Source organism: Chrysemys picta, chromosome 1, assembly GCF_011386835.1.
Source record: "Chrysemys picta bellii isolate R12L10 chromosome 1, ASM1138683v2, whole genome shotgun sequence".
Taxonomy (NCBI): Eukaryota; Metazoa; Chordata; order Testudines; family Emydidae; genus Chrysemys; species Chrysemys picta.
In genome coordinates, this window is record NC_088791.1 from 166,181,730 (window position 1) to 166,325,908 (window position 144,179).

Here is a 144,179-nt window from a genome sequence, read left to right on the forward strand (position 1 = left end):
CTCTTGCACGACTATCCCATTCGCAGAGAAAACAGCAGTACTTTGTGTATGCAGGCTGCAGACCAAGCAAGAGAGCAACAACCTTCAAATCGCCACAAAGCTGCCACTGATGTCGGTCATAGTTTATGCACCTCAAAAGTTGTTTCATGTTGTCATAGGTTTCCTTCATATGGACTTCATGACCAACTGGAATTGATGGCAAAACATTGCCATTATGCAGTAAAACAGCTTTAAGACTCGTCTTCGATGAATCAATGAACAGTCTCCACTCATCTGGATTGTGAATGATGTTGAGGGCTGCCATCACACCATCGATGTTGTTGCAGGCTACAAGATCACCTTCCATGAAGAAGAATGGGACAAGATCCTTTTGACGGTCACAGAACATGGAAACCCTAACATCACCTTCCAGGAGATTTCACTGCTGTAGTCTGGAGCCCAACAGCTCTGCCTTACTCTTGGGTAGTTCCAAATTCCTGACAAGGTCATTCAGTTCACCTTGTGTTATGAGGTGTGGTTCAGAGGAGGAGGATGGGAGAAAATGTGGGTCCTGTAACATTGATGGTTCAGGACCAGAAGTTTCATCCTCTTCCTCTTCCTCGTCTGACTCAAGTGAGAATGATTCTGGTGCATCAGGAACCTGCAGTCCTTCTCCGTGGGGTACTGGGCGTATAGCTGATGGAATGTTTGAATAATGCACAGTCCACTTTTTCTTCTTTGACCCACCTTTCCCAACTGGAGGCACCATGCAGAAGTAACAATTGCTGGTATGATCTGTTGGCTCTCTCCAAATCATTGGCACTGCAAAAGGCATAGATTTCCTTTTCCTGTTCAACCACTGGCGAAGATTTGTTGCACAAGTGTTGCAACATATGTGTGGGGCCCACCTCTTCTCCTGATCTCCAATTTTGCAGCCAAAATAAAGGTGATAGGCTTTCTTAACCATAGTGGTTATACTACACTTTTGTGATGCAAAAGTCACTTCACCACAAACATAGCAGAAGTTATCTGCACTGTTCACACAAGTACGAGGCATCTCTGCTCACTTTGGCTAAACAGAAATGTGTCCCTTTGCAAAATCAAAGACTGACAAATAAGAGAGCACGACACTGTATGATTTCTAGAGCTGATCTAGGGCAATTTGTTCAGCAGAGTGATGTAAGCTTTGTTATGATTGCATCATCCATGACTTCTAGGAAGAACATGATACAATTCATATCATGTATGACGCAATACCAGCTTCAGATTGCATCATTCATTGTTTTGCCTAAAAAGCAAGTACTGTCCAAACCAGTCATAGATTTATTCATAGAGCCAGTCAAAGATATATTTTAGTCATTTCTGGTTTAAATTGAGATCCCTTCCCTTTAGAACTCACTTATCCTCCGCCATTCCCAAGTCAAGGGTCGTATATACTGACCCAATAGCATATCTTGAAAACTAGAGCCAATCAACAATTTTAAGCATCATTTTCATTCTCAGTGACCCAGAATTAGTAAAGTTTGACTACATTTATTTCAGAAGCATTTTGGCTGTAGAGCAGTGTTATTTTACCATTTACTTACTATTATTAATTTTAATAAAAAAGTATTTAAGGCTATATCTGTCTCAGTATGAGCTTCCTGTCATACCCCCAAGGGTCCTTTATAAATTCTGTGGAGCCTGACTGGGGACAAGAACTTTTATCTTCTGATCAAACAGATTGGCGAGCCTAAAACCCATACTATTGATATTAATTATTAATAATTATTGATATTATTACTTACTAAAATAAAATAAATACATTATATTCCCATATTATCTAAATTAATATTATCAGTACACCCTAAATCAGGCTACAATGACTCCTGTATTGGTAAAATGCTATGGGTTTAAAATAATAGTAGGATAAATCAAATTGGGCAGATCAGAAGAGGGACGATTACAATAATGAAGGCAAGTGGAGATGACATTTCAACAGGGGAGCACTATAGAGAGAAAGTGAGTCTGGAGTAAGCAATATTTTGGAATCATCCAGGTACATTGAATGTTTAGTGACCCAACTTAGGGATCCATCAAGTGCAAGGTAATCTGCAGTTTTTCAAGCCATATTCTTGTTTGCTCATCATAACCAGAGAAAACAATAACCATTTAAGATTAATTTGTACAACATTAAACAATTGAGACTGTATTACAGTTTGGCTGGGGAAATAAAGCAAATGCTTCAAGATATATACATTTGGTTTAGATACTCAAACATCCAGTGGGATGTCCAGAGGTGATCTTTAGTGACATGTTGCAACCAAGGCTTTTGTATGCCTTGAGGAGGTTTTCCACCAACAACCTGTAGTTGTCTGCCTTGTTTCCAAGAAACAAGGCAGACAGGATTGGCTGTCAGGATTTAATTTTTGAAAATAAATGGGAACAGACTGTGTCTAGCCCCTTTTGATGGGGTGTCTGCCCCACACTAGTGGAGAAAGGGTTAAAAGCAGTCCCGGGGAGGCTGCACAGCTGACAGCCAATCAGAGAGAGGCTGCAATGAGCAGCCAATAAGGGCAGAGCAGGCCCATATATAAAGAGAGCTGCAGAACAGAAGGAACATTTCCCTCTTGGGAGCCTAGGGAGAAAGGACTGGGTCCCTGAAGGGCTGAGGGCACTGCCAGCACCCTGGACAGAGCAGTGCTGGGCTGGATCAGGGGAGTGAGAGAGAGTTCCAGCCTGACTAACTGAAAGACTGGATGCTAGGGCTATAGGGAAGTGGCCCAGGAAAACAGACGGTGGGGGTTGAAGGAGACGCATCATGTGGCTGCCGCCTGGAGGATCCCTGGGTCGGAACCTGAACTAGTGGGCAGGCCTGGGTCTCCCCCCCACCCCCACTGCCTTGCCTCCACTTGCCACTGAGGGGAGTGGCCAGGGAAAGGCTGCATTGAAGCAAGTAGCTAGAACCATGGGCTGCAGTTGGACATGGAGGCAAGTGGCTGGACAAAGGACTGCTGTTCCCCTGGAAGTGGGGGAGAATGGAATGGAGTACGGCCAGAGGGCTGCCTCCTGAAGAGGACGCCACGATCCTTGAGGCGCTGTGGGTCCAGAGGAGAAGTAACCATGGCGAGACACCACTGCAGGAGGGCACCCTGCAAAAAGATAGAGCTAATTCCCAGAATGACCAGCAGGAGGCGCCACAATGGTGAGTCCCACCCCTTACACCTCTTTAGTGATGTCCTTATCCCTTCCTGCAAAAAGTACCCATTTACTGCTGAATTTCAAGCTCATCTTTCACTTCCTGATAACCTACTCTCTAGCTAAACACACTAGGAAAAGACCTATTCAGACATCCATTTGCTATAGTTTCAGTCAGTCACCCTTTTCTCTCTCCCATGTTGTTTTCACCTAGAGCCAGATTCTACAAACACCAACTACCAAGCACAGTGCTTTCTACTGAAAATAGTCTTCTTGAGGACAAAGGGACTGCTCACATAGTATCAAACCGAATAGCAAGTGACTGCCAGACTTGGGGCATTTATTTCACAGCCATCAATCAGCTACATAACTAGTGTATAATTTTTATTCTGAAGTCATTTTGATCCTCTGAAACATTTATCTAGTCCAGTGACTAGATAAAAAGGATGATAACCGCCCCAGATCTCTCTCTCTCCTCCTAAGTAGGAGGAAATTAGTGATAATCCCACACATCATGTTGTAATTAGTGTTAGTACATGCTGAATTAATAGGGACCACTGTAGATTAAATGTTAAAATTGATTAGCACAGGGCTCAATCTTTGTCATAAGCCCTACAATAGGGGGCAGCATGTTGTTGCACTGCCTCAGATTCACAATTTCTCGCTCTGTTCCCCCACTGCGTGAGAGTAAGCTGCACTGGATCTACATTTGGCAACGTGTACGTTGGCTGTGCTGTGTGAAAAGCCAAAGCTGCATCCTGTCCTCATTCTGTTCCATCCCCTCCCACCCACCTGCATGAAGGGGGAACTGCTCCCAGGTGCCTGCTTCCCCTCCCAGGCTGCCACACTCATGATGCAGGTAGCCAACACAGGGTGTTACGGGGCACCTTGTACAACACTGGCACAGTAGTCTGGACACAATTTGTCCCACTGTTTAAAATATAGTGTGGATATCTTGATAAAAGCACAGGATCAGTTGATCCAGGGAAGCAATGAGTAAATAGAAATAGCCTGCATTGTGGGAACATTAAAACAATAGATAAGGTGTCCTGCATGCTTCTACTACTGAACTGTCAAGTTCAAGGTCAGTTAAAAAACAGTTAACTTGTACCACTGTTTCCCAGGAATCCCAGCTGCTGCAGTAACTACTTATGTTGAATATTTAACCACCTAACTTACAGATCCGGATTTAGTGATGTTCTGACAAGTTCCTTTATCTCTCATCCTTTCATCACTCAAGGTGTAAGACAGGCAAGACGAAGTGTGGGAAAAGAGGCAGCCAGAATACATTAAGAGCCTACAGAAATACAAACTGCAAGAATAGTAAGGATATGTAAATAAGCATGTCTGACTCCTTGATTCTAAGTGGAGTCCAGCATGAGAAAATCCTCTGAAGTGAATGGTGGAATAGTATTGGTTGGGTAACTGAAAATGAAGGACTGAAAGGAGTCTCTATCTGATCTGCCTTTGTGCAAGCACCTACATTTTTTTTTGTTACACAGCATTTTTGTAACACACTAGCACCTGAATGTGCAACTAATATTATCGCGTGTGCCTGACAATATATTGTTCATTTTAAATTCTCCGGATGCTACATGGACTTTCTGCATATAAATTCTGCCAAGGGACAATAATAAAAATGTGCATGCAGGTACCTGCAGACACAAAAATGCACCTAACAAATGGGCCAGGTTTAACCTACATCAAACTGCAGGTAGTATAATTTGAAAGGAAGTGTGGTCCAGGGGATAAGCTGATGTTCTGAGAGTCCAGAAGCCCATGTTCTACCCCTAGCTTTGCTGTTGACCTTGGCAAGACACTCTATGATTCGGTTTCCCCATTTGGAAAATTGGGATAATATTTGCCTCTTCTGAGACAAACCACTGAAAAGTACTCATTAGGAAACATGGTTTCATGGCTTTTTACATTTTCAAGCCAGAATTTGGGCTGCTATGGTTGTACAAAGGAGCCAGAAATCAGCCAGATCTCCCTAGCTGGGGATACCTTTGTATGGGGAAGCCCCCCAAGCTGGTCTAAAGTCAACAATTTGCTAGCTGCTATGCCACAGCCCCCTGCTGTGGCACGCTGGCACTCTCCAGTTGGCAGATGGCCCCTGGGAGACAGTTCCAAACCAGCATACTTCAGAACATCAGTGAGGCGGCACTCAAGTACACCCAGGCAGGAAGATCACTGGCTCCATAATCAGGTGAGTACAACTGGTTCCTTTGCAGCTCCTACCTGGCACTCCAGCTAGCTACTGAGCACAACACCTCAATGATTTTTCAGCAGCTTTCATGAAGTTGTAACATGAGGGCCATATTTATTTGTGTGACTCCTTCACAGCCCCTGAAGGGTGTATTCATTGTAACATGTGTGTGAAGTAAACTAAGAGTTCCTGCGCTCCTCTGTCCATCTGCCTTGGAAGCATCTAATATGACCCGTAGCAATTTACTTTAAATTGAACCTGATGGTTGTGACATTTTATTTTAAGTAATACAGTGAATGACAGAACTGCTAATCATTACTTACTTTAAAGTACATTAACTGAGGTATTTATAGCAGAGAATTGCTCATTTTAATTTTAATAATGTTATTAGTTTTCAAATTGAATAGTAACATTTTACTAAAAAAGAATCACACACTTAGAAATGTTTGTTAATTATTCCAATTCCATAATCAACCAGTCTCTAAAAGTTGATCCTACTATTCCCATCCTATTTTTAGCTTTGAGATACTGTACAAATAATTTGATTGCATTCGTTTTTTATAGAAACTTTGTCCCTACTTTGAATAAAAACCAAATTCATCATTTGTTCCTGTGGACGTTGGTTTTTTACAAAACCAGGTCACACAGTCTTATCCCAAGCACTGTATGGTTCTAGCTGTAACCACCCAGGAAAATGGTGTGAGGGTCACTCTGGACAGCTCAGTGAAAAACATCTGCTCAATGTGCAGCAGCTGTCAAAAAAGCCAAGCAAAACATTGGGCTATATAAAGAATTGGATGGAAAATAATGCTGAAAATATGTTAACATCACTACACAGATCAATGGTGCACCTGCACCTGCAATACCGTGTTCAGTTCTAATCACGCTGTCTCTGAAAGAGCTACAGCTGTAATATTAAAGGGTTAGTATAGGGGTTTCAAACACATTCTGTAGTAAAGGCCAAATTAACCTTGGGTAAAAATGTCATTGACAAGGGGCAAACTTTACAGCCTTCTCCAACTGCACAGCTGCAGAATGTACCCCTTTTAGTTTGTAAAATTAAATACTGCATTTAAAGATAACAGATTTTACTTCTTAATTAGGAAATCCATTTTATGCATTCTGTACTCTGTCAATTAACTTGCGCCTCTGTGCATTTCCGTTATGACCATCTCCTAAGACATTTATCTCAGTCACAAGTCTGAAGAATCACAGGGCCAATACTTTCCTACACCAATCAATCTATAAGGAAGTATATTTATAACTCTGTCAGTAAAGATTACAAACACACACTTTGGAACTACCCCTATCTGTAAATTTTGATTATTATCTATAGAAATATCTTTTAATCAGTTTTGGTGTGTACAGTGCAATCTGTTTATTGACATTTACCAATAAAAATCTAATCCTTCCTAGCCTACACATAAACCAGAAGGCTGAATGGTAACCTGCAGCATCCTTTCCATTTCCAGGAGCTTGCAATAGTTCTGTGCTAATACGTCATTGTTGGGATACTGTAGTTCTGGAGGGGGAGTAGTTATTCTAGGCACCATTCTGCCTTCAACTACCAGAGGATATGTAAGAGGAAATGTACTGGAGCTGGCCAAAAAAAAAATCCAAAGCTCATTTTGCAAACACATTCAAACTTTTAAACATGTTTTCCTTTAGAAGTGATGGAAGAAAAATCATTTCTTTAAAAATGTTCTCAATATTTTTATTTTTTCCCCACAATTTGAATTGACAAATTATAAAAAATGTTATTGAAATGGCTGGTTTTTGTTTGCCAAAACCCGTTTTGGCAAATGATTATTTACTGTACCCACAAAGTTATTTTGATGAAGTTCTGAATAATTTTGGATAACTTTTTGAAAAAAAAAATATTGAAAAGGTTATCATGATTTTCATTAAAAACAGAAAAATGTTGAAAACCTCAATGTCAAGATTTTAAAAAAATCTGAAAAAAGGTGTTTATGTGCAAAAACTTCTTTCAGACATCTCAAATCTGTCATTAATGGCATAGCATGAATTCCTTTCCCCTGCTTCTGTCACATTGGAGGGAAAGGTGGGTCATAGCCAAAGGGTGAAGAGAACCATGGGGGAAACTGTCAAATGGAATTGTGATTCTAGGGGAGGGGAGATAACGAAGCAATGGTGCTCTCCACATAAATGCTCCAAAATGGATCCAGATACTTGTGCTCCACGAGATCTATACACTATAGTTCCAGACCCTTTTGCAAGCCAGTGAACACTCATCCCACTCCCTGAAGTCAGCATGAGATGGGAACACTGTGACATGACAATCATGTGGGTGCTCAAGAGCCCTCTTGCTTCCTGTCATAGGTTTTTCCTTCTCCTGAAAGGCTGTTCGTATTAAAGGCACTGAATTTTCACCTCTTCTTTTTAGGAAAAATTCTACTACTACTGAGTTACCACCAGATTTTTTTTTTTGAAGCACACATACTCCCTGTGGAAGTGAGGATTGATAGTTTCCTGGCCCTGCCTCTTTTTTTCTGGAATAGACTGGAACAAAGTTCTGTGGGGGGCCACAGTCCTCTCAGTTTTAAAATGTGCAGTTTTCAAGAAAAGCAAAAAAAGAGAGAACATGGAACCAGATCCCCAGAGAGGGTAAATCAACATAACTCTATTGATTTTACCAGACCAAAGCCAACTTTACAGCAGCTCAGGATCTAGCTACTATTGTTTCCATGTCCTGAGAGTGGAACGAGTTTACAAAATGTTCTGAAAAGAAGGGAGTATGTATAACTATACCATATTGTGTGCAAATTCCTCAGGCGTCATCCTGAAAAATGGTACCTGAGCTACACCAAGCACACCCGGCACCACAAAGAGAATCTTTGTCTGGAATGACATTCTGCAGCTCAAAGCCTGTAGAAGGGAATAACATTTTGCTGTGCACTTGTAAGAAGAGAAAACATTGGCTAAAAGTCACTGAGTTTGCTGTGCCTCCCTACATGTACATCAGAGAAGTGGCATTTCTAAGGATAGGTTAAAGTAAAAGCTCTTCAGTTATTAACTATGAAACTACCGAGGCGAGGGAGTGTGAGCCCAGAACGCTAACAACTTTCATGTACAGTCAACTGCCTGACATAGTTCATCCTATCATTAATTTATTTTATAAAATTGATATTCTCTTTTTCTCATTCTTTAATTGATGAATTAATGGGATGGAAGGAAAGGGATATGAAATAAAAATATTCAATCCTAGGTGTAGAAAAGATCTGAAATGGGGGTCAGATTAACACTAAAACTATTTTATGGACACAGTACCAAAGGATCTCAATACAGTCTGCAAACCTTATACCCTGTAGAAGAGTCACTTTATCTATCACTGGAATGCAGCCACCTCTAATGGGAAGGAGAAGGTAACTGTCTTCAAATGGCAAAAAAGAATACAGCAAAACAGAAAGCATGAAATAATGTGAGCAACTTCATTAGCATTTTGGAAAAGAAGAATGAAATACCTAATTAACCCATAGACAGGACATTGGCACTAACATCTCTAGTAGGGTGTAATATTGCCACTGAATTTTAAACGATTAATAGGGATCAAGGCTTTGCTTCTACATCTCATCTGTAGGACAGCATTATCCCCTAACTCTGTTCTGCGGTGTTACTTCACTACTGTTTCAAACGGAAGCGTGTCACTAGGGCAAGGCAACGAGTGGCTAAAACTATGTGCTAACATTTTTTTATGAATAATGCACTCATGTATTCACACCCTACACCCTATTGTAATAATCATTGTACAAACTATGTCTTGTGAGGTGTGATGCTGTGTATAAGAAATTTGACCAATTTTATATGCCATGAACTGAACTACCAACACCACTTCATACAGAAGTCAGGGTTTTCCTTGGTGGTCCCTCTATCCAGATTCATAACAGGCCAGATCCTTTCCTTAGATTATGAGAGGAATAAGGCTGCCAAGAAATATTATAAAAATGCTGCTTTTTCAAATACTTGATTTACTGAACATATAAAACTTCAGCAGTTTAGTTACTAACATTTTATTAAAGATAAACAGAACTGTTGACAGCACACAACATAAGTGAGAAATGAAAGGGAGACAGATATTAAAAAAATAAGGGAGCAGCATAGCTTATGAATTACAGTCAATATACACTGTATTGGTATTATAAATGTTATATCAATGATTTTCTTTAGATCAGTTCATCCCATTTGGCCTATCTTTTCCTCAAATAGTTCAACAGTAATTCATTTTTATATAATGTCCTTCATGCAGTTTCACAAAATGCTCCCCAGAGAGCATTCATCATAAACTACAGAGAAAAAGAAACTTTTAAGATGTGATGTAAAGAGGGGAAATGACTCAATATTATTTGGAAGGAGAGTGTTACTGATAGACTGGGATGCACAAGTATAAGAGCAAATCTCCATCTGTGGAGAGTTTCCAGAGAGGAGGAATGAAGCAAATAGGAGACTACTGAAAGGTTTCTTAGATTTTTTTTTGTCTTTAACAAATTAAAATTTAAGAAATTTTTTGAGCTGATGAAGATGCCACATTGACATTCTCTGATACTGAACTCTTCATTCTATCAACAGAACAGGTGCAGAGTAAAAATTCCTCCTATACCACAATGGCAGTATGCCCTACAATTGATCTGGGACAAAAAAACAACCTCTACGGATAAATTAGTAATTCAGATTCCATTGTAGAGTAGAAAGGGACTGGATGCCAGCTAATTTTCAAAGGAAAATTACCAGAAGAAAACAGGATTTTCTGTACATGAAGGAATACCCCCAAATCAACAACTGAACTTGATTTTGAAATAAAGAAAACACTAAGCAATTAAATCAACAAAGATTATGCAAATGAGTTACAGCAAATAAAAAGAAAGGCAAACAAAACAAGTGATACAATGTAGCAACCATTAAAGCAACATCTTAACTAAACATGAAAGTATAAAATATAAAGTAAATTAAAACAAGATTGGTTAACCATATTTAATAGACCTGTTTTATAAAACTGAGTATAAACTCAAAAAACTCTATGCATCAACCACCATGGTATTCATTTAAATATTTAGGATACTAATAGCATAACCAGGTTGTTTACCCTAATTAAGGTGGACTAGTAGCTAAGCAATAGTATCATATAACCACTTAAACACTTAAAAGCAATAGTATCATATAACCAACCAAAAATTTAATGAAGTAACTAGATTTCAACAGCTATAATTCAAAATGATATAAAAAAAACTTAAACTGAAGAAAGAATTAGGATGAAACTAGATAGATTGGATACGACAATATAATTGAAAGTAGTGTCACTTAAACAAAAGCTAGAAAAACCCTCTCTACATGTTTTACTTCTGTTTTAATCTTAATGCAAATTCACAGTCATATGATCACTGCAGCCCAAGTTAAGCAGAGTTTAGAGACAAGTGTCTAGCTGAAGTGTGTTACTATGGCAACCTGGAAGAAAAAGACAATAACACCCTGACAGTTACAATAACATTGCAGAGCGAATAAACTAACTTTGGGTTTTGTAGAAGTTCAGAAAGAAGTTTGATTAACCAAATGTGTTAAAATGAATGTAGACCCAAGCAGGTTGAAGGACTTGTGTACTGTAGGGAGATACTGGTGTTCGAGTTTATTCACATAAGAGGGAGTTCTCTGGAAGATATTATTAAAGATAACATACAGACACCAAAGGGTAAATACTGTATCACTCAAACACAGAAACAGACATATCACAAAGTATACCACTTTTGGTTTTTAAATAGACAAAGGTAAAATAATCGTTATTTACATTACCACACCAAGATTGGAATGAGGCTAGCATGGGGTCTAAGGCGTTAACACCCTAGATAATCCTAGTTCAAAACACACACTACAATTAAAGTTAGCTTAAAAGTTTTCTAAAATTTCTAACACACACTAATAAGGATTGAAGTGATTCTGAAGTTCAAAGATAGCGTTTTTTGCTCGTATACAAAGGAGAGAGATATAAGGATGCTTTTTTCCCTGGCAGGTAATGCTCACTCACAAATGTAAAGACAACACTGTTCCAAAAGGAGTCAGTGTAAGTTGTTAGTTCTCAGTAGCACTTAATGTTAGGAATCGAGGCAGAACAAGACAACAAAACAAAATTAACCATAAAAAATGAATTTCCACAAAGATATGATAACACAACAAGTATAGCTGAGATTTAGGTATGTATTCATCAAACCAAAGATTTAAAGGTTAGTTCTTTTAATCAGTAAGTCAAATAATTCAATAAGCCAAGTGAAATGAGCTCAGCACTATACACAAGGTGTGAACAATAGCTGTGGCAGTTACAGATGAAAGCATGCAGTTTAAATCAGAACCAAATCAATCTTAGTTACAGCATTGTCAGATTTATATCCTACAGTTTAGTGCAGTTATGTTTCTTAGGAGCATTTTCCACAATTTTAAGCTACTTTGAGTTTCTATTTCTTTCCTACTTCTACTATAATCTTTCTTGTATTTATTTGGAATCAGGATATCTTAACAGTATCTATTAAAGTTGTTAAGTTTAAAATTTGGTCTTTTTCAATTAAAAGTTCCTACCAGCCCAAAAGTCTGGTTTTATGAATAGGGCTGAATTCTAGTGAGTTCAGTGTTCTATGAAAACAATAATTAGGCACTCCAAGGCCAAATTCTGACTTCCTTTGAAGCACAGAAATTCCCTATGAAATTTTTAGTAAAAAACATTGATTTCCTAAATCTTTCTGCATTTTTAAGCAGGTGAATTTCTCAGTTGGTAAATATGCAGTCTTCTTCTTTGTGGTGGCACTTAGGATTCTGTCATTAGGGGAAAATCTTTTCCCCCACGCTGGGTATACTTGGGGTTCTGGAGTTTAGCAACCCAGGATCCAAGATGCTTGTCAATAAAAAAACGCTTCATGAAAGGAACTCACTCTGTCTTAGGGAGAGTTAAATGAACACTTCTTGCTTGGAATGGACCAGCTTTCTCTGGATCAAGCATTGATCTGCTGAACATGATCTGCCAGATGTAGGTTTTGCTGAACGTAGGTTTGGCTGATCACAGGTTTTGGGCTTAACAATCCTTTTTATGCACTATCATCCCATTTGGTTACATGGGGGGAGGGGGGAGGACTGGCCCAGTTCCATAACAATTTATTGCTTAATCAGCTTCCATTGGCAGTCCAGGATTTTGGAATGTATAAAGACTCCTGTTGCAGGCTGTAATTTTATCAATTTGACAGGTCAAGTTTCCTGCCCAACCAGCAGATGGCATTCAAACTTCAGAAAAAGCCATCTTTTCAAGGTCTTCCATCCTGTTCTTGAAACTCCTTAATTTCTTTTTTAGCGCTGTTAATTAAAATATACACTAAACAGAGTTAAAAAATATTTTGGCTCCATTTTCCCTTGCTAATTCTTCTTGAACCATTAAACAACAGGATAAAAGTTTCTCATCTTTTGCTGTAACCTGGTAATTATCTTCTGGAAGCTTTATTTTTTTTTCTTCTTCTTTCTCTTAATTTTAATTTGAAGAGAATTTATCTCATCATTCTCATAAGAGTAGGAGAGTTTTAATCCATTCCACTTCCAAATGCAGCAAGAAATTATTCTCAATTTGATTCTAATTTGAAAACAACTACCAAGTTATTTAAAAATTCCATATCTTAATGCAATGGGTTAGAATAGTCTAACTTATTTTAAGCATTGCCCTAGATATTTCACAACCCAAGCAACACATATTGCTAGTTGAGTGTCTGGCAATATGTTAGTTCTGCCTTTGGAGAGCCAAGCCACCCTGGGGAGAGCAAAGAGGTGCCCCGCCCAAGTGGAGGTGTCTAAGGTCTACACTTACTTCCTGGTTCGGCAGCAGGCAATCGATCTTCTGGGATCGATTTATCACATCTTGTCTAGACACGATAAATCGATCCCGGATCGATCCCGGAAGTGCTCGCCGTCGACGCCGGTACTCCAGCTCGGCGAGAGGAGTACGCGGCATCGACGGGGGAGCCTGCCTGCCGCGTCTCTGCCTGCGGTAAGTTCGGACTAAGGTACTTCGAATTCAGCTATGTTATTAACGTAGCTGAATTTGCGTACCTTAGTCCGAAGTGGGGGGTTAGTGTGGACCAGGCTCCTGTCTCCTCAACACTTGGAGGGGAGAGAGTAAGAATTTCTCCCCCAGCATGGTCACTTTGGTGCAGAACCATGGCTCCTTCCTAAGTTGGCTGGGACCACTAGTGCCATCATTAATGCTAACTGCCCTACTTGAGTCTGGAGTGGTGAGAGCATGTCTTCTGCATGGAATTAAGATAAACAGCTCCCTGCATCTGCTCTCCCTTCTAAAGTACCCACAGAACTGGAAGCTCAACTGAGTCCTTATTTTCCATAAGAGCTATAAATGCTACATGAGCCACGTCTTGTTTTGTGACTTGCAGCATAGGGCATTTTTCATTCCTTCCTCCTGATACTGCTTGGAATATCACCTTTTAAGAAAGAAAGAAAGAAAGAAAGAAAGAAAGAGAAAGTGTGCCTACTTTTAAACTAAAGCTGATTGACACTAAAATATTTCAGACAGCTGACAATCTGGACAGCTTTGAAGATGGGCATCTTGCCAGTTCAGAGCATTGTATTGATGATGATTGATTATTATTTGTATAATCATAGCACCTAGGAACCTCACTCTTGGACCAGGATCCTATTGTGATACACACTGCATGAACACAGAACAAAAAGACAGCTCCTATCCCAAAGCTCTTACAACCTACGTAGAAGACAAGAGACAACAGATGGATAAGGACATACTGGCGGGGGAGTACATGGAAAGAGTGAGACAAGGCAACACTTCTGTTCCTCTTCACTTTTGATTGGTTTTTCAAATTGAAACCACTGACTGGGCTCTGGTTTTCTATGTGAGCTGTATGTAAAGTATTAAACAAAAACTGTACGATCTCAGAAGATGGAGAAACAGGGAGTCTGAAGTGCTGTTTTTGTAGCTTCTACTGTAACACAAAAATGACTTCTGAAAAGAATGCCTGTGAAGAGCTGATTTTCATCAAATATTAAATAAGAGTAACATCCACAACAGGAAAAGAACAATATTAGAGAATGTAAGAAACAATAAATAAAACAGTGACAATAAACGTAGTTGTATAAAAACATTTTTTTTTCTATTTTTTTTTCATGGGGCAGTGGGGAGGGAAATGCATTTGATACTGATAGAATGACTAAATATTACTCTTTTCCCCCAAACCATTGCATTTTCTCTGAGGCGCCAAAGAAAAGACTGAAACTTGCACTATCCATGGCTCCATTTCAAGCACCTTGTGTCCTCTGTGGAAGAGAAGTTTTCTGGTTCATGCAGTGTGCTAAGTGATAGTTTACAGGCCTAATTCTCATTCTAACTAAAACACCTTTACACTGCTCAGGCAGCCTAAAGGGTCTGATTATAAATGAGAATCAGTTTATATATATATATATGGAAGTTTTGCTATTCATTTTAATGAGGCCAGGATTTCACCCACAATTCATATTTACAAATAAAACTAATTAATAAAATAATTCTCAGAAATTATGAAATGTAAAATCTGTATTAGTTAGCTACTGTGACCAAGACAGACCTGACATCTATAAGAGAGTGGTGGAAAGCAGGTCTATCAGCCCTAGAATGGTGTAAGCTCTTTTCTCTATGAGGTCTCGTCAACTAGAGACACCCAAGTCCAATTAAGGGCTGCTGGTGATCTTAACCTCACCACACCCTCTTTTCTGATGCGTGAGAGAGGGTAGAAACAAGTTGAAGCAGGCAGAAAAGACTACACCTGGGTGGAAGGCTGCTGTCCTCTGTAGAAGGGAAACACCTAAGATAACTAAGAGTACTAATTGGGCCTACCCTGAGGCCCACTTCACAAATATTGAGAAATAAACCAGAATGAGGAATAAAAAAAACCTTCAGGGTAGGACTGACTTACTCCAGTCCCCTGCTGTCACAGGGAGAAATGCTGAGCCCAACGAGGTGAAGGAGGTGGCTCACCAGGCTATGTATAGACCCGGGGAGGCTGGAACAATTTGTATAGTGGGGGTGCTGAGAGCCATTGAACCAAAACTCTAAACCCTGTATGTGATGGAAACTACTGCAAGCCAGGGGGTGCACTCCTAGTTCCTGCAATACTGTATAGACCTGTTTAACCTGGGCTCACTTTCACTAATTTTGTGAGACTTCTGTGCTGCTATTACATGGCAAGAAAACGTACAGGAGCACGACTCCCCACAGAACTCTCATGACTTCAGAATTCTTATTCTATTCCTGTTATTGAGCTCCATAACAGAAATGTGTGACAGGTAGGGTTATGGTTGTCAGCAAGAATGTTCATACATAAAACACAAAATCATTTAAGTTAAGGCATATTATATAACATAGTTCAGATTAGTTTCATATTTCAGCGTTGGAGAATGCTCTCTCCTCATTTGTAAGATGTTGTCCTTTCTATATTGCCTAAGAAATGGAGTGACTCAGTTCCACATGGTGAGTAGGCAAGTAACTAACTAGTTTGGCATGTGCACAAAACTTATATTATTCAAGCTTTGGTGGAAGCTATCATGAGACATCCAACCTTGTCGCTTCTGAAATCTCTCTCAAACTCCTTCTTTTAGGCTCTGAGCTACATCGTTACTAAACAAGCCAAATATTCAAAATCTCTCTACTACTTGGGGCGGGGGAAGCTAACATTGCAAGCTAAATGACTGCTATTGCCAAAACAGGTCACTAAAGGTATCCGCCCTGAGTTTAATGAATATATGCACTTTTTCTTTTTTTTCTTTTTTTCTTTTTTGCTACTGCTATGGGGCTATAGCTGTTGAGAACTGTATATTATTATTTTTACTCTATTAGAGTCTTGGTTATTCTGATATATTACTGGTTGGCTCTCATCTTCCTTAATGATATATTAATATGATATATTAATGATACATGGTATGGAGGCTGAGTGCAACTGTTAATTAATGTGATTTTAATATCTGCAAACTTTATTATGTATATTTTACACGCAGATCACCTAGTGGTAGTTTCTCACTATATTTAAGTTTTTGAACATTTGGTGATATACACTTAGTTCTATGCTTTGAAATTCTTCACTTTTGGGTGAAATTTACTCCCATGCAGAAGGCTAACACAAGGCCTCTGAAATCCCACTTAGGTCCTATTTAGAGCACTTTAAGACAAGTTCATTTTAACAGATACTCCCCACTCAGATTCGAAGTGGGCTAAGGTTGCAAAGAAGAGAGATTTTTCTCTTACTTCAGCCCCATTGAATTGTCCGAAGCGTTTAACACCCAGTCTTCATTTTCCACAGTTTCTTTTTAAATCACTCTGGGAAATATTTTCACTGCAATAGAAAGCTTACTGGCAGAAGCTCTATTGAATATTTTGGAGACTAAAGTAGACTAGTTATTTGTAACAAGTCTCACTTGGAGAGAAGACAAAATTCAGCTCAATATAAGAATGAAATTCAAGAAAAACAAAGTGGTGCAAACTAAGGAAGAGAACACCAAGACCTACGTAAAAGTGTTAGTTACAGATAACCTGCCTATCCGTATGGAACTTGAAGTATTAGAAAAAATGTCTAGGATCAAAATTATGAACGTTTTGGGTTTTCCTTGAGGATTGGTGCAATTCTATGATCAATTATTAAGAGTGGTGACTTCAACCTTCCTCTGCAATTTCGTATTCCCAATAATAGTCCTACATAAAAGTTCTCTGATCCATGATTGTTGTATTCTACCAACCATGAAAGGTTAATACATTTGGTATGGAAAAAGAGGTAGGCTTTTTGGTTTAGTTTTTGTAATAAACAGGTTCACTTATTTCCTGATGTATCAATGACCAAACAGGCTCACAGAAAGAAAATATTGCTATTATACATAGAAATTTTGACTTTAGGTTTCAAGATATCCATTTCATGTTCATCTAAAAATTGCCTTAGTAAAGGTGGTGGTCGGAAACAATTTTTTACCTGGATGAAGCTATGGCATGCAGTAGATTAGTAAAGATAATAATGACTTGGATACCAACAATTAGTGATTCAGCTCAATGTGTACCTCGGGGTGATTGCTTTTGACTATATTAATAATAATTTGCATATAACAATGCACAATTCTGGTTACATATCAGCAATATACATTTGCTTAAGTTTAACTTTATTCCTTTAATTGATATTGATAATGGTTTTTTTTGATATGCTGTTTGCATTTTCTGTTTGGCATTTCCATGTATGCTAAATATCAAGCTGTAGAAATATTTCTTCCTTGCTTTTTATATACTTCTTTTCTATACTCTCTAATTCCACCCCAAAAGGTTTTTTCAGGCTTTTTCTCGTTGCTCATACTCTTTTTAATTTTGTTCTTATTGTTACAGAATTTCTTTTGATATATGGGCTTTGTTTCATCTATTACTTGAAAAGTGTATTTCTGAAATAACTAAAATGACAAAAATCAACAAAGGTTGTGAAAACTTGCTGGTCTCTCTCAAGCAGAAAACATTAAGGCATTACCTTTATTCCTCTTTCATATTTTAGTTTTTGTTTTGTTTTGTTTTAGTTTCTTAGTGCACTGAGGACAGATATAGTAAAACAAAAGTATAAGGGCTGATTCCATAAGTAAAAGAAAAAGAATCATTGATTGCAACTTAACCAAGTCCATAGCTGGCTTTAGGACTGTGGAACATGTGATCACATTTGGCATAGCCATGCTCTCCCCAGTCTTGTCTTATGTCCCCAACTCCATAAAGCATTTCAGCATATATTTAACTTTAAGCACGTGCTTTAGTCAATCTCTTTTCACCAAAGTGCTTAGCCTATGGACTAATCTTTTACATCTACTAATGTTTTGCATGCATTTTTGTAGGATGCTGAGATGCCATGCAGCAGGGACCTTATGAAGGTCTAGATTGTGTCTATGGCTTGCAGTTTCACAAGGAGAGAGAACTTCCCTCTCCACTTCCTCTTTGCAGGCTATATAAAAGCTACCCAGAATCACATCCCCCATGCTCATGGAAATGCAGGGGCTGCTATCAGGTTGCTCCCTCCTCAGAAGAACTCACTTGAGGCAGGGAGAAGTAAGGAAGAATAGAGCAGAGCTGGTTGGACATGCAGCAAGGTGGGATAAGCTGTACCCTCTCAAGAGGTGACACAAGTTACTCCTCCACCCTGGTGCACTCCGAGAACTCAATGGGAGTGTCTTCCATTGCTCTACCTGTGGCTTCATGCTTCTGCACCTGCCTCCAAGCAGAGCTATGCCATAAAGGCATAATCTAGCCTTTATTGATTAAATACATAGAGAGAATAGATATATTTGCTCTCCATGTTCATTCCCTTAATACTACCTTTCTTAATGCTTCCAGCCAATATATAGAAAGTACTCAATTCTGTCATCCCTACTCAAGTTGTGTAGCCCTTTCTCGGCAAGCAGTCTCATTAATGTAAATGAGACCTTTTGCAGATGAAGGGCAGCTTTGTAGTGTGAATAAAGGTGGTAAACTTGGGACACTGGTTAGCTGATCTGCCTCACAAAAAATATTATATTTATATTTCTGAACTTCTAACAACAATGGAAAAAGGAAAAAAAAATGCAGTAATGTCAGCACAATATGCTGGTGACCACATATGGCGAAAGACTAAATTTCATGCTTCCCTGAACCACAAATAATTTACAGGGCTATCAGGTCACAGGCTTAATTTCCCTATTAAGTTGGCAGTCATCCTATCTAGGTATTCACTATTTAGCATGTATGAAAAATCCCTTTGTTACAAAATTTTATTCATTTTTCACATTTAGCGAAAATAACCAACTGAAGCAAGAAAGTATCACTTCTAAATTGAAAGTTTTATTACACACTTTGCATCTGAACACCTTTTCATGATAAAACCATACTAGCAGATACATATGTATTAGCATTCCAGTTGTCTACTGTTGAGTAGAATTATAGTTAGTTTCCCCTTTATTACAAAAAGAAACCTACAGTATTCTATGATAACAGCTAAAACACTGCTTTAACTGTACTGCAAACAGCACTATTCTGCATGTTTACCCTACAATGTTGTAATACTCATTTTTTTTTGTTTATGAATGGATGGAATTAATATTATGTAGCCCAATATTTTAAAACTTGGGTGCATAAAGTTAGGCACTCAACTAAATATTCTTATTTTCAGAGGTTCCAAGCACCCACAACCATAGGTGCTGGAACTAGGGGTGTGGGGAATGCTGCCACACCCCCTGGCTTGAAGTGATTTCTATTATATACAGGGTTTATATACGGGGTCCAATAGCTCTCAGCACCCCCACTATACAAATTGTTCCAACACCCCTCCGCACAACTCTGACTGAAGCAAGCGGGAGGGAGGGGGCCCGGAGAGGACAACTACAAGAATTCTGCACCTCTGAAAATTAGGCCACATGTTTGGGTGTCTAAATATGATTTTATGTGTTGACTTTTTGATCTCAAAAGTTTGGTGAAAGGACATTTTCTCTAAAGATCTAAAAGCTTCTTACAAATATAATTAAGCCCCATAAAATCCCTGTGAAGTGGGTATTATTTCCCTCTACCCCGAAAACCTCAGCCAGCCCCCATCCCCCAGAAAAAGAACTTGTAACAAATCAACCTAAAACAAAAACACAAAAATAATTAGAATGTAAAAGCAAGCCAGACAAAACAAACTAAAACCCTACCCCAGGCAGAGTTTTACCTTTAAATGAGAGAAGAAATGCCTGAGACTTTATTAAGTCCATGAGGAACTACACTCTCAGTATTGATTTTGCATGGAAGGGGTCTTCAGATACTAGGCAGTGCACAATCCTAAGATCAATAGATGTTGCAGAACAGGAATGGAGGTGCAGAGAGGTTAAGTGAAATACCTAAGGCCACATAGTAAGTCAAAGGCAGAGTGATGGATAGAATTGTAAGAGTTACAGAACTTAGTCTTTTGCTCAAAAACTACACCATAAGGCCATCATTCAGCAAAGCAGTTAAGCATGTGTTGAAGTTCCATTGATTTCAATAGAATTTAAGCATGTTCATAAGTGCTTTTCTGAATTGGGCTGGACAAGGTTCATTTTTTAAGCAAACACAGAATCAGCCTATCCCTGGTCTTTACATGGCTGAGGGGAGGGAAACAAGGAGCTGTCCTCCTTGCATGTATAAGGGCTGGAAAGAATTGCAGTCCCTCGCTACTCCACTAGGAGCACACAGTGTCCCAAAAAGGGGATCGGAGGGGCAGAGGATAGGCAGTATTTTGTTCTGTCCCCCACCCATGATAGTTAGAGGCCTGATCCAGCACCCACTCAATAGAAAGATTTTCATTGATTTCAATGGGGTTTGGATCAGGGCCCAGTGGAGCTGGCTAGCTATGCAAGGGAGAGTATTCTGCAGCACCATGTGTCTACGCACTGGTGAGGTTCCAGGAGGCATTGTATCTATAGCCAGATGCCTCCTGCTGTTGCCCCTGGGATGATGCAACTATGCAGTGCCCAAAGGCAGCGCTGGTTCTAAATTCACTTATGGTAAATGTATAAGGCCACTAATGAAAAACAGCACCTCAGCTTAATTCCCTTTATTAAGCAACAAATATTGGAGTAGGAACTGGTTTATTTTAGGTTACTGGAAAAACAATCAGCAAACATTAAAAAGGTGTATAATTTCAGCCTCCTTGTAGACTTTGCCTTTTCAATATAGACATGCATATTGTCAGGTGTATTTGTCCCCATAGCTTTGAGATGAATTGATATTTCAATTGAAATAGAATCTCCATTCTCAAAGCTTTTAATCTTGTTCTTTCACTGAGTGTCAAGTGAACTTCTACTTGCTTTAAGACATCTTTAGATCAAAGATGAGAACTTTATAAATTATAGATCTTTTTTTTAGATCTGCCAAGGCCAGTATGCAAATTTTCCCTCCCCCCCATTTATGTCCATATCCCTCATTGTATATCAATAGGATTTAAACAAAAAAATGTACATACAAAACCATTTTACCGGCCGTATCCATAAACAAGAGCTTGAAAGAGATTTAGTGCATCTGCCAATAGTAAAATGTCTCCGAAATGTAGATTAGATTAGTGTCCCAACTAGAAGCAGCATACATAGCTATATCTAGCTCATTCATCCTGGATGCACAGTATCTTCAGCATGTTTCTGAGGCTGAAATTTGATGTGCAGTAACTTGAAAGTCACTGAGCGCTCTGAACTCAATTAGGAACATATTTTACAACTGATTACATTTTCATAGGCTACAACATTGTAAATTGTTATTCCACCATAAAACATTTAAAAGTAATGTAAATAAAGCTCAAAGAAAGTTGCCTCCTGCATATATATTTAATTATACACAGTATAGCACATATTAAAATATCGGAAATAAAAGGAAAGACTGCCTGCCTGCAACAATTACATGTAGAATAAGAGAGGATTAATGCTGTTCAATTTTCATGTCAACTACTTATACTTATAAATTCATGGAAAACTGCCACAGTAAGTAGTTATTATTGCTACTACACTGCAGAATTAAACAGTGGTCAAGGAAAAGAGGCTTTTGACATGGAAATATTCTGCATAATACAGTCCCTCAGTGACAGGTTTCATTCAGATGCCTGTTCTATCCTATACAAAGGAAGATGATTTCATGACATATAGCAGAATTGGTCATTACTTGTAGGTGGGCACATAAGTACCAAGAACTGAAATTAATAACAGAGCAAGTCAAAAATTACATCCTGTTTTTAGCATTTCCAATGGCTTGTCATGCTGTACTGATGGCTATTTGTTTTTTCCCATCAGACTGCAGATTAATATATTTAAAGGTGATGTAAGAGTACTGAATTAACTCCCAGATCAGGGGCTAGATAGTTCCCATTAGATCTGCATGTGTGAATTTTCACCCATTTGTGATAAAAGAGGATATGTTGCTCCTATAATAATACCTAATATATCACCTTTTCATCAATCAATTGCAGAGCACTTTATAGTTTTTAATAGTCTTTCCAGAGCACTGTGCTACCTATATGTGTATCCCAGGGAGGGATCCATTCATGGGGAGGGGATGCTATGGGGATGACTTGCAACCATGGAAAATCTGGGAAAAGCTGCTGGCAAATCTGCTAACACTGTAATATAGCTTCAGTTCAGACAGTGAGAAAAGGCTAGACTCTGAAAATCCTGGCTCCTCTGTGTATACTTATTCCTAAGCATAGCCCCCACTGAGTTCAGTGCAACTAGGCAGAATAGAGATTTGCTGGATAGGGCCAAATTCTGCTCTCAACTACACTACTACAAATTTGTAATAAACCTATTGGCCACAATGCAGAATTCCCATTGGCATAACAGACCAGAATTTATCCTGTTCAATATAACAATTATATTTTCAGCGGGGGAAGGCTGGGTTTCAACCTAGAGGTGCCATGTACAGAGAATTGGGGGACTTAGGAAAGTCTGGATTGGTATATTTGGGGGTCTTCTTGGGGGGAGGTTGCCCCTCCTGTGATGCGGGGTTTCCCTAATCCCTTTTTAATGCAGTGGCACTGTAGGTTGTAGCTCTAACTAGTCGCTGGACACAGGGAGATGCCACCCCTGCTCCAGGGAGCTCAGGATATGGGTTTCAGGCTAGGACAGGGCCTTGCAATCATCTCCTCCCTGACAATAGGCTTTTGGTGTGCTGAGACCACTGCCTATCATGCTGACCAATATTGTCCCATTCTTTCCTTGTGCTCCTCCCCCACCTCCACCTGTCTGTATTCATTTATCTCTTGTCCTACACTTAGATCATAAGCTGTTTGGGGTAGGGGCCACCTGCTTCTTCCGTTTGTACCATGTCTAGCGCAATGGGACCCTGGCCCATGACCTCGGATTGCTAGGCACCGTGGTAATACACATAATACACTAAAATAGTAATGCGTGTGGTGTGCAGGCCTGTTTTAGATTTTTGTTGTTCACTGGTATTCTCATACACATTAGAAAATTAACTCATTGGGTGCTGTTCATACTGCACATTTGAAATCCAAGTCGAATTTGTTAAGAACCATTCTTTTGAATGGAATATGAGGACATAAGATATATCGCACGTGTGCCTCTGAATGGCATGTACCCGTCGGAACTTAGAGAGGGTTAAATATTTGCATCACACTGTTGTACCACAGTAGAGCTAGGAAGACTTCAGCTTTCTGTCTAACCAAAAAGTATAAGGAAAGAGGGGGAGGATGAATCCACGGAAGAGTGTTAATGTTAACTTGGAGGAAATGCTCTGAATCATCATAAGAAAAATTATCATGCCCTGTAATTTATAGCCTAAATTGCTAAAAGCATGGATTGGATCAATTTAAACAAATCTCCAATCTGAAATGAAGCCATTGAATTGAAATAAGGGAGCTGGTTACATATTGATGGTGTCTGTAGGTGAATAATGTTTGGGACTTTTCCAGTTAGATGTTTTGTCATATAATGTTTTGACTATCCCTTGAACGTACTCTCTCTTCTGGAAATGCTTGTGTATTTCATATTCTGAGCATCATTGGTAGATCATTTTTATGACTGCTGAAACCATTATTGAACTGGTGGTTGACTGACATCTTAAATGAAATCCACCTCAGACAAATTCCCCCAGACCTCCTGAATTTCCAGTGCTTCTTGTCTTATGGACTCATCTTCAAAATTGCTACTTCTGCAGCTATTTAAGCAGTGTTTAGATACCACAGTGATAAGTATTATATAAAAATGTAGGTGGGGTAAAGATATTGTGGGAATTGGGGAATTATGCCAAAATGAGTTGTTCCCCTGGTACATCACGTATTTGGGCTTTGATTGGGTATTTTTATGTATTAGTATATGAGTTCCATAATTTCAGACCACCTTATCTCCAGCTAAATGCATGTATAATAAGGACATAGTCTATAAACGTGGTAAAAGGCAGGATTTGCCTCATGGAGCGGGCACCGAATTAGGAGTCTGGGAGACCTGGACTATATTCCCAGTTCCACTACTGGCCTGCTATGTGACCTTGGCAAGTCACTTCAAGTCATTGTAACTCTGCTTCCCCTCCCACTGCTTTACCTATTTAGGCAGTAAGTGCTTTGAGGCATAGACTCTTCCTCATTATTTAAACATTACCTGGCATAATTAGTCCCCAGTCTCAATTGGGGCTTTTAGGTGCTATAATAATACAAATAAATAATAATAAAAAGGAATTACCCTTAACAATTGTTACTTAACTATCATTTTCATGGGAACACGTAAAATAACTAGTCAGGGTCAGAATGTTTTTGTAATAAGTATTTTGGCAATGGCTTACACAGGCACCAACTGTTTTTCGCATAGAGTACTTCTCTCATGTCAGAGTGTAGCTATTGTGTGCCTGTTCCTTCTCCTTCAGATTCCATACTCCAAATCAGACTGATCGTCTGAACACAGGGTAAACAGTTTTGTTCTCCTTCCACCCTCTTAATACAAAGGTGACATTTTCAAAAGCATCTAATCCTCATTAATTTAGGGGCAACATTTTCAAAAACACTAAGTGACTTAGGAATCTAAATTCAGCTTTAGTCTGGAAATAATATCTTTTCCTGGATCTAGATTACATTGCACATTATATAATTGTAGCTAGGCATCTAACATGGATTAGCAAAACTAATGCTAGAATATTTTAACACTAATATAATAATAATTCTTGCAATTGACTCTAGTACTAATAGCTGTAGGTGAGGGCATTCACTGTGTTCTAAGTACTCAGTGACATATCTCAGAGACCTGCAGGGTACTTCATCAGCAACTAATTTAATCCTCCAGTCCCTTTCATGGAGTAGAATACCTACTGGAGTCTCTCCTAGTCCCTAACCCCTTCTTCTCCTAATTCTCATGTTCAGTTCCTTGTTATGGGTGGTGCCAGGTTCACTGAAGGTGAGCAGGTATTTGTTAAGATATCTTGACACTTTAAGGTATTTCCTTTCACCTGTTTCTCTCTCTCTCTCTCTCTCTTTCTCTCTTCTGGATTTCATCTGCCCATATTTCAGACAGTGTTGGTATGATCTAGTAAGCAGCCCTAAACAGCCAGACCAAATTTTTTTCATTCAAAAATGCTTCCCTTGGTACAAATGTGGTCAAACTGTAAAAAAACAAACAAACAAAAAACCCAACCTAAATAGTTGAAACATGGAGAAAATCCATTTTGCCTGGTCTCTTAAACAGGGGCTCCTTTCATCACCCTTTTAGGCTTAAAAAAAAAGAGGAAAAAGGATCTATAAATATCAAAATTCCTATGTTATTCACAGGGGTCAGCAGTCCTCACCAAGAACTCCCATTCGAAAGAATCCTATTGAATCCAGTGGGCATTGGATGAGGCACCTGCAGCATTGCACGCTATAAAATGCTCAATGAGTTCTTCCCTGTCTTCCTGGGCTCCAAGCTTGCAACCAACTACCTCAGCTGGTTTCAACATGATAGTCCCCATATTGTCATGGATCTGTTTACTCTTGGGGGGGCTCCAAGGTTCCCCCAGCTCTTTAAGACAGACATACTAGATGGCAGTTGTTTTGCTAGGATGTTTTCCAAGGATGAAACCTTACCCAACGAGTCTCTTTAGTTACAATATATTCTCATGAATCACAGCTCTTAAATTAGGCATACTCATGGGCCTCTATACTGGTACACAGATTTATCTGAGTCTGGACTATATCAAACAGTGGGCTGTATAGTCAGCTTGGCCAACATTAGCTAGAAAAGAATTAGTCAAATATACATAGGGCATAACTATGTCTGCTCCAATGCCAGTCAGGGTCGGCTCTGGGCACCAGCCCACCAAGCATGTGCTTGAGGCGGCGCCTGGAGGGGGGTGGCACTGCGGGGCGCTCCGGCCTGAGAGTGGAACCGCAGCGGCCTCGCCGCCCTCCCCCCGGCGCTCCGGCTGGTCGGGGAGAGCGGGGCCCCAGCTGGGCTCGCTGCCCTCCCCCGGGCGCTCTGGCCACCGGGGAGAGCAGAGAGCCCCAGCTGGGCTCACTGCCCTCCCCCCGGTGCTCTGGCCGCCGGGGAGAGCAGAGAGCCCCGGCCAGGCTCTCCGCCCTGCTCCCGGCGCCCTCCCCTGCCGCGCTGGGGGGGATGGTGATGGGGGGGGGGCGGTGGGTGGCTTTTTTGCCTAGGGCAGCCCTGATGCCAGTGCAGGGTAGTAAAGTGAAGGGAGGAAGGCAGGGTTAGCAACTGCAGTGTTTCTCTGCTCCATTCTCATTGTGCACCCACATGAAACTCATGGACAACACTAAACTGTATCCACACAAACCATGGCAGGTGCAGATACACAAATGGAAAATTAAAGACTCCCCAGGGTGCAACTGTGGTCACCCAGAACAGACCATGGAACATATAACAACTCAATGCCTGATTCACAAATATGAAGGAGGCATCACAACAGTACACTCCACTACTCCAGATGCAATTATCTGGCTTAACCATGTAAATGTAAAATTATAGTTGTTGCTCTACATTTACATCAGCCATATGAAGAAGAAGATTGTACACCCAGATGGCTGAATCAAAAGGACCACTTGCTGTACCATTTTCCCAGGGGTGATAAAGGAATGTTTCTGCTCATGTTCCCCTTGTTCTAGTGGGAACATCAAGCCTTTGGAGGAATAACATAAGCCCCTGATTCAGCAAAGCATTTAAGCATGCTTAAGTGGTAGACTAAATAAGGATGGACTTAAACATGTGCTTTAGTGCTTTGCTGAATTGGGACCTAAATAAACAATAATGATGATACCTGAAGTTGCATTAATTTCTTCCCTTTCCTTTTCCTCAGTGATATGCTACAAGTAGCTTCTCTTATGACATTACAACAATATCTTGAAACACTTTAGAATTAATCCATAAATCTACACATTGTTGATGTTATCACTATCTATCTCATTCTCAAGAATACATCAATCAGTGCTGGCTTTTGTATGGCATGGTCACAAAATATAAATATAGATATTTAGTACAAAAGATTTTCTCCAACACTTCTCTGAACTTATTTCCCAAGGAAAAAAAAAACCATAATTCAGTCCCAGGAAAAGAACATATTGAGCAAGATAATAAAGTATAATAATAGAAGCCTTAGTATCTGTAACATACTGCAAACTATACTGAAACAAATTTGAGATTTACAAATGAAGGAATTAATGGAACTGGAATATGACTACATTGGTTTCCCAATGTGTTTTATTTCCCTAGGGTTGAATTTGCATTCAAACTGTGTTAGATATTTCTCTGAAAAAGATTACAATATGGAGGACAAATAACTAATTTAATAGAAATGAATCGCACTGTGAGGTTTGTCTTTAAAGATCTAGCTCTGATGAAAAAGCTTCTGCATTAAGCTCTCAACTTAATTCCTAATATACAGTAGGAAGTTAATATTGGAATCAAGTATTTGACTGAATTTTTCTGAAATCTGAATGCATATAATATATTTTCATGCAAACTCTTATGAGATAAAATGGTCACAAAAATATAGTTCAATGCTAATCGTATTTTCTGCAGAGTGCTGAAAGAGATAAATGGCATGTGTTTTATTATTTGAGGCATGAGGGGATATACCAGTACATGTATTTTGATTTTTTTCCCACCATATCTTATGTTCTAATATACCTGTAGTTGATTAAATCATAAATAAATAAAATGTTATATAAAAATATTGAGTCCTTTTTAGACTGAGAGAAAATCCAAAATGATAGCAATTCTGAGTCTCACATTTTTGTATTTCTTTGTGTGGTGTCATTTATGGATATGAACAATGATTTTCCACACTTATTCTGTTAAAAAAAATTGAAACTGCATATATTTCAATATTCTCCACAATTAAAGAAAATATAAAACCGTAACAGTTGCTCATCGCTGGAGAGAAGAGCATCATCATGTGGAGTTAACAAGGGTAGAAAGTTAAGAGGGAGAAATATGGCTGAAATTCCTCCATCCACAATATATAAATAACTGGGCATATACATACATGTAGAGCCAGATTTTCAGCCAGTGTAAATCAGTGTGACTGTATTGACTTTAATGAAGCAGCACTGATTTATAGCAATTGAAGATTTGGCCCACCTTATCCATCCATCTTGGTGGTGAAGATAGTATTTTCCTATCAAATTTTCTCCCCCTCATCTGGCCTTCATCACAAGAACCTTCTCTTCAGCAATAAAGGAAGATCAAATGTATTTCCCCCCATAGATTATCAATACTGCTAGGTTGGTGAGCCTCCACCCACAATGGTCAATGAAGAGCTAAGAGGAGAGCTCACACCTTCCCTCAGTCTCAATGGGTGATGAGTCTGATTTTCTGACATACTCAAGTCCAGTGAGTCTAGGGACTACGTGGCTCAAATTCTTGATCTCTTGGCTGGCTGTGTATTGCATTATGCTGCTGCTAAACGTGATAGTTACTTTATCAGTGCTTAGTATATACCTAGGGCCTTTTTTTCTACCACATCATTTCTCCTTAATGTCAGTGTTTGTGTAAGTTACATAGAAAACAACCCCGACAAACCTGAAACATGATTTCTGCAATTATTTTTCAGATACCCGATACTTACTAACATGTATTACTTATTGTTCTATGGCACATTAAGGAGGTACTTCCTGATAAATGTGCAAGCCCCCAAAGGGTAAGCAACAAATTGATTCATGCAGATGTTAGGTGCAGAAAATAAAATTTCCCAGCAGCATTGAATGTTTTGATTGATACTTAGTGTGTGTGGCAAGTAATTCATAGTGGGTGCAATCACCCCTGTGTAGAAGCTCCCCCCCAATAAACAAAAAACTTTAATTGCTTCTTACATCTCAAAATGGTGTTTAATGGTACAATAGAATTTCATCCATTGTTTATACTTTGAGCTAAAGAGCATGACAGAGGAAATGTTTTCTGGCATAATATGCAACTTCCAGTATATTTGAACCAGCAAAATATTTTTTCTCTCAAACTTAAGAAGGTTATTTTGAAAGAAAAGATTCTGAACAGAGAAGAACCATCTTGCTAGGAAAGCATTCATTGTTCCTGCTGTGGGAAAAAATCACAGCCAGGCAAAACTGGGATGATTGGTATGGCTTTGTGCGCTTTCTCACTGATCTCTACAATCCAACAGAAAACCTCAGACTTAAAAATAAATATCCTTTATGGTTTTTTTCTTCACCGTAAAAGTCACAATAGAACAAAGGCAATAGGCTATGGCTGAATGTGTACTAATTGGATTTGTCAACACACGCTACCATACTAGCATAGTGCAGAAATCTCTGTTTTTTGGCTTTGATAGAGGATTTTGGGGGCTGGGGAGAGTAGTTTAATCTCCCATCTTAATCCTTACCTTTTCATGATGCTGTTGTTGCAGTCTCTGGTACAATCGATGTATTACTCTAGTAATTAAGGTTATTCAGTTGTCCCGTCTCATTTAAAAAATAATCTGCCTGGCCAGTCTTCCCATTTTTTCAAAAGGTGAAAATACTTGATTGGCTGAACTAAAACCTAAAAACTCATTTCCAGTGGTCATTTATAAATGCATAACTTCTGGAGGAAAAAAAGGTTGCTAGTAATGAAACGGAGAAGCTGTAAGAGTTAGCAAAGATCAAAAAATTCCATTAAAGCATATGATGATATAGAGGATGCATTTATTTTCTCACCTATGTGTTTCATCCGCCGTGTATGGTGACTCACTGTAGCCAGGTTTATGTAGCTTTCTAAAGTGCTCTCATTCTCTGCAGTCTGTGCATCTAGGCAAACCCTATCTTAAGGATAGATTCCCCCTGCCCGCCCATGCTGTATTATCAAATTAACATTCATAAAACAAGGTCCTACCCAAATTCTTCACATCCCGAGGGGAGAAAAGGAAGGGTGGGGCACCTGCTACTCATGGGAGTTCCATTCTCAGAGACCCTTAAACTGAGGCACAAATTCAGCAAAGTCCCAACTCATGGCTTTAAATTAAACCTCCTGAGAACATGACTTTTCATTGCTCAGTTCATCAGGATTTCTTCCCTGCATTCTAGGTGTGAGGAGGTACTTGTCCTATAGTGGGGTGACCAAACTGGCTCGCTAGCCACATTTGGCTTTTACTGTTAAAATGCGGCTCATGGAGATCCCCTCCATTTTCCACCTACCAGATTGGGGGGAAGCTCAGAACCTCTGCCTTGCAGTGAGGTGGTGGGATAGGAGCTTCTGTCTGGCGGCGGGGGGATGGGGGAGGGGAGTGTCTTGGGGCTTCAGCCCTGGGGGGCACATCTGCTGGAACTCAGGGTTTCAACAGGAGTGAGTGGTTCTTGAACTTCTGAAAATTGTCATATGCGGCTCAGGGGGCCAGTAAGTTTGGCCACCCCTACCCTTTAGCCTTTAATTAAAATCAAAATGGCAGGAGGAAGAGCAGGAAAACCCCGGGAAGCAGCTGAATTTCCTGAACAGATGACCACTTGATGGAGGAGCCCTCACATGTCTGAAGAGAGATGCAATTCATAACAATTTGTAGACTAACAGAAGAATGAAACCAACCTGCTCCCTGCTTTTCTATGAAAGTGGGATTTTTTTTACTGGTTTTACTTCCCTAGTCAGAAGTGGAAATTTCATAAATTATTACAATTATTACAATTTAGTAATATTGTTATGAGCCAGGTGAAACCTTGTTATGGTCTGAGTTAAAAGCTCATTCAAAATGACATGTGAATATGCCCTTCATTGATAGCTGTTAGAGACAGTTAAGGGACCACACCTGAAACAAGGCCGTGTCGAATCTGTCCAGAAACCATATGGGCAGAGGCTTCCAATACATATTGTGCTGGGGTGTGTCTGTTTGTGTGTGTGCGTGAGAGAGAGCGAGGGAGAGAACACACTCAGAAATAATAAAAAAGGAGAGACTGAGAGGCAGAGGCACAGTGCAAGAAAGCTGAGCAGAAGCCTGTGAGCACATTGTGACCCTGGTAAAAGCTAGAGAGAGAGATTTTGGATCTGTTGGCTAAAGAGGCTTGGGTCTGTAAGCTCAGATATTGCTCCTTTTGTTCTTGGTTCCTCCTGTGTTTGGAGAAACAGAACTTTGTAAATTCCTTGTAAATAAACAAAATTGTATCAAGTAAATTCCAGACTCCATCAATTAAGTCTTCCAATTGGAACAACCTGGAGTCCTGAAATTTGACTAGCCACTTGGGTCAAAAAGTATGAAATTTTCTTAAAGTTATTTGTTGTGGTTATTTTAAACATTGTATACCAGTGATTCACCATAATTCCTGATTATGGCAGAAAATATGAGAAGGAACTTTTTTTAAAAAATTGGATATAGGATATAGCCCCAATTCTGCAGTTGGATCTGCATGGGTGAAACCCTGCCCACATGAATGTAATCATAGCATTGGGGTCTATATATATTTTCAAAACCACCAATAATATCATTAATTGATAGTCTATTATGACTTTTTAAAACTGCCATACAATGACATTTTTTCAGGTTTTTTTTTTTAGATGGGGAAAAAAAAATCCAAACAACAATGAAAAACCCTTTTCTTTACAAACATTTAAATATATTCCAGTTCAAACATTTAAGCGGCCTCAATAGTTTAAAATTTGTATGGTTAATGTAATCCCAATTTAAATGTACCTTTCCTAAAATACCAAATCTACAGTAGAGTATGTTTAGAGTATATTTTGGCGTTGTAAAAAAAAGTAGGAAGATATAAAGCACAACTAAGCCAGTTCAGCAAAGCAGTTAAGCATGTGCTTAAAATTAAATATGCACTAATATGTTTTTCTAAACTGGGGCCTAAAACTACATTCTCCACTCACCACTATTTCTTGCTTAAATGACCCCAGACATCGCAGTGCATGTTCTAAGGGTACGTCTACACTACAAGAGTAGTTCGATTTTACTTAAATCTAATTAGTGAAACCGATATTACAAAGTCGAACGTGTCTGTCTATCCACCCTAAGAATAGTAATTCGACTTTGTGAGTCCACACTAACGGGGCAAGTGTCGACATTGGAAGCGGTGCACTGTGGGCAGCTATCCCACAGTTCCCACAGTCCCCGCTGCCCATTGGAATTCTGGGTCGAGCCCCCAACGCCTACTGGGGAAAAAAATGTGTCGAGGGTGGTTTTGGGTAACTGTCGTCATTCAACCATCACTCCCGCCCTCCTTCCCTGAAAGCGCCGGCGGGCAATCAGTTCGCACACTTTTCTGGTGAGTGACAGCGCGGACGCCACAGCACTGCGAGCATGGAGCCCGCTGCGACCATCGCTGCAGTTATGGCCGTTGTCAACACCTCGCACATTATCATCCACCTTTTTCAGAGGCAGATGCTGAGAAATCGAGCAAGGAGGCTACGGCAGCGCGGTCAGGACATTAAGTCTGAGAGGGGCACAGACCTCTTGCAAAGCACGGGACCACGCGCCGTGGACATCATGGTGGCAATGGGTCATGTTGATGCTGTGGAACGGTGATTCTGGGCCCGGGAAACAAGCTCGGACTGGTGGGACTGCATAGTGCTGCAGGTCTGGGATGAATCACAGTGGCTGCGAAACTTTCGCATGCGGAAGGGAACTTTCCTGGAACTTTGTGAGTTGATGTCCCCTGCCCTGAAGCGCAAGGACACCCGGATGCGAGCAGCCCTGACTGTCCAGAAGCGAGTGACCATAGCCCTCTGGAAGCTTGCAACACCAGACAGCTACCAGTCAGTCGCGAACCACTTTGGCGTGGGCAAATCTACCGTGGGGGTTGCTGTGATGCAAGTAGCCAACGCAATCGTTGAGCTACTGCTCTCAAAGGTAGTGACCCTGGGAAACGTGCAGGTCATCATAGATGGCTTTGCCGCGATGGGATTCCCAAACTGCGGTGGGGCTATAGATGGAACTCACATCCCTATCCTGGGACCGGAGCACCAGGCCAGCCAGTACATTAACAGAAAGGGCTACTTTTCAATGGTGCTGCAAGCACTGGTGGACCATAGGGGACGTTTTACCAACATCAACGTCGGATGGCCCGGCAAGGTTCATGACGCTTGTGTTTTCAGGACCTCTGGTCTGTTTAGACTGCTGCAGAAAGGTATTTACTTCCCGGACCACAAAATAATTGTTGGGGATGTGGAGATGCCTATAGTGATCCTCGGGGACCCAGCCTACCCGCTAATGCCCTGGCTCATGAAGCCCTATACAGGTGCCCTGGACAGTGAAAAAGAGCTCTTCAACTACCGACTGAGCAAGTGCAGAATGGTGGTGGAGTGTGCTTTTGGACGTCTCAAGGGGAGATGGAGAAGCTTACTGACTTGCTCTGATCTCAGCGAAATCAATATCCCCATTGTTATTGCAGCTTGCTGTGTGCTCCACAATCTCTGTGAGAGCAAGGGGGAGACGTATATGGTGGGGTGGGAGGTTGAGGCACATCGCCTGGCTGCTGATTACGCCCAGTCAGACAGCCGGGCAATTAGAAGAGCCCACCGGGATGCGCTGTGCATCCGGGAGGCTTTGAAAGCTAGGTTCCACAGTGAGCAGGGTAACCTGTGACTATTAAGTTTGTTTAAAGAGAAGCTGAACCTGCCCCTGTTTCTTTACCCACTTAATGTTGACTATCCTCTCCAGTTACATACCCCCTTCACCTCATTACCCCCCTTCCAACACACCTTTAAAAATAAAATAAATGGAACTTTGTTCATTAAAACCGTTTTCTTTATTAAGGGTTTCATGGTAAAGGGTTGAAACTGGGACGCAGACTATGGTGGGGAGCGGGTGTAGTGATGGAAAGGATGCTTCTAAACTCGAGGAATGACAGGCTCCTGCTCCTAGATCGGTCTGCAGTGGTGGACTGGTTGTTTCAACAGAGCCTGCCACCCCTCCTTTTCGGAACTCTGTGGGGGGGGGGGGGGGGGCTGGACGGTTACAGATCCCCTGCTGCTTGGCTCTGTCATCCAGGCTAAGGACCGCTGCATAAGATCTGTAACCGCCCTCCCCCGCCACAAACTTACATAGCCCCCCCATACAGAACATGAAAACCACCTCCCAGACTGACCAGGGTGCCTAGTGACTGCAATGTGTGTGTGACCTGCTGCTGAACCTGCCCCCGTGTCTGTACCCTGGTAAAGGTGACTGTCCTCTCCAATTACCAACCTCCTTTCCCCCCTTTAAACACACTCTCCCCTAAAAGAACACGACGGAAACAGTAATGAACAGAAACGTATTTTTTATTAACAACTACACAGTTAGGGGATGACACTGGGACGGGGGCTTGGGTGAGGTGCTTTTGGAGTGAAGGAAAGGACTTATCAAAACTTTGGGAATGAGAGCCGTCTGGTACTTGAGCAGTCTGCAGGGGTGGAGTGACTGTTTTCACGGCCCCTGCCGCCCCTCCTTCTTGGGACTTTGGGTGAGGGGGGGAATGGGACTTTGTGGCCGGGGAGGGCAGTTAGAGATAGACTGCAGCGGGGCTCTGTCCTCCTGCCTCCGGTCCTGCAGAACATCTACAAGGCGCCGGAGCGTGTCCATTTGCTCCCTCATTAGTCCAAGGAGCATTTGAATCGCCTGCTGGTCTTCCTGCCGCCACCTGTCCTCCCATTCGCTGTGTGATCGCTGGTATTGCAACATGTTCTCCCTCCACTGGGTCTGCTGTGCCGCCTCGGCTCGGGAGCAGCCCATAAGTTTGGAGAATATCTCGTCCCGTGTCCGTCTCTTTCGGCGCCTAATCTGCGCCAGCCTCTGGGAGGGGGATGCCGGGGTAGGTCGGGAGACACTCGCAGCTGTGGGATGGGAAAAAGGGAGTGAATTCCTCACAAAGGTAAATTTTTGTGAACAATGAACATAGTCTTTCTCTGTGAACAAGACCATGCACAGCACCTATCACATGCACACTCAGGACAAGGTCGAATTTTTGGCCTTCGCATTCAGTGCCTGGGGTCTTGGAGTACAGATCACACAAGCAGGGCAGGACAGCGGAAATCGGCTAGCACGCGGACATGGTAAGCCGTAGACTTTTGGCTGCTGAAAGCTTAATTTATAGCAGTGCCCTCCTTTCACGTTCAAAGCAGTGCCCCTAGCATTGGCCAGTTCCTGCTGCCGGCAATCCGGCCAGCATGAACTCTGCCCCTGTCCCATCCCCCTCACGGCTGTCCCCGGGAAAGATCCCTGTATGCTGCCCCTGTCCCGCCTCCACCGCGTGGCTGTAAACCGCCGGTTACAGTTATGGAAAGGAACAGGCAATCAGTCCCAATACTAACATTCTCCTAATTTAAAGCAGGTCACCATGAGTGATATCACTCTGATGAGGATCTCGGACACAGAGAAAGATCGCATGCTGCGTGAATGCCAGCAAAAACCGGGGCCATATGCGGCCATGCTGTGCGAGGCACTGATCCTGGAGTATTTGCTGCTAGCCTGGCGCGGAAACATTTCCTACCATGGAGGATGCAATAAGGCCGCTCTCTCCAGGAACCTAATGCAAAGGCTTTCAAATTACCTCCAGGAGAGCTTCATGGAGATGTCCCAGGAGGATTTCTGCTCTATCCCCGGACATATTGACACAATTTTCCAGTAGCTGCACTGGCAAGGACTAAAAAGTAGAGCGCCTAGGGCAAAGTAATCATGCAAAACCGGACATTTTGAGATACTTTTGCAGTAGTTGCACTGGCAAGGACTAAAAAGTAAAGCGCCTAGGGCAAAGTAATCATGAAAAACCCATTGTTAATATTCCATTCCTGTTCTGATCAAAATAAATGTTTACATGTTTAAAACACTTACCGACTGATCCTTCCCCTGATTCAGGGTCAGGGTTAATGCCTTGGGAGGCTTGGTAAGGGATCTCCATGAGGGTGATGAAGAGATCCTGGCTGTCGGGGAAATCAGCGTTGTATGCGCTGTCGACTGCCTCATCCTCCTCATCTCCTTCCTCATCTTCCCGTCCGTGAACATCTCCAAGGAAGCAGCCATCGACAATACCCCATCGTCAGAATTCACGGTCACTGGCGGGGTAGTGGTGGCGGCCGCACCTAGAATGGAATGCAGTGCCTCGTAGAAACGGCATGTCTGGGGCTAGGATCCGGAGCATCCATTTGCCGTTTTGGTCTTCTGGTAGCCTTGTCTCAGGTCCTTGATTTTCACGCGGCACTGCATTACATCCCGGCTGTATCCTCTCTCCGTCATGGCTTTGGAGATCTTCTCGTAGATCTTCACATTCCGTTTTTTCTATCGCAGCTCCGAAAGCACGGACTCATCGGCCCACACAGCGATCAGATCCAAGACTTCCTGATCAGTCCATGCTGGGGCCCTCTTTCTATTCTGCGATTGCATGTTAACCTCTGCTGGAGAGCTCTGCATCGTTGCCAGTGCTGCTGAGCTCACCACGATGTCCAAACAGGAAATGAGATTCAAACTGGCCAGACAGGAAAAGGAATTCAAATTTTCCCGGGGCTTTTCCTGTGTGGCTGGTCAGAGCATCCGAGCTCGGACTGCTGTCCAGAGCGTCAACAGAGTGGTGCACTGTGGGATAGCTGCCGGAGCTATTAGTGTCGAATTCCATCCACACCTACCCTAATTCGACATGGCCATGTCGAATTTAGCGCTACTCCCCTCGTCGGGGAGGAGTACAGAAATCGATTTAAAGAGACCTCTATGTCGAACTAAATAGCTTCGTTGTGTGGATGGGTGCAGGGTTAATTCGATTTAACGCTGCTAAATTCGACATAACCTCCTAGTGTAGACCAGGCCTAAGAGTCATTGTAGCTTTAGCAATACATGAATTAATGTCACAGTTTCATTGAGCAATGAGATTTAAGAGACTACAGCTCAGCAAATGTAGTCATCCCAATATCAGTTGTTCATTTGTCATATATGTAGTCATGTATACATGTGCCATATCTTCCCAGTACATATACCTTTACCTACATTCAGGACATAATTCTGATCCCACTGTAGCCACTGGCGACACTGCCTTCAATGAGAGCATATGGGTTTCTCCCTACTGCTATCTTCATAATTCAAATATATTTAGGAATGTTTAAGCAAAGCATATACACCTGATTACCCATAAGAGAGCAAAACTGAACAATGGTTAAAAGAAGCACAAGAGAAGACTGAGTCTTGACAATGAGGATCCAGGAATGCGGGAGGGACAGAAATGGATGGAGAATTTTAAAGATTAGCGTAGCTCAGCCGCTTTTCCATTTTTTGGGGTGGAACTGGATTCAGGTAGAGAACATCCAATTGACACTTCCTGGGGAACCAGGGCCATATTTCATTAGTCATCATCTTTATTACTGATTTTATTAAAGAATTAGATTTCCACTGTAATTATTTTTTAAATAGCTGCAGATATTTAGTGGACTTTGGGATTCAGAGTTGTGGCTCTAGGAAAGGAGCAAACTTATACATAAAGACCGGCTCCTGCTAATATATACACATAGTCTCAACTCTACTCACATGAGTAAATTTAAGCACTTATGTAAGGGTTTGCAGGATCAGGGCCAAAATAATTGCAGTGCATACAGTAGTTTGGCAGAGAAGGATTTCATTATAGCACATTGATCCTTTAGTGCATTCTGAAGAGGTTGATTTCTCTGTTAGAATAAAACAGCATATTATCTGTTGCTAATTAGATGTACAGTTTATTTAATAGGGATCTCTAATATTGAATAGTTCCATATTCCATGGGGTTTTTTTTTATTCCATTAGTGCCTATTGCAAATGTAAGAGATACAGAAAAAAAATCTTCCTTTACAGTAGCAGAGACACTTGGGTTCATTTTTACATTAGGTGGCACTAATTCCCTATTAACTGATATTAACATAATATGCAGTCACCATGCAGTTTCATAAAGTTATACATTAATGCTGTTACACTTTCAAAGCACAAAATACAGTGCCAACCACAGCCTTCTCTCTAATCATAGACAAGTTGTGGTGACCTTCAGACGTTGTTTAATAGAAAGTCAGATTGTGCGTTTTAAGATCACGGACACTTCCAGAAGCTTAGCTTTTACTCAGCTACACAGGCTTGGCAGAATTCAATTATTATTTTTTTATAATTTAGATGGAAAATATTGATGTTTATTTTAAGCATTTTAAAATTTGTATTCATTTTCATTTTCACAGTTGCAGGAAATTATGGTGGGTGAGACAATGTGAGGGTCAGACAATAATTATGTAATGACAGTAGACACTGAGATTTATAAGAAGTTAAATCTTTATAACCTTTAGAACACAAATTGTCAACATCACATGTCAACATAAAGCAAATACATTAAACTCAGTACATTCTCAAGAACATTTTTCTTCGCCTGTATATAAATTTCAGTTATCATAAATGGAAATAGTTTTTTCATTGGTTCTGTATGTTCAGTGAAATTTAAGTTTATCAACACTTAGCTATAAAAATCTAATTCTTCCAAGCCTAAATATACAGTACATATTTCTATTAACTATTGACATTAGGAATTAGTGTATTATTGCACAGGATTTCCATTATTCAGGTACCTGAATAAATCCTAATAACATACAACAACAATTACTTTTTATTACATACAATAGGAGTTTCTTGCTGCAACTTCATAAATATTGCAATGTAATTGTTACTTTAGGAAGTGAAGTTACACACTAAACAAAGTATTTCAAAGCTACTAAGCTCTGGTCCAATGTTTCATAAAGTTCATTGTTTTCCAACATCCCATTAATTATTTTAATGGCTCAGATAGCCTGTCTAGTACAGGCACAGGACCTGATTCTCCACTCAGTTTCACCAGTTTTATGCCAGGATAATTTCACTGATTTAAATGGAATTGTAAAAATAATTAAATATTAATTAGAGCAGCAACTTGACCCTGGATTTCTCACATCCCACATGAATGACTTAACCACTGGACTACAGAGTCAGGGTCTTGCTCTCTGGACCCAATGAATCTTTAATTACTTATAAAAAGGGGAACTGCTCCAAGAGGAAAGCTTTCCACCCTGGAGTAGCCAATAGCCTGGAGGTTACGTTACATTACTCAGTTGGGAGATAGAAGAGCAAAGTTCAATTCACTGCACTAAATCAAACGGAGCAAGGATTTTAACCCAGGTCTCCCTCATCACAAGTTCTCTAACTACTGGCTGACTAGGTATAAAGGGACAGCTACTAACCCCTCTCTTTTTTTGTGAGAAAGGGCAGACATAGGATTGCTGCCTAAAAGGATTTGTGGTTGTGAAACCCAAGTGGAGATATGTGACTAAGTTTGAGGGGTGGGGCTTAGGACACAGATTCAGGGCTGTGGATTCCACTGGGTGGCAGGGTTTGTACATTTAGGCATTGCAATAGTGAACCTAAGCCTCCTTGTGGAACCTAGCCCCTTGGCTTTTCTCGGGCGGGTTGATTTCTCTCTCTCATTCCCTTCTCTCATCCCCAATCCCTGCATCTCCAGAACAAAGTTGTTCCATCCTGATGCAGAATGGCAAACATCTCAGATTTTCATGGGATGGGAAAACCTTTTCCCACTCTGCTCTAGAGATGATTTCTCTGGGAGAGGAAACTGCAATGAAAGCTAAAGCACAATGAGAAGGCTTATATAAAGGTGTGTTATGATCAGGGAGGAATTTTTCATGATGGGTACCGTTTCTATGTTACTTAGTCTTAGTAATTTTTGTTTGCTTTCGATTTTTAAATAATCCCCACTTCACACACTGAAAAGTTTAAATGTATTTTAAGAATAAGACCAATCATACTAAATCACTCAGGTGTTTTAGATTAACCACCTTCTCTTTTACTTTTAAAATAGGTATGCCAGTTTTTTTAAAAATTCCTGTTCAGGAGCTTGGAACACAGCAGGGAAGAGCTTTCCGAATACTTTACTTATGTATGTCACCTGCCAAAGATTCAAAGAAATCAGATGGGGTAAACCATTTTACAATTATGTTTTCCCCTTAGCTAATACTGTGCAGTACATTACCTTATGGCTTTAAATTCAATAGCAATTTTTTTTATGTTGTGCGTGTATGGTGTTTGCAATTGATACCTGTCAGGTTAATTGCTTAAGAGAGCCAGGAGTCCTTCTAGCCAGCACTAACACTGGAAAGTAATTGACATATTTGTTGGGGGTTCTTTTTTAATGGATTCAGCATCAGGAGTAAGAAATTTCAACAAGGGAATGCAACAAATGAACAGTTGATATAAATCTGATACAGTGGCTGTCCAGCAGGGTAAATTTATATCTAAGACAACATGTGAAATAAATTAGAGGTCAGGAAAAGATACTATTTTAAATCAAACAAAGAAAGAAAATGCAGAATATGCTTTTAGCAAATTCAGTGCCCCCATAGTCTTAAAAAAACCCAAGGGTGTAAACTGAAAAAATTCTTTATTTCACATTTTTTTTTTGGCTGTAACAATAACTTGTAGAGACTAAAACTTAGCATATAAAAGACCTGGGAACATTTGACTTCAATGTTTCCTCCAGGTGCTCAGCATCGCTTAGGATTTGGCCTTTAATCTTTTTATATGATCAAATTTTCTTCTATCTAAGGTCTGGATTTTCTCAACACCCACAAATTATTTATATTTAAGAAGATATTTATTTTGCAGACAGCTATGCCTTTGAACAGCAATTAGTGAAGTATATCACAAATTGTTTCTGAATGAACTACACTTAAAAGTTGAATTAAGGTGTTTTCCCCCTTTATCTTCTCTCCGAAGACTGACTGTCTCCTAAGTAGAAAGTGTATCTACCACATATTCATCATATGACCTTTTGTGAAAATTGTCTTAATAAAATTTCAGTTTTTGTAGGAACATAGGAATTGCCAGACTGGATCCAACCCATGGTCTATCTAGTCCATTATCTTGTCTCCAACAGTACCAGAACTAGATCTTTCAGTGCCAGAAATACTGTAAAAAAGCAACAGAGAGTCCTGTGGCACCTTTAAGACTAACAGATGTATTGGAGCATAAGCTTTCGTGGGTGAATGCCCACTTCGGGCATTCACCCACGAAAGCTTATGCTCCAATACATCTGTTAGTCTTAAAGGTGCCACAGGACTCTCTGTTGCTTTTTACACATCCAGACTAACACGGCTACCCCTCTGATACTTGACAGAAATACTGTAGTAGGCAGTTATTGGAATAAACTGCTCACAGGGAAAGACTAACTCCCAATAGTTAAAGACTAGCTGATGTTCAGAAGCATAAAGGTTTTTATACCTTTCCAAACTCCTGGGTTTTTTAAATTCTTTTTATTTTAACCCTGGTTGTTCTAGTTATTCATATTTTTTAAAAGTTAGCTGTAGAATAACTGTTGTTATTTGAGATGTGCTGTGCACATATACATTCCACTATAGCTGTACATGCACCCAGTGCAGTGAAGTTGGACACTTTTGCGAATCATACGAGCAGGCAGCACACGCACTCCCCCCACCAGCCTTGTGGGCTGAACTGATGATATAAAGGGGTGTGGTCACTGCGTCCCCCTCTGTTCCTTTGTACTTCTAAAACTGACACAACTGAGGAAGTGGGAGGGTGGTGGAATGTATATGTGCCCAACACATCTCGAACAATAGTTACTGTAAAGGTAAATACTTATTTTTTCTCTTTCAAGTGATTGTGCACATATACATTCCACTCTAGGTGACTCATCAGCAGTTTCCTTACAGATGGTGGGACTTCAGAGAGACTGGTTGAAGTCAGCATCATCTTGGGAATCTGTAGTTATAACGTAGTGTCTGGAGAAAGTATTAAAAATGATCCTTGGGTTGGGCCAGGACTGAAGCGGGGGGTGGAGGGAATAAAGGTGTTTTTATGTCCACAGAGGGTCTCTTCAGCCCCACCACAAATTAGAGAAGCCTCAGGACTATCCTAATTTGCACTTGATTACCCCCCGCTTTAAGGGGCCAACATGGCATCAAGATGCATCAAAAGAACAGTGGTTCTCTGGCTATGCACACTCCGCTAGGCTATGCTGCCAAGGCACTCCCCGCAGTGGAGTAATCTTTCTGCCTACACCAGATCTACACCACATGGGGGATCTCTAGCATTGGGGGAACTTCAGCTCACCAGATTTACAGCCAGAGTCTAAAACTCATCTCTGAATGATGACAGGGGGACTAGTTATGAGGGACAACTTGCTAAAGCCTCAAGGCAAACCCAACCCCTGTTTTTAACCTTACTAAAGTCAAGTAGTCAAATACAGGTCACCTCTCTTGTGTTTCAGTATATATGACTTGTGGAGTGATGCAGTCCTCTGAAATGCACTCCTCCGGTCTGTTGTGAAAGAGCCAAGAAGAAGGTACTCTGGTTTGAGAGGATATTATCGGCACATTGAAACTCATGTGAGCTGTGATTAAGGGATTCCATACCTTGCACAGATTACTTCTGCTGATGGCCAAAACAATCTGTGCAGGGAGCTCTCCCTGATTGGGTCAGAATATACCTCTATAGAATTTCTGCTTTCACAGCCTTAAAGTATATCCATTTTCCCTTCACAAAAGGCTTGCATCTAAATTTAGACCATGGTGTCTGGAGCATGCTGAGAGGATAACATTTCAAAATTCAGCCTTGTGCAATTCTGACCCAGAGAAACCATGGATTGCAAAAGATTTGATGCCCACTTCCAGCCCAAGGCCAGCAGAGACTACTTTAGACTTTCTAGCACCCTGCAATTGAAATATAGACAAAGGTGAAGGGCTTGAAGGGAGTGTCAGAAGGAAAAAGCAGCATGATGATAGTGTTGGGGATGGGATGATTGGGGACAGAGAGAACCAGAATTCTAAACCAGGGTGAAGGAGATTAGCCATCAATTAACCAATGGGTGTGGGAGGAGAAAGAGAAGGGAAATCAGTTTGGAACAAATTTGAAAAAAATTAAGATTAATTCAGGGAAAGGAAGAGTGCTAACTGGTCTGGGAAGATGCCGGAGAAGGCTTCATAGGTTTTTAATAAAATCCAGGGTTCATCTACACCTAACTTGAGTTAAAGTTAGGTCTGGGCCCAGATCTGAATTCTGAGGTTCTGTGAAATCCAACTCCCCACCATAATTTCACAATGGGCTCTATAACTCACAGTAGACCAAACCATAATCCCATAACCAAACATCTGCACAGTCTTAAAGTACTCAGAATTTGGATCTGAATTTTTGCAGCTTGAGCCTTCTCTCTGCTTTGAAGAATCTTTTGAGGTTTGCCTTTCACTAGTGCCAAGGAGATCAAAGTAAATGGTTAGAAAATTCCAGACCCCGCTTTCCTTGAACCTAGGTAAGATCTCCATGTGCACTGATATTGAAGTACAGATGCTATATTTGTGAGTAAAGAGGAAGAAAACCCTTGCTGTACTGTTTGAATAAGATTCTTCATTGCCCTCCTTCTTGTGCAGTCAGTGTACACCACTGCAGAATGAAGGTGACACAGAATGGTAGTGAGCTGCACTTATTTGTACTGATAGATGTGAAAACACAACATTGGTGAGACTGAACTAAAATACTGAATCCAGGGCTGGTGTCCACCTTTTAAAAAGAATGCAGGAGAATAAGCTATCGTGCAAAGAAGAACCAGAAAATAATTTGAAGGCCAGAGAAATTGCCTTACAGTAGAAGACTTAGAGTTCAATGTGTATCATATCAAAGAGATGATTGAGAAGCAACTGTATTGCAGTATATAAATATGTTCATGGGGAGACAATACCAGGTACTAAAATGCAGCTTAATCTAGTACAGAAAGGCACAACACGAACCAATGGCTGGAAGCTGAAGCCAGACAAATTCAAATCAAATACAGCACGTTTTTTTTAACAGGGAGGGTAGTTAGCCATTGGAACAAACTACCAAGGGAAGTGAGGGATTCTCCATCTCTTGATGTCTGCAGAGCAAGACTGGATGCCTTTTTGGTAGGTATGGTTTAGCTGAGCACAAAATATTGGGCTTAATCTAATGGCCTATGATATATAGGCAAGTGAATTAGATGATTTAATGGGGCCCTTTCTGCAAGGCCCCACAAGTCTAGAACCCACAGTCTGCAAAGTTGCCAAGTAGCTAGCACCTCCATGCTGCCATCTTGCAGTAGCTACATGCTGGTTGTGTTCCATTGCCCATGACCCTTTGAGGACACGTAGTATGTGAGTCCCACCTCAATCGGTCTGATAGGCAGCAGCCTTATGGCTTCTGATTGACTCCCCATCCTATATACACCCAAGGAATGTTCCCAGAAGCATCCAGGTAAGGAGATCTCCCGTAGCTGCCATCCCTGTGCTGACCTTGGCTTGACATCCATGATTTGGCCCCTGAAACCTGGCTCAGACTGACTGTTGGTACTGAATTTGGTCTAGAATCTGACTATGAACTCCTCTGATACTCTCAGCCTCGGGTTTGCCCTTGATCCTTACACTTTTGAGTTTAAAATCTATGATGATGTAAGGCAATGAAGAAACGGGTCCTTTGTTTTTCCAAGAGCACGTTTTGTGGTGATCAAAATGTTTTATTGAGGAGAATCAGTTGACAGTTAAAAGAAGCCATGCTGCATCCATGAAATCATATATAGTGGATGTCAAACAGTACAAAGGCTGTCAGTAATTACTGCATATGGTGCTTGACTATAGTGATATGCACTGAAAGGAAAAACCACAGGAAACAAAAACCCACATTCATGTGCTTTAGGACACATATTCAGGAAAAAATAGACTAAATATCTTTTGCAGCATTCAGTCTGCCTAGTCTTTGGTATGTCACTTATTTCAAGTGTGTGTCTTACCGTTTGGAAAAAAGCCCCCAAACCATTCATTTACATAGCAGCAGGGATGGTTACTAATTAGTTCATTTTTCTTTAAAATGATGTATAAATCATGCAAGATGCTACTTGTTCTATCTAATCTACCCAAGTATTTATGCTGCACTCATCACTGTAGTATCTGAGTTCTTATGAGTCATACCGTGACAGAAGATGCTACATGTATACAAGTCAGGCTCTGACAAGATTTGTGCTACCCTAAGGAACAGTCTCCTCAGGTGGTCTGTTGTGCCTTGCAAATGATTCTGTTAAAAGAATGATATGAATAAGGTGTATTATAAAGTGCTCAGGAGCATTGAATCACTCAAGTTTCTCAGCTTGCTGAACATTTCTAACCTTATAATTTTGAATTCATCGGTTTGAAAAGACATGGGTGCATTCTGTACAGCTTCGTATAACATTTGATATGTGATGGCAGGCAAGAAGAATGCAGACTCATTGGGGACTCATTTTAACAGTTACATTCAGAAAGGTTTAGAAGAAGCATTGCACCATTACAGCAGTGAAGAAAAAACGTATGTGGGTCAAGAAACAAAACACTTTCAAATTTCTTTGGACTCCCTTTTGGTGTAAAGCAGAAAACCAAGCTAACTTGGTTAGTAAGACACTAGTCTCTCTGCCCACACCACTGCCTGAGATACCTTGTTCTCAGTTATGGTAAAGACCCTTTACACCACTTTGATACTGTAAAGGGGTCATAATATGGATGTCAGTGTAACTGTCATATCAACATAATGCTGGGGTAGCATAAAGGGTAAGTTAGAGTACCTGAGAATTCAGTCTGAAACACCTGAATAATGGCTGTGTTTGAATGATATAGAATAATGCAAAATGTATTAAAAGCCAACCTATAGACACAGGACCTGATTTGCCACAGCTTTGCATATGTCAGTTATTTACATCTGTGCAAAGTGGGTAAAAAATGCTATCAAAAGAATGACAGAATTTTATACTACATTTACATAGGTTGTATATGACTCCATTAGGTGCAAGCAATATAGGATCAGGTCCACTCTCAATTATTTTGGAATACTGCTTGTCTTGATTTCTTTCGATCGTCAAAATTATGTGAACAAACAATAGATCCTGTGCTCTGGTTACTTAATTTTTACTTTGTAGCCCCCATCTTAGTCTTTAAGATTCATATGTGTGTGTGTGTGTGTGTGTGATTAACATACAAAATGTGTCAATCCAGTGATTAGTGCTATATGAATCACTATGGTAAAATTAAATAGATAGTATTCCCATTCAAACATAGCCTCTTTTATTTATACTATAAAGGGTAAGCAGAGAATGAGACAAGAAAGAAAGCTAAGATTGTACTAGAAACCTCAGTAAAAAGTAGAAATGATCCAAAATCAGAACCTTGCATCTGAATATACACACAAAAAATCCATATGGATCCAAATTTTCTGACTCACCCCCATCTCTGTTATGGGGAAGTTTGGATGTGAATACTCTTCCAGATCTGCACTTCATTACAACTGTCCAGTTTCTAATCGAAGGCAGATTTTTTTTTGTAATGCTAGAAAAAGATTGTTCAATTTTACAGATGCTCTAAGATTGTGTATTGAATTGATATGATCGCATTCACTGGCTGTCACAGTAAAACCCAATATCCAAACTCCCTCTGGCATTTGAGCAGTGATAACCTCAGAGCATTATCTAAAGTTTACTTAAAAATAAAACTTGAACACTTCAATGATTTTCTGTTGGAGTCCAAAGACTTTCCTACAGCATTGGAGCAAACAGTGCAGTACCTGCATACCCCCACTGTGTATATGTTAAGACCTAACTGGGCAAAACAATTCATTTGTCAACTTATCCTCTTGTGGAGCTTTCCAGCAAGAGGGTATTGATGCAGTGCTGCTGTCTGGAACGGAATGTCACTGGCACGTATGCCTTTTTCTTAATACTATTAGACTCCCTATAAATGCAGGCAATCATTCCTGTTGGTCTAGTTTAGTGGCACTGTAACAGGGACACCTTGAACAGTGCCTCTGGCTTCTCTAAAACAAGAGTTACAGGAGTTTCTCTCTCTCTCAAGAATGAAATATGAAGAGTTTATTTGTCCTCCACTGAACTGGGGAAGAACATGTACCAAAACATCTCTCTCTCTCTCTCTCTCTCTGTCTCTCTTTCTAACTAGAGTCTTAAGCCTGGTCTACACTACGAGTTTATGTCGAATTTAGCAGTTTTAAATCGAATTAACCGTGCACCCATCCACACAACGAAGCCATTTACTTCGACATAAAGGGCTCTTAAAATCGATTTCTGTACTCCACCCCGACGAGGGGTGGGGGCTGAAATCAATATCGCTGGTTCGAATTAGGGTTAGTGTGGACGCAATTTGACGGTATTGGCCTCCGGGAGCTATCCCACAGTGCACCATTGTGATCGCTCTGGACAGCACTTTCAACTCAGATGCACTGGCCAGGTGTACAGGAAAAGCCCTGTGAACTTTTGAATCTCATTTCCTGTTTGGCCAGTCGAGCTCATCAGCACAGGGAACCATGCAGTCTGAGAATCGAAAAAGAGCTCCAGCATGGACCGTACAAGAGGTACTGGATCTGATTGCTGTATGGGAAGACGATTCTGTGCTATCAGAACTACGTTCCAAAAGATGAAATGCCCATACATTTGAAAAAATCTCCAAGGGCATGATGGAGAGAGGCCACAACAGGGACTCAACACAGTGCTGCATGAAAGTTAAGGAGCTCAGACAAGCATACCAGAACACCAAAGAATCCAACGGATGCTCCGGGGCAGAGGTGCAGACATGCCGCTTCTACGCTGAGCTGCATGCAATTCTAGGGGGGGCCGCCACCACTACCCCACCCCTGACTGTGGATTCCTAGGAGGGGGTACTCTCAGCCATGCCTGAGGATTTTGTGAACGGGGAAGATGATGATGAGGAGGAGGACGAGCTTGAGGAGAGCACACAGCACACCGTTTTCCCCAGCAGCCAGGATTTTTTTCTCACCCTGACTGAAATACCCTTCCAACCCTCCCAAGGCGGTATCCCAGACAATGAAGCCATAGAAGGGACCTCTGGTGAGTGTACCTTTGCATATGTAATACATGGTTTAAAAGCAAGCGTTTTTTAATGATTAATTTGCCCTGAGGACTTGGGATGCATTCGTGGCCAGTATAGCTACTGGAAAAGTCTGTTAATGTGTCTGGGGATGGAGCAGAAATCCTCCAGGGACATCTCCATGAAGCTCTCCTGGAGGTACTCCAAAAGCCTTTCCACAAGGTTTCTGGGCAGAGCAGCCTTATTCCGTCCTCCATGGTAGGACACTTGACCACGCCATGCTAGTAGCAAGTAATCTGGTATCATTGCATGACAAAGCCTGGAAGTGTATGGTCCCGGTGTTTGCTGGAATTCAAGCAACATCCATTCTTTATCTCTCTGTGTTATCCTCAGGAGAGTGATATCGTTCATGGTAACCTGATTGAAATACGGGAATTTAATTAAGGGGACATTCAGAGGTGGCTGTTCCTACTGGGCTGTTTGCCTGTGGCTGAAAAGAAATCCTCCCCACAGTTAGCCAAGGGGGGGAGGAGGCATTTGCGCTGAGCTGTTCGCGTTTGGCTTTCAGGGATCTTCCCTAATACCAGCCAGCAAGCGGTGGGGGGAGGGGTAAAGTGATCATCCCAGAGAATTGGATGGGGGCGTTAGTTTGGTTTCTGCTGCTGCACGTTAACACGAAAACCGCAGCACTCAACGGGCTTTGCTTGGTATGGGAAGGAGGACGCTGCTTTTATGAAGGTTGCAGAAGCCACCTGCAAGCCGAATTCTGTTGCCAGGCCCTGCGTCTGTGATCCCTAACACCAAAGCCGCAGGCACTCAATATAAGATGCAAAATGCGACCTTGTACCGAAATCACATGTGCTATGTAATGTGAATAGTGTTGTTCACCGTGAAAGAGTATACCCATTGTTCTGTAAAATGAATCTTTTAAAATACTTCTCTCCCTTTTTTCCCTCCTGCAGCTGCAAATTTTTCAAGCCTCCCTCCTCAGTCCCAAAGGCTATCTCAGATAAGGCAGCAGAAAAAACACACGCGCAATGAAATGTTCTCTGAGATCATGCAGTCGACCCGCAATGAAAGAGCTCATCTGAATGTGTGGAAGGACACAGTATCACAGTACAGGAAAGTGGCCAATGAATGTGAGGACAGGAGGGATGAACATGAGGACAGGACGGATGATCGAGACAGGGCCGGCTCCAGGCACCAGGCACCCAAGCACATGCTTGGGGCGGCACCTGGTAAGGGGCAGCGGGGGAAGCGCAGCGCGGCATTCCCCTGGGGGGCGGGCTCCGGTTGCGCGGGGCTCGGCGAGGGGGCGGCGTGGGCGCGGCGCTGGAAGGGGGTTCCAGCGGCGCTTGGCAGGGGGCGGGGGTGGGCTCCGGCGGCGCGGCACGGGGCTCGGCGCTCGGGGGGGTTCCGGCGCGCGGCGCTTGGCGGGGGTGCGGCGCGGGCGCAGCGCTGGAGGGGGGTTCCGGTGGTGCTTGGCAGAGGGCGGGCTCCGGCGACGCGGCGCTCGGCGGTGGGGGGTTCCGGCGTGCAGCGCTCGGCAGGGGGGTGGCGCTCTGGGGGGGGTTTCCAGCGGCGCTTGGCTGGGGGGGGGGGCGCGGCGCTCAGCGGGGGGTTGGGGGGGCGGCGCTTTTTTTTGCTGCTTGGGGCAGCAAAAAAGCTAGAGACGGCCCTGGATCGAGATGATAGGTGGTGGCAGGAAGATCAGAGGAGGCAGGATGCAACGCTGGGGCTACCATGGGATCAAATGGACATGCTCCAGCGTCTGGTGGAGTTTCAGGAATGGCAGCAGGATCACAGAGTACCGCTGCAGCCCCTGTTTAACCGCCCTCCCCAAGTTCCATAGCCTCCTCACCCAGACATCCAAGAACGCGGGGCGGAGGGAGGCTCCGGGCACCCAACAACTCCACCCCAGTGGACAGCCAAAGCAACAGAATGCTGTCATTCAACAAGTTTTGAAGTGGCCTTTTCCTTCCCTCCTCCCCTCCTGCCACAGCCCACCCGGGCTACCTTGTCAGTTATCTCCCTATTTTTATAATCAATTAATAAAGAATACATGGTTTTTAAACTATAGTGACTATTTCCTTTGCAAGAAAGCTGTGATCGAAGGGGGGAGAGTGGGTGGCTTACAGGGAATGAATCAACCAAGGGGGTGGGTTTTCATCAAGGAGAAACAAACAGAATTGTCACACCGTAGCCTGGCCAGTCATGAAACTGGTTTTCAAAGCTTCTCTGATGTGCAGCGTTTCCTGGTGTGCTCTTCTAATCGCCCTGGTGTCTAATCGCCCTGGTGTCTCTCACACTTTGAGAGAATTCTGTCTCCATGTCCTCATCACTCTCGTCACCGCGCTGCCGTCGCCTCCTCCTCGCCTGGTTTTTCAGGTTCTGGTTCTGCATAAACTGCACGATAATGCATGAGGTGTTTACAATGTTCACGACTGCTGCGTTGAGATGAGTGGGATCCATGCTTGCCATGGTATGGCATCTGCACTGAAAAAAGGCGCGAAACAATTGTCTGCCGTTGCTCTGACGGAAGGAGGGGCGACTGACGACATGGCTTACAGGGAATTAAAATCAACAAAGGGGGTGGCTTTGCATCAAGGAGAAACACAAACAACTGTCACACAGAATGGCCCCCTCAAAGATTGAACTCAAAACCCTGGATTTAGCAGGCCATTGATTTCATGGAGGGAGGGGGGAAGCAAATGAATACAAAACAAATCTGGTCTATTTCTTGTTTTGATCCACTCCATCTATCTTTTACCTCTTAGGCTGGCAGCAGATGGTGCAGTACGACTGCTAGCCATCGTCATCTCCTGGGTGCTCCGCAGAAGATGGGAATGACCTGGCTGAGTCACTCCCATGTCTGCCCAGGTGCCCCTGACTGACCTCACCGAGGTCAGCTAAAAGAGCACCCAGGAGTATGATGACGATGGCTAGCAAGCGTAATGCACCGTCTGCTGCCAAAAGGCAATGAGCTGCTGCTGTGCAGCAATGCAGTCCCACGTCTGCCAGCACCCAGGAGACATACGGTGATGGTCAGCTGAGCGGGCTCCATGCTTGCCGTGGTATGGCGTCTGCACAGGTAACCCAGGAAAAAAGGTGCGAAATGATTGTGTGCCGTTGCTTTCACGGAGGGAAGGAGGGAGGGAGAGGGGGCCTGACGACATGTACCCAGAACTACCCGCGACAATGTTTTTGCCCCATCAGGCATTGGGATCTCAACCCAGAATTCCAATGGGCGGGGGAGACTGCGGGAAATATGGGATAGCTATGAGATAGCTACCCACAGTGCAACGCTCCAGAAGTCAACCCTAGCCTCTGTACTGTGGACACACACCACCGAATTAATGTGCTTAGGGTGGACGCATGCACTCGACTTTATACAACCTGTTGCCAAAAATCGAATTTTGTAAAATCGGAGTAATTTCGTAGTGTAGACATACCCATAGAATTGAAGGCCAGAAGGGAATACCAGATCATCTAGTCTGACCTCTTCCAACACCACCCAGCACCTAGATACTAAAGCCAACAACCAAAATTAGACCGAAGTATTACAACCCACAGGAGATTAGACTATTATGTGCCCCAGGCAGACAATAGAAGGGACCAACGTGCACCAGTGCCCAAGACAGTGCCCTGCAGGGAAATGATTAAGTGAGATATACCCAAATAATCTTTGCAAGTTGTCAAGGCTCCTTCCCCACTCTGAATTTTAGGGTACAGATGTGGGGGCCTGCATGAAAACTTCTAAGCTTAACTACCAGCTTAGATCTGGTCTGCTGCCACCACTCCCAATGGGCTAACTCCCTTCCCTGGGTAGCCTTGAGAGACTCTTCCACCAACTCCCTGGTGAATACAGATCCAAACCCCTTGGATCTAAAAACAAGGAAAAATCAATCAGGTTATTAAAAAAGTCTTTTAATTAAAGAAAAAGGTCAACATCATCTCTGTAAAATCAGGATGGAAAATAACTTTACAGGGTAATCAAACTTAAAGAGCCCAGAGGACCCCCCTCTAGCCTTAGGTTCAAAGTTACAGCAAACAGAGGTAAACACCCTAGCAAAAGGTACATTTACAAGTTGAGAAAACAAAGATAAAACTAACACACCTTGCCTGGCTGTACTTACAAGTTTGAAATATGAGAGACTTGTTCAGAAAGATTTGGAGAGCATGGATTGATGTCTGGTCCCTCTTAGTCTCAAGAGCAAACTCCCACCAAAACAAAGAGCACAAACAAAAGCCTTCCTCCCACCAAGATTTGAAAGTATCTTGTCCCCTTATTGGTCCTTTGGGTCAGGTGTCAGCCAGGTTATCTGAGCTTCTTAACCCTTTACAGTACAAGGATTTTGGAGTCTCTGGCCAGGAGGGATTTTTTAGTATTGTACACAGGAGGCTGTTACCCTTCCTTTCATAGTTATGACACAAGTGAACCACACCCACATGCTGCAGATGTGTGTAGGGGAAACAAAGTCACTGCCTCTCTGACCTGGCGGGAAATTCCTTCCCATCATCACATATGTGACCTGAGCATGTGAGCAAGAATCAGCCAGCCAACCACCTGAGAGAGAGAATGCTTGGTACCACAAATGGAGCTCTGTCTTCAAGGCCAGCACTGCAAACGGCTTTTCAAACTTTGTCAGAAAGAATTACATCTGGAGTGGAGATTAGTATGAGAGCACAGACACACTACACAACAATCTAGGACATACAGTTTTTAAAAGATTTCCAAATAACTGAAACTTCACAAGGGAAGTAATCACCTATTCTGGAGGTTCACCAGGGCATCCCTGATTAATACTCTACTCTTCCTGAAAAATGCAATGGGATCTTTAATAACTGTTAGTGGTCAGGATCTCATTATTACATCACATTCCAACAACAGAACTCACTAGCAGAATGCTGTGGTAATAGTTCAGCATTGACTCAGGGGGAATTAGAGCCCCGAATGACTAATACCAATTCCTAGAAGCATGCTGGGTTTCTCTTAGCATGTGTCTTATATAGCTACTAACAAGATGAAGCTCTGCTTAGCTTGAAAGAACTGATGAAATCATCACTCAAGGTGGTATGACCTTAGGCATCTTTTATGTTACTTTTATACCACTATGGCCATTAATGTAGCCTATGTCTATTGCTGCCGGAACAATTTGTTTTTGTTTGGGGATAATGAAACAATGTCTGTTTACAGTTTTTTCATTATCCTACTGTGCTTTGGAGATTTGTTGCTGCTTAATTACAGCTAACCCTTTAGGACACGTAAGTAGTCTTTAAATCACACATCAAATGAGCATTTTTGAGCACTTCCCAAGGCCGTTAATAAAATCAAGAATTCCCCCCTCCCCTCTACTTTCTGCTGAGTTGCAACACATAAGATGTAAAACCACAACAGGGCATTTCAGACTTCTTGGCATCATCAAAATGTACGGTCACTTCCTTCTGTGAATATTTGTCTCTTCTGTTGAAGGGAAAGGAAAAGCAGATATTTGTCCATTTCTAATAGCAAGTATAAAATGGAAACCAGTGGAGTTGGGTTTTGTTGGCTCTTTCTAGGTATACATTTTCTGTGTTTGTAAACCTGTTTTTTGGGGACCAACAAAACCAAAGTAGTAGACGAGGGCACTCTCATCAGGGCCAGACCCAGACCGAGCAACGAATGCCTTATTTTCTATATCTGAGGAGCCTTCAAAATAGGCTGCCTTGAAGGAATAGTGCACTTCCCCTGAGTGTGGTCCAAAAGTGGCTCTACATCCTGCAGGAGGGGAACCTTAACAAAAAATGAAGGGATTTCTGTGTGACATCACTATATGTGGGAGCTAAACCAGGGGCAAATCTGAGCAAGAGAGAGAAGCTAGGATATTAGAGATGCTTTTGTGTGGTTCTTGTCCAACTGTTTGGTCTGAAGCAACCCCAGTCCTGGGTCAAGTACAGTAATATTTAGTCAGATATGTCAATATAGAGGCAACTGCCTGAAGCTAAGAGATACTGGCATAAATTGTGGCTTATGTCTGCCAGAAATTCATCTCACAGAATGTCCAGTGAAACTTTCCACAGAAATGCAGGCCTGGTTTCTGGCTCATCTACTCACAGAGTGGCATGTGCACTGAAGTTAACAGAGGCAGCTCTCCTCAGTTTGAGGGACTAGCAACAAAAAATTTCATTGTTACTGTCTCAAATGTGTCCAAGACTGTTACCGTGAGCTGGCAAGTGTCAGATTAGTTGTCCGCTGTGGTAGGATAAGTAGTTTTAATGCCACAAATGAATAAACACTGACACCCAGATCCTCTCAGGTATTTAGGAACCTAACTCCCATTGAGTATCCAGAAACATGTTGGTGCCCCCACACATATCCCTGACAAGGTGACATCTCTATTTGGTGTTTTAGGGGAAAATTCTTCTCGGTACCAGATGCACCAAGAACTACTTTGTGTGCTATGCGTCAGCTTTATTCCAACTTTCCCCCTTGAATAAGTTCTATACTGGGTTTTACTTGCAGATTTCCTTTCAGTCTGAAAGTTCAACACATGAGAAGCTGAGCAGCCAGCATAAAACTACCACCATAACATTGCACATTTCATATATATTGCACATAGCCCATTGTTTTGACTTCTACACAGACAGGCCTGTCTTCAGAATTTGGCCCAGTGCAATTAATCCTTGAGAGAAGGAAAGTTAAGTTAGCAGAAGAAACAAATTTAGAAGTTCTACAGTTTCAAATGTTGTAATTAAACTCTCAACTAGACAAGTTTCACCTGTCTTGCAGTTTAAATTAACATTTTACACAGTCCAGACAGTATCATCAACATAATGAGTAATGGTAATTTTTCCTCTATATTGTGTTTTATACACATCAGCAGTCCAGTGATAAATTTTATAGCCAGAGGAAGTAGAGTGAGAAATGCCCTCTCTATTGTTTTTGACACTATTAACAATTTCAGGAAGGAGTTCAGAACAGAAGGCAACATAGCTTTTTTTCAAATAGATTTATTTGTAAGAAAAGAAAAATCTGTCAGCAATGGGAGGGTGAGAGCGTAATCAGGTAATTGAATGACCCATTACCCAACCCACTGGCCTGGCACCAGACAAATTCTGATCTGGTATGCCATATGTTTTATAACCACATTGCTATAAAACTCCAACCAGACTTGTATAATCAATGAGATTCATCCACAGTCAATTCCTGAGGTGATAGCACAATGAGGAACAAAACAGATTCCGAAGGAGAAAATATCAAAAGAAGCGAAGTAAAAAAAACCAACAACTTTGCAACAAACTGTTGCTTCGGACTACCCACATTTTTTTTATGCATTGTAACCAAAAACTATCACATTCCATGAATTGGTAAAGGGAACAGACTATGGAAATGGCATGCCAGATCAAGCAGGTATTGGCTTAGCTATATATATATATATATATATATATATATGGTTGAGAGTATATACCAGTAACCTCAGTAACCTAAGGGTAAAATACATTACTGGGCTGTTATATTAATACCAAAACTAAGCAATAAAAACCCAGGAGATTCAGAGTCAAATAAAATGTAAAAGAAAGTCAAACATATTCAGCTAATTAAATGCACATTTTGGGCACCCAAATGACCTTAATTCTACCCTGAAGAGATGTCATTCAATAAACCATAAAATTATACTTAATGCATGGTAAAGTTTGTCATTTCCGATTAAATTAAATTTATTTTAAAAGACACCATACTTCTAATTTATTCCCTCAAATCATTATCATTTGTTTGTTTTTGTGCTAGTACCTTAACCCCAGTGACAGTCCAAGACCACATACTTTAGGCATTATATAAACACAGAACAAAGAGACAATCCCTGCCCCAGGTAGCTTACATGCTCTGAACACTACTACAGGGCAGAGTTAAGGTTATTTAGGTGTCTGAACTGTGCATTTTCAAAGATTAACATAAGCTAGAATTGCTGGAATAGTTGTTATGGGTGACAATGATTCTGTGGTTTAGTATATACCCACTATGATAAGACCAGTAGTAACAGTAACAAAACTTCAGAGAAGTAACAGTAGAATATTTCTTTCTTTGTGTATGTACACATTTAAAAGCAAAGTACATTTGGCTTAAAAAATAATACATAATAATATCTTTAAGAAGCACCAGCAGAAGAAACAGGAAGCAATCATCTTCTCTTTTCAGCCTGTCTGTATACCTGATTAGTGGCCATTGAGGAGGGTGAGGGGAATTACCATAATGGTTACACTATAAACTAACTTGCTTTTCTCTCAAACATAACCGAAGGGCTGCAGGGTCAGGAGCAGAGACCACCTTTGCCTGACTGCATTCACCACCAATATGAGGGAGCATAAGGGACATGTCTCTGCTCATCAAGAACTGACAACAATTAAAACTAAAGCTCACCTAAAAACAAATAAGGTTACATGTAACAACAATGATAATTAACTTCATTGCCAGCACCAGACAGGTTTCTGCCTCCAGATGGTAGTGACAGCATTCCTGATGTAAGGTAGTTCTTTTCTGACTATCACTCTTCCTACTTCTTTCTTTAGTTTCTTTATATATATTTGTTTCAGATACCTAGAAGAAAGGGTCGACTAAGTATAAAGTGTTATTATTTCATACATCAGGACTGCTGCTGACTACAAAGCAACTGGTCTTTTTCTGAAGGCAAGCAATTACTACTGAATCAGTGTGAGCAGTTTTTATGAAGAATGGTGGTATTTGACCCTTCTCAATTCATTTATACCAAGAGCTCCATAGAGACCTCTTATCTTTCCATAGTCCCTCAGAATGTCTCCATTTATACTCAGATTCCATTTATCCAACCCACCTGTAACTCTCAGCACGTGTAGTGCATGTTTCCTGAACTCTATCAATATGTTCAAACAATTGGTAGGAAAATATATTCTAAATATATATATACAGAATTTGCTTCTACTGAACACCTGTTCAAGGTTTCCTTCATCTGTATGGTATCTTTGTTGGATTATTAACATTTATATTGGGTATTCCATTTAAAAACATGTGGCGGGGGGTGGTGGTGGTGGTATGTGTGTTGTGTGGTGGTGGTGGGGGAAGGATCATAATGGCCAATGAAATAAGCAGAAATAAGGATTTTTTTAAAGAAGTTGGATGTTCTTAGGCAAAGTGGAAAAATCTTAGTATATATACTGTCATCTCGTTATGTATGTATCTATGTAGGTGTTGATAAATTTGTGCACTACTGTGGTATTTGAGCACCGTTCATGAGAAACAACACAATTTTCTCTTCCAGCTGGAACACTCTTAGGGTATGTCTTCACTACCGGCCGGCGGGCAGCAATCGATCCAGTGGGGATCGATTTATTGTGTCTAGACTAGATATGATAAATCGATCGCTGAGCACTCTCCCATCGACTCCTGTACTCCAGCTTGGCAAGAGGCGCAGGCAGAGTCAATGGGGGAGCAGCAGCAAACGACTCACCGTAGTGAAGACACTGCAGTAAGTAGATCTAAGTATGTCGACTTTAGTTACGTTATTCACATAGCTGAAGCCGTGTAACTTAGATGGATCTCCCCCCCCCCCCCAGTGTAGACCAGGCCTTAGTGTCTGTGGATAATTATGTGTTTGAAAGAGTCATTAAAGGAAAGCTAACTTGAAGCACTGGGGCTAGTATGGAAGTTGTGAATGTGGTGAGGGTGGTGGACATTCATATTTCATCTGGCAAGGTGTTGTATAGTATTAGTCCAGCTCCTGTGAAAGTTCTGTTTCTTGAAGAACAGAGTCTCCCCCTATTTGCCCACAGTCTGCTTTCTTTGGTGGAATGAAGGTGTCATGCTAGGTCACTATTGTGGAAAGGATATATGATCTCAAGTAATTAGGGCCAATTCTATCCCGGGGGAGGGAACATCGGCACAGTGACCTGAGAATGGGCTCTGTTCAATGAGAAGCAAGGACTGGCAAAAGAGAAAGATGTATTCCCAGTAATCCATGGTAATGACAAGGTAAGTAACAACATCCTGCATTTCCTAAGTTTAACTCCCACTGCAGTAAATGGGAGTTTTATATGCTGGAAGGCTGGGCCTTGACTTCATCAGAAGTTATGATTTCTTTACCTATGAAAAAAATTGCTTCTTCATAACCTGTAATAGAATTGTTTTACTCCAAAAGCAATTTTAGTAAGGACCATATTGAACTATAATTAAAGATTTATGATCCTATTAAAAGGTAATGTTGTAGTTAATCCTTAATAATAAAACACTTCATAAAAGTTCAGTGTTGCACACAAAGCTGACTGCAATTGACAAGTTCTGCAAAATATGTGTTGTATATTCAAAGTGTCAGCAAAGATTGTACTGTTACAGTTCTCGTTCAAATAATAATCCATAGAACTGTAGATTAATTTAAGCAATTTTGAGATATATATTTTATATAATCTATATCTATACAGATATCTAAGGGAGCAATTCTTCTACTTTCATGTTGACTAAATCTATGTGTAGGTAGTCCCGTTTTCCTCACGTGGGCACAGCATGAGTTATGGTGTCAAGATCTGGCCTAATTTTCTTTACCAGGTTGTGATACCATTACGCATGTTGAATAGTACCATATCATGGGTAATACCTTTGAAGTCAATGGGACTACTTGTGGAATAAGGTTCTATTCAATGTAAAGGTGAGACAATCTGGCCCATAATAAATATCGTTAATGAATTAGAAAAAAGGCATGAGATACATGTCTCAGCATGTACATTATACCTGGTGTGCTCCTTTTCACAGTTGGATATTCTTTCGCAAGAGCTTTTCTCTGTCAAATTAACAACTAGATCTGTGAGAAATATTGTGGTTCTGGAGAAGGAATATTTCTGGTAGGTAATCTTAACAAACCTACCAGCAAACACTGATGAAGTTCAGAGTCTGTGATGAAATATAAAGTCAAGTTGCATTGTGAACAGCTTAAAAAAAAACAATATGAAAGTGTCATCTGATCAATGACAACTACAAAGCTTTGATGAAGAACTTCCCAATATTTAGCATTTTTATAGCACTTTTCATCTTCAAGGCTGCTTATAAGCATTACATAATCTATAGAACATTTCCCTTGCCCCCCTTCCAGTTTTTCCCTTGCAAAAGAAATGTGATAGGATTTTTCCCAGCTATTTAGGGTTTTTTGTTTTGGTTTCCTTTTTCTGCTCTGTCATGGATTCTACTCAAAGGAGTCATATAAATATTAAGTATCTTAAGACTACTACTGCTTTTTGAAGTCATAGAGTCTGATTCATTATGACTAGCCAGGTTGGGAGGTGTAATTACATCTCTTTGTAACAACTAATATCTCTGTGCCCCAGAAAGATTCACTCCCTAGGAAGGGTATGTGCCGTTACATCTCTGGCCATGCCTTTTCCTGGTCAATATCTCCCATCCCCCAAAGGTTCCAGAAGGTAAGGCTGGTTTCTTTCATCACAACTCCAGCCTCCTCTAGTGGACTTTCTGCAACTAGGGTCTAGCATCAGAGTCAGAAGCTGGCATGCTCACTACTGATGCTAATGTAAAATTGACATTTGCCTCTACTAGGAGTTATGTCAGAAATCCTGAAACTGGATCCATGTAGGTTCTGGTTTTATGAGCATTAGAATAGGCTCTATGCTTACATTTTGTGTGTGTGCATCTATAATCCAGCAAAATGTGCTGCTCAGTTTGTTTTTCCTCTGTGACTCATTGAGCAAGAACGTCTGCCATTTTTGCCTCAATGTATGAGAAAGGAATGATTATTTCCTAACAGCTTTGTATCTGGCACACTAGGACACAGAGTCCGGTATCAGATAAAAAGCAATGGACACTGATGCCGACATACCACAAGTGCAATATAAATAAGGTGTCTGCCTAGCAATTTAAATGGTTCTTCAACTTATAATCATTATTTGTTGTCCCTTCAGAGCACATGTGAGGCTGACATGGTATCTTAACAGCTATTCAAAAGAAGCCACTTGAGTAGTGAAGAATGTTGCTGACAATCTCAGTGTGATATTTCCTTTACTCTGTCTCTAGAATGTGATTTTGAAAGAGATGAAATGTTACTTTGAGGCAAGAGGAGATATAGTAACTTGCTGTTTGTGCCTACATGAGTAAGCTCTCTTACCTGCTATGTTAGAATGGGCGTGTTCTTTTTGTTGTTAAAAGAACACTCCCATTCTAACATAGCAGGTAAGAGAGCTTACGCATGTAGGCACAAACAGCAAGTTACTATATCTCCTCTTGCCTCATTAGTGGCAAATATTGAAGAAATATGAAATTATTGAATATGTATGACAAAGCAAAGTATCCATTGTATGGACAAATCAACACCTATTTCAGCTGCAGCAACATGTAGCTGCTATACTGAAGAATTAGTCAATATTTCTATCATCTTGATCTTCTGAGCAAGAGTATTTATTTTCTCATTCGCATTGTAGTGCCCTTTCAGCCATGTTTAGTTTTCTTCCTCCTCAGTCTTTAAGCAGTGTACTTTTGCATGATTTTTCAAGCTTTAAATTGATGAGTGATGTTCAAACAGGTCCCAATTAGCATCTCACACTAATTTATATGTGGACATGATCTTTGGACAAACACGATAGCTTAGTAGTGTTAATTATTTGTCTGATCGCCACTAGCTCCCATTTTTCTTTATATCGCTGTTTCATCAACCAGGCAAAACCTAAAAACAAAAAGCCCAGCCATTATAGATTTACCAGTCAAGCCAAGATCCTTTCTTCATTCCAGGGCATGTCTTTCCCTGATGAAGCTTTGCCAGAGTTATACAACTGTAAGCAAGATCCCAGTCTAGACCTCAATGTCTAGCGAATAAAGATCTCATTAAAAAGCTTCATAGGAACAGAGGAATTGCACTATTGGATCAGACCCACAGTTGATTTAGTGCAGTATCATGTCTCTAACCATGGCCCATAACATGCTTCAGAGGGAGGTGCAAGAAACCTTGAAGTTAATGTATATGGCCCCATTACCATAGGATCAGAGCATCTCACAATTTCTGATGCATTTAGCCTCACAACACACCTATGAGGACTTGAATAATCCCTCCATAGAAGTTGGTTTATTCCCTGAAGCGTGAAGGTTTATATTCCTTCCATTCATTTGGATTTTATTTTTATCTTTATGAATGTCACTTGTTTCTCTGATATAAGACAGAGCCTTAGCTGGTGTAAATCAGCATAGATCAGAGTTATACTGAGTGGTTGGTGGTTGTGATAACTGTCTAAGGTCATGTTTACACTACACAGTTTGGTCGACGACCATCTACCACTGTAACTAAACTGCGTTTGCATGTCCACACAGTTGATGCTCTTGCATCAACAGAGAGAGCAGTGAATTGTGGGTAGCTATCCCACTGTGCAGCTCACCACCATCTGCCACTGGGAGTTCTGGGAAGGATCACAGTGGCTTATGGGGCGGGCTCACTGTCCCATGATGCAGTTTTCTCTGTCCCATTATTTCATGGACTTCTAACTATGTTTTGTGCCACTTTTCAACAGCCACTGTAAACTGTGCGCCCACAACCTCTGCCTGAAAGCATGGATCCTGCACTGCTCTCCAGTTTTGTGATGAGTGTTATGAACACAAGTGGCTGATCCTACAGTATTTCATGAACTATGAATCTGATAATGACAACATGGTTCTGCCCTGCTATGTGCCATGGACAGAAACAATTCCAAATTGCTGTTGGCATTCATGAAGCAGCTGCACATGGTGGACAGTCGGTCCTGGGCTCAGGAAACAAGCACAAAGCCACCTTCCTAGAACTGTGTTCGGAGCTTGCCCCCATCCTCCGGTGCAAGGACACCAAACTGAGAGTTGTCCTGATGGTGGAGAAGTGAGTGGAGACTGTTTTGTGGAAGCTGGTAATGCCTGACTGCTACCAATCAGTTGTGAATCAGTTTAGAGTTGGGAAGTCCACTGTGGGGGTTGCAGTCATGCAAGTGTGCAGGGCCATTAATCACTTCCTGCTATGAAAGACTGTGACTCTGGGCAATGTGCAGGAAATAATGGATGGCTTTGCGGCAATGGGATTCCCTAACTGTAGAAGGGAGATAAATGGCATGCATATCCTTATTTTGGCCCCAGATAACCTTGCGACAGAGTACCTCAACACAAATGGCTACTTTTCTATGGTATTGCAAGTACTGGTGGATAACCATGGTTGTTTCACTGACACCAACGCAGGGTGGTCAGGGAAGGTGCCTGACACATGCATCTTCAGGTACATTGGCCTGTGTAGAAAGCTGCAATGTGTCTTTCTGTAATGCTCTGGGCTATCAAACAGGAAGTGGAATTTCAAAAATTCCTGGGCCTTTAAAGGGTGAAGGGCACATGCCTGTGTACCTGGCTGCAAGGCAGCGGAGTTTAAACTGCTGACCAGAGCGGTGATGATGGGCATTGTGGGATACCTCCCGGAGGCCTCCAAGGGCAATATAAGCAACACAATGTCTACGCAGACACTACGTTGCAAAAACAAAACAAAACAAAAAAGACCACCTCCAGGTGGTCTTATTATATCGACGTAGCAGGACAGTTAAATCGACAGGAGGAGCATTACAGTGTGTACACCTCCACTGTTTTGTTGATGAAATCTGACATGGCCTAAGTCTATTTTTTTTAATCCCATCATGCTCCCTACCACAATAATACCTTGTGGCAAAGAGTTTCACATGTTAACTGTGCACAGTGTAAAACAATATTTTCTTTGGTCAGCTTTAAATTACCTGCTTTTCAATTTAATTAAATATGCTCTTCTTGTATTATGGATACAGCATGAATAGAAATGCCACTTTTACTTTCTCTGTACCATTCATTATTCTGGGGCCTCTATCATGTCTTCTCTTCCTGATGTTTTCTATAAAATAAACAGTCTATATGTTTTCAATCTCTTCATAGGGTGGTCATTCCACGCTTGTAATCTAAATACCCCTTCATTTCTGCCTTGTTCTTTCTGAGATAATGGCATGAGAACAGAAGAATAGTATGCCTTCAGCTAATTTTTTAGGTGAAGGCATACTATTGATTTATATAACCGTATTCTAATATTTTCAGTGTTTTTTTAAACCTTATTCTTTATGAATCCTAACATGTTTATTATATTTTTAGGGTGGGGTTGCCACCATACACTGAACAATGCTTTTCTCAGGAAAAAGACATTGGCATAGCTGAGTTCATTCACTCTCTCTCGCTCGCACTCGCTCTCTCTCTCGCTCTGTCTCTCTCACTCACTAAGACCAATGAATATTTAAGTAGTTATACAAAGTAGAACAGATTCAATAGGAGAGATTGAGAGACCCACTGCAGAAGTTTATGACTTGGGCTTGTGGGGTTTGGGCTACAGGGCTGTTTTATTGCTATGTATGCTTCCGGGCTCAGGCTGGAGCCCATCTCTGGGATCCTCCTACCCCTCAGGATCCTAGATCCCAAGATCCAGCCTGAGCCTGGAAGTCTACACAGTAATGAAACAGAACCGTAGCTCAAGTCAGCTGGGACAATCTATCTCCCACAGCCCCGGGTGAGCGCTCTAACCTCTGGAATATGGGGTATAAAGGGAAGGCAGCATTGGCACCTCCTCATTCGCCTCCAGTTTTGTGAATGGCATCTAAGTCCCTTTTGTGAATTTAGTCCCGTACTCCCCCCACAAAAATGGGGGAGACAAATTGATGTTGACTTCATAAATACTTTCAGTTGACCCCCAAACTGCATTTTTGGGGGAAATTATTAGTGCTAAAAATTTTGGCCAGCTTTAGGTCTGATTAGTTCAAGTTATATTTGCCAATATGCATTACCTTGCATTTGTCAACACAATTTCATTTGCAGTTATGCTAGCCATTCATATATCTGTTCGATTCCTTCGAAATTCCTCACAGTCTTCAATTTTGCATCACCTTCATATTTTGCACTCCAAATGTTCACTACCTGTTGCAGATAATATATTTATGAGCAAACATAGCATATTATTGCCTTGTGAATATTAAGTTTTGCCATGAGGAAAATAATTATTTGTTTCCACTCATATTAATTTCTATCCCCCATAGTTTATCTTCTAGGCTTGAGATGAAAAGGTGATCTTCAGGCTCCTGCAGCAACTCCAGACTTGAAGAATTCACACTGCTGCAAGTGAAGAAACTATCAGAGCTAAAGTATTTCCACACCACCGAAAAAAAGAAGATAATGTACATTTCAGAATGAGATTTCTGTGTCATGACCTTAAATCTGAAGATGATTTTCTTTTGGTGTGTAAGTGGCAAGAGATGACAAAAGGGGGTACTGTGCCTTAAAATGATAGTAGTAGTTTCATTTCATAGGGAGCAGAGGTTTTATAAATCAACAAAATCATTTCTAAAGCTCTAGTCAAGTTTTATTGGTTCCTGAAAATCATTTAAGCTATTTTCCTTCCCTCAAGTCAGAAAAGCAGAGAGATTACCTAAGGTAAATAAGAATCTCAGTTTTACTGTTTTGGTGGTAGATAGGTAAAAAATGTTTGTTCTTCATTAATTACAGATAAAACGTAGATGATTTGGAAGTTCACCTCATAGAATCAGCCAGTCATTTGAATGCTTATGGTATCTCCGAAGCTTGATGAAACTCAGCTGAATCTCTCTCTTACAGAAACTAGATTGGCCTTTCCAGGAGAACAGGTTTCTCGTGAGCTTTCTATTTTTTCTCTTATTTTCTTCTTCTGGACAAATAAAAAATATTGCGATAATTGTGTCTCTTGTCATTTTGTAGTTTCTACAACTAATTCTAACAACATAAAGAAGTGAAAAGAATGAAAGAAAATGAGTCTGAATTTTAAGCACAGAGAGATCTAGTTTTGTTGACTACACTCCAGTGAAAATATTAATAAAATAGTTAACAAAAACAAGATACAATGTTTCTCGGGTCCATTTTTCCGATAAAATTAATTGTGTCAAATAATAAACCATAGAATCATAGAAATGTCAGACTGGAAGACACCTCAATAGTCCCTCTAGTCCACTTCCCTGCACTGAGGCAGGACTTAGTATTTTCCAAACCATCCCTGACAAGTGTTTGTCCAACGATGGAGATTCCAACATCACCCTAGGTAATTTTGTTCCAGTGTTTAACTACTCTTACAGTTAGAAAGATTTTCCTAATGTTCAACTAAACCTTCCTTGCTGCAGTTTAAGCCCATTACTTCTTGTCCTGTCATCAGTAGTTATGGAGAATCATTTCTCACCTTTCTCTTTAAAAAATCTTTTACATAGTTGAAGACTATTATCATGTCCCCCATCAGTCTTCTCTTCTCCAGACTAAACAACCCATTTTTTTCAATCTTTCCTTGTAGGTCATGCTTCATCATCATGTTCCCATTGCGCCTCTGGCGTTTAGGGCACCGATGAAGCTCCTCCACTCCTGTTTCCGGCAAGTCTTTCAATGGTTCCCCAGCAGTGCCCTACGTTTTCCACAGCTCTTCACCATGTTGTTTTCAGGCAGTCTCGTTTTTGCTTGCCTTCAGGTACAAATCTTATTGCTATTCTGGTGATGGAATCAGTTCCCATCCATAGGTCATATTTGCTAGACCTTTAATCATTTTTGTTGCTCTCCTCTGTACTCTTTCCAATTTGTCCACATCTTTCCTGAAATGAGGTACCCAGAATGGGACACAATACTCTAGTGCTGAGTAGAGTGGAAGAATTACTTCTCATGTCTTGCTTACAACACTTCTGCTAATATATCCCAGAATAATGTTTGCTCCTGCAGTACTCCATCCTAGATAGTCAATTTCCAATTTTCTATTTGTTCAATTTATTATTCCTTCCTAAGTGTAGTACTTAGTATGTGTCCTTATTGATTTTCATCATATTTAATTCAGACTATTTCTCCAGTTTATCAAGATCATTTTGAATTCTAAACCTCTCCTCCAATGTGCTTGCAACCCTTCTCACTGTGGTATCATCTGCAAACTTTATAAGTGTACTCTCTATGACATTAACCAAATCATTTATAAGCAACAGAGGGTCCTGTAAGAACCTCACTTCTTCAGATGCAAGAAGAAGTGAGATTCTTACCCACGAAAGTTTATGCTCCCAATACTTCTGTTAGTCTCAAAGGTGCCACAGGACCCTCTGTTGCTTTTTACAGATTCAAACTAACACGGCTACCCCTCTGATACAAATCATTTATGAAGCTTTTGAATAGAACCGGACCACTTGATTTTCCCTTCCAGCTTGATTTTAAACCATCAATAACTACTATCTGAGTACAATTTTCCAGCCAGTTGTGCACCCACCTTATAGTAGGTTCATCTAGGCTATATGTCTCTAGTTTGTTTATGAGAAGGTCATGTGAGGTTTCAAAGGCCTTACTAAAGTTGAGATAAATAACATCTACTGCTTTCCCACAATCCATAAGGCTTGTTTCACTGTCAAACAAGGTTTGACATGATTTGTTCTTGACAAATCCATGTTGACTGTTATTTATTACCTTATTTTCTTCTAGGTGCTTACAGACTGATTGTTTGATTATTTGCTCCATTATCTTTCCAAGTACCAAAGTTAAGCTGGCTGGTCTGTAATTCCATGGGTTGTCCTTATTCTCTTTTTTATAGATAGGTACTCTATTTACCCTTTTCCAGTCCTCTGGTATATCTCCTATCATCCACGAGTTCTCAAAGATAATTGCTAATGGCTCAGAAATCTCCTCCACCAGTCCCTTAAGTATTCTAGAATGTATTTCATCAGGCCCTGCCACCATGAAGACTTCTAACTTGTCTAAGTAATTCTTAACTTGTTCTTTTCCTATTTTAGCCTCAGATCCTACCCCATTTACACTGATGTTAACTATGTTAGTCATCCAATCACTGCTAACGTTTCTGGTGACAACTGAAACAAAAAAGGCATTTAATGCTTCGGCAGTTGCTGCATCTTCTAACAATAACAACAACTAACTAGCAATAATAATGTTAGTTTATGGTCTCAGTTGTCTATTAATACTGAACATTATTTAACATATATTCCAATAGGGCCTAGGGCCTGAATCATTGACCCATTGCTAGACACTGTACAAGCATGTAACAAAATTACAGTCTTTGCCCTGAAGACCTTATTCTGGAGGAGAAGATACAACAGGTATATACAGACAGAAAGGGGGAGCATGAGGAAATAAGACAATACTGATCAGCAAGATAAAGCAGTGGTCATAGCACACCAGCTGCCTTTTTATAAATAGGCCTTCTCAGGAGTTCTTGCTTTCCACATTTGTTGGGAAAAAATCTTGTTAAATCTTGACTGTGTTAGCATATGCCCTATTACAGCAGATATCACAACTCCTGCTTGATATGAAAAGTTACTTTTCAGTCACCAGAATGGAATTTCCATTATCTCTTCCTACAATGATATGGTAAAGCAACTAGTACTGCCACATAATTTCCGGTACTGAAAGTATGCATACAGCCTTCAAGAAATGGTTTCCATTTATTTACTGAGACTATTTGAAAGCATTATTTCCAACATTTTAATTTTTTTCTGAGGAGGAAGTGTGTGATTGGCTTAATCATTAATTCTTGTGATTAGGTATTTAATCTGAACATTAGAATGGCCATACTGGGTCAGACCAATGGTTCATCTAGCCCACTACCCTGTATTTCAACAATGGCAGGTGCCCAGATGCTTCAGAAGGAATGAACAGAACACAATAATTCATTAAGTGATCCATCCCCTGTTGGCTAGTCCCAGCTTCTGCCATTCAGAGGTTTATGGACACCCAGAGAATGGGCTTGTATCCCTGACTATTTTGGTTGATGGTCATTGATGGACCTATCCTCCAAGAACATACTAATTCCTTTTGAATCCAGTTATATTGTTGACTTTCACAACATCCCCTGGGAACAAGTTCCACAGGTTGACAGTGTGTTGTGTGAAGAAGTACTTCCCTATGTTTGTTTTAAACGTGCTGCCTATTAATTTCAGTGGGTGACCCCTGGTTTTTGTTTTATGTGAAGAGCTAAAAAACACTTCCTTATTGACGTTTTCCACACCATTCTTGATTTTGTAATCCTCTATCATATTCCCCCTTATTTGTCTCTTCTGTAAACTGAACAGTCCCAGTCTTTTAAATTTCTCCTCATCTGGAATCTGTTCCACACCCCTAGTAATGTTTGTTCACATCCTCTGCCCTTTTTCCAATTCTAATATATCTTTTTTGAGATGAAGCAACCAGAAATGCACACAGTATTCAAGATGTGGGTGTAACATGGATTTATGTAGTGTCATTATGGTATTTTCTGTCTTCTTATCTAGCCCTTTCTAACGGTTCCTAACATTCAGTAAACTTTTTTTGACTGCTTCTGCACACTGAGCAAATGTTTTCAGAGAACTATCCACAATGACTCCAAGTTCTCTTTCTTGAATGGTAACAGCTAATTTAGATCCCATCATTTTGTATGTATAGTTGGGATAATGTTTTCCAGTGTCCATTACTTTACACATATCAACATTTAATTTCATCTGCCATTTTGTCGTCCAGTCACACAGTTTTGTGAGATCCCTTTAGAACTCTTTGCAGTCAGCTTTGGACTGGACTTAACTTTCTTGAGTAATTATGTATCATCTGAAAATTTTGCCACCTCACTGTTTACACCTTTTCCCAGATCATTTATGAATATGTTGAACAGCACTGGTACCAGTACAAATCCGTGGGGCACCATGCTATTTTAGCTCTCTCCACTGTGAAAACTGACCATCTATTCCTACTCTTTGTTTCCTATCCTTTAAACAGTTACTGATCCATGAGAGGGCTTTCCCTCCTATCCCATGACTGCTTATTTGCTGAAAAGCCTTTGGTGAGGGACCTTGTCAAAGACTTTCTGAAAGTCCAAGTACAGTATATCGACTGGATCACCCTTGTCCACATGTTTGTTCATCCCCTCACAGAATTGTAATAGATTTGTGAGGAATGATTTCCCTTTACAAAAACTGTGCTGACTCTTCCCCAATGTATCATAGTCATCTATGTGTCTGATAATTCTGTTGTTCACTGTAGTTTCAACCCATTTGCCTGGTATTGAAGTTAGGCCTATTGGCCTGTAATTGTCAGGATCACCTCTGGAGACTTTTTTAAAAAATGGTGTTAAATTAGCTATCCTTCAGCAATCTGGTAGAGGCTGATTTTAGTGATAAGTTACATGCCATAGTTAGTTGTGCTAAAATTTCATATCTGAGTTCCTTCAGAACTCTTGGGTGAACACCATCTGGTCCTGGTGACTTATTACTGTTTAATTTATCAATTTATTCCAAAACTTCTTCTATTGACACCTCAGTCTGGGACTGTTCCTCAGTTCTGTCACCTTAAAAGAATGGCTCAGATCTGGGAATCTCCTTCACATCCTCTGCAGTGAAGACCAATGCAAAGAATTCATTTAGCTTCTCCACTATGGCCTGGTCTTCCTTGAGTGCTCTGTTAGTACCTGAGTCATCCAGTAGCCCCATAGATTGCTTGGCAAACTTACTGCATCTGATGTACTAAAAAATTTTTTGTTAGTTTTTGTGCACTTTTTCTACTTGCTTTTCAAATTCTTTTTTGTACTACCTTATTATAGTTCTATACATGACTTCCCAGAGTTTATGTTCCTTTCTCTTTCCTTCAATAGTTTTGACTTCCAATTTTTAGATGTTTTTTGGTCTCTAACCACCTCTTTTACTCTGTTTAGCCATGAAGGCATTTTTTTTTGGTCCCCTTAGTTTTAATCTATTTTGAGCATATATTTAGTTTCAGACTCTATTATGGTGTTTTTAAAAAGTCTCCATGCAGCTTACAGCCATTTCACTCTTGTGACTTTCCTTTTAATTTCTGTTTAACTAGCCTCCTTATTTTTGTGCATTTCCCCCTTTTCAAGTTAAGTGCCACTGTGGTGGGCTTCTTTGGTATTTTCCCCACAGCAAAGATGTTAAATTTAATTATGTTATGGTCGCTATTATTGAGTGGTTCAGCTATATTCACCTCTTGGCCAGATCCTGTGTTCCGTTTAGGACTAACTCAAGAATTGCCTCTCCCCTTGAGAGTTTGAGGATTAGCTACTTCAACAAGCAGTTATTAATGTTGTTTAGAAATTATATCTTTGCATCCCAACCGGAGGTGACATGTTCCCAATCAATATGGGGATAGATGAAATCAGCCATTATTACTGGGCTTTCTGTTTTTGTAACCTCTCTAATCTCCCTGAGCATTTCACAGTCACCTAAACTATCCTGGTCAGGTGGTTGGTAGTGTGATAGAGGTTTGAGTGAGGAACTGACTTATTAGTTAGTAGTTAGATCCTCACTGATATAGGTTAATGGGATCTAAATAGAGGATCAATTAACAAGTGCAGCCACAGCTGAAGGGCTAATTAGAGAGGGAAGCAACCCTGATAGCTGGGAGCAGATAAATGGAGAGGAAGCAAGCCCTAAAAAGAGGGGAGCAGAGAACCTGAAGAAAAGCTCTTCCCCTGCCTGTTTAGAAGCAAAAAGGGGAAGCTAGCTGGGATTTGTAAGTATGTAAATAGCACTATAGGTAAAGGCCTGCTGGAACATGCCAATAAAGCACAGTGATAGTGAAAGAGACCTGGAGTGAGTGTGGTCTGTGCTTAAGGCAAGAAAATACTCACAAAGTACCCTGTGATAGGTAGTATATTCCTAGTGCTATAACGTTATTATTCAAACATGGAATTTATATCCATAGAGATTCTATGGTACTGTTTGATTCATTTAAGCTTTTTACTATATTTGCCTATGCTTGTACATATAGTGCTGCTCTCCCATGAGTGTGACCTACTCTGTCATTCTGATATATTTTGTACCTGGTATTAGAGTTCCATTGATTATTATCATTCCACAATGTTTCTAGGGTACTTATATCAATAGTCTCATGTAATACCAGGCACTAGCTCTAAAACCAATATTATTTGCAATATTATACACTCTAAAACATAACTCATGATCTGCCAACCCAAAAGGAAGAGACAAAGTTGCGGATTGCATAATTTGAATGCCTATTTTTTATATATGTATAGTTGAAAATGATGAAGTGGCAATGTGGGAAACTGAAGCCTTCTCTTCACTTAAGAAACTTGTCAGCATGGTCTATAGCCATTAGTTTATTTTATATATCTCCTGGAACAGTCAAGCCAAATGGTAACATGCTTTCACCTAATCTAGATTGTAGATTTAAGCCCTGATATTGTAAAAAAACACACAGATAAGTAGCTTTATACCTGTGAGTAGTCTCATTGCACTCAACGGGATCATTCAAATATCTAAAGCTGAATGCATATATTTGCAGGTTCAGTACCCTAGGCTGGATTTGAACCAGTCATCTAGACTAAAAGTAATGGACTCTGTATCCTAATAAAAGGATAATAGACTTGCAGGGGCCTGGGGCTGAAGCTGTCCCACCACCTGGGGCTGAAACTGAAGCCCAAGGTCTTCAGCTGTGGGTGGCGGGGCTCAGGTTACAGGTCTCCAGGCATGGCACTTTGGCTTTGCCACCCCTTCCCCCACCCAGAGCGGTGGGGCTTGGGCTTTGCTCCCCCCCCCACACACACCCAGGATGGTGGACTCGGGTGGGCTCAGGCTTTTGTCCCCTCTCCTGGGGGCGTGTGGTAATTTTTGTTGTCAGAAGGGGGTCACAGTGCAATGAAGTTTGAGAATCTTCTGTTCTAGAGGATCCATGAGGCCTTGATTTTTTTTAAGCAGTTCAGTCTGTCTTTAAAGGCCAAGAATTACATATGTATTTTGAACAAAATAAATATTTCCTCTAAGGTCATCACTCAACACAACAGTCTTCAGATGTCAGCTTCTAAGTTTAAAAGCTCATATTTTGGGGAAATAATTCATTAGTGGAAGAATAGCATTTTTTTCTTAACAAAGTGCAGCTGTGTCTACCAAGATCTAGTATAAATATGAAGGGCACTGAAGACCTTAAGCCCCTTCATAAACTTGGACTGGGATTTGAAAGTTGTTTAAGAGATATGGATTCAGTCCTTCAAACAGTTTTGAAACATCTGGCCTTCATTACTTTTAAACAAATAGAATAACTCCACACTGATTTAGGGCCAAATTCAGCCCTTAGATGCATGCATGCATTTCCTTTTACCTTTGGCACTGGACTGGAATTTGAACCTTACTTTTGATATTTGATCCAAAATAATCAATGAAAAATTAGTGTTCGCTCTAGTAACTGCTACCAAGGTAAAATCCACATGGTTTACTTATGTCAACATTTAAAGTTTTAGGGGTTTCTGCTTGTTTTATTATTGACCTTCTATGGTTCAAATTTTGATCTTAGAATTCAAGTCACTGGGGACTACTCATCTAGGTAAGTACTACCAAAAGTGAGCAAGAGTTCCACAATCTCTTATTAAGTAAGAACTTTCAAAGTAGATTCATGTTTGTCCCACTATATTTAATATCCTGCCATGTGGTATTGGTAAGGTGTGCACACCTTCAGCATGCTCTGAATACCAGGGGTTTAAGATCTAAGCTGAAAGTAAGAAGGAATGCTAATGTGAAAAGGGTTTATTTTCCCAATAGGCTGCAGATATCACCAGTTGTTTTCTCTCTAACGTGCTAAATCCCAAACAGTGGCCCAACAGGAACAAGGAAGGAAAGCCTTGATTATCAGCTGTGGAGCTTGAAGCCTGCCACAGCTGGGCTAAATAGTGTCTTCCCTCATTTATATTTGTAGTTTCCACTAGTGCAGCAAAATCAGTTGCTGGCCACCGATTGCTTAATTGGGGCTAATTTCAAATATAGCTTGATCTACACTTTCCAAAGTGCTTAGTGATTTGGAATGTCTACTTTTTGGGTGTCCACCCACCTTACACAGTCCTTATTTGTTTAGAAAATGGTAAGAATTCACCCTCGGAATCTGGCACTTTTAAGATCTTGAGTCATCTGAAATCACCAGGCACTTCTGAAAATTTAGGCCAATGCTGCGAAAAAAACATGCAGTACAAAATATTTCCAGTATATGTAAATAGAAGTTCCTTTTCTATCACAAGTTCATGCACTTTTGGAAACTCCTTTTCTGGGCATCGGCAAGCAAGTTTATGTACCCATGTGCAAACTACCCTTGTATCTATTTTGTTTTCACCCTTGCCCCCACAAATTATCTTCTACTGGAATAGAATAATATTAGCAGAGCAACTGATATGCTCTCATTCCCAGCTAGTTATTTACGGATATAGAAAATATTACCACTTGGTTTCTTCTATTTCTCAGAAACAACTTGTCCTTCATAAAGTCAAGAACTATTTTTGTTCTATGCTTCAGTCTCCAAAATATAGAATATTTTTTCAGAAGGGGACTAATGTTTAATTCATTTTGATTATACCTTGGGAGCTTACTGTGATACACTGTGAGGTGTGGTGATAAAATATTTGACGTAGATTTAATAATGCATTAGCAGTAAGAATTACCAGAGTTACCAATGGCAAATTATATAGCTAAAAAATAAAATCTATAGGCAAATAGAATTGATAGTGGTTTGGAAATAAACTTATGCAAAGTAAGGATCTGGCTCATTATTATTCTTCACTTTAAATGAAAATTATTTACATTTAACCAAACATCATGTATACTTCAATTAGGGGACAGTTCCTGTCCTGAAAATGTTGTATTCTAAATAGACAAGACAAAGGAAATAGTAGCCCCATTTTATAGATGGAGAATGAAGGCACAAAGGGCTAGATCAACAAAGGGGACTTAAGCTCAATATTGCAATACCTAACTTTTAGTCAGGCACCTAATAGAATCCACTGTCCTGAGTTAGGTGTCCATGCTCCCTGTATACTGCATGGGGAGAGATAAGCTCTTAAAAATGGGATTTAACAAAAACCAGCAAATTGAGGGAGGAGCTGCCTAAAACAGCTTAAATCCCACCCCTCAAAAGACTCAGGCAACTAACTCTGAGCTGGAGGGAGGCCTTTCTCTCTGCTTGGGATTCTCAGCCATGGAGCCTCTCCTGGAATTAGGCACTTAAGACAGGTGAACTCTTTCTTGCAAAAAGGGGGCTGGGGCATGGGTAGGTTATGTGTATAATTCAGTGATTAGCACACTTGTAAGGATATGGGAAATCTGGATTCAAGTCCCCATTCTACCTGATGTGGTCTCCTACCTCCCAACTGAATGACCTAACCTCTGGGCTATGCTAAGGTGGGTCTCACAGTGTCTTGTTGAAGCTGTTCCACTTTGTATAAAATAACTAAATACTCCTAGAAAGAGGGACTTGAAACTGACTCCCACATCTCAAAGCAGCAGCATAACCAGAAGACTAGAGTGTCATTTTCACTCTCTCTCTGGCTCAGTCTTCTATAAATCTGCAGATCCAACACAACTAACAGGCAAGCAGTTAAAACTTGGGCCTTGATTAATTATTGCATTACTCCATTTTATATCAGCAGAATTCCACTGGGTTTTAAACTGGAACAACTGAGTGGTGAAGCAGGCTCTTACCACAAAAGTATATGCACATTGAGTATGTGGATGCAATTTTTAAATAGTCTCATTTCAGAGTGAACAGTGTTTTCAAAGTTGGGTGTCTGCCTGCACCAGAACACTGAAGGGTGGAGGAGGAATATAGTTGAGTTGGCCTTGTGTGGTGGGGCGGCTGCCCCAGGCCCGGAGAGTGTGGGCTGCGGCAGGCCCGGGTGCCTGCGCATCCCGGCAGCCAATAAGAGAAGGGCGTGTTGCGAGCCAATCAGAGGCCAGATTGGGGACAGCCAATCAGGACCAAGCTCAGCCATATAAAAGACTGCTCCGGGAGAGCGCAGTCAGTCTGTCCCAGGCCTTCAGAGGGGAAGGTCTGTCTCCAGAGCTGGGAGACCAGCACCACGGACAGCGCAGTGCAGGCCAACCTTGGAGAGTGGGAGAAGGTCCTACTCCATAGCCTGCCAGGCGGCAGGCCTTGAAGGAAAGGGCCTAGCGAGAAGAAGGGCCGTTGGGGAAGCGGTCCAGAGGAACAGACAGAAGAGGAAGGAGAAGGAGGACAGCGAGTCTGTCGCTAGAGGGCCTCTGGACCGGGACTCAGAGTAGTGGGCGGGCCTGGGTTCCCCCCTCCCCCGCTTGTTCCCCTTGGCAGTACACCCAGCCATAGGCCGCAGGGAGCGGCCAACCGAAACTACACCAGATCCTGGACTGTAGGGATCAGACTTGGAGGTGTAGGACTGTGGGTCATCCACCTGCCCCCCCCCCCCCGGAAGGGGGTGTGAATGGACAAAGGGACACTGTTGGAGGAGTGTTCCAGAAGAGGACACTGTGCGTTGGGAGCAACGCGGGTCCACACGCCAACCAAAGGCAAGACGACAGACGGGATGCCACCAGAAGGGTCGCTCTACTGGATCGAACCAATTCCCCGAGACGACCAGTAGGAGGCGCCGTGGTGGTGAGTCCCTACCTTGTCACACCTTGCATCAGAAGAAGGTTGTCAACTTGAACTATCACAAAACAGTGTTGCCTGGAGCTGAGCAAAGTTTTTCACCCTCAATTGTTGTCCCCCCACCCAAAAAAAGGGGGGGGATGCAGAGACAGAAACTTTTTGTACATTTGTCAGTTTCATTGAGTTGCTTCAGTCAAATGCCTACAAATCTCAAAAAAAAAAAGAACATCGTGTTTTGACACTTTCAAAATGAAGTACCGTATATAGTCGTTCATAAGCTGAATATTTTTGGTAAAAAAGTGACGCATTAAAGAGCGGGGGTCGGCTTATCAATGGGTCTACACCAAAATTTGATGATTTTAAACTCTATGGAATCATTGAATTGAATATCTAATACATTGTCATTTTGTTTACCTGGAGCAGCTGCAGGCATGGAGCTCCTTGGCTCCTTGTGGCCACGGTTTGCCGTTCCCAGCCAATGGGAGCTGCGGGAAGTGGCGCGGGAACGGCAAACCGCAGACACTGGGAGCTGAAGGGCTCCGTGCCTGTGAACACTCCAGGTAAACAAAACGTCCAGGCCTGCTAGAGGCTTACCCTAACGGGCCAGGAGCCAAAGTTTGCCAACCCCTGAAATATAGGGTCGGCTTATGAAAGGGTCCTACAGTTTTTGCTATTTTTACCTTACCATCTTGGGGGGTCGGCTTATAAACAAATGGGCTAATGAATGAGTATATACAGTAGTTCTATTTTTCAGTTCAGAAAAACTTCTCCTTTAAAAATGTCCTTAATTTTATTTTTAAAATCATAAACATGCTAAAATTTTCAGTTTTGTTAAAACAAAATGTTTTGTTGGTACCTAAATGAAGATTTTTCTACTTTTCAATTCACTAAAGACTTCGTTTTTGGTTTGACTCCCTCCCCCCCAAATTATATATAAAATTACAGAAGTGCCAGACTATATTAAAATATTCACCCATCTCTACCTGTGATCAAGCCTGTATGATCCATCCTAAAAAAGGTGGACGTTTGTCTCCCTTTTAGTGGCTAGATGACATATAGAGGTTTGAGTATACGATTGCCACTAAGCTAATGAATGGAGTCCCCTAGCTCAAGCTGTGGATGCTCGTGCCTTTGAGCTAGAGGTCCAAGATTCAGAACCCATAGCTTTCACATGGAGAACCAGGATCATCTAGCTTCATGTAAAATAATAATGAATAAAGAATACCCTTTATATGTCAAAAGCCTTTGATGTGAATTTTAATTAATACATATATTTTTAAAGGGTTCTAAGATTTTTTAAACTGAATTTTCTTCCCATTTTTTTTTGCACTACACTTTGTTCTGAAAACTCTCTTGTTATAGAGAGAGACAATTTCCTAATATTTAGGCCTAAGAAATTTTTAGGAATAGAAATGTTACCTTCAGTGTTTCCTAACTGTAGTTCCTTATTGCCTTCCAGGAGGCAATTCCAAGTATTATGAGCTGGATAAAACCTTGTTATAGGTTGTCTTAAAACCCCATTGAGATTGGTAGGTGTAAACTCCCCCTTCCGTTAACACAGGGGTCGGCAACGTTGGCACGCGGCTCGCCAGGGTAAGCACCCTGGCAGGCCGGGCCAGTTTCATTTACCTGCTGACGCGGCGGGTTCGGCCGATCACGGCCCCCACTGGCCGCGGTTCGCCGTCCCGGGCCAATGGGGACGTCGAGAAGCGGTGCGGGCGAGCGATATGCTGGCCACGGCTTCTCGCCGCCCCCATTGGCCCGGGACGGCGAACTGCGGCCAGTGGGGGCCGCGATCGGCTGAACCTGCCGTGTCAGCAGGTAAATAAAACTGGCCCGGCCCGCCAGGGTGCTTACCCTGGCAAGCCACGTGCCAACATTGCCAACCCCTGCATTAACATAACTGTAAACATAGGCGCTTACCTAAGACAAATGATATGTCAGGAGCTTTTGGCTGAGTATTGTTTTGGGTAGGTGAGTGTGAGAGAACACACACAGACTGAGGTCAGAGACCAGAGTCTTGGAGTTACAGAAGTTTATTTAAAGACTAATTTGGTGAGCATATAGAGAGTCATGTACACCTGTTACAAGATAGGTTGCAGGGCTGCTACTAGCAGGTTAGGCTTCTGTGCCTGATGTGGACTGTCTACAGAGCTTCCTACCCAGATAGATACATCAGATGTATTTCAGAGTAGCCTCATGTAAGTATTCTCACACTTCTTATCAAACTGTCTGTAGTGGGCTATCTTAATTATCATTTCAAAAGTTTTTTTTTTTTCTCTTACTTAATTGGCCTCTCAGAGTTGGTAAGACAACTCCCACCTTTTCATGCTCTCTGTATGTGTATATATATCTCCTCAATATACGTTCCATTGTATGCATCCGAAGAAGTGGGCTGTAGCCCACGAAAGCTTATGCTCAAATAAATTTGTTAGTCTCTAAGGTGCCACAAGTACATCAGATGTATTCACTATCAGATCCTTTAATGCACTACCAGGAATTGCTGTGGTGAGCTTAAATAAGGTATCAGAGTGGTAGCTGTGTTAGCCTGTATAAGCAAAAACAACGAGTCCTTGTAGCACCTTAGAGACTAAAACATTTATTTGGGCATAAGCTTTTGTGGGCTAGAACCCACTTCCAGAACCCACTTGTATCTGATGAAGTCGGTTCTAGCCCATGAAAGCTTATGCCCAAATAAATTTGTTAGTCTCTAAGGTGCCACAAGGACTCCTCGTTGTCGTTTTTTTTTTTTAAATAAGGTATGTCACACATGGCACCACCTAGTGGCTGCACCACATAATAGGGTTTTACAATGTATTAAACCCTTACATGAAATTAATTGAGAGAGAACAAACAAACCAAACCCCTAGGCCAGTGGTCCCCAACCTTTTTCGTCTGGCGGGCACCGGATGACAAGCCACCGAGGACTGTGGCTGGCGGATGAGCATCGGCTGAAATGACACCGACAAGCGGCAACATCAATAGGCGTCGCTGCCGAAATGCCGCTGAGAAGCAGCGGCATTTCAGCGCCGCCGCCTCTGGATGATGCTGCTTCTCGGCGGCATTTCGGTGGATGCTCGTCTGCTGGCCAGTATGCGGGCGCACATAGATGCCCCGGTGGGCGCCATGGTGAAGTCAACCAAACTATTCTTGCTCTTTGATTTTGTTTCCTGATAGTCTCAAGGTGGCAGGGTTACTAATACATTACATTAACTTCTTTCTTTTGGTCTGTTTTGGTAGAGTATTATAGGTGTTTATATTTTCTTCAGTATTCCCAGAGAGTCTAATGTCTTCCTCAATCTTTTGTCAAAAATTTTCAAGAGTGCCCACTAGTCTGAGATGCCAGACCTGAAATACCTTGTATTCTCCAGAGTAAATGCTCAGATACATAAATTGTTAACTTACTGAACTTGGCAATTGGTTAAAAAGTTGCACATATTAAAGTTTATAAAGCCTGTTTAAATCAAACCTTGGCCAGGGCCCTGAGTCAAAGCCCACTGAAGCCAATGAGTTTTCCCAATGGCTTCAATGCATTTTGTGTCTGACCCTAGAGAAATGGAATTAATCATTTTATAAAAGTGGTACCAGGAGCAATAATTTGTGTTTTTTGATAAACTCAAAGTCTTGCTCTTCTTTTGCAAAGCTCACGGGTGAATGCATGACCACCCACAGCTTGTCTCAGCAAACAAAGGCCACATGTCATGATAATAATGTACTAAAAGTGAAGTGAGTTTATAATTCACTGAAAACCCATTATTGAAAGTGTCAAAAATAAGAACATTAGATGAACATTAAAAAGCAACATCCCATATTTTTAAAGAGCCTTGGTATTTGGTGAATACATTAAAAATGCTGTCACTTTAATACCATTTTGTATTTTATCCTAAATCTTTTATCAACTTGAATTATCTCTTAGCTACATACATGATTCCATCACCATATCAGAGTGAATAAGCTGTTTAACTACTATTTTTGTACCTGTAGTTGCTAGGGTCTGTGGATACTGACTTCTGCTAGTTGACAGGATTGTTACCCTTTGTCACCCTGACCCAGATCATGTGAATTCTAGGGAAAGGTGTCCAATTTCTTAACAACACTCAGTCTCAAAGCTTTTTTTTTATACTTTCCTTCAGGAGAAGGAACACTAAAAGAAAGCAGATCCATTGTTTCCTTTTGGAAATAAAATATCTGTGTACCTTTCTCATGGGTCAGACATTCCTAACTGATGATTGCATGTCCTAAAAATAGTCTTTAAAATAATTGTGAGGGATAGTTTTAAGGTTAAAAGCTTCCTGTACAATAGAATGGAAAGATCACGTGGAACTTTCCAAAACAAAAGGGATAATCCCAGTGATCTGGTCAGCATTCCTGATGAGCTGTCAGTAAAACAGTTTCAAATGTCCCAGTTTCTATATTACCAACTGCTGACTAGGCTGGGCCAAATTTTAGTAAAAATGTTCCCATTTGGGCAAAGCAAAATTAAAGCTGGAGATGACTGTTTCCCAAATGGGGTTCTCAAACTTTTTTTACACAGTAGAGATCATTACCCTGCCAACCAGCCATCCCGTGGCAACTTTAGAAATTGCTTCCACAAAAGTGTAATATTAGGAACATCTTCAATGTATTTTTAGCTTTTTATTGCAATATAGCAGCTGAAATCTAAGAGAGACAGCAACATTGACCAGCCAGCTCTCTGCACAGTACCAGTATGCAGTTCCTGGAAAATTTAGTGGCATATGAATAAGAATTTGTGAAGGTTTGATGGTTAAATATTATACTGTGCTATCCGAGACCTAATCCACCCAGCTGTCCAGAAGGCATACACTACTTAGCGGATCATCCCCAAAAACGATGTTAGTGCTGTTTGGGAGCAAAGGGAAATATTTTTCTGTGAAACAGTTATGAATGAAATGGGAAAAACAACTAGTGTTAGGAATATTTTAGGGAGAAGTTCAATTTTTGAGCAAAACAATTTGAAGACACAAACTCAAATATATTTTCTTCTTTTTTGATAAATCTGAAATGGTAAAATTGCTCACCAAAATTTGCATGTCTTTTGAAAATCCATTTTTCATAGAAAAATTTTCAAGCAGCCCTAATTATCTGCTTGTATTGAAGTAACACCTGGAGTCCCCAAGCAGGATCACGACCCTATAGTGCTAGGTACTGTAAATACACATTGAAAGAGAGAGTCCCTGCCCTGAGGAGCATAGATGTTAAATAGGACAAATGAAGGAAGTATTAGCCCCTCTTTACTGATATTAAGTGACCTGGCCAAGGTCAAAGAGGAAGTCTTTGGCAGAGCTGGGAATTGAATCTTGGTCTTCTAAGTTTTAATACTGCCTGTACCACATGACCACATTTGCCTTCCAATGTGGGCTTTGAAATAGTTCTCAGGAGATTATATGGTACCGTATTTCAGTTTCCATAAAATGGCATGTGGTGTTTTTTGGTGATGGTGTAAATAATTCATCCATGTATACTGGGAATTTTTTGTAACTTGTTCTGGCACTGTAACCTTGATGTATTCAGTGAGATAACTTGCATATCAAAGTCAAGTCACTTCAAGTTATAGACTCTCATCCACTTATTCATCAGTATTGTTTTGGTGAATCAGCATATTTACAGAAGTTAATCCTGGGCTGTGACAACACCTGTGTATATAGCTCCTAAATAAAGATGGAGTGGTAAATATTGCAGTTTCCTTTTATTCTTGTCAAAGACTGGCTATTGAAAGACTAGTGAAAGGCCTGGCGTTACAGGGGTTGTTTCCAATGAGCATAGAGGGTACATCTACACAGCCTGTGGCAGTGAGCCTCCCAGCCTAGCTTGACAGATTTGGGTTAGCAGAGCTTGTGTTAGGGCTCGAATAGCTGAGTAGACAGTACCTTGAAGTTGTGGCTTGAGCTCTGACGCCTAGGGAAGAGGGGTGGGAATGCAGCGTGAGCTGCAACTTCAAGGTACTGTCTACATCAGGGGTCGGCAACCTTTGGCATGCAGCTCGCCAGGGTAAGCACCCTGGCGGGCCAGACTGGTTTGTTTACCTGTCGCGTCCGCAGGTTCAGCCGATCGCGGCTCCCACTGGTCACGGTTCGCCGCTCCAGGACAATGGGGGTGGCGAGAAGTGGCGCCGGCCGAGGGATGTGCTGGCCGCTGCTTCTTGCTGCCCCCACTGGCCTGGGACAGCGAACCGCGGCCAGTGGGATCCGTGATAGGCCGAACCTGCGGACGCGGCAAGTAAACAAACCAGTCTGGCCCGCCAGGGTGCTTACCCTGGCGAGCTGCATGCCAAAGGTTGCCGACCCCTGGTCTACACTGCTATTTTTAGAGAGCTAGTGAGAGCCTCATGAACCCATGTCTGTTGACCTGGGCTGGGAGGCTTGCTGCCAGGGGCTTTGTAGATGTACCCTGAGTTGCCTCTTTTGATGGTTTTCTCTGATACCTGCTCAGTGATTCACCTTCATGTCTGATCAGTCTGAAAGTCCTGTGATCCAACTGTCTGACGAGCATGGCAGACAGGTTTTATCCCAGCTCATCACACATGACACAAGTAACTTTTGGCCAATTTAGTTCCATTACTGATGGAAAACATAGCATGGATCACTGCAGTGATGGAGACAAACATTCTAGGTATTTTAGCTATTTGTTTAAAATCCTATTTCCTTTCTATAGGGCACTTCAGAATGAAGAGACCTATGGAATCTCAAAGCACTTTATGTAACTTTCATACCATGTGATATATTGTCAAAGAATTGGTCGAGGTTTTGGTCTATCAATTTTCATAGGAGTTTTGCAGTTGAAGCCCTGCTTATAGCCACATGTTTCCATAGAGGTAAGGAATCTATTTCAGTGGTCTTCTCTCAGGGGCTAATTGAACCAGAGTCTGAAAGACAGTATGATCCATCTTAGAGACTGATAGAGTAGTCTAAGTAGGTCTTTATGAATGGGATTTTTTTTAAAGTACCCAGTATTGATCTAACTCCACTCCTCTTGAAGTCCTTTGTAAAATTCCCACACACTTCAATGGGAGCAGAATTGGAACAATCTTGAGTGCTTTTTGAAAAATCCCACCTCCACAATCTCTTGTCCTCATCCCTCAATACAGAGCCCCTAAATGTTCCCTTTCTCACTTTTATCGTCACAGCTCACAATGGTTACAAATGACCTGCAACAGGTGAAGCAAGATGGAGGATATCTAGAGTGCTTGTGGAAGAGGCTGTATGCCATCTTTGATCAACCTAGAGGGCCAGATCCTGAGCTATAGTCGAGCAATGCTTGGTACAGTGTGTGTGTGGGGGGGGATAATAAGACACAGAGGTCGTATTCACGTAATATGTAGGTTGCCATAGTTTGCACTAGCATACACTTCCCAAGGGATAACCTGTGCAGAATTTTTCCTTTCAGTTTATTTTCACTGTTTTTGTACAAACACCTGGCAGTACTGAAATACACATTTCTGACAAATTGATGATATATATACAAAATCTAATCACATGAGGGGAGTGAGATCATGTGATCAGAGCCATGTGATGAATTTCTAATGCATCTTTGGCCTCTGCCCTCTAATCCAGCCTCTACAGGAATTATTTTCATATTCCAAACTTCTAAACAGCTTCAAACTAGTCACCATTTTTCTTTTAAATCAATTTGCTACAACGTGTTTCCTCCTTTTCCCTTAGATATGCAATTTCTACCTCCCTCCCCCACAAAAAATAAATAAAATACTTCACCTGAGGCCCAGGAAGTGCACAGGAAATCTGCCACTGTTCCCCAACACAGACTTCTGCATCACAACTAGGGCTGATTTTTGAAGAGAAATGTTTGCAGTGTTGATCTCTAGCAGGAGGGTTCTCTGCCGATTGAGGTCACTAAGACACAGGATTTGGGGACTTCATCAGCAGAGTCAGGGAAAGGGTGGGGACGGTTTTGTGGCCTGCAGCATGCAGGGGGTCAGACCAGATGATCATAATGGTCCCTTCTGACCTTAAAGTCTATGAGATACTTCAAAAGTTTCAGCCAGCTCTAGTCCTGAATTTAAGATCTAATATGTGAAGGCCCATGGGAATCAGAAATAGGAGCCTTTTGCCATGGGAAAGGAAAGAACTTAACTTTCCTCATACAGTCCTCATTTCTAGCCTTTGAAAGTCCAAATATATTGAACTTTAGATTACAACAGTTTTATGTATGGATAAACTGTATAAATGGCCTAAAATAGTTTTAAGCAGTTTCTTCTGAGACCTACACAATTGGACTTGTGATGACTAATTCATCTGATTTCACAAGCAAAGACGTTTAAAACAAGGTAAAAAACCATAACAAAACCCAAAGCCATTACTAAAATAGTGTTCTTTTTATAACACAAAGGTGTATACAGGACATATAATGTCATGCGGTATCAAGTTTTTAAACACCGATTTGCAATGACCTGCATAAAACTCACTCATGACTTTACTACTCCTGAGTATTTCAGTATCTGTCTCAAATACATGCTCATAGAATCTTTAGACCATGCTACACCATTACATATATACAAACTTGTCTCTCTTTCTCTCATTCTTTCTCACACACATGCGTGCAGACATGCACTTAATTCACTCATGCCTGACATTCAGCTAACTCTGGGGATGGAAGGTGGCAGCTGTTTAATAGTACACAGCAAACATTTAACTGCACATGCAGTTTACAGAGGAGATTCCAAAATTTCAATAAAAGGTTTCCAATTTGCCTCCTCAGCACCTGTTGACGAACTATAGGAACTACAGCATACCTCTTCTCCTTTCTTCTGGCTGATTGCCCAGTGAATTCTACTCACTAACAGCCCTGAAGACAGCTCTTGATTGTGTTTTGATGTTTCTGCCGACCTATTACTGTACTGACTTCATGGCAGCCAAAACAAACATTTGTGATCTCATTTTTCCCTCCTGCACTCCTTCCACTCAATCAAACATGCACACAAGCTTCTACAAAACAGAAGAATGCTTTTAAGCCATAGCAGTGCTCTTGGGAACCGTCATACGAAATTTCTGTCCTTTTTAAGGAACATACTTCACTGACTCTCTTTGCCACATCATTTCCCCCCCCCCCCCTCCACTAACACCCAAATGCACATTGGCATAAAAACAAATATTGTCAAAAAATTCCTTTGTGTCAGTTACTTCCATAATATGAAGTACTTAGCGGGCATGGTGTCTTTGGTGATGCAAAACACTAGATTTTTAATTTGGATTTGATTGTGAGGATTGATTTTATAAGGTGCAACTGTCTCGTTGAATTAGTGTCAGGGAACATTTCTTGCTGCAGACACGAAAGAGCCTAACATGCCTCTAAAGTGTTCCTCTCCCCGAAGGGCATATTCAAAATTAGACTTAAGTTTACCTTGGTTCCCTTACATAGCATTATAATCCCACATCGCCTTACATTTTTAGCACTAGAAGGTTTGAATTATGAAACTGGATTCCAGATACCTTGTTTATATCAGAGGAATTGCTTCTGCATTATATGTATAGTTTCATTCTCTCCTCCTCATTTTAGTCATTCAGTGTGCCTATGACTTAAAATACAGGGAATGTACAATGTACAACTTCAGTACATGCTCTTTTCTAGCAATACAATCTCCTTTTTACATAAAGAGTCAGTTTCCCTCAGAGAGGAAGAATGGTCCTATGGCTCAGACAGTGCACTGGAACTTTGGAAATCTGGGTCCAATTCTCAGTTCTACCACCGAATTCCTGTGTGACATAGGGAAAGTCATTTCATTTCTCTATGCCTCAGTTCCCATCTATAAAATTAAGATAGTACTTCCTTTCTCCTATCCTATATCTGTTTTATCTATTTTGATTATAAACTTTTGGGGGCAGCTACTGTATGTGCATCTACCACAATAGAGGCCTGAGCTTCATAGAGGTTACTAGCTATTACTGTAATTCAGCCTACTCCCATTAGTATTAGTAGTGTGCCCTCTATTTTTTTTTTTTTACATTGACTTAGTCAAGCAGGATTGAAAGCCCTTGTAAGCTAAAACAGTTTGGATTCTGCAGTCTCCACAGCAGTGAACATTTATCCATGGTTCATTACTATAACGTGTTGTCATATTTGCATACATAATACTTCTAATAGGCATTCACTCAGCATTTTATAATGGCTTTTTATGACAAGAGATGGAGCTGATTGTACACTTTCATATGTTAGACATAGCTGGAGGCATAGAACATTGTGGAAAAGCACCTTCAAAGTGCTACGCCGGCATTTAATACCTCAATACAAGTTACTTATCAGCACATGGGGCTATGTCATAACATCAATGTTTAAGCAGAAGTCCCCATTGAAACCAATGAGTTTGGCACAAAAAATTGATGGTACAATATAGGCCATAATTTTTTAATTCAACTACCTTAAAATATTAATGAATTGATACTCACCATTTAAGATGGCACAGAATACATTGTTTTCCCTACAGCATTTGATAGAAGTTGTTTTATTAACAATTTATTAAAAATAGAAAACAGAACGCTATTATATTTTTAATCATTAACACACATGAGCTTTTCATATATAAAACAAATCTTATTCGTAACCTGCATTTATTTTACATTTTTAAAAAGATCCATTTTTCTTTTGTCAATCTTAAACTTGTATTTATTGTTCAAACTCGAACAATTGTAATCAGATATTATAAAATCTGCTTGATCCATCTATCAAGTGGTTTCACTTTTTCCATTGAATGGATTTCCCATACTTCATTTCTCCATGTCATTCAGAGCTATCAAACATATGGCTGCTATTGGTTTTTAGACCTAGGATTATACCTAAACCTTTTGTTACGTTCATCAAGTATGCAGTGTAAAACTTGTTTGCGTTTACATAGTGATGCTTATGAACACTTTAGAGAATAGCTAGTTCCTTACAGTTTATATCAACTGTTCAAAACATGAAGCAATACTTATTTCTTCCTGTGAGTCATGATTCTGGGGCATACTACAATTATTTTACCAAGAATAATTAAATCCATGCTTATTAAATTAATTGGTTGTAGAGGAAATACCCAGGAGAGAAAAAAAGCTTTACATTGTTAATATTAAGTTCTTGAATACAAAGGTGATAGAGGCCTTATAATTCATCTATTCTACCAATGGGAAAAGGGAAATTATTAGTTTCACAACTTTTCACTGCAGATATTTAGCACTCTTGTCCCTGATTTATGCAAACCTAAGGCATGATGCTTCATGGTGTTGAGAGATCGAGTGCTCTCAACTTATATTGACTACAGTTAGCATTCAGGGTACTCAGCTCTTTGCAGCATTGGGGCCTTAAATGAGGAAGCTTAAATAAATATTACATTAAAACCCCTATGTTAAAGCGACACTATGGTTGCAAAGTCAAGTTCTCAAGAGTGAGAAGAAAACGCCAGAATTAAGGTTGTCCATATAGCTTTAATTCAGCACCCTTGTCTTTATGCATTATGATAGTCTTTAATTACTTGATCACATACTATTTTCCCCCCTCACACTCCTGAAGCCCTGGCCTGGAGCAAGTGCAGCTATTTTGTGGGGAGACATGCAAGTCCTGTGAGCACATAGGAGCTGAGGGGATGGAACATGGTCAGTAGAGATGGAGTCTTTGGAGAACTGAATTGTCAAACTAACAAATCTATATTGAGAAGGTGTAAACTAAAATTTTTCAGAGGCTTGTAACTTGGCCAAATTTTCATGGGGAGGAAGGCACATCCCTGACACAAAGGCGAGCCCCTACCAAATTTCAAGATCCTGCACCAAAGTATGTAGGTGCTAGAGCTTATCAGCAAAATGGGTTTGGTGGGGTATTTTTTTTTAAACACGGGCAAAATAATGTATTTTCCCTTAACCTCATTCTGAGAAATGGCTGAACCTTTTACCTGAATCTTTTCAAAACAATTCAGCCTTAGGCAGAGACTAGATGTGGACAAGTTCAATCTGAACGGATGAAGTTCAGCAAAGTTAAAAGCAACTGAAAAAATGTCTTGTAAGAGGAAGCAGTGCATAACCCAAACTATAGACATTGCTGCCTATACTAAGTTACTCTCCAGTGAAAATATGAATCACCATGTTGCAGCCAATTTTATTTAGGGAGAACCAGAAGTAACAGGATGACCCCATGTTTGCAGAGACAGGTACGATCATATTTGTGAATAAAGGTTTTAATTAGTGCTGGTTGAAAGTTTTCCATCAAAACTGATTTTCAACACAAGAGTGTGTCAAAAACCCAGTGAAAATCTCCACAGAAAGTGTCTCTTTTCCATAATTTTAACTTTTCTTCAGGTTTTAATTAAAAGTTGAAATTTTTAACGAGAGAAAACCCCAAACAAAAACATATTTTTGGCTGATCTCCAGTTATATCAAATTTCAGTACTAACTAAATAATTATATCTATAGTGCTACCGTGAATATGTTTAAGTACTTGAACAGTTGGAGTTGTGTGCAGCACATTAGTTTTCCCCCCATAAACTATCAAGGTTTGAAATAGAAAACAAAAAATGTAGCTATAACAAGAGATGATAATGTTCACATTTCAATTACTAAACTAAAACCATCAGAAAGTCAGCATCTGTCCAGTGGTACTTGAGATACCCTAGTGTAAGCTGACAGAGTGACTCAGCACAAAGTAATACATTTGCAGCAAGCAAAGTTTCTCTCTCAATGGTTACTATTTGTGGCCCTGATTCAGCAGAGCCCATCAGTGGGACTTAAGCACATGTTTAAGTGTTTTGCTGAATTGGGGCCTAAAACAAGAAAGTGCAAATAAATTAACATACGCAGAAAGTAAACAGAATATTCCCCATGTTGAGGTTCAACTAAGTCCTAAGACCATTCATGTGGAGTCTGACCTTCCTCAGGGATGGACTCTTCTCCCAATCTTACATGCAATTTCTTATGTTGTTTTTGCTGATCACTTTTGCAAAGAAAGAGGCAAGCTGAGCTCAGGTTAACCCTTTGCTCATTTAGGTCCACACAACATTCTCGCCCTCTGTCACATGCAACCTACAAAGTACAAGTTGAATTTTGGGCCACTAAACTTTGTTTGTGAGGTAACCACAGGATTGGAACACTATAATAAAGGACACTAGGAAAAGCTGTGGTCCATTGTAGTCTCTATCCTTGACTAGTCTAACTGAAATGCAGCAAATCCAAAAACAGGTTTAATATTTCTGGCTTGGAAAATGGAAGCACTTGATAGGAGAAAGTTAAGAGAATATTATTTCTATAATAAGAAAATGTTAGATTATAATTGGCTAGTTGGAATTACCTTTTATTTTAAATTGGATTTGTATCTCTCACAGCTGCAAAACTCTCAGAGTCATAACACAACATGTGTGTCTGTATTATTTCCCTGTAGTACTCAGATGAGAAATAAAAAGGAAGCTTAATGATTTTCAGGCAATTAGAAGAGACTATGAAATTAAAACTAATGAATGTATGTGTTTATTGCAAACAAGATTGTAGTTAAAGTTATTTGTTGTGTACCAAGATCAGGTAAAACAGAAGCATCTGGTGCTTGGAAAGAAATGCTGTTTCAGTTGAAAAATCAATGCAGAACTACTCAGACTTTCAATATTTTGGGTTCAATGTAAAAAAAAATTCACAAATTGATAGGTTTTTTTTTTAACCTAATCACTTAAATTAGGATTTTTAATTGTTTTTGGAGGGGGAACACTCAGATTCTCAACCATGTAACTCATCATCAACAGCAAAATAAATATAACTAAATGTTGGTGGTAACATACAGACCTTTTTAAGTTTGAATTCACTATTAAGATATGTGTTTTATACATAATCTTCAAGGTCAAGTGCACAGGTTTTAGAAGGCACAGAGCTAAGGAACAGCTGCTCTGTATATCATACTCCATAGCAAAGCCCCAAGCATATGCAATAATGACTGCGTGGCCTTTATTCCACTGCAGGAGGAGAATGGGGAACTACCATTGTGAGGGAGCAAGTGGCAGGCTGGCTCATGAGTCAGCCACGCTGCCAGGATGAAGAAATGGGTGCCGGAGAGTGGTATAAAACGGCATATGCTCTACGGAAATCCTATTTGGGTCAGTATTCCATACAGCCTCAAACACCTTGGGGCTACAGAGGGTTATGTACCTCTATATGCCCCACCACAAAGCAGGCATTTGGTCCATCACCCTCCATCATACAGAATTTTTATAGTCTGTCTTCTACAGGCCCTTGCACTGTTTTTTTCCGTGGAAGAAGAAGGTATCGTCTTTTGTTTGCAAGTTACAAAACTATAGGGAAGAAGGATGGGCTTGAGGTTAAGGTGTTGAACTAGTGATTTGGGTTCAGCTCCTGGCTCTGCTGCAGCGTTCTTGTGTGACCTTTGACAAGTGACTTGGGACCTAATTCAGCAAAGTACTCAATATGTGCCTAACAGTAAGCGTGAATGACTCCATTGACTTCACTGGGACCACTCACACCCTTAGAGCTAGGCATGCACTTTAAGTGCTTTGCTGAATCAGGGCCTTAATCTGTGCCTCATTTTCCCCCTCTAAAATGGGAACAATACTTACGTTCTCTCACCCTTGTACAGTCAAATGATAAATGGTATAAGTGTATGCAGAACAGAGTTTTGTCTGGTCCTATACAAAGCTAATAACTAAAAATGGTTTATAAATGGGAAAAGTTGAGATGGGAAAAGTGAGTTTTCCAACATTTTTCAATATGTTGAGAACCCTTAAAACTTTGAGAAATGAAGATGCATTCTAGCTAAAAAGGAAGAAAAGATCCTTTCCGTTTGAAAGAGTTTGCCATCTGTCTTCTTTAGACTTCTCTTGGCCAGAAACATTCAAAAGAATTCATCTAATAAAACTTTGGGGAAAACCCTTCTTGGTGTATTTTTGGCTTTGAAGTCAGTTTCTGGGTGGGATATACTAAGCCAAGTTAGCAAATGATACCTGGAGGTAAATTCTGCTCATTTTCACTGTCAGTTCTGTAAACACTGTCATAGCCTTGTTCAGTCATGTGCCTTGAGTGGTTAAAGGCCCTGCAGTGACAATTTCACTGTTGCCATATGCTATAACCATCTTGATTGATCATATGTGATGGATGTGGTTGAGCGTGGATGGACGTGGTGCAGCATGCTTTTCAGTTAGGATTTCTGAACAGAAGCCTGCCTCTTTTATTTATGTATTTATTTAAGTAATTTTCATGAATAGGATAAGGAACCAAAAAACCATCAGGCTTACAGAAACAGATACAGAGCACTTTGTGGTCATAGATTGGCAATAGCTACACTGTTAAATTCCGAAAGCCATAAAGCTAGAAATCTACCTCTCAAAGTTCACTAATGTATAGGCCGTGATGTTAATTAATTTCAGTTTCTCAAACTTAGTGTAACTAGCTTCTAAAAAATACTCACGACAAATTCAATAATTTGAACATCGATTAACAGTTCACTGGCATTTCTTGGTTCACCAAAGCTAGAATCTGAGACTTTCAGAGAATAATACAAGACCCATCTCTTCTTCAAAGAAGCTTTCTGGAATTTATTCTGTAATAGATGTTTGGGAAAAGGGACACAATAGAAGTGTATTTTGTTTTAGGGCTTTGCAAGTATTTTTAAGGAATATTCTCCATAGGTTGTAAGTATGTTTATATCCTGCAGATGACAGCTAAGGTTATGAGATAGTTTTGCTTTGAGGCTGGGAAGTCTCTTTGAGAGATTTTTAGCCATGTTTTTGCCATATTTGATTTAATGAGTTTTTTAAAGTGAGCACTTAGATCTTGCTAGGTGCAATAAATCTATTGGCCAGATTCTGATACCCTTACACAGATTGAATCACATCTTATCTCGGAGAAGTTCCATTCACTTCAGTAGGACTCCTTATGGAATAATAATTTCAGTATGAGTAAAGCCATGAAAATCTAGCCTGAATACGTATTCTGTAATATTAACAACATTAAAATCTTGACCCCCCTTGTATATTTAATCATGCCTTACTGAAATTATAAAGCTATTTTTATGGTGTGCCAAACCTAATACTTAGTGCAACACTAACTTACTGACCTCTTTCTTCTGAGAAGCTCTTTCACATGGAGACTAGCCAAGCTGATTTCTTCCAGATACTTAAACAGTCATTATAATAATAAGACCTGAAGAAGAGCTCTGTGGATCTTGAAATCTTGTCTCATTAACGGAAGCTGGTCCAGTAAAAGATATTACCTCACCCACAATGTCTCTTTCATATCCTGGGACCCAAATGGCTACAACAGTGCATACAATTATAATGACAATCCAATAATTGATAGTGCAACTAGAAGACGCATTTGTCTACAGTAGATCCAGAAGATAGAAAATTAAAAGTATTGTAATGCAGAAAGGAAAAACATGCAGATGTCAGACACAGGGGCAAAGTAAAGTATATTGATCTATATGAAAACAACAAGGAGTCTGGTGGCACCTTAAAGACTAACAGATTTATTTGGGCATAAGCTTTCGAAGAAGTGAGGTTTTTACCCACGAAAGCTTATGCCCAAATAAATCTGTTAGTCTTTAAGGTGCCACCAGACTCCTTGTTGTTTTTGTAGATACAGACTAACACGGCTACCCCCGATACTTGATCTGTATGAATAATATCAAGGAACACAATTTGGTGATTTGGGTCTTTTTTGGTTCTGTGAAGCATTTGTGTAATGTCATCAGGTAATCTATTTTGTATTTTAAAATACCTGGCAGTATAAGCAAAATATGACAGTCTATGGATTATTTTCAAAGCATGCAATGTTGGTATTTAAGCTATGGACTAGGACAATCAAGTCACTAGTGGGCTGACTATATTTTGCTGAATCATAAAGACTGGTTTCAACGTTTTTCATGTACATGAATACTAATGGACTCAAATATATTTTAATCAAACCAAAGCACTAGTGTATATATATTAAATATTCATGATTTTGCCTCCATACTCAGTATTCATCCAGCTCTAATATATACAAAGTACATTAATTTCATAAGGGCTCCCCTCCTATATTCAAAGATATAGATTCAAAGATGTTCCCATTGAAGTCTATTGGAGTTTTACTACCAACTTCAACAGGCTTTGGATCAGGACCTCAAAATATTTCATACATATCAGGCCATTTTGGACAAAAGAGATAAACCTTTGATGAAAGATGCCCTTAAACTCCAGCTTTTGAAAAGATTGCAGCAAAGACAAGCAAACAAAAAAAATCCTAAAGTTCTTTATTACTAATATTTCTAGAAAAGAATCTGTTACAGATGGCCAATTTCACTATAAAGGAAAGATGAGGCATTTTAAAATAAGCAAATCCATGCTACCTCTGATTAGTGAAGATAGAAGCTGGATATATCAAGCATGAAGGTGTGATCTAACACTATAACCAAGAACAACTAACATACACATAAGAAATACATCTCCTTGATTTGGTAAGGAGTGACTAATGAAGTGGAGACCAAGGTGCCCTTTAAAGAAGTGGGGGGAAGAGGGGACAGGGCATCCCAGAAGTAATGATGGGAGGATAGTCCCTGTATAGGAGTCATAGACTGTGGCATTTCGTCCAGGCGGTACTCCGGATCATGCACTCCTTTAGGAAATTGTTGACATAACCTTATCCTGATTTCACATGTAGGCTTGGTGAGCAACTTGGGTTGGAGTTGGGACAGACTTCTCTAGACACAGCAGAGGGTATCACAGGCTACCTGGTCCTTTAAGGCAAGCTGGGCTTACCTTGGCTCATGATCTAGCAGTTACCCCTTAGCCTTGCCCCTGATCTAGTCATATAGGGGCAATTAATGATGCCAATTTAATAATGCCAGCTGGGTGCAATAGACTACTTAAAGACAGCTGCGCTCAGCTGAGGGGGATGATCCAGGAAAGTGGCAGTAGGGAGCTTGCTCACCTTCTGGCTGGGAAGGGCCTGAGGCAGGAAGGCTGCAGGGACAGAAAATGATCCTTGTGGCAGGACCTGAAAGGGGGGAAGATTCCAGGGAAAGACTGTAGAGGAGGTAGGACTCTCCTATGGAAAGAAATTCCCAGGAAGCAGAGTAGGCTCCTGTGGGAGGGAGTGCTGAGATAGGGTTTGTATGCAGTAACAGACGACTTCATTAGCTCAAGGGGACAGAAGAATTCTATAGATATGTCTGGATTTTCACTTGGACCATTCAGTTACTCTGGAAGGGGGGTGACTTTACATGACTTGGCTGAAGGGCTGAGCCATGGAGGCGGATGGCCTTCACGAGCCAAGAATACTAGCAACATTGTGCACAGACAGAAGGGGGTGTTCCAAGGGCGAGTGTGCCCCATTGTTGGGAGATTGTGTCAGGACTTATCAGAGGGAAGTGACTTATAGAGATGTAATATTTTATTCTCCTTTCTCTGTAACTAAGGTAAGTGGAGCCTACCTCACCAGGCATTGGACAGTATTCAGATGTGATGTGGTGATATAAGCAAGACTGTATGGGTGTTTCATGCTGACTGCCACCAAAAGACAATAATTCCCCTACCTTTAAATCAAGGTGCCAAAAAGGAAGGTGTTTGTGGAGTCTAACCCCTGCACTCATTGTCTCTATCAGATGGGACATAGAGGTGTTTTCTCCCATTAAGGTGCACTGCAAAGGGCTGAGGCAGGTGAATATAGGGGAGAAGCCTAAGAACCAAGGAGGAGATTTGAACTAACAGGGGTGCTGGTGACAGACTCTAATCTAAGAATAAGTTTTCAGACTAACAGGAGCCGCTGTTAATGTTAGTGCTGGCTGTTCTGGAAGGACACTGGCTGAAAGTTTAATTTACGTGAAATTTTTTTTGTTATTCCCAAATCATCTGTTTGGAAGAGTTATTAAAATCAGGAATGGCATAATTTTCTGACATGATCCAAGCTGGTTAAATAAAATGTAGTGAATAGTTGAAATTAATTGTTGTGTACCAAATGCAGTATATAACCCATGGGAAACAAAAGGGATGAATTCTTTCCATTTCTTTGATAACTGCTTGCCTATTTAGAGAATTGAATGTGTATTGTAAGATGTCATGTTGCCTAAAAAGAAATTAACTAAAGTAAACGATCCTTCATAAATGTGTCATCCAATCCCTTCTGAATAGCTATTTTTAAATTCTAAGAGGGATGATAATGTGCAACACATAATAAAGCTTGGGCAAGTTAGATATTCTGGGCTCCAGTTTAGCAGACTGCTTTTATGGTAGGCAGATGCTTAAGTGCTTTGTTGAATAGGGATCTGATAGGGTGGTTTGTGATAATTCACAAATCTTCTGGCAAGTAACTAGCTTATTAAAAACTTCAACAAAGTTGGCAGTTCCCCCTACAACATTAACTAGAGTTCAAATAGCAACTGATCTTACCACTTTACATCCTTTACAGCTATAAAGGTCCTGATCCTGCAGATGCTTATGAATGTTCTAAATCAGGGGCGGGCAAACTTTTTGGCCTGAGGGTCGCATCGGGTTTTGGAAATTGTATGGAGGGCCAGTTAGGGGAGGGGTTTGTTGCCCGCCCCTCCCATCGGCCCCCCTGGGACTCCTGCCCCATCCACTCCCCCCGCTCCCTGACCGCCCCCGGAACCCCCGCCCCTGACTGCCCCCCCTCACCCCATCCAACCCCTCCTCTCATTCCTGATGGCCCCCTGGGACCCTTGCCCCATCCACCACCCCTTCTCCCTGTCCCCTGATTGCCTCCAGAACCCCTGCCAATGACTGCCCCCCGCCACCCCATCCAATCCCTCCTCTCCTTCCTGACTGCCCCCCCCCCAGAACCCCTCCCCCCATTCAACCTCCCTGTTCTCTGGCCACCCCAACCCCTATCCACACCCCTGGCCCCTGACCACCCCCCAAAATTCCAACCCCCCCCGCCCACTCCTTGCCCCCTTACTGCGCTGCCTGGAGCACCGGTGGCTAGCAGCACTACAGCTGTGCTGCCTGGCTGGAGCCAGCCACACTGTCACCACCACACAGCACAGAGCACCGGGTCAGGCCGGGCTCTGCAGCTGCACTGCCCCAGAAACTCACAGCCCCACCACTCAGAGCATTGCGCCGGCGGCAGAGCAAACTGAGGCTGCGGGGAAGGGGGAACAGCAGGGGAGGGTCCAGGGGCTAGCGTCTCAGGGCAGGAACTCAGGGGCTGGGCAGGAGGGTCCTGTGGCCAGATGTGGCCCACAGGCTGTAGTTTGCCCACCTCTGTTCTATGAGTAATGTGAGTAATCCTATTGAAGTCAATGTACCCCCTTGTTTGTTTGAAGTTAAGCACATGCATAAGTGTTTAGCCTTGAGCTAATCTCAAAAGGACCAACACAGTTAGGTTGAGAAGGACCAACTCATTAACAGAGTTATGTCAATAAAACCCTAAAATATGTGTATATTAGCAAATAAAATACTTAGGGTTCTCTATACTGCAAGCTAAATAGGTGCTGCTGCGATCGATGCAGTGGTGTCGATTTAGTGGGTCTGGTGAAGATGCGATGGGAGAGCGCTCTTCCATCAACTTCATTACTACACCTTCCCAAGAGGCAGAAGTTAAATTGGTGGGAGAGTGTCTCCTGTCGACATAGCACAATGTCGACACTGAGTTAGGTCGATGTAAGCTATGTCACTCGAGGGAGAGGTTTGGTTTTTTTTCCACACCCCTGAGCGACATAACTTACATCAAGTTAAGGGGCAGTGTAGACCAGGCCTTAGAGTGGCAGTTAATGTTGTGGCTGGGAACACCCCATTCACCAAAAACCTTACAGAATGGAAATAAAGAAATTAAGGGGGAATACTTGTTCATTCCTTTCCACCTTCGTATTGCTTCCAAAAAATGTACTCCACTGCTCCATAAGGCTTTTGCTTCCATCTCCAGTTTCCAAAAAAAGCAATACATTCCTCAACTTCAAACTTCCAGTCTAACACAAAACCTTCTTGACCTTGTATGCTTTTATACCAATTATACCAATAGATCAGCACATCCAACTGTCACACATTCCATTCATTTGAGATGTTGTTCTGCTTTAACACTGCCAAGGTTGGTTAGCTCCTGTTCAGGTTGTGTTAGAGTTCAGTTTTAACTATGAGACATCTACTGCTGCACCATAATTCTCAACTTCACAACTTTTCTATGCATTTGATGGCTCTCACTAAAAGCTACAGAGAGAATATTCTGAGTTATTGCTAATTAGATTTTGTCCAAAAGTAGAAGATTTTTCCCCCCAAATGTGTTTATTTTTGTTTAACAATAAACCTGTTTGAAATGTAATGAAGCTGAACGTGTTCCTGTGCCTTGAAAGTCTCAAGCTGCATGGGGAAAAAATCCATGTATTCCCAGCTCGTTTTTTTCTGGTAGTTCCTGTCCAGGAAGCCAGGAACCATCTTGCACAAAGCCCTGGTTTTTAGTCTGCTGAGCAATGGAATAAAGTAGAAAACTGATCACTGAAATCAGTATTTGCCTATTGGTCTGAAACTGTAGGGGCAAGGATTCCATAGGCCATAGCAACCCAAGAGCAGAAGAAGAAATCAAATAGACTGGCCCTTAGGGATGATTCAAAAGCCATACCTATTAGGGATAATACATTTTACTACATGTAGAAAGGGGGAGATCTGTTCGTGGTTTGGGAACCAGTGCTATTCTGTGTGTTCTGATTAAGTGCTGTTACATTTTTGATGTTTTTGGCTAAACATTCCCCCATTAGGATGCTGGCAAGTATGCTCTGCTCTTTTATATGTTTTTTGTTGGTGTGTGTGTGTGTGTGTGTGTGTGTGTGTGTGTTTGTTTTTTTGTTTTTGTTTTTACTACTTATGAAAAAGTCATTGTTGAGATGGAGATAAGAAACCCAATCATCATACAGGTCACTGTAGTTGATTGCAGTTCTGCAACCCCATTGGTCAAAGTGCTGTAAAAAGCATTTCATTGAAAAATAGGGCTGGAAGGGACCTCAAAGTCAAGTCTGGCATCCTTGTGCTGTGACAGGAGCAAGTAAACCTGACAGGTGTCTGTCTAATTGCTTTTAAAAGTTTCCACTGATGGGGATTTATGACCTCCCTTGGAAGCATATTCCAGAGTTTAACTACACTTACAGTTAGAAAGATTTTCCTAATATCTAACCTAAATCTCACTAGTTGCAGATTAAGATTACCTCTTATCTGATCTTCAGTGGACATGGAGAACAATTGATCAACATCCTTTTTATAGCAGTCCTTAACATAGTGGAAGACGCTTATCAAATCCTCTCTGTCGTCTTTTCTGAAGACTAAACATGCCCAGTTTTCATAGGTCAGGTTTTCTAAACCCTTTATCATTTTTAGATGCTCTCCTCTTAACTCTTTCCAATTTGTCTACATCTTTCCTAAATCGTGGTGTCCAGAACTGGACACAATACTCCAGCTGGGGCCTCACCAGGGCTGAGTCGAGTGTAACAATTACTTCCTGTGTCTTACATACAACACTCCTGTTAATATATCCTGGAATCATACTAGTCTCTTTTGCAGCTGCATCACACTCTCTGTGGTCCAGTGTAACCACCAGATCCTTTTCAGCAGTACTACCACCTAGATAGTGATTCCCCATTTTGTACCTGTATATTTGATTTTTTTTCCCCCTTCCTAGGTGAAGTACTTTGCACTTGTCTTTATTACCTGGGGTTCTCACTGTTTAGAAATGTATCACTTCACAGCTATGATCACATAACTAGTGAAATAAACCTTCCCACAACTCCGTGGATATACTGAAAAGACTTTTTAGGATGCCATTGAATCTAGGCTATATAGAAAGATGTACACATTCGCACATGCATGAAACGTATGAATTTCTAAGTCAGCTCTGCTGGCCATGGCTTTTATATCCTGTCACTGAAAGAGGAATGCAATTTGTTGACATTCGTGTTCAGCCTTATATAACACGTCTTTTAGTCTGCCCATTCATTTCGCTCATCTTAGCATTTCATTTCAAATGTGACAATATCAATCAAATATGATAGCTTTGCTGGTCTGCTTCACATCTACAAGCCTTAGGGAAGTGTCTCATCATGCCTCAGAGCTCATCTCACTCATCTGTAGCATTCTTCTTTGGTCTGATTTGCTGAAACCATAAAAGCTTTCATTGACTAAAATAGCCAGTTTATATAGAGTGGATATCACAGGAAAAGGGAAAAGTCTATGTAATGAAAAATAAATCAGATGTGAAGATAATGGATTTTATATGGGTCTTAGGATTAAGATTGATGTTATCTAAATGATTTAACAGGGGTAAAAGAATCAAATATTTAGGTGAACAAGCAGTAGCATGAAAAAGATACAAGAAATGTTAGAGACAGGGTACCAGTACCAGCATCTAAGAAACCAAGAAAAAAGGCAGCATATCTCCCTCAACTTTTCTACTTTTATTTTCCCCCTTATCAAACTTCAGACCCTTGTGGGAAACAAATCAAGGTCTCAGAATCATTTATACCTTTCAATAGCCACACCTGGTAACTTATTGCTAATATTTACAAAACCAAGTTTTGACATGTTTCCCAGGTCCATGAGCTGTGCCCAGCTATCACCATAATGAGCAGGATGCAAATACCTAGATAATTATTTTTTTCTTACATGAGGAAAAATCAATGTGAGGTTTCAGCATTGTAGATTCATAACAGGATGTTAAAAGAAATAAAAATCTCTTGTGTGTTGTTTTGGCCTTGGATCTATCCTTGATTGGGCGATTGTGGGCTCTGTGTGGTTTTTTTTTTCCCCCTATCACATCTACCACAGCGGTATGAATCCTGTGGGGCTCCAGGCCTTGAAAACTGCTTCACATTCAGTAACTAGCATTTTCCTATCGTGCTTGTTTTCCACAAATACTTTGTCAAGTGGAGATATAGTCAATCATCCAAAAGTAACCCAGGTTGTCAGTGAACCACATTTGTGTTTAATTCCCGAAGCCTGTGGACAGTTCAGTTTGCTTTCATCTACCTGACATAAATGTATTCAGAATATTCCCTTTTCAATTGACAGCAATACTCTGGGAAAAAGTTCACCTTAAAAACCATCAAGGATTGTCGTATCCACCACCTGCAGTTACTGTGAAGAAAAACACCCTCACACACTGGTCAGTGAACTGTGAAGAACCTTTTGCATAGTGCCGTTTCCCTTCAGAGTTTCAGATCCCTCTCTCACCTTCCCACCTATCATGCCTAGATACCATGACGATGGACCTCTAGTAAATAGTTTATCTTTATATTTATATTTTCAGTTTCTAATGCACTATTACCTTTTTCCAAATTAGGGACTCAGTTCCCTTTGCTCTCTCATGAGAGTCATCAGTAAGTGGAATTACACTGCTTAAGACTAGAGTAAGCAGGAGGAGAATCAAGGCTTAAATCATAATGTACTAGAAATAATTCCATTACAATATCCAATGTAAAACACTTGTACTAGGTCACTGACAATTTCTGTGTATCTCTAGACCTAAACTCTTAACTTTCCCATCTGCCCTACTTCACAGGGACAAAACTCACCCCTTTGCTGGGACTGGATTTTTAACAAACAAGGAGATGAACAAATTTGGTTTGGATTTCATGTCCTCAGCCTTGGCACTTCTTAGGGTTCCTAGCTCAGGGCTGCTTAGGCTACTCCAGCTCCTTTCTGACCCAGAGCCAAGAGCTTTATTTTTCTCTTCTTCCACTCAAGTTTCATATTTCGGGCAGGGTTTTTCCATGAGAGACCACTAATCACACCCTTCTGGCCTAGGCCAGTTTGGAAGTCCCCTTCACCACAGCCCCTCTCATTGTGGACCACTGAGTAGAGAAAAATATCACAGCTAAGGTCACCAAAAGAGCAATATTTATTAGGAGAATGGTTGAAATCTATCATACATGTTTCCTAGAGAAGGAATTTACAGGAAGTCTAAGTTTCTTGAGTGAGGCAATCAGGTCAGAAAAGAAGTCTCCACTTTGAAGAAATGATGGTAATCTGAACTTCATCAGCTTTATTTATTGGATTTTAGCCAAGAAAATTTCAATAAATATATTTATCAGATGGGTGATCATAACCCCTTCCCCCCTTACATTAACGTCAATGCAATTTGTTACTGTCAAGTGGTGGTGTACTTATGAGTTGTTGTATGTTGCACAAGGGCAGATTTGAACATGGGCTGCTGATACACTGATGTGTCACCAACAAGAATAAGGAAAGTGACCTTTTCCATATTTTGCCAGTAGGATATTTCCATCACTTTTAACTGGCACAAGAAACAATAGGGTCCTGTGACAGTAACAAACTGGCTACCAGTTTCAGTGTTTTGACGTATGGCGAAATGACCTCGTCTCTACCATACATTGCAGAAAGAGGGAATCAGTGTTATTGGGAGGCTGAAAATCTGCAAGTTTATGCAGAAAAGGTTGCTCTTTAAGATAAACAAGTCCCTGTATTGCTCTCAGGCTACTCTTCTATAAAGCTAATCTAGATTTTGCAACTCTAGTTAACAACTCGAGTATGCCAGAGGGCAGCTAGTGCACTGCAGAGACTGATAACCACATCCATCCAAAGTGTTGGACTACCACCAGCATAGAAAGCCTTCATCTAGCTCACCTCTTCCTCAGTCCCTTTTCAAAAAGAAACTATATCCTTCTCCTCTCTCTCATCCATCTTTTGACACAGCAGAATCCAAGCTCCTTCACTGTAACCTCCAAGACTTGCTCAACTTTCTCTTGTTAAAGTATAAGGAAAAGGCCTGTTTACCCTGTGGTGTTTTCACATGGAAGTGGTCTCAGTTCTAGTTTTCTGTCTTCCAAAGTTTTTTGAGGATAATCCACTCAAGACTTTGGGTTCTCAGGCCCAGATATGCCACAGAATTCATTACTCCCATTTTTGAACCTGGAGAAGCCCTCATGTTCTCTGCAAGAGTTGAAGATCACTGCCCAGCAGAGATTGGCTCTTTTAATTTTTTTTTTTTTTTTGGCCAAAATAGGTGGGTTTGTTTTTTATTAAGGGACGGTGCTTTTTGGAGAAAGAAGTGGGAGTTGTACTCCAAATTTCAAACAAAAGCTGAAGTTTGATTCAAAATCTGAACTTCGGTTCAGACCAACTGATTCACTCTACCTTCGTGTAAGGAGTCTGTGAAGTATGCTTAAATGCAATTTAGAGCAAAAATTGGGATTTTAAATTGTTATAATTTGTGATGAAGTATCCTGTAGATTGAAAGCTGTGCATTTTAGAGTTGATTGCAGATATGTTTAACAGTTTTTTTTGAAATCCATACGGCAACTATCACACTTAGAGTTAAGCATAAGTGTTTTCAGGATAAGGTCCTTAGTATGAGGTGGGAGAGAGCAGCTGTGAATTTATAAGTAATGTCTAATGAGGAGAAAATACCTTCAGTTTCTGTTCTACTAGCATTGTTAGATTTGGGGTAAGTAGCACACTTTTCAGGAAGGGAAAGAAAATGCGTAGACCCTGCTAGGCTTGGAATAGTAGAGCTGACATCTACTTAACCAGAACTTTGAATGACGGAGCATCTCTTAAAGTAGAGCTGCCTAAATAATTAAAATTTTAATCAAGCTTATTCAACAAATATTGTAATTTCTATGTCAGTTAAATGATCTTACTAAATCAGAACAGTGGTCCAGCTAATCCAGCATCTTACCTCTGTTAGTGGTCAACCAGAAGCTTCAGAGGACGGTGCAAGAAACCCCACAATAGACAATTATAGAATAACCTGCTCAGAAGGGACGTTTCTTCCCAACCATATCAATTAGTGGTTTGGTTTATGCCCTGAAGCTTTGGGGGGAGGGGTTCCATCCTCTCTTTTAAACACTATTCCACTTTATTTAGCCAGCTGTGGAGCTGGTTCCGTAGCACAAAACAACATGTTGAATAAATCATTTAATGGGAAATGGTTAAAATTCAATGAATAATGTAATACATTGACTACAGTGGGAAAGGGACTGGATACCTTGTAGATAATTTGCCCACAGCTTTTTATGAAGAAATCACTAGTGTGTTTCTCCATCTTTTTTTACTAGTTTTATGTGGGTGAAAACACCTGAACTCGGCAACCAAGACATGATGCCTTTTGTTAAGGAGCTATAAGAATGATCAGCCTACTCATCGGTGAAAAGATGCATCTGTAGTTGTAAAGACTACTTCTTTAATTCTGTAATTTAATACTTTTTTTCCTTCTTAAAGCAAAAGGACATTCATGTATTTTTGTCAAATACAAAATAAACTACGTAAACTTAGGAAGTGATATTTGTGTCTTGCAGTTTATTTCAGTGGTTTATTGTGGAACTTCAAAAAGAGACCAAGGCCTTAATTCCGTAAACACCCTAAATGCATACAAAGAAAGTTCTTGTACATATTTTATTTCTCTTCAGCAGGAAAGGCTTAATTGCAATAGAGGAAGGATGGCCTAATAGGGAAGGAATTAGACTGAGCTTCAGGAGACCCCAAATTCAATTTCCTGCTCTGTCAACAACTTCCTGTGTGATCCTGGAAATGTCATCTAGGGTATGTCTACACTGCAATGTAAGCCCATGCTCAGGTCCAAACCCCACTTCCATCTACACACAATTCTATCAAACTTAGGCCAGGACCCTACAAATCAGAGTCTGAATACCATGGGCACTTAGATCCAAATTCCCTCATTTTGTAGTGTGGTTGATGCCCAGGTCCCCCAGACTTGGGTCCTGAGAATCTGCTAATGGTGCCCTAAGAGCACAGCCATGTTTGCTACAATTGTGTTTATATGCAGTTTCCAGGATTTTTTTTGTGTGTGTGGCTTTTGTGTTTGAATCCTTATTGTAACTCTGGAAGTTCACATTATCCATATAAGTGTCTGAATTTTTTGAATCCTACTAAGTTTTTGGCTTTACTGGTATCCGGTGGCAATGAGTTCTACAGACTGACTGTTTTGGTGGGGAAAAAAGATTTCCTGTTTTAAATTTTGCTGCCTTTCAATTTCATTGAGCATCCCTTTGTGTTTGTATTATGAGAGAGAGTAAACAATAATGTCCAATCTAACTCCTTTTATATATGCTTAAATAATATCTGATCCAGTGGCAAAAGTTCTCAGGTTCTCCTTCAATAATTAAAGACCCATAAGACCATGAAATTGAATTGCTTACCAGACTAGTCAGGTAGGATAAAATGTTGCATTAGCACCAGAGTATCTTCACTTTTACCACTGAAACTGAACCAGGAGACTTTTTTCCCCCCCAAATGCTATGTGTTGAGACAGTGCAGTAAAGTCCATCTGAGATTATATTCTACTGTCATTAGGGAGCTAAAGAGTAAACCCATTTGCAAAGCAGTGATTTCTTTTATATCAATATTTAGGGCCCATCAGATGTTTCTAGTGGTACACTTTTAAGAGACTGCCTCATTAGTGTACATTTTTAAGAAGGAACTTTTAAACACCTCTGCCATTATACCCCCAGCTGTTTATTACCAATTTCCTACTAAATTGTCTGTCTTCTATGTTACCACTTAATGCCATTCAAGCAGGACCATAAAGCTGCTTAGCAAGAACTGCTCTGACTTAATGTAAACATCAAGAGCTCGGGAGAACCATACTACTGGCACTCACTAATGGCAGTGAGGGCTAATCTTAAATGCCTGTCATGGGTTTACACGATGTATACAAAGCAAAATATCCACATTGCAATGATTGTCCTTGAAATGGAAGGGTGGCTTTGTTTATAATTTGTACTATCTCAGCTTCATGTAGACACCAATTCTGTCAGCTGGTCTATCCCTCTAATGAGGGATGGTATGTGTTTTGGAATAAAATATAAATCTGACTTTCATCTGTTTTAGATGCCTAGGTTACAGGCACTTGAGGAATATGATGGATTAGAGGGACTAGATGAATAGGACTGGATTGATGGACTGGACTGGGATAGAGAAAGTAACTTAGGTCACTTAGGAACAGTAATGTTGTATCATTGACTTGTCAGGAAACCAAGGATTGTGGGAAGAAGATAGGGTGTGATTCCTAAATGAGAGATGGAAAAGTGCCCAGGACACTTTTAGCCATTCAGCCCCAAGTGAACTATGTTCTGATAAAGTATCTATTTACCTTGGGATACAAAATCTGCTTGTCTGAACTTTCAGCCAGGGGGTCAGCTAGGGGCCTTAGGGGGCCAGATTCTCTCTGGTGTAAATCATCCTGCCTTCACTGAAATCACCAGCTGAAGATCTGGCCTGTTATCTATTAGCTTCCTTTACTACACTGGTGTTTTTGGATCCTAGAAGAGCAACTGGACAAAGGTGGTTCCTCCATGTCACAACAGCACCAGCTTCCCACCTTACATCACACAAGCTCCAGCCACTGCATCAGCAGGCTCGACTCCTATGTTCTCCAGTCTGAGATGGGCAATAAACATTTTCCTGTCCTTTTTAGCTTTTTGTTCCCTGTAATACCCCCCAAACTTCCCACTGTTTCTTCCCTTGATTTAACTCCACAATCCTCTGCAGCTACAGAGGCAAGTGGAATATGATGGATTACAGGACCAATTTTTGGCCAGTTTTTTTTTTTTTAAATCATGAAGTCAAGAACCAATTTCTTACAATAATCCTAGCTAAGGCATGTTAGCTAGTGCTAGCTGTGCACTGTTAAACTGTTGTTTCACTCAAATATGGCTGTCTTTCAGTATCTAAGAAATTGCTCCTTGTTAACAGTTTGTTTTTTAAATTCATAAGACACTTTAGAATCTGCTGGGATAAAATTTGCTATATTATAGTTATACTGGGGCTGATAACACTGCCTATTATTAAGGTTGCCCAATACAACTTGTTATAATCAATTGAAAACAAGGTCTTGTATCTTTGTCAAACTTTAACTGTTTTTGGGCTGAAATCTTGCATGCTAAGTGTCTACCTCAAACTGAATTATTTGGACAACTTCAGCCAAAAGAGTCCAGCCATTTCTGAGGACAAGGCCGAGGAAAAATACAGTGTCTATCTCAAGCTAAAAATTCTTGAGACCTTTCCTTTTAAATGCTCTAAAACTTCCATGCTTTGGAGTAGGGACTTGAAATTTGGTAAGAGTGGCTTTATCAGAGTGTGATGGGGTGTTCACCCCACATCAACCCAGAAAGGGTTAAGAAAGCTGAGAAAGGCCACACACTAGGGGTTTAGGCTGGAGGAAAAAAACATGATTGGAAGATGGAGCTTACCTGAGAGGTGGGAGCTGGACTAGTAAAAAGTCAAGGAGCTGGCAACAGAAATGGCAGCTGTGAGGAAGTCTGCAGCCATCTTACATGCATTAGAGAAGGAAGGCGGGAACCAAAGAAAGGAGTAGGACCATGGGAGCCTGACCCTGAAAGAAAGGTGTACCCAGAAGAGAAAAGGATGGGAAAGAAAGCCTATTGGAGAAAAGTAGAAAGCAGCCTAGAGAGAGAGTAGCAAGTTTGGGGACTGATCAGACCTTGCTGCATGTTGTAGGGTCCCTGGGTTGGAACCCAGAGCAATGGGTGGGCCTGGGTCCCCCTAACAGCCACTGATAGAGTGGCATTGCCTCAACAGCAGGTCCAGTGGGCCTCTGTACTCCAGAAGGGGAGACCACATCGTGATCTGGCTGGAGGGCCGAGTCACGAAGAGGAAGCTGCAGTTCCTGGAGTGAGAGATGGGCTGCAGAGTGAGAGGGGGAAAAAAAGTGGAGATGGAAGAGAGCTAATCCCCAGAATAGCCAGGAAGAGTTGCCACCTGCAGTGAGTAGAGCACCCCTGGACACAGGGATATGCCTTTTGCCATCCCAGTTAAAACTTGCTCAGATTTGACCAGGTTATAAGCATTTTTAAAACTGCAGTTTGCACATGTTCAATAGAGACCAAGTTAACAGATAAAATATCTGATGATTTGTCCTTACAGAGCGCGCTCCATCCCCTTACAGCTTCTAGTGTGGACCAGATTGCAAATGCACCACAGTGACTGAGCAAGCTCCAGCCCTGAGCTACAAGGGCAAAGCTGGGTTTTTCCCTGTAATGGCTGCTCCCATCTGTTCTGCGCTGGGCGCAGGCACCAGAACTGTGAGCAGGGAATCTGTCTCTCCCGAGCTTTCCAATGGTCCCCATGCTGGCAGCCAGGCAGTGTGGCAGTAGAATCCATTTGCATTTGAATGGAGAGAGAACAAAAGCCAGACCAAGGAGAAGAAAGGGGGTGGACTGGGAAGTGGAGGGGGTAGACTGGGGCTGGTTGGGCAAGGAGAATGGGAAGCAGGGAGAGAAGCAGGCTGGGACTTATTTCATGAGGTGTCGAGAATTGGGTGCCTGTGAGGGAAACGGGGGTGACTGGAGCTTGAAGATGGGGGAAGACAACGAGATCAGATGAGGAGGTAAGGGGACACTGGGACTGGCTAGGCAAAGAGACTGGGACATGACAGCGGGGAGGAGTGGGGAGACTGAGATAGACAGTTTGGATGAGGCTCCAGGAAAGACATTTGAGACTGGCTGGAGGAGGAGAATGGGACTGGGTGTGAGAAGGGGAGGCCTGGGAATTGGGGTGGGAGGGTGAAAGGATCCCCAAGGTACAACCTGGAACTTTGGGACCTCTTTTCCCTCTTAGCTCTCCAGCCTGGGCCATCTCTCACAATGCTTTGCCAGTGACAAGCAGCAAACGCCTCCAGGTTCTGTTATCACTCGGCAACCAGCATACAGAGACACATCTAAATTGCCTGAATGCTCTCCAAGCCACTCATGAACTATACCGTGGGAAACACCAACAACTCCCCCCCAGCCTTGCATCCCCAGAAATGTAACATCTTACACTGCTCAAGACTGTCTCTTGAACAATGCAAGCTCATTAATTAGTTTGTCACTTCATCAAAAAATAGTGGACATGCACCAGTCTTTGTAATCTGAGCAGATTCCCGAACCACTTTAGACAAACTCATTTCGTTAAGATAAAACATTAAAATAAGCTTATTAGCTAAAGAAAGATGTTAAGTGATTATAAACGGTAGACATATAGGACAAAGATGGTTACAAAAGAAAGTTAAAAAATTATCAGACTGAGTAAGAGTTGAATCAAACAGCTTTTCTCACCCCACTGGATGTTGCAGGTAGGTTACAGTTCTTAATACACAGGCTGAATTTCCTTCTCAGCCTGAGATCAGTCTCCTCCATTCAAAGTCCTTGTCTTCCTAGTGTTCTTGTTGACGTCATTGTAGGTGGGGGATGGGAAAGGTGGACTGATGATGCCACTGTCCTTTATACTTTCAATTCATGTCCCAGGAAAGATATAGACCCAGGCATGTCCTCGTGGGCCTTGCTGAGTCACAGAATTGAGCAACCCCATTGTGTGGTGCTTGCACAACTCTCTCTTACAGAATTGTAAATCTCGTGTTTACAATTCTGCTGCTGGTCAGTGGTGCATGATGGTCACTTAATGCTCATTTTGGTGTGGATCACCTTCCTTGTTGTCCTTGGAGAGCTAGCAGTGGGCGTCTCCCAAACATATTTCAATAACAACCATATAGTAAAATCTCAGAACTTCATACACAACAATGATAGGCATATTTGGACAGAATTAGTTTCAGCAGATCACGACCTTTTATATGGTATCTTACAAGGTATGCTTTGTATGAAATATCACAACTATATACCAATGATGAATATAGGGGTTACTGGGTCCTACTTTGAGGTACAGTGCATCACAGAGGAGGAGTAGGAAATATTTGTTCTCAGGCTGAGTCTGAAGGGGGAAACTAGGATTGTCGGGTATGAACAATTGGGTGGCAAGCCTGAGAAATGAAGCATGAGATAGGGTAGGCAAGGAGAATGGCACAGGAATCTGACAAGGAGCCAGAGATGAGGAAGGGACAGGACTGAGACAGACAGGTTGGAGGGGATGAGGCAGAAGGGTCTGTGCTCATTAGAGTGTGTTCTCCTCCAGAGCCTGAAGAAGAACCAAGATTCCTGAGTTTCACCATTCCTCTGCTGCCAGCAGATAGCTGTGAAACCCACTGGCGAAGGTGATCCACACAGAGGATGATAACTTACACTTGCTGTCAGTTACAAAGTTACCTCAAGTGTCAGACGTCTGTGTGGTGGCTGTAAATGTCCCAACCCTGCTGATGACTCCTCAGGTGGGTGTCAATATCATGGCACATGATGGAACTAGTATTTGTTCCATTTTTTTTTACTTAGAAAATTACACACCGACCCCAGATAAGTACGTTAAAATAACATTATTAATGTTGCAAAGTCAAATGCTCAGAAGTTAGGAAATGTCAGATTTTAGGTTGCCTGTGAAACCTTAATTTAGCCCACTTATACATATGTGTTAGGATACAGTCTAATTACATGATGTGCTATTTTTTCCACAGGATCCATGTGCCGAGATACTCTGGGGATTAATGAGGGTTGGATAGTGAAGAGCAGTATTGTCTGTAGGACCCCTGCCTCATTTGTTGCAACTTTAATTCTGGCATTTGGTAACCTTTGAGTGATTGACTTTGCAACGTCAATGTTCTTCTAACCTAGCTTTGGTGTGTAATAAACATACTATGATTTTACTATTCATTAAGTTTAATGAAGAGGCCATGCTGTATATGTCCATAGTCTCTATTGAGTTAAGGAGCTAAAGCCAACGGAGAAAAAATAAATATTTACACATGCAAATCAGAGTTTACAATATGTTGTTGCTTTGCACATCCTTTTTAAAAATGAGCATAGCCCAAAGGTTCATTTGTAGATGAGTTGTGCACAAAATATAGCCAAAAGCATATTTAATTTTGTCATCAATATGATTCTGAGCGGGATTAGTGCATTGAGAGAAACCCCTAGCCACAAAGATTTCCCCCCCCCAAAACCTTAAATGCCTAATAGTAAGTAGCTTCTGGCTAGTGCAAGTGTATCAATATTTATTAGTATATCCCCTTGTAAGAACACTGGTGAAGAAGTGGCATGCATCCGAGAGTATGACACAACTAAAAGTTAGTTCAAGTAAAACTGAACGGAAAAAAATGAAAGACTCTTCCAGTTGCTAAGTACGTCTTGCAATTTAAATGTTCACTGGGACTGTGTAGTGCCCAAATTAAAGTAATAAGCCTACTGATGATGATATTGCAATTTAGGGTATATTAATACAAGTGTCTTGTTTGTGTCTATGAATAAAGTGGTCCATATTTGAACTAGATGAAGCTGCAGGTGTTTTCAATGATAATTAAAACAAGCAGCAAAATTCATCCCTTGATGTCAGTGGGGTAACACCAGACAGGAATTTGGCCCACTGAGCACTGTTTTCCTGACTCTCTAGGGTGGGACGGGGGGGGGGGGGGACGGGGGTGCTGGTGAATCTGAATGCAGAGATTCAAAGCAGGAGGTTGCACAACATGATTTGGTAGCTAATTTTCACTTGCTCTGGCTAAAATGAACTGACCTCAGTAGAGTCAAGCCAACAGACAATTTGGCTGCTATTGACATATGAAGGCCTAAGGTCTAAGAATTTATTGTGGCTATGCTAAAGAACTCCTGTAAAGCTCTGCAAAATATAATGCTAGGAGCTCATATAAAATTACTAGCAAATAAGAGCTCAAGTGTGTGTCAAATGGAAATATGTTTATACATCTATAACAAAAGGTCGTGCTCTTAAGGTTGTCTTTAACGTCATATGTATTTGCAAGGCAACATATGATAGGTTAAGCAACTTGAATAACAAGTTATAGATAGTAATGAAAACCACAAGAAAGGGATAAGTAGACAAAACTAAAAAGTAAAAAAAAGTAAAGGCAGACATGATGGACTATAACTCATGTAAAAGGAGGTCAAAACTAATTGTAACCTTTTGTACACTGGAAATTTGGGGTATATTAGGGCATAATGAAAATATACTGGGTAGAAAGTAGAGCTGTAATGGTGACTGAACTAACTGCAAAATTATAATATAGGATAAACAAGGGAGAAGAAGTCTGCATAAACCGTTAGTGTCATAATCCACCTTGAACCAGTGCAGGCGGACAGGTCTGGTACCCCAGAACTGGTAAATTAGCCTTTTTTATTTGTTTGACCTTAGAGACCTAGTCTATTATGAACAAACCAAACCTGAGCTTGACCAGCTGATTTCTCAATCAATAAATATTCAAAAGAACCCATTAGTTACACCCCTTATTGCTAATCTCTACAGTACTTCTGGAAATTCTTCATGATTGTCCCAGTTCTTCCAGATAACGTTAAGATTTAATCATAGATGGAGTTTGCTCAATGAACATACTTGGTGTATGGAAATGTTATTCCCTCGAGAGGTTTATTGTTAATGTATTCAGATGCCAAGAAAAGAAGATAAGGAAATAAGATTGTTAAATTGGAAATAAAATAACTAGGGGTAGAAAGAATCTTTATTGTGATTAAGGTAGCTGTGTATAGAACACAGACAGAACTATATGATTGCATGACAGAGTCAATATTGCACACAAAACAACTGTATTTAAAGAACTTTAAGGTTGCAAAGTTAGGCACTGCAAAGTCAGGAAATGCCACATTTAAGGCTAAATGTGCAACCTTATTTCAGCCTCTTCCTGGGTTGTATGAGATCATGTAATTAAAAGACTGTGTCATAAAGCATATGTACAAGAGAACCAAATTAAGATTGCATTGACAACCTTAGCTGGGGCATTTCCTAACTTGAGTGCTTGATTTAGATAAAATAAGGCTGCAATTTTTAAAAATCATTCTTGGATATAATTTCCTAGGTTTAAAAAAAAACAAATTCTATTATCTGGAATCATAGTTACCTTTACATGGCGCATCAGCAGAACTGGAACCTTTAGCTCCACAGCACTGGCCTCTACCACTTGATTTGATGGAGTAACTGAGAGCAGTACCAGGCTGTTAACCTTTGTGGGCCAGTCACTAGAGGCAGATGAGGTACACTTGCCCAATGGGTTTCACAGCTATTTGATAGACAGCAGAGGTCTGGTGAGAGTCAGGACTCCGGGGTTCTATTTTAGATTCTGGAGGGGAGTGTGCTCTCTCAATGCTGAGCTCTCTCAATGTTTTTTTCTTGGCTATTGACTCTGCCATCTCTGCCTCTGCCCTTATGTCCCCCCACCTCAGCCTATCTGCTTTATCCTATCCATATTTCCCCTGTAACCTGTCTTTACCACCTCTTTATTCCTCTTCTGTCCCGCCCCCAGCCTGCCTCTGCCCCCCTTGCACTCCTCATCCCTCTGTATTCCAGTCGAGTGGCTGTCTCCTTTTCCTGGGCACCTGGTGTGGGGGCATTGGAAGCACAGGAGAAACAGTCTCCCTGCTTTCAGTTCCTGTGTTGGGCTGCTGAGGGGTGCAAATGCTGGGGAAGTCCTGCTCAGCCCCAGCATCCCTTGTCTAGAGCATGCTCAGAACAGACAGCGTCTTCTGAGAATTTAGCTGCCAAATCTAACAAGTCTCTACAGAGCATGTGTGAACTGAGATTTGTCAGAGCTTTATCTCCAAACTCACCCTGGTTGACCCCTCTATGACCCTGGCTGCCTCCAAATTATGCTTCATAGATCTCTGCATGAACCCCCGCCACATCCAGCCTTGCTCTCTGTGACCCCACGTGACCTCACTGGCTCCAGACACACACTGATTGACTCTTCCATGACCCAGGTGCCTTCCAAATTGTCCCTTATTACTTTCAGACTTGCTTTCTGTCACCCACATGTGGCCCTCCACATTGGCACTCATTGACCTGCTGTGACCCTGACCCCCCAAATTGTTCCTTATTGACCCTTGCATAACCCCCACTATTTCCAGCCTTGTTCTCTGCAACACTATGTGACCCCTCTTCCTCCAAACTCCCCTCAATGACCCCACCATGACCCTAGCTGCATCCAAATAGTGCTTCATTGACCCTCGAATGACCCCACTACTGCCAGCATTGCTTGCTGTAACCCTACTTCCTTCAAACTCACTCTGATTGACTACTTCGTGACCCTCATTGCCTCCAAATTGTGCTTCAGTGACCCCTACATGACCCCAGCAACCTCTAAATTGCTCTTCAGTGACACCGTGACCCAACTTATTCCAGCCTTGATGTCTGTGACCCCATGTGACCCCCACCGCCTCCGTACTCACCTTCATTGACCCCTTTATTACCTTGGCTGTTCCCAAATTGTTCCTCATTGACTCCTGCATGCCCCCCACCTCCCCACACACTACATCACAATACATGACCCAGAAAAGGACTCAAAACAGGATCCAGTATGTCCCAGCAGGAAAAGAAGAGTTCTCACTGTGGCAAGTCCAAGATGGGGTTCGATAAAGTGTTGGGGAGTTAAGTAGGAAAAGACATATTTGAGTTTTCTTTGAGTGATCTATGCTAAAGGTCCTGGGAGAAGACCCAGAAGGAAATGAGGAAGGATTACATGGAAGTGAGGATCTGAAAGGAGCCCCCCATCTGACCCGTTCATTTCCAGAATTTGGAAAATTTGGATTGTTGAAAAAAGGATCGAATTTCTCATGTCCTCCATCATCCCCTTACAGTCGCCCCTTTGCCACATCATGTTACATCTGACCAGGGCTTGAATTTAATAGGATGCAAACAGCATTTCTCTTCAAATGGAAAAAAAAGCCAAGTAAAAATCATTCCAGGGACACTTGCTATGAATAACAGAAATAGACTCTCAACCCTTCTTACAAGGTGGTCACTCAGCCAAAGACACAAAAGGCCCCACTACTTTAAGATTGAGGGGAATATGACTTTAAACACCATTTATAGGACAATCATTTTTCCTAGCTTGTCAAAATGACCTGTGGCTTAAATGGGTCTGAGAAAGGTGAACCAAACCCTCTTTGCAGTGTGGACATTTAGCAAGGGTCTTTACAATGCTCCAGATCTAAGAGTGGTAAAAAGGAGAGACTTCTATTCCCTCCGCAGAAGTGGTCTCTTTGCCCAGCAAATGCCAGTGGCCCAAGACAAGCTAGAAAAGGGAGACCTAAACCCTTCTTATAGGGAGAGGTCAATGGTGCAGGGCATTTTAAAGCCTGGCTCCTAAAGAGCTGAAACCCAGGGAAAACTCAACCCTTTTTAAAACTCAGCCTTAGGTAGGTAATGGTCCTACAAATCATTTTTCATAGAAAGGGGCAGACCTTGATCCCTATTTACAGGAAAGTCCTTTTACCTGGCACCTCACAGGGGAATAAGCCTATATTGACAAGTATAAATCTCAAGTCCTTATTAGAGGTAGGATTATGTCTGCAATGTGTGTATCCTTTTTCTGTGGTTTTTTCTTCCCATCTCTCTTCCTGCAGTTTCTTCTATGTTTCTGGCTTCTCGTCCATTCAACAAACTACTCATTATCTCAAAACATTCTAGTGTTTCTTATCATAAGAACAATATGTCAGGGGCACTTAAAAGCAAGGTCGCTATTCTCTCACTGTCTTCCATAACTTTCTGTCGCATCTTCCCATTCTGATTAACAAACTACAAGTATGCAGCTCTCTGACCTTACCTTACAAAGGCCTAGGATTTTCCTAGCTATGTGATGTTTGGTTTTCAGCTGGCAGTGGTTGAACATAAAAGTGGCTGATTGCAGTAGTGTCAAGTTCTGGGGTACACGCAGGAATGTGAAATTCTGGGGTAACAAGGAGAGGACAGGAAAATCAAGGTTAGGTGTGGGCTCCATAAACAACATAACAACATAAATTCAGATTAAATGGACAAGATACTTGGCTCTCCTAGTCTTTGGCACCAATCTGTGACAGAGCAGTAGAACTCAGGGTCAGCTGGAGGCAGAGTTCACTGAGTTTTGACTTGGCTGTGAGTGTAAGTAGGCCACAGTCATGGGACAGCTAGAAGGACAAACACTTAACTCTTCAAAGAGGCTGGTTTCTATAATTAGCTTTCAAATGGGAGAATAATCTTGGTAAATTGAGGGAAAGATGCATACTCTATTTATAGGGAGCTCACTTTAGACTTTCGCATTAAGAGGGTCACTACAGAAGAGAAAAAGGAATCAGACCCGAACCCTTATTACAGGGTGGTCACCCTTACTTTACAAAAAATCTACTCCTTTAAACAGGAGCGGGAGGGTCACAAATGTGAAAATATCTGGAAGTGAACAGATAAGGGAGGAATTCTGCTGAGTCTAACAGGGTGGTTATTAATGAAGATTCCTATGGTGGTTTTATTGAGTAGAGAACTCTGCACCCCGATAACACAACTGTCCCTAACTAGCCTAACAGCTATCAAACTGGACACTCTATGTACAGAGCAGTGTCAGGCTACCTTCATTAATGGAGGCAGACAAATACAGCCCAATTACAGAGGCTTGGGGGGAAGGGGAGGGCAGTGTCTTTCTTCCTAGCATGCAGAGAGAAAAAGTCCTGTACACCCCAATTACAGGGGGCCTTAGCTAGCCTGACTAATGGGAAAAGGCCTCCATACCCATGTTACAAGCAGGTCTTATAGCCCTGAATTTAAAGGCAATCTGTCTTGTAAATGTTATCTTTATCTCCACATTGCCAAAGGAGAAGCCTTTTCAGTCTGGGTACAGCTGGACTGTCTCACTAGTCTTTATATAGGTTGAGACTAGGAAACCTTGGCTACATGAACATAGTCCCCCTGATTAATTTCCCAACACAGTTATGGGACAGTGAATATAATTGTCCCTGACCAGAGTATATTCTTTTTAGAGCTGGCACAGCCTGAAAAGGGCAGTGTAAACATGGTGGAAAAGCCATTGAAATCCCCGTTCTAAGTGCAGGTAGTCTTCCGCACTCTACTTACTGGGTGGTTTAGCTGTCTAGCTAATGGAGAGAAATCAGCACAGCCTAATTAACTGGCCATGCTCCTTTTCTCCTCTAAGGCAGAGATAATTGTTTACCGTTAATGTGGGTGATTGCCTCACTAGCTTGCTTAGGTGTAGAGCAGCTTCTCTCTTAGGATGTCAGAATTAGTGAAATCTCAACAGTGGAGAGTCAGGGGAGGCTTGCATACCCTGTGTGCTGGGCTGGCTCCTTTTTAGTTTTAATGGAAACCTAGACAATGGAACTGGAGTGGCAGATTCCTGAACCTAATCACAGGGCAGCATGTTACTAGCCTACCAAGCAGGATGAGAATGACAACATCCTGACTCAGTGCAGGGTCACTAGGGGGCAGCTGAGTGGGTGGTGACCTACGTGCCCCCAGAGTGGGGCAGACAGTCACACTCTCACTCCCTGAAGCAGGCAGTGGCGATGAGGAAGGGGAGCTAGAGCTACAGACCCTGGGGTGACTGGACTGCCAATGCCAAGGCAGCGAGCCGTGAGCATTCCCTCCGCCTCTCCAGCCTCACCCACCCCTGGGAGCCCCTACAAAACAATGGCACTGCCTCCCTCTGCCTATCATGAACATAACCTCAGCAGTGACCTGCCAAGCCCATCCCCTAATGCAAGTCCCTTCAGGAGCTGCCCGCCAACCACATAGCTCCACCCCCCACCCCTGTGAGCATGAGCCCCTTCAGGAGCTGTCAGCCAACCACTGAGCCCTGCCCACTCTGCACAAGCCCCCCCAGGAGCTACATGCCAAAACCCCTAGCCACACCCTTCCTTGTGTGAACCCCCCTAGCCATAGTCCTGCTAGCACAAGTCACCTGAGGAGTTGCCCACCAACCTCCTAACCTCACTCTGCTCAGCATGATCCATCACAGGAGCTGCCTGCCAACCCCCTAACCCCGCGCCCCCCAGCATGAGCTGCCTCAGGAGCAGCACACCAACCCCCCATCCATGCATCCCACACACACAAGTCCCCTCAGGAGCTGCCCGCCAAACCCCTCACCCAGCACCTGCAGCGTGAGCTGTGTGACAATCCCTAGCCACACACATTCAATGTGATCCACCTTAGGAGCAGCCTGCCAACAACCTAGTCCTGCTCTCCCTCACGTAAGCCAGCTCAGGAGCTACCCACCAAACCCCTACCCATGCACCACACACTGCTCCTCCCCTCAGCACAAGCTGCCTGCTAACCTCCTAACCCCGGGCCCCCCAGCATGAGATGCCTTAGGAGCTGCCGGCCAAACCCCTAGCTCGGGCCCTGCAACACGAGCCGCCTCAAGAGCTACCTGACAATCCCTAGCCCTCCTCTCCTTGAGTGAGACAATTTAGGAGCTGTCCAAAAACCTCCGGCCACCATTGGCCACCAGCATCCCATGTGCACCAGCCCCCTCAAGAGCTGCCTTTGAACCCCTAGTCCCACCCCCCAGGTGCTGCCTGCCAACCCCTAACCCCATCCCCCCCAAGCGTGAACCCCCATCACTGAGATGTTGCACATGTAATCCATTCCCATCCCACCCCTAGCGAGAGCCACCTCAGGTGATGGGCACCAAATACAATCCCCATTGCCATGCATGAGGTATATTTACTAGACACAAATTGTTGATGTGAGAGGTGTTAAATCGTCTGGTCGCAAAATAGTAGGTTCATTATTGCGCACTCAGCCATGTTAACACCTCACACGCCAGCAATGTGCATCCATCAGGTATTCCTTGTGCACTGATATTTTATGCCTTAGTCAACTGATCCAACTTTTATTAATGCTAAGCAAATTGTAAAACAAAAAGTCTCAAACACACAATCAGAATAACTGCAGCTCTCCAATCCCAAGCACAAAAATTTATTTATCAATGTCTAATCGCTTTTCAAAGGGGTATTTGATCAGCCATAGAACTATTTCTCATTTTAACTGATATCTTAATAGTTTTCCCTGGTTTTCATTTCTCACTTGTAAGCACCTCAGCAGCACACACATCACCCAAATATACTATTGCCAAATATACTATTACCAACCCATGTGAGCAGTTATATAAAATTAAGCACACAGGCAAGAATTAAAACTATACCTTTCTACCCTTAAAATGGGGTTTTACAGCAACTCAATGTGATTAAATGGAATTAACCCTAGCCCCAAAAGGTTTTTGTCTTTAATATCAACAATGTGGTGCTTTTTCTTTTGGGAAACAAAAGTGCAAACTGATTGGTCCGAACCTGCTCATTGCCACCTGGTAATCAAAAACTCAGTTTAGCATCGTAACATAATTTTAGTGACTTTTTGAAGCAGCTGATTAAATGTGCCAGGGAAATTAACACTAACTACCCTGCCCTATACTTAGCAGGCACTGTTTTGATCTAGAACTAGCAGTGTCTTCTCTGAATTCTCCTTTTCCTTAGGCGGGAAGACTACTGTAGTAGATGAAGAAAGTAACCATGTGTATATACTATACCTACTGTAATGTTCACAAGACAAAAAAGAGTTGTTTTCTGGATGACCTGTTTGTTGTTTCTGAAGCTAAAAAAGCATCGCAGCTAGAGTAGACTTCAATAAGAAGTAGCTGTGGCAAGTCATAAAATGGATGTTTTCCTGTTTAAAGCATTAATTTAAAGTGTGTGAGTGTGTGTGTGTGAGAGAGAGAGAGAGAGAGAGAGAAGAGATTTATTTTTCAGCATGGTTCACCTTGAAATCTCCACAACCACAAGGAATCTAACTGTGACGGGTTGGATCACAGAAACCCCCTTGGGAGCTGCCACCCGATGTGCAAAGACTACCCCTGCTTCTGTTTTCCCTGCTAGCTCAGTACTCCAGCACCCTGTCTTGCTGAGCCAGACACCCCATCTGGCTCCAGACACAGATCCAGGGTCTGAATCTCCTGTCCCAAAGCTGCAGGTTTACCTGAAACCAGCTCACAGAAGTGTGCTTGTCTTTAGCACTCAGATGCCCAACTCCCAATGGGGTCTAAACCCAGATCAATCTGTTTTACCCTGCATAAAGCTTATGCAGGACAAACTCATAAATTGTTCGCCCTCTATAACACTGATAGAGAGATATGCACAGTTGTTTGCTCCCCCAGGTATTAATACATACTCTGAGTAAATTACTAATTAAAAAGTGATTTTATTAAATACAGACAGTAGGATTTAAGTGGTTCAAAGTAGTAACAGACAGAACAAAGTGAGTCACCGAACAAAATAAAATAAAATGCGCAAATCTATGCCTAATCAAACCAAATACAGATAATCTCACCCTCAGAGATGCTTCAGTAAGTTTTTTCTCAGACTGGACACCTTCCAGGCCTGGGCACAATTCTTTCCCCTGGTACAGCTCTTGTTGCAGCTCAGGTGGTAGCTAGGGGATTCTTCATGATGGCTCCTCCCCCTCTCTATTCTTTTCCCCCCTTTATATATCTTTTGCATAAGGCGGGAACCCTTTGTCCCTCTGGGTTTCCACCCCCCCTCACTGGAAAAGCACCAGGTTAAAGATGGATTCCAGTTCAGGTGACATGATCACATGTCACTGCAAGACTTCATTACTCACTTGCCAGCACACACATATACAGGAAGACTCACAGGTAAATACAGCCATCTGCAGACAATGGGAGTCATCAAGATTCCAAACCATCATTAATGGTCCACACTTTACACAATTACAATAGGCCCTCAGAGTTATATTTTATATTTCTAGTTTTAGATACAAGAGTGGTACATTTATACAAATCAGATGATCATACTCAGTAGATTATAAGCTTTGTAATGATACCTTACAAGAGACCTTTTGCATGAAGCATATCCCAGTTACATTACATTCACTTATTACCGTATTTTCTCTAAAACTATCTCAGTTACATTATATTGACTTATTATCAAGTTTTTATAAAACCATATAGACTGCACAACGTCACACTAACCTCAATAATTTACTAGTAATTTATGTCAATAATCATCTTTCTCTGGTCATCCAGTCGTGCTTTCTTTTGTGTGTTACTGTAAAGTATTTGTGAATAGGATTGAGAACTAAAGATATTTATTAAAAGTTGAAATATTGATAGTATTTTATGTAATAAATATTTACACTAACAGCAGTGACTTTTTTTGTCAAGATAGAATAGAGATGTAATTAGACATACCTACATGCTATGTCATATGCATAGATCAGAAATTTGAGTTTACTAAATTACTCTGGATGAATTGGTCTAATTTTTCCAAAAATATCTTTTGACTTTTTTTATTACTAGCATCTTTAGGTTCTGAAATAGTTTACTAAAGTTTGACATGCATTTTTTTTTTGAGCAAAAAAGGGGGAGGATATTGTCCTGTCTGAGTGAACTGTTTAATTAAACAGTGAATTTGTAGTACTAAAAATACTATGAAATAAATTAGGACTCCATGGATTACATTTTGGAAACAGACAAAGTAATGGGTATGGTAATTGTGGAGGATCACCGACCTAGAGATTTGCATTCTGACTTCAACAGGAGATTCTAATGTAAACTAGACTGTAGATAAAATTAACCCCAAAAAGATAACAGGATCACACTATGTGAGACATGTCTTGCATTATGATATTTGTTACCTAATCTACTGATGTATTGACACGATGCCTCTAAAGAATTGCTGCTACCATTATGCAAGGCTTTTGAAGGTTAAAAGAAGTTAGTGTTATATAGACTGTATACAGACAATCCCTGAGCCTCAAACAAACAAAACAAATAGTGTGTTTGTTTCCTTGGCAATCCCCCAAAGTCAAAGTCTCTTCCTCTCCTACATATATACAATTTGGTTGCAGAGACTCCTTGTACCTTTTTGCTTTATTTTCTACCATATTAACTGCTCCTTCACTAAACTGTACAATACTAATACTATTTGTTGAAACGGGGAGCATGTAGCAATAAAAACTTTAACATAGCACACCTCTGTACTTAGGTTTGGTTTTTGGTTTAAATTTTCTCTCCACAAAGTGGAGGCAGATTTATTTATTGAGCTCTTTGTCTTCTTATAAAATATGAATTTGAACTCATTTTATTTAAATAAATTCAAAAACACAGACTGACTGTGGCAGTCCGGTGGCACCTTGAAATGGACAGCCAGCTCCTGGATACCGAGTGGCAGTCACAGAAGATATAAGTGCCAGATCTTTTCCAGACGCAACATCTGCTCAGCACAGGAGGGAAGGAGGCTGGTTGTGGCTCCCTGTCTCTGAGGGCCAACAGATACCAGCCTCAGCCCTTATGTAAGTTAGAGCAGCCTAGGGTTTACTCTTACACCAGCCAGGTATGGTCTCTAAAGGTATGTCTACACTGCAGTTAGACACCCTCAGCTGGTCTGTGACAGCTGAGTCAGGCTCAGGCTAGGGGGCTTTCTTTGCAGTGTAGACTTCTACACTGGGCTCGGGTTGCAGCCCAAATTCTGGGACCCTCCCACCTCACAGGGTTCTAGAACCCAGGCTTCAGCCTGAGCCCAGAAACCTACACTGCAAAAAAACAGCCCTTTAGCCTGAGCCCCGCTAGTTTGAGTCATCTGGCATGGCCCAGCCGCAAGTTTTTATTCATAGTGGAGAGGTACCCTTAGGGTGCCTCTACACTGCAAAAAAGACCTGCGGCAGTGAGACTAAGATCCCAGGTCAACTGTCTTGGGCTCACGCTAGGGGGCTAAAACTAGCACTGTAGATGTTCAGGCTTGGGCTGGAGTCCAGGCTCGGAAACTCAAGCCTCTCACTGAGTATGAACCCAAGCTCTGAAACACAGTGTGGGCGGGTGTGGAGGTCTCATTGCTCAGGCTCCAGTCTGAGCATTGACACTGATATTATAGCCCCCTACTGCAAGCACTGCAAGGCGGTTAACCCGGGCTCTGAGACTCCCTGCCTTAGATCGTTTTTGCAGTGTAGACATAGCCTAAGCGGCCAAACACCAGATGAGAAATCTGTGGAAGGGGCTTGTGTTCCACCCCCTAGACATGCCCTTTACGCTTACTTCCCCATGCTCTACCAGAAGACTTCTCAGCTGGCCAGGTCCAGATTCTGGTTTTGCACCACTCAGGAGTCAGATCAGGGCAGAGTTCCAACCCTGAAACATTTTACTGGTGAAATTTTGGGTTTCAGCTTTCTGGCACTTCTCTATTTTAGCATCTTTTATCATAATCCTTGTGCATTGAAAGTGTCAAGAGTCTTTTGGAATGTCATTAAGCTGAAGGGTGTGGATGTTGCAGGCTGGTGACATGGCAAGAATCCTCTCCTTAGTATGATTTCGGGAGACTTAAAATCCCAACTGCCTTGTAGGATGGGGAAGGGTCTTTTTCGTGAGGAACTCAGAGCTACTCAGTGGGAATTCACTGTACAAGCCAGAGCAGGCAGAACATCAGCTTGTCTGCACACACCATTTCCATTCACTGGATTGCTCTGACACACCTACGCCTTGTCTTTCCATCTTCTGCCACACACTCTGCTCTCAAGGTAGCTCCTCGCATATAGGGTTACTCATGTTGCTGAGGGTTTCTCCACACTGTTCCTAAGCCTCCCTGCCAAGCAAATATTGAGACCTGAGTGCTTTGACTTTCCACTCCCTTTTAATCAACCTGCAGGATTGACCTGTAATTTAATGGACAGCCAGGCTATATCAGAAAGGGTCTATGTCAAAACATCAGCATGTTGGGGCATAGTGCTCCCTCTTTAACATCCCTGTCTGGATTTCAAAGGACAGGCGGCTCCATCAGAGGGAACATTATTTTATCTATATAGGACCTTTGAGAAGGGTGATGATCTCCACTGTGGGAAAGGAATCTTTATAAGTAACAATGAGTGACAGCTTAAGAAAAGTCACATCTCATGCACCACAGCTGAACTGCATCAACCTGTAACTATCACACAACCCAGATTGTGTGAATGGATTCTGCTGGCTGGTTTCATTACTATAATTCTTAGTGGAGCTATAATGTTTGCAGTATGGCAAGAGAATATTAAGGGTCTGAAGGTTTTTGGTTCCCATAAGCTGTCTCTGAACACATGGGACAGGAGTCTAGCAACTTTCACACTCTCAATCAAGATTGATTTCCCCTTCCCCAGTGTAGTGAAATGATAAACTCTAGTATATTTTTCTGCTACAAAGTGGTGCAGTGTATAACATACCTTATTTAAAGCTTGATGGTTTAAAGACTAGCTACTCAACTCCTAGCAAATGGAAGCAGCCCCCCGCTAGTTCAAGTACAACTGCTTGGTATTTAACTTCCATTTTGTTCTGACCACTGAACTGCAAGCAGAGTAAACCTTGTCCTGCATTTGTAATGGCCATCAACAAGTCATCCTTTGCCAAGCACACTGCCACCTGGTTACAGGAGCACAGTCAGACTTTGGTTAATCTCTGGTGCAAAGTAAGCAAAATTTCACTTTAGCAAGAGTTCCAGAAATGACCATGGATATCAGGAAATAGCAAAGAAGCTGGAAACACTGGATATTTACTGAACCAATAACCATTGCAGGAAGCAGATTAAGCAGTTTAAGAACAACTACTGGGAAACCAGGGATAAGAACCAAACCTCTAGGAACTCTCAGTAATCCCACCTCTTTTACAAGGAGTTTGATCAGGTGCTGGGTATCGTGCTGTGCACTGAGCCAACAGTGGTTCATGGCAGCCTGGTCAGCCAGGATGGTAACCTTCTGACCCCAGAATGCAGAGGCAGAAGTAACTCTTCAGTCTTTTAAGTTTCTGGCTCCATGTTTTTTGTCATTAATATGGGGTGGGAGGGATTTATGATTTTTGACCCACTGCAAAATGTATTAAAAGCCACGGGCAGCAGTGTTTATCTACAAATGTTTTATTGCAAGCCTAAGCCTTGGTGTCACCTCCCCACACACTACGTGGAATTGAAAATGGAGAATGGAAAGCACAAAACAACAGTGAAAAAAGCATTTAAAGTTCATTGTTTAATAGAAACTTGCACATTCTCACCAAGATGTGCCAGGTGCTAAGAGAAGAACTTTATGGTGCCTTCCCTTTTTGTGCACCACGCCATACAAGGAGAAACTTGCAGTATCATTTCTGGATCGTGAACATCAACTGAAGGAGGAAGAGTATAGTAGAAGACCTGTTTGAGAGGCTGCTTACACTTATGGCCACAAGAGTATAGGCTCCTGCTGTGCCTGAACCATGTCCTAAGACCTTTTCATAATACCATGTGCCGCAGACCAGTAACACTTTGGACAATTTCATAGTTGGTTGGCCCTTGCAACAGGGACTTAATAACAGGTGGACAGGGCAAATGTACCCACTGCAGAGTTCACCCACCTGCTAGGATGGCAAGTGTGCTCTAAATGCAGAATTAAGGTATTTATTTGTTGACACTGGTTTCAGTGGTCACTGACAAGTTTATGCACTTTTTTTTATTAACGGTTTTGGTGTGTTGATGGCAGCTAGTTTAACTGGCAATGCTTTAATACTGTGTGCTTTTTTTGGTAATACAGCATGATCACAAATAAAGGCATGTATTTTATTAATAAAGTTTATTACCATCAATGCATCAGATTACATAATGTGTATTTCAAATAATAAAGATAAACATGTGATAAGGGACAACTGGGAAGCTGTATCCAAACACAGAGTCTCAATACGCAATCAATCCATAATGAAAATTCATAGTTCTTGCCACATACTGCCTCCCTACCCCATTTCATAAGTAGTCATCTTATCCATACTTAAAATGCATGACAATCAAGCCCCACCCCATTGTACTGTGTGATGTGACAGTTCTTCATTTACTGTTAACATTGCTGTACAAACACATTCACGAATCTACTATTCTCTCTCTTCCATTGGCCCATGCAAGTCCATAGTGTGGGAGCACAGAACATCCCTGACTTCTGTAGCCCAGGTGCATCTTTCTCCAGCTGTGATAGGTATACTCTCTGGTTGCATGTACCAGTTCAGCAATCCATTACAGTCATAGGTCCATTCAGGGGCAAATGGCTCATCTTTAGCTTTACAAAGATTGTGAATAGCACAGCAAGTCACAATAATAAAGATAGCATTGATGACAAACAGGGGCGGCTCCAGGCACCAAGAGCATGCCTGGGGCGGCAAGCTGTGGGGGGCAGCATGTGGGTCGTCGGTGAGGGCGGCAGTCAGGCTGCCTTCGGCGGTCCCACGGTTTTGGCGGCAATTCGGCGGCGAGACCAGTGGACCTCCCGCGGGCGCGCCGCCGAAAGCCGCCTGACTGCCATGCTTGGGGCGGCAAAATACATAGAGCCGCCCCAAATGACAAACGGCTGTGTGGACAGCACGAGCAGGATTTCAATCTGCCAACACACAATTAACAACCTACTGAGTGTGGAATTAAACCTTTTTTTGCCAGACCCTCTCAGATCAGGATATGGTTTCATAACCCAAGTCAAAAAGGGGATATGCAAGGTCTCCCATAACAACAATGGGGACAGAAACTCCATTAATGACAATGTCATTTGGTGGGAATAGTGTCCCGGCCTGTCCATGAAAGTATATAAGAAAATAAGAACATCCATACTGGGTCATACCAACGGTCCATCTACCCCAGTATCCTGTCTTCCAACAGTGGCCAATGCCAAGTATCCCAGAGGGAATACACAGAACAGGTAATCAACAAGTGATCCATCCCCTGTCGCCCATTCCCAGCTTCTGGCAAACAGAGGCTAGGGACACCATTCCTGCCCATCCTGGCTAATAGCAATTGATGGACCTATTTTCCATGAATTTATCTAGTTCTTTTTTGAACCCTGTTATAGTCTTGGATTTCACAACATCCTCTGGCAAGGAGTTCCACACGTTGACTGTGAGTTGTGTGAAAAAAAACTACTTCCTTTTGTTTGTTTTAAACCTGATGCCTATTAATTTCATTTGGTGACCCCCTAGTTCTTGTGTTATGAGAAAAAGTACATAACACTTCCATATTTACTTCTCCACACCAGTCATGATTTTATAAACCTCTCTATATATGATATTTTCTGCCTTATTATCTATCTCTTTCTTAAAGATTCCCAAGACTCTGTTCACTTTTTTGACTGCCACTGCACATTGAGTGGATGTTTTCAGAGAACTATCCACAGCAATAAGATTTGGGGGGAGGGATAGCTCAGTGGTTTGAGCATTGGCCTGCTAAACCCAGGTTTGTGAGTTCAATCCTTGAAGGAGCCAGTTAGGGATTTGGGGCAAAAATCTGTCTGGGGATTGGTCCTGCTTTGAGAAGCAGGTTGGACTAGATAACCTCCTGAGGTCCCTTCCAACTCTGACATTCTAAAATATCTTTCTTGAATGGTAACAGCTAATTTAGACCCCATCATTTTTTATGTATAGTTGGGATTATGTTTTCCAATGTGCATTACTTTGCATTTATCAACATTGAATTTTATCTGCCATTTTGTTGCCCAGTCACCCAGTTTTGAGAGATCCTTTTGTAGCTCTTCACAGTTTGCCTGGGACTTATATTTGAGTATTTTTGTCATCTGCAAATGTTGCCACTTCAGTTTACCTCTTTTTCCAGATCATTTATGAATATATTGAATAGGACTAGGCCCAGTACAGACCTCTGGGGGACACTACTATTTACCTCGCTCCATTCTGAAAACTGACCATTTATTCCTACCCTTTGTTTGCTATCTTTTAACCAGTTACCAATCCATGAAAGGACCTTCCCTCTTATCCCATGACTGGTTACTTTGTGAATGGCCTTTGGTGAGGGACCTTGTCAAAGGCTTTCTGAATATCTAAATACACTATATTCATTTGTCCACATGCTTGTTGACCCCCCTCAAAGAATTCTAATAGATTGATGAGGCATGATTTTCCTTTACAAAAAACATGTTGACTATTCCCCAACAAATTATATTAATCTATGTGTCTGACAATTTTGTTCTTTACTATAGTAAAAAATTACTAAAGTGGACTCTTGATTGGTGGAAAACAAAGGCATCATGAACTTTTCTAGTGCAGCCCATGCTGGCATCCATAAATTGGCCTCTGGGACCTACAAGGGTCCATATAACAATGAAGTAGTAGTCTTATTTACTCATGTGCTCCTTGAGGGGGGGGGGAAACTATGGACACAAGTCCCACCAGTGGCCCTGGCACAGTCTGAAGACCCCATTCTCTCAAAGCCAGCAAGTAGATAAGGGGTATTATTTATGACCATCACCTTTGGGTAAATCACATGCCTGATTGAAACCTCCGCCACCACTATACATACAATTGACTTTCCAACAAACTAGTTAGCAAAGTATCTGTACCTGAATGGTGTAGGCAGCTTCTAGATGGTTATAGAAACCCACTTCTGGACTGTTATGCATCACCTCATGCGTGTATTATGATTCTGGAGGATCAGGTGAAGCTGCTCAGAAAACTTCAGAAATGTAATTTTCTTCATGACCACTGCTGGTCATCCCAGGTCCACAGGATGTGATCCCACCAGTCTGTGCTTCTGCCCTTGCTCCAAAAGCACCAGTCTATGTAGGAGACATCAGTGGCTATACTGAGAATTCATGAGCCGCATCAGCCAGTTTGAGTCTTTCACATCGGTATTATCATCATCCTCCACTTCTTCTATCAAGCACCTTTGGTAGGTCAGAAAATGCCACCAAAATGTCCATGCATCTCATGGATGCACTGCCCATTTCCTGAAACAGGAGCGAAAGCCCAAGCAAGACAAGTTCCTCAAATGGTGACTCCTACATATTGCTGGTGCTGGCTGCAAAAGTGTGCAGCCCCAGAAGATGGTTTGGCAGGATGTATTGGTGAGCTGCAACAATTTCCTAATGTGCAGTGAAGATGGTCAAGTTTTCCCCCACTGCATCATGAACAAAAGGCTAGAGTGGCTACAGCTGTAGAGGGCGCTAGGAAGGCTGGGATATGCTAGTATGACTCAGGTCTGAGCTTATGTCAGAGCACTGGTGTGAGATGTGGGTTAGGAAATTCTAAATCTATGATAAATATGTAGGGTGGACGCTGAGGACCCAGGATCTGCGGACTACAGTCTCACTAGCTGTGGGCTTACATCGTAGTGTAGACATACTTTAAGTCTCTGTGCCTCAGTTCCCCTTCTGTAAAATGGGTTAGTAGTTATGTATTCAGAGGTATTATGAGGACAAATACATTAAAGACTGTGAGATGATCACATACTACAGAAATGGGAGCCTAAATGTGCCTAAACGCAGACAATATAGCTGTCAATCACTTAGGACCTGATCCAAAGCCCATTGACATCAATGAGTCTTTCTATGGATTTCATGGGGCTTTAGATTATGCCCTTACTAATATAATTAATTCAATGATAGCTCATTCATAAAAAATGTCCTACTCCAGAATTTAGTCCTTTTGTTATTTTAACGGAGCACTCCCTTACGTGTGGATTAAAGTTTTATCCCTGTTGACAGATAACGACTATAACTATTTAAATAGTTTCACAAAAAAGTTGAAAATGTATGTGGTGCAGTGAAGGGGTATGAAAGCAAGAAAACACAGGCTTTCCCAGCAAATTTCCTTTTTAACTTAGTGAAAACAAGAATTGTGCTTCCTATTTGTGGAACACGTTCAGGTCAAAGTGTGAATTCTACTTGCTGAGCCACATCATTGCTGACTGAAATTCACCATCATCATGATTGACAGCATTCATGCTCCCAACAGAGCATGGTACTCAGATAGAATCTTTGGGACACGGAAGCTCATATTGGTTTTCTGGGACTTTATGGAAGAGTAAATAAAATCTTTATCTATTTTTCAGAATTGCAGGATACAGAAATGAGCAGTTTTGCCACAGTGGAAAGAGGAGGTTTAGAAGAAAGCTGTGTCTGTTTGCTCAGCAGAGAGAATTGAATATTCATTTAGTCAAGTAATTTTTCACTACATATACATTGCAAGAAGAGTCTGAAAATAATGTCTGTAATTAGAGTGAGTGTTTAAGCAAGTTCAGGAGTCACTGTTTATATATTAGAATTTGTGATGCTCATGATTCTATGCAAAAAAGTTCACATGATTTACAAATTATTCTGTATTCAGTGGGGAGGGCTCAAACCAAAACCCTGAATGCAAATATCTTCAGACTGTGGAAATGTGTCAGTTAATGTGAATCTCAAATCAGATACAGCCTCATCACTACAATTTATAATACTCAAGAGCCAAGTGTGGCAATTTATGATGATCTTGTGAATTTAGTTCTTAGCAAGTACCACTAACTACAGTTGAGTAGTTCTTAGTATCAAATAGAGAATAAAAACAGATTTGTGACAGGCAAGCATTTCTCTGTGAAGCACAAAACTCATTGGAGCTTTAAAACAGACCTATATTTATATTTTCAACCATTTATTGAGTTCTCAGCCCCAATGAGGAACAAGAGTGTGCCACAGCACCCTGAATGTTCATAGCAAAGACAGACGCATCAGACACAGCAGTGTGCGCAATAAAGACCATCACACACCCCACAGCCTGGGTAGGTTTGAGGTTTGGAAGGGAGGAATAGTGCTTACCTGGTCAGTCAGTAGAGAGGAATGAAGCTCTATTCTGGTTTTGCATTGTGGCAACTGGGTTTTCATAAAATAGCATATGTAAATACTATTAAAAACTTCTTTTGAAAAAGATTTCTTTTACTACACTCTGGTGCAGATTAAGAGACATTGTACAATGGAGTTTGTTTAAAAACAATCAAAACAGAGGTGTAGGAATGCCTAGCCAAATAGGCACTGAATAAAACATTCCCAAGAGTTTTATACATTTTAAAACCTTTCACAAGTTCCACATGTTGATAATAGCTTCTCATGCAGTGAATTTAAAGTAGACGCTCAAAGAAATGGTGAGACAAAGTGGGTGAGGTGATATCTTCTGAGATACAGAAGTTGCTCCAGTAAACGATATTACCTCACCCACCTTGTCTATCTAATATCCTGGGACCAACATAGGTACAACTGCATAAGAGAAATGGATATAGACGGGGGTCCGAGCCTGCAGTCCTCACTCAGGTAAAACTCCCTTTGAAGTCTGTAGAGTTTAATTTAAGGCATGCAATTTTACGCTCAGGATTCTGACATTATCCCATCTCTATCATATATCTAATTTAAGAGCATAACTCCAATCTGAAAGTATAATACTTAAGGCTACATTTTAGTCACAGGAATTTTTAGTCAAAGTCATGGACAGGTCACCGGCAGTAAACAAAAATTCACGGCCCGTGACCTGTCCATGACTTTTACTAAAAATACCCATGACTAAAACTTGGGTGGGGGGCTGCGGGTACTGGGCAGGAGGCAGTCTGGGGGCACCACGGGTGCTGGGGGCAGTGGCCTGGGGGAACCCCACTGGTGGGGGGGGCTGGGCAGCGAGGCCAGGACCACCGCCGTTGCTGCCAGGGCAGAGGCCGGGCCACCACCTGTGGTCCGGGACCCCAGCTGGTGCTGGAAGGAAGGGTTGGCAGGGCTCCCTACCTGGCTTCACGTCCCTGCAGCTCCGAGATGGCGGAAGGGTCAGGGGGCTAAGTGGGCTGCTCCCACCACAAGTGCAGGCTGCAGCAGCTCCCATTGGCCAAGAACCGCAGCCAATGGGAGCTGCGTGGGCAGGGCTTTTGGGTGCAAGCAGCATGTGGCGCGGAGCCCTCCCCCCGGCCTCTTTGCTGCCTAGGAGCTGCAGGCCGTGAGAGCCAGGGAGCCCCCCCAACCCTAGGTAAGCGCCCCCTCCCAACTCCCTGCCCCCTCCCACACTCCCAAACTGCTGCTGCTGGGCCAGGGGCTAGCCAACACCAGGGGCAGCAGAAGTCACAGAAAGTCATGGAATCAGTGACTTCCACGACCTCCGTGACAGACTCAGAGCCTTAATAATACTTATCCCTATACTTCCCTCTCTATGCCATTTTCTTCTTAAACAGATATTTGACTCCTTTTCAGCTGTGTGGGATATAACCAGTGCACCCTGCAGCTGTCATTCATTATTAGAGGGAAAGCTTGTGCAAAGTGGTGAGTCCCACATTATAAGTGTAGCATTTATACCTCCAAAGGTAAAACAATCAGACTCATACTGATCCCTGGTGACAGTGTTGCATATCCAAGGGCCCTCCATCAAACCACCCTTGTATGTCTGAGCCTGAACTCCATCACCTTCCATATCTTTGTGAAATGCAACTATCATGGGATTTTTTTGCTGAGAAAGAAGCAGTTATTGAGATTCCCAAGGATTAGTCCATTGAGGACTCTAAAGATTAGTATCAAAACCTGGAAATGGATTTGGAATCTGATAACAGACTAGTGTCTGGAGTGATACACTGAAATGATGTGTTCTTGTCCACTTGCTTATCTAGAAGGCATGCTGCTGTATGGTGAACAAGCAGATGGAAACACCCAGAAGTGTCCTGAATTTCGTGAAACATCTACTTACTCAGTTTGGAGGTGGTGAAAACTTCAATTTTCGCATGAAATGTTCCTCTAAATTTAAAGTGTGTGTTGTCCAAATGCAATTTGATTTAAAAACAAACAAACATGTTTCTAATTAAATGAAACCTGGGATATTGCAAAGCAATATGGATTCTTATATCATAATCATTCTTCCCCAGCTTTCAAAACTAACAGAGAATTTAAAAGAGAATATGGCAGCCCAGAACTTGCATTTTACAAAACAGCCACAGAACTCACAGTTTAAGACAGCGTGTTTTATTTTCTACCACAAAAGTAGAATGTGATTTTTTATTACTTTATTCTGAAGAGGGCAAAATGAATTCCCACATATGGCATAAATTTGTTTGAACAATATCTGTTCTAAAATGAATACAGACATGATAGTCAACCTCATAGTCCCATTGTTTTTAAGATGAAAGCACAATGGTAAGGCTGCCAAATTAAACAAAACGGAGGAGAGATTATGTATGAAATATATAGCTTGGTTCGCTAGGATTTAGGAAAAACTCTCAAAGATGCATTGTAGATTTATTATGGGAATACAACATAAAACATTTGAATTGTGAGCTCTTAATCTTTGGTAAAATGCAAGCTTTGGGCAGCTACATTTTTAACTCTTCCACTAATATAGATATAATTATGAGAAAGGATATTTCATACCAAAGATGCTGTTTAGCTAGTTATTATTCCAAAACAGATGTGAAATGCCTGTATGAATGACTAGTCTCTCTGTTTTAACAGAATAGTGAAACTAGAGAAAGCATGGGGAAAAATCTGACAGTTCTTCTAAAATGACAAATTAAACATGCTAATTTTTGTTCCATTATTTGTGATTCGTATTTATTTTGTATAGTCAAGCAAATAGGCAGTTCAGCTTGATAGACAGATTCCTAGTGTAGTGATTACAGAATGCCCTTATTCTTTGAGAAACATTTGGTTCTGATTCCCTAAGGTTCAGAATGGCTAGACAGAAGTTACTTAAGGTTGAATACAATTGAAATGACAGTTGAGTGTGTGAGATAGAAGCAGCATGTTGCTTCACAAGTCAGAAACCTTATAATCAGGCACTACTTGCTCTTTTCAGAGGCCAAATATCATTTCTTTACAATGGATATAATTTTCTTTTCCAGTAATATGAGATTTTTTTGTAGTGTTGATTCGCAAGATACTTGGAGAAACAATGCTTCCAGAGATTCATTTTTCACCATATAATCTTCTTGATTGAAGGTTACTATAGAATTTTCAAAGCAACCATTTGAAAGATTTATTCATTAAGGGACGTATGGAAAGGGTTTAAACTTAATAAGGGAATGATAACATGCTGATGACTTTAAACAGCAAATAAACTTAATAATCATGTCAAGCATTTTTACAGGAAATCCCAGTGCCGAGTGAGCAATCAAAGCTTTTCTTATTTGAGTTCAGTGGGTCTACAATTTCTAGTTTCAGTATTGGTCTTTTGCCTTCACTGACACAAAGTTGTTTTTGTTTTTTTTTAAAGCCAACAAAATAAACTGGTGATAGTTAGCTCACTAAAACACTAAGTGGAGATAAAACACATATAGCATTTACCACAAGGTGACTAGGCAAGGTCAGAAGCAACAAGTTTGGCAGTCCTCCTACTGCCTAGGTCAGAATAAGGTTTCATTGAGTTTCACCTGGCACTCCAAGCTATTGCTTATGAATCCTGAAACTTCAGTTTTATATGAAATAATATGCAAGACGCACACAATGTGAGTCTAAACACTAAATGAAGGACTTCAAAATGGATGAGTCTGGCCACTGGCTGGTAGATACAACTTTAACATCCCCAAAGTTATTTCACTGGTGGCTGAAAGGAGATTTCAACCAAGGTCTCTATCAATGAAGAATAGTTAGCTTTTAACAGAATAAACCAGTATAATTTTAATTACTTTAATATAACTATCCAAGCTCAGTTATTGGTCTTGTTATATTCTGTTTCAGTTCCCTGGCTGGATATACATAAATCTTATCAGCAGGTTTCTGCAGCAGTACTCTTAGAGGGGGAATAGGAAATTGGCTTTATTCAAGTATTTGATCATGAAAGTTTAAAATGTATTACCATGAGAATTTGTGCTTTAATACTCAATTGCATGAATGTTTACAGATAGTACAGACAGAGCATGAAAATGGCTTATGCCCTTTTTTTTAAAGAAAAATTTGAACATTCACAGCTTTTGGTGAATATCTGTTCAGCTATAATCACATTATTTATATTAGCTTTACAACCTTCTCTCCAACTCACATAGGTACAAAATATTCACTCTTTCCCATTACACTGGTCTACAATTTTTGAGAAGTCGTCTGCTTCAGAGATAAAATGTGCTATTTATTATGTATTTTGATGTGCTGAATTCAAATATGACAATTAAAACAACTGATTGGCTACTGTTTCTAAGATATTTACGTTTTTACATTTTATGTCTATGTATATTGTGTAGATAGTAGAGTTTTAATCCTACATTGTAAACATAGGTCTTTTCATGTGTTTATGGTTGCTTTACATGATAATATTTGACCTGTCCTGTTTAAGTAACACTTTAAAAATCAGCAAAAGGGTTATATAAATAAAATTTATTATGAAACAAAAGGCAAAAAACTATTATGTACATAGTTTAGTCCTATTCAGTGTCTACTCGGCGCTTCATGGCTTGTCTCTTGTATTCATTAAATGGAGCATCTCTTGTCACTGTCCAGCAATAGTCTGCAAGCATTGATGGGCTCCATTTTCCCTGATAGCGTTTCTCCATTGTTGCAATGTCCTGGTGAAATCGCTCGCCATGCTTGTCGCTCACTGCTCCGCAGTTCGGTGGAAAAAAATCTAGATGAGAGTGCAAAAAATCTATCTTTAGTGACATGTTGCAACAAATACTTTTGTATGCCTTGAGGAGGTTTTCCACCAACAACCTGTAGTTGTCTGCCTTGTTGTTTCCGAGAAAATTTATTGCCACTAACTGGAAGGCTTTCCATGCCATCTTTTCCTTGCCACGCAGTGCATGGTCAAATGCATCATCTCGAAGAAGTTCATGAATCTGAGGACCAACAAAGACACCTTCCTTTATCTTAGCTTCACTTAACCTTGGAAATTTTCCACGGAGGTACTTGAAAGCTGCTTGTGTTTTGTCAATGGCCTTGACAAAGTTCTTCATCAGACCCAGCTTGATGTGTAAGGGTGGTAACAAAATCTTCCTTGATTCAACAAGTGGTGGATGCTGAACACTTTTCCTCCCAGGCTCCAATGACTGTCGGAGTGGCCAATCTTTCTTGATGTAGTGGGAATCTCTTGCACGACTATCCCATTCACAGAGAAAACAGCAGTACTTTGTGTATCCAGTCTGCAGACCAAGCAAGAGAGCAACAACCTTCAAATCGCCACAAAGCTGCCACTGATGCTGGTCATAGTTTATGCACCTCAAAAGTTGTTTCATGTTGTCATATGTTTCCTTCATATGGACTGCACGACCAACTGGAATTGATGGCAAAACATTGACATTATGCAGTAAAACAGCTTTAAGACTCGTCTTCAATGAATCAATGAACAGTCTCCACTCATCTGGATCATGAACGATGTTGAGGGCTGCCATCACACCATCGATGTTGTTGCAGGCTACAAGATCACCTTCCATGAAGAAGAATGGGACAAGATCCTTTTGACGGTCACGGAACATGGAAACCCTAACATCACCTGCCAGGAGATTCCACTGCTGTAGTCTGGAGCCCAACAGCTCTGCCTTACTCTTGGGTAGTTCCAAATCCCTGACAAGGTCATTCAGTTCACCTTGTGTTATGAGGTGTGGTTCAGAGGAGGAGGATGGGAGAAAATGTGGGTCCTGTGACATTTATGGTTCAGGACCACAAGTTTCATCCTCTTCCTCTTCCTCGTCTGACTCAAGTGAGAATGATTCTGGTGCATCAGAAACCGGCAGTCCTTCTCCGTGGGGTACTGGGCTGATGGAATGTTTGGATAATGCACAGTTCACTTTTTCTTCTTTGACACACCTTTCCCAACTGAACGCACCATGCAGAAGTAACAATTGCTGGTATGATCTGTTGGCTCTCTCCAAATCATTGGAACTGCAAAAGGCATAGATTTCCTTTTCCTGTTCAACCACTGGCGAAGATTTGTTGCACAAGTGTTGCAACATATGTGTGGGGCCCACCTCTTGTCCTGATCTCCAATTTTGCAGCCAAAATAAAGGTGATAGGCTTTCTTAACCATAGTGGTTATACTGCGCTTTTGTGATGCAAAAGTCACTTTACCACAAACATAGCAGAAGTTATCTGCACTGTTCACACACGTATGAGGCATCTCTGCTCACTTTGGCTAAACAGAAATGTGTCCCTTTGCAAAATCAAACACTGACAAATAAGAGAGCATGACACTGTATGATATCTAGAGCTGATATAGGGCAATTTGTTCAGCAGAGTGATGTAAGCTTCGTTATGATTGCATCATACATGACTTCTAGGAATAACATGATGCAATTCATATTATGTATGATGCAATACCAGCTTCAGATTGCACCATTCATTGTTTTGCCTAAAAAGCAAGTACTGTCCAAAACCAGTCATAGATTTATTCATAGATCCAGTCAAAAATGTATTTTAGTCATTTCTGGTTTAAATTGAGATCCCTTCCTTTTATAACTCACTTATTCTCCGCCATTCCCAAGTCAAGGGTCGTATATACTGACCCTATAGCATATCTTGAAAACTACAGCCAATCAACAATTTTAAGCATCATTTTTGTTCTCAGTGACCCAGAATTAGTAAAGTTTGACTACATTTATTTCAGAAGCATTTTGGCTGTAGAGCAGTGTTATTTTCATACCAAAGGGTAAATGAGTAGACTTCACAAGCTTGTTAATTTTCATGACAATTTTGCAAGGCTGGTTGCCTACACCAGATTACCTAAGTCATACAGTAAGTTAAACAAATACCCTTCCAAACATAATATTGTATCATACATGGGCACCCCCCATTAACATGGATAGTGTTAATAGTTAACACAAAGTCCTGGCTTTATCATCTCTATACAACACTTCTGGGATCAGGAGGTAACTACTAAAAGAACCTTTACTATTTATATTACTATAGTGTCTAGAGGCTATGCAAAAGTCTGCCTTACTTCTCCAACATCAGCTGTGTCCATGTCTCGATTTCCCTTTGGTAGTCCACCCTCCTTCTGCTAGTAGGGTAGTTTAGTTTAACCTTTTGGCTAAGTTAGGAAATGCCTCTCGTTCAATGGTACTCGAAAGTCAAAATCAAAGACAAACATCCTCCCCTGGTGTAGCAGTTCTACACTAATTCTGCACCCCTTGCTTGTGGGGGTTTCCACTTACTACTTCCAGGAGGAAGCGGAGGTACAGGGGTGTCTGTGCTCTTCTTCTGTAGATGTTCCATCCCAAAGGCTCTAACTAAAGAATCAGCCATGCAATCAAATGTTTGCTTCACTCTTTCCTCAGGGCTATTTCGTACACAGGTTGGCTTGCCTGTCTGTAAGGCAATATCTACACTAAGAACTAGGGGTGTGATCCTCCTACTTTTGTACACACACTCAGGCCTGGTCTACCCTATGAGTTTAATTTGAATTTAGCAGCATTAAATCAAATTAACCCTGCACCCGTCCACACAACGAAGCCATTTATTTCGAAATAAAGGGCTCTTAAAATCGATTTCTGTACTCCTCCCCGACGAGCGGAGTAGCACCAAAATCGATATTGTCATTTTGAATTAGGGTTAGTGTGGCCGCAATTCGATGGTATTGGCCTCCGGGAGCTATCCCACAGTGTACGATTGTGACCACTCTGGACAGCAATCTGAACTCGGATGCACTGGCCAGGTAGACAGGAAAAGCCCCGTGAACATTTGAATTTTATTTCCTACTTGCCCAGCGTGGAGAGCACAGGTGACCACAGATAGCTCATCAGCACAGGTAACCATGCAGGCCGATAATCGAAAAAGAGCACCAGCATGGACCGTACGGGAGGTACTGGATCTGATCGCTATATGGGGAGAGGATTCAGTGCTTGCAGAACTTCGTTCGAAAAGATGAAATGCCAAAACTTTTGAAAAATCTCCAAGGGCATGATGGAGAGAGGCACAATAGGGACTCAGATCAGTGCCGCGTGAAAGTCAAGGAGCTCAGACAAGCCTATCAAAAAACAAAGGAGGCAAACAGTCGCTCCGGGTCAGAGCCGCAGACATGCCGCTTCTACACCGAGCTGCATGCAATTCTAGGGGGGGCCGCCACCACTACCCCACCTCTGACCATGCATTCAAGCAACATCCGTTCTTTATCTTGCTGTGTAATCCTCAGGAGAATGATATTGCTCATGGTAACCCGGTTGAAATACGGGAATTTAATTAAGGGGACAGAGGTGGCCGTTCCTACTGGGCTGTTTGCCTGTGGCTGAAAAGAAATCCTTCCCTGCAGTTAGCCAAGCCCGGGGGGCGGGGAGGAATTGGTCCTGAGCTTTTCGCGTTTGGCTAGCAGGGATCTTCCCTGATACCAGCCACGTGGTGGGGGGAGGGATAAAGCGATCATCCAGAGAATTGGATGTGGGGGGGGTTAGTTTGTTTTCTGCTGCTGAATGTTAACAGGAAAACCTCAGCAGTCAACGGGCTTTGCTTGGTATGTGGGAAAGTAGGGCACAGAAGCCGAAAGACAATGGTTTACCATGGCCGCATGCAAGCCGAATTCTGTTGCCCGGACTTGCGTCTGTGATCTCTAGCAGCAAAGCCACAGGCACTCAATATTAAGAGGCAAAATGTGACCTTGCACAGAAATCACATGTGCTATGTAATGTGAATAGTGTTGGTCACCGTGAAAGAGTATAAGCATTGTTCTGTAAAATGTATCTTTTTAAAAATTCTCTCCTTTTTTCCCTCCCTCCAGCAGCTGCAAATTTTTCAAGCCTCCCTTCTCCGTCCCGAAGGCTATCTCAGATAAGGCGTCGGAAAAAGAAGACGCGAGATGAGATGTTCGCGGAAATCATGGAATCCACCTGCAGTGAAAGAGCTCATCTGAATGAGTGGAAGGACACGGTTTCAAAGTATAGGAATGATGCCAGTGAATGTAAGGACAGGAGGGATCAACGTGAGGAGAGGAGAGACGCTCGAGATGAGAGGTGGCGGCGGGAAGATCAGAGGAGGCAGGATGCAATGCTGGGGCTGCTGCGTGAGCAAACAGACATGCTCCGGCATCTGGTGGAGCTTCAGGAATGGCATCAGGACAACAGAGTGCTGCTACAGCCTCTGTATAACTCCCCTCTCCCCTCCCCATGTTCCATAGCCTCCTCACCCAGACGTGTAAGAACGTGGCGGGGGGGGGGGGGGGGAGGCATGTCAACATCCGCAACAGTTATTTTCTGGTCCGGGAAATAAGTCCCTTGCTGCAGCCGTTTAAACAGAGTAGTGTTCCTGAAGACGCGAGCATCATGAACCCTTCCCGGCCAGCCCACGTTGATGTTGGTGAAACGTCCCTGGTGATCCACCAGTGCTTGCAGCACCATTGAAAAGTACCCCTTGCGGTTTATGTACTGGGTACCCTGGTGCTCCGGTGCCAAGATAGGGATATAGGTTCCATCTATCGCCCCACCACAGTTAGGGAATCCCATTGCAGCAAAGCCATCCACTATGACCTGCACATTTCCCAGAGTCACTACCTTTCGTAGCAGCAGCTCAGTGATTGCTTTGTCTACTTGCATCACAGCAGCCCCCACAGTAGATTTGCTCACTCCAAATTGATTCCCGACTGACCGGTAGCTGTCTGGCGTTGCAAACTTCCACAGGGCTATCGCCACTCGCTTCTCAGCTGTGAGGGCTGCTCTCATCTTCGTATTCTGGCGCTTCAGGGCAGGGGACACCAAGTCACAAAGTTCCATGAAAGTGCCCTTACACATGCGAAAGTTTCACAGCCACTGGGAATTGTCCCACACCTGCAACACTATGCGGTCCCACCAGTCTGTGCTTGTTTCCTGGGCCCAGAATCAGCGTTCCATGGATAGAACCTGCCCCATCAACAACATGATCTCCAAAGCACCGGGGACCATGGTTTGAGAGAATTCTGTGTCCATGTCCATGTCCTCATCACTCTTGTTGCTGCGCTGCCGTTGCCGCCTCCTCCTCACCTCGTTTTTCTGGTCCTGCTTCAGCATAAACTGCACGAGAATGCGCGAGGTGTTTACAATGTTCATGACTGCTGGCTTGAGCTGAGCGGGCTCCATGCTTGCTGTGGTATGGAGTCTGCAGTGTTCACCCAGGAAAAAAGGCGAGAAATGGTTGTCTGCTGTTGCTTTCATCGAGGGAGGGGTGAGGCTGTACCCAGAACCACCTGCGACAATGTTTTTTGCCCCATCAGGCACTGGGATCTCAATCCAGAATTCCAATGGGCGGGGAAGACTGCGGGAACTATGGGATAGCTATGGGATAACTACCCACAGTGCAACGCTCCGGAAATCGACACTAGCCCCGGTACATGGACGCACACCGCCGAATTAATGTGCTTAGTATGGCCGCATACATTCGACTTTATACAATCTGTTTCCAAAATTCGAATTCTGTAAATTCGGATTAATCCCGTAGTGTAGACATACCCTCACATTGACTTTGCGTGAGTATCTGTACCCAAGCAGAGAAATCACACTCCTACCTTGTAATGCAGACATAGCCTTAGGCCTTCTTCCCCAGCCCAGCCACAGGCTTCTGTTTTAAGGAAAGTACTAAAAGACCTAACAGTCTCAGATCTGGCAGGGTTACAGCATACTTTTGTCCCAGGACATCCATGATTCTATTCCCGCTCAGTCCTAGGAACTGCTCAACTCTGACATCTCCTCAGACTGGGGAGAGGAAAGGATGCTTCCTTTGAACCAGAAACAATCTGTTCTCTTCAGGCTTGCAGACCTGCATTCATGAGCCCAGGTGGAAACACTTTCCTTAATTGGCTGCACAGCAGTTTCTGAGAGGTGGAAAATGACCTCTGTCTAGCTCCCTTTTCTGGGAATTAGGCTCAGATCCACAAAGGTACTTAGCAAAAAGAACAGGAGTATTTGTGGCACCTTAGAGACTAACAAATTTATTTGAGCATAAACTTTCGTGGGCTAAAACCCACTTCATCGGATGCATGCCTTGGAAAATACAGTAGGAAGATATATATATATATATATACAGAGAACACGAAACAATGGGTGTTACCATACACATTATTACGGGAGTGATCTGTTAAGGTGAGCTATTACCAGCAGGAAAGAAAAAAAAAAACTTTTTGTAGTGGTAATCAAAATGGCCCATTTCCAGTAGTTGACGAGAAGGTGTAAGGAGCAGTAGGGGGGGAAAAGAAACATGGGGAAATAGTTTTACTTTGTGTAATGACTCATCCACTCCAAGTCTTTATTCAAAGCTAATTTAGTGGTGTCCAGTTTGCAATTTAATTCCAATTCAGCAGTCTCTCGTTGGAGTCTGTTTTTGAAGTTTTTTTTTGTTGTAATATTGCGACTTTTAGGTCTGTAAGGTGCCACAAATACTCCTATTCTTTTTGCTGATACAGACTAATACGGCTGCTACTCTGAAACCTGTTATAAAGGTACTTAGGTGTCCAAGGCCCAGTTTAAGGCTCCACTGTGATCTATAAAACTCCTGCTCAGCTTCTCCCCTAACCTCACTCAGTGCCCAAGTTTTGCAGTTAAAGTTCTTTAAGTGCCTAAGTCTCAGCCTCTGGGCATGCACACTGCTGCACTGCTCTAGGTACCCAGATGCCTGAGCACCAGAGAAATCCACCAACCAGGGGAAAATAAGCGCTTATCTGCCTAACTCACATGTGGGGCTGGATCTACTAGGTGCACTCAGAGGCTGCCTACTAGATTGCATTCTGTTCCAAATCTGGCCAGAAGAAGAGGGGGTGAGGCTGGTTGACCACCTTACAGCTTCTAGTCCAGCACACTCACCTGGGATGTGCAAAATCCAGGTTTCCCTTCTCTTTCTAATGGCAGGGCTGGATTTGAACAGAGATTTCTCATGAGCTATAACCACTGAGGTTTGGGATATTCTGATGCATGGCTCCCTCAATGACTCCTGTTGACGCTGTTGATTCAATAAGTACTTAAAATGAGAAATAAATACCAGAGTGAGAATAATTCTGTAGCTTGGTGTTTAGGGAAGCTCCCGGGGAGGTAGGAGACCCAAGATCCAGTCCTCCTGCTCCAGTAATCCTATTTATCCCAAGTATAACAGCTTTAAGAGGCGAGATTGAAGAGACCCCTGTTCAAATCCTCTCACAGTGTCTGTCTGAGGGAGAGAATTGAAGCTAGGACTCCATCATTCCCATTGAGTGTTCTAACCAATAGGCTAAAAGTTAGAAGGTGGAAATCAGAGCCTCCTGTTTTGTGTGGAGTGCAGCAGGTGCCTCACTCTTTTTCACAAGAAATGGACTTAGGCGCCTAAGCGGGCCTGACTTCAGGAGAGGGGTTCCTGTTGTGAATTACAAACAGAGATAGGCCCTATCTCCATGAGAGGGGGAGGGATTAGGAAACAACCCTCTCATCAGCATCTCCCATTGGCGGCTCCCTGACTAGTGTGCTGGCTTTTATGAATTGCATTCTTAGGGTCCTTTCTCTCCCCATGCACTGTTTAGGGATCTAGGTGCCTATCCCAGGCTTTGTGGATTGTGGATTGCAGTGTTGTTCCTGTAGTTTTCTAGATGCCTAAAAATTAGGTCCTGTGATGCTCAACATGTAAGTCACTTTGTGTATCCAGGTTTTAGTCTCTTCCCTGACTAATCCAGTTTGGGATATACACACCCCATCAAAGGCTCTAAATGAGATCAGGCACCCATTGTCTCCCTCGCTATTGTGCCTACTACAAGTCCTGTCCTGAAGAGTTTACACTCTATAACAGACAAGGCAGTCCAATGGTGGTGACAAAGATAGTACTATCCCAAAGCACAGATATTTAACAACTTCCTCAAGGTCATACATAAAGTCTGTAGCAGGGCCAGGGATTGAACCCCACCCTCATGGCTCCAAAGTTAGTTGTTTGCTAACCACAAGACCCTCTTTTGCCTCCAGCAGCTAAATGAAAATACTGGCTAGTCATTTTTTTCTTTAGTCAAATCTTGCTTTCTTTACTGAATCTTTGACTTTAATGCAAGTTTTTCCCCAGGAAAGAATTAAGGATTTGGTCTTCTGTCAGTATGATATGTTGTGCTATTTTCATTATATTGTGAATAAGTAACTACTGGAAAAGTAAAACCATAACTAAAAGGTCAGAACATTCAATAAACAGATTTATCTTCATTAACTGTGTTACTGACAAGGTTTGCAACTTAAATCCAATTTTGCAAGAAGATGGCTATTGCATGTATCAGAATAAGATTTTGATTTGTAAATAATTTGGAGCTTCATGGAAAATAGCAGTGCAGTGTCAACATCTTCTACAACAAATTCCTAAGTGCATTGTGTTGCAATGAGGGACTTATATCTTAGGAAGTAAAATACTTGAAAGTGCTGCTCAGCTTTATCCACTTTTTTGGTCACTGAATCTGAAAGGGTTGCATTTAAAGTGTCTCTTTATTTTTCTTTCCTATTTCAAGCTAGAAAAGGAATCTTATAATATTTTTCTATCATCCATTGGTAGTGGACCATATTCACATCAAGATTATATTTTCAATAAACACCAGTCAAAAGTGATCATTTTGGCAAAGCAGCTCCATCATGCTATGCATTTAGGCAGAGTAGGTGTGTCTATGCAAACAGAGTCTTTTCCTGAAGTCTTTTCTCCCAGTGCATCACTAGATGTCAGGGAAGAGCTCATTCAGACCTTGCTTACACTTCTGTGGAGTTATTTGCAATTTACAGCTGTCATAACTATAAAGGGAAGGGTAACAGCTCTCCTGTGTACAATGCCATAAAATCCCTTCTGGCAAGAGACTCCAAAATCCTTTTACCTGTAAAGGGTTAAGAAGCTCGGGTAACCTGGCTGACACCTGACCCAAAGGACCAATAAGGGGACAAGATACTTTCAAATCTGTGGGGGAGGGGGAAGGCTTTTGTTTGTGCTCTTTGTTTTGGTTGTTGTTCGCTCTTGGGACTGAGAGGGACCAGACATCAATCCAGGTTCTCTACATCTTTCTAAACAAGTCTCTCCTATTTCAAACTTGTAAGTAAATAGCCAGGCAAGGTGTGTTAGTTTTCCTTTGTTTTCTCAACTTGTAAATGTACCTTTTACTAGAGTGTTTATCTTTGTTTGCTATACTTTGAACCTGAGGCTAGAGGGAGGTCCTCTGAGCTCTTTAAGTTTGATTACCCTGTAAAGTTATTTTCCATACTGATTTTACAAAGATGATTTTTACCTTTTTCTTTATTAAAAGCCTTCTTTTTAAGAACCTGATTGATTTCTCCTTGTTTTAAGATCCAAGGGGTTTGGATCTTGATCCACCAGGAGTTGGTGGGAGGAAGGAGGGGAATGGTTAATTTCTCCTTGTTTTAAGAGCCAAGGGGTTTGGATCTGTATTCACCAGGGAATTGGTGAAGAGTTTCTCAAGGCTTCCCAGGGAAGGGAATCTACTTGGGAATGGTGGCAGCGGACCAGATCTAAGCTGGTAGTTAAGCTTAGAAGTCTTCATGCAGGCCCCCACATTTGTACCCTAAAGTTCAAAGTGGGGAAGCAGCCTTGACAACAGCTCTAAAAGTGAGATTACAATCAGGCCTCAGTGTCATAATTTTCTCCATAAAACAATTTGTCATCTGAACCATATTTTATGGGAAGACATGAGGTTGATACCATCATATTCTTCCAATTTATCTTCTGCATTTTGGTATTCTGCCTCAGACTGAGATGCAGGTTTGGAGCAATATGTTCTATAAATATAATCCATTGCTCAGTGTGTTACATGTCCCCTCCTGTACTTGATCCACAGAAGATGAGTCTATTGCAGCCTTCAGTTACTGAGCTTGGCTCTTCAGCTAAAGTCATAAAGACTCATACTTTCACCTTTGACAGACTCTGATTCAGTCTGTGGTGCATTAGCCAAGATGGTGGATGTCATCCAGAACTAGAAGTTTGTCTAGGTCTAGGAGCTAAACCTAGGATCCATGAAAGAGTTTGGTGAATGATGGTTAATATTTATGAACCTGGGATGATTTTTCATTGTGCTATTTTTATGCTACGAGGGCGTTTAAGCCATCTTTCCTGGGGATGAAGATATCATCAATGCATCTCAGGTATATAATTGGTTTCATGGTGCATTTGTCCAGAAATTCATCTTCAATGTGGCCCATGAAGAGATTGGCTTATTGGGGATCCATGTTAATACTCATGGCTGTTCCCATGGTTAGGACAAAGTGTCCATTGTTGAATGTAAAATGTTATGGGTGAGGATGAAATGGATGAGTTTGGCCATGTGTTTGGGGTGGATATGTGAGGATCGTCCATTGTCCTGTAAATATTTGAGGCAGGAAGCTATGCCATCTTTGTGAGGGATGTTGGTGTATAGAGAAGTACATCTATGGTGGGAGCTTAAATTAATTTCTCTGCTAGTCACTAAGGGTATGCCTACACTACGAAATTAGGTTGATTTAATA